At 39.7% G+C, this 140300-nt stretch overlaps 6 protein-coding genes and 1 long non-coding RNA gene across 7 annotated transcripts; 5 read left to right on the top strand and 2 right to left on the bottom strand.

Annotated features, from left to right (window-relative positions):
• Positions 1–3585: 3585 nt before the first annotated feature.
• LOC114359731 (zinc finger protein 809-like) lies at positions 3586–6701 on the top strand. Its single transcript, XM_028314218.1, has 4 exons — positions 3586–3681; positions 4289–4471; positions 5786–5900; positions 6473–6701. Exons 1-4 carry the CDS (start codon positions 3586–3588, stop codon positions 6619–6621), a joined length of 543 nt encoding a protein of 180 aa, XP_028170019.1. The 3' UTR covers positions 6622–6701.
• A 3573-nt stretch (positions 6702–10274) lies between these two features.
• LOC114359734 (zinc finger protein 90-like) lies at positions 10275–20420 on the top strand. The gene is made up of 10 exons (XM_028314220.1): positions 10275–10381; positions 10947–11039; positions 11482–11594; positions 15820–15982; positions 17236–17379; positions 17809–17953; positions 18381–18485; positions 18760–18862; positions 19408–19541; positions 20260–20420. The coding sequence occupies exons 1-10, from the start codon at positions 10320–10322 to the stop codon at positions 20362–20364; spliced, it is 1167 nt and encodes a 388-aa protein (XP_028170021.1). The 5' UTR covers positions 10275–10319; the 3' UTR covers positions 20365–20420.
• A 276-nt stretch (positions 20421–20696) lies between these two features.
• Positions 20697–53260, bottom strand: LOC114359732 (Concentrative nucleoside transporter 2). Its single transcript, XM_028314219.1, has 16 exons — positions 53079–53260; positions 46813–46941; positions 42792–42860; positions 42065–42251; positions 40527–40698; positions 39869–39993; positions 32569–32705; positions 31960–32049; positions 29969–30130; positions 29447–29540; positions 27086–27245; positions 26360–26571; positions 25846–25961; positions 23164–23283; positions 21246–21306; positions 20697–20897 (listed from the first exon to the last, which is right to left on the bottom strand). Exons 2-16 carry the CDS (start codon positions 46846–46848, stop codon positions 20866–20868), a joined length of 1773 nt encoding a protein of 590 aa, XP_028170020.1. The 5' UTR covers positions 46849–46941; positions 53079–53260; the 3' UTR covers positions 20697–20865.
• Positions 53261–67119: 13859 nt separating this feature from the next.
• LOC114359730 (unconventional myosin-Va-like) lies at positions 67120–134970 on the bottom strand. Its single transcript, XM_028314217.1, has 45 exons — positions 134841–134970; positions 133006–133142; positions 132342–132446; positions 131881–131985; positions 131058–131236; positions 130122–130150; positions 129834–130003; positions 128789–128920; positions 126669–126842; positions 124318–124423; positions 123033–123145; positions 119717–119827; positions 119163–119253; positions 118261–118397; positions 116350–116455; positions 115029–115141; positions 114670–114819; positions 113792–113949; positions 112565–112754; positions 111717–111881; positions 110007–110173; positions 108454–108592; positions 107562–107719; positions 105836–106010; positions 104951–105040; positions 104140–104324; positions 103507–103635; positions 102683–102939; positions 100010–100136; positions 99309–99387; positions 96933–97028; positions 95811–95919; positions 95029–95172; positions 93179–93258; positions 86968–87077; positions 80456–80563; positions 78093–78192; positions 77116–77233; positions 75878–76009; positions 74966–75170; positions 73545–73690; positions 71764–71978; positions 69684–69815; positions 68944–69060; positions 67120–67735 (listed from the first exon to the last, which is right to left on the bottom strand). The coding sequence occupies exons 1-45, from the start codon at positions 134968–134970 to the stop codon at positions 67607–67609; spliced, it is 6048 nt and encodes a 2015-aa protein (XP_028170018.1). The 3' UTR covers positions 67120–67606.
• LOC114359729 (uncharacterized) lies at positions 88569–89468 on the top strand. Its single transcript, XR_003656444.1, has 3 exons — positions 88569–88934; positions 89042–89271; positions 89454–89468. It is a non-coding gene; the product is annotated as an uncharacterized LOC114359729 (long non-coding RNA).
• Positions 134971–136537: 1567 nt separating the features above from the next.
• LOC114359728 (dynein regulatory complex protein 8) lies at positions 136538–138369 on the top strand. The gene is made up of 5 exons (XM_028314216.1): positions 136538–136634; positions 136715–136828; positions 137093–137216; positions 137585–137711; positions 138247–138369. Exons 1-5 carry the CDS (start codon positions 136610–136612, stop codon positions 138367–138369), a joined length of 513 nt encoding a protein of 170 aa, XP_028170017.1. The 5' UTR covers positions 136538–136609.
• Positions 138370–139200: 831 nt separating this feature from the next.
• LOC114359735 (dynein regulatory complex protein 8-like) lies at positions 139201–140015 on the top strand. Its single transcript, XM_028314221.1, has 2 exons — positions 139201–139323; positions 139722–140015. The coding sequence occupies exons 1-2, from the start codon at positions 139219–139221 to the stop codon at positions 139842–139844; spliced, it is 228 nt and encodes a 75-aa protein (XP_028170022.1). The 5' UTR covers positions 139201–139218; the 3' UTR covers positions 139845–140015.
• Positions 140016–140300: the final 285 nt, after the last annotated feature.

Here is a 140300-nt window from a genome sequence, read left to right as displayed (position 1 = left end):
GGAGTTGCAGTAGAGACGCCACTTGATGTTTTCAGTAAAGACGATTCACAGGCAAAGACAGCAGCCAGGAGATACCATACCATGCAGTAGGTATACCCCTCGATAGCTGCAAGATTCTTAAGTAGAAACGGCAGCCAGAAGATGTGATATTTAGTAAGGTCGCTCTATAGCTGGTTCTAGAAGAAGATGCTCAGGTAGGTCTGACTGGGAAGGAGTAGAGGTGGGCGCCGATATAAAATTGGTCGGCGGCGGCGCGCCGACTTTTTGACCCCGGCGGCGGCGGCGTCGGCGGCGTGACCTTGTTTGACCTTTGTTCATTAGGTATTTTTTTAAATCCGGGTTTTTTAGTATCTGTCGTCAAGACTAATCAGGTGATTTGCAGTTGGTTGGGGTTTGAGCCACTAGAGCAGTGGTTTACCCTAGTAAATTAGCTCTCTTGATCATAGATAGGTACTTTGATATTTGGATAGCGGGTTTGGCTAAGATAAGGTTCTCGTGTATTTCCTAAAGGCGAGCGTACCAATGTGCCGATAAAAGTACCCTTAACATGTATTTTTGAGCTCTTTGGAGGCACATAGTTAATGTTGGATTAGCTGATTGTCGGTAAAATATTATATTCAGTTCTGTTTTATTTATATTTATGATCTTTCCATGTCATCCTACGGTCCAGGATTTTAATGCAGGTTGATTGCAGCAATGTATCGAGGTCTAGATTGGCCGGAGGATAAGTTTCACGTCTTAAATGATAATATGGTGAGACTTCGGGGCTTAATTACATGCGCCACTTGGTCAGCCAAGCAGCTGACTTTGCAACAGTCTAGTCACTTTAAGATCACAGTTACATTTGAGGAATGCCGCAGCTTTCTGGTGTCTGGGCTACTTTACTAGTAGATGTTATAGAGTATCGGTCCAAGTACAGAGTCCTGGTGTACTCCAGCTCTGCAGCTAAAAAGAGAAGATTTTGTCACCGAGTTTGATTTAAATCTGTCTGTCACTGAGATAAGAGTCCATAGTAGTAGAAGTGTGCTAGAAGGTACTTTTTAATTTCATAGAGTAGTCCTTTGTGATAAACCCAGCTGAAGCCGCAGCGAAAGCAGACGTACAGGATTCTTTCTTTTTCAAACATTGTACTGATACACAGTACTACTACTGATTTTCAGTTGGTATGGTTTCTGCCAAAATTTATGGTCGGGTATACTATATTACATGGGTCATATTTAGGCAAGGGAATAAACGAGCAAGAATAATCCTTTTCCATAATTTTAACAGTACAAATGTCAGATTAATTGAGCGATAAGAGAATTCGTTAGGCAACTTGCCAGCCTTATGGATCATTTCCAAAGTTAAAAGACTTGCGAGGTTCTTCTCACTCAGTGTGGTCATTGTCAAGACCATGGACTTCATGGTGATCAGATCAAATGCAAGTGCATTTTGGCTATTTCTTTAGCTTAGTCATCACTCTTAGCGTTAGTTCTTTCGTTTCAGCCGAAAGACGTCCTGCGCCGCTCGCATCCAGGCACTTCTTGCGACCTTCCCCAAATCGTCGGTCCACCTAGTGGGAGGCCTGCCCACGCTACGTCTTCCGGCTCGTGGTCGCCACTCAACAACTTTACTGCCCCAGCGGCCATCAGCTCTACGAGATAATTATGTGCCCCGCCCACTGCCACTTGATTTTAGCGATTCTGTGGGCTATGTCAGTCACTTTGTCCTCCTGCGTCTTTCATCCTCAATTAGCGTAGTAGGAATCAATCTTCTACTTTGAACTTGTGGAAGGTAAGCGGAAACATGGCGGTCCTCAGATAGTCAAGTACAAAGATGTCCAGAAGCAGCATACGAAAAGATCCAAAATGAGCCCTCTCAAATCACAATGGGAAGGTTATTAAGGGATAGGGTAGTAAGGGATTATCCGTGTCAATGGGTTTAAATAAACCGGCTTGTCGTGTAGCAAAAGTCTGAGATTTTTCTTGTCAGTTCGCACTCTTGTATTACCGGACCTAATAAGCGGAGAACACGGAGGGAGGTAGGTACTTTGTTGCCTTCCAGAGGTTGTGGTTCCCATTTGCATTCCGAGACATATTTGCCAATCTCTGTGTGAGTGATTCGCTTAAAGTATAGTCCAATAGTGTGGGTTATCTGCCAGACGAAGGCGGGGATTTTTTTCTTGACATCAAGAGGGACCGGCGCCTCTCGCGATCAATTATTTACTAGACCAAGCAGTAACTTGAATAATGTACTTGATTAACTGTTAATATAGTTAGTATTAAGTTATTCAATCAATTTATTAGTATATCAACGGCATTAAGTTCGCCTTGTGTACCAATTTATATGGCATTAAAGAATAAATATTATAGTTAGTTCTTAGTTTACTGATGGGTCAAAAATGGGCCCTAACGTAGGCTTTGGCGTGAATGGAGAGCAGCCGAAGCTTAGGCTATCTCAAAGCCTGGGTAAATTTGCCTCTATCTTTCAGGCAGAATTCTACGCCATTATTGAGTGTGCGGAAGCTAACCTGCGAAAAAATTATGTTAACCACATAATTTACATTAACTCAGACAGTCAGGCCGCGCTGATGGCCTTAAACTCCATCTTAATCACCTCAAAGTTGGTAGAAAACTGCATGAGTCGACTGAATACCCTAGGAAAACGTAACAGAGTAACGCTGAGATGGGTTCCAGGTCACGCGGGAATCGTGAAACTGGCCAGAGCGGGAGCGGAGGGAACACAATATGGTCCAGAACCCTTTTGTGGCATTTCAAAAAGTCTCGCTCGAATGGCCCTGGAGAACATCTATTTAAACAAATCCTTTAAGGCATGGTCAGACACGCCAGGATTAACTCATTTCAAAGCTCTTATAAAAGCCTATGACCGAAAATGCTCTACGCAGATCATAGGACTGAGAAGGTTCAAAATGCGCATCTTAGTTCGAGCCTTCACTGGACACTGCAGCTTAAACAAGCACTTTGTCCACTATGGGACTGTCCGAATCAAGAACGTGCAGGATGTGCCAAGAGGCAGATGAAACGCCACTACACATTCTCTCGGACTGCGGACCTTTGATGTGCAACCGGAGCTTACACCTGGGCAAACACATCCTAAGCCCACAAGATGTAAAACATATCACCCCCCAAAAGATAGGTACTGAAATTCCTAATGGATGCAGGACTCGGAGGCGAACTGTAGGGAAAATAGCGGTGATCACAATAGACAGGTACCAGTCGCAGTTATACTAGGACTTTATTGAACTAGAATAGCCGCTCAGATCAATAAAAAAATAGTTCTTCTGCGTTTGAAACACAAATTAGTACAGTATAGGAGAGGAATAAATTGCAAATAGTTTGTACAGTATCAGTATCGGCGCGCCGACAGCTGGTCATCGGCGGCGGCGGCGTGAAAAAATTCGCGGCGGCGGCGGCGCGCCGGCGTGGCGCCCACCTCTAGGAAGGAGTAACCATGCAGGACAGGTGCCATAGATGCTTGCTATAAAGAAACATCAGCAATGAGACACCATAGTTTACGAGGATCAATATAAAACCGTTCCAATGCCACATCTGCCTGAAGCAGCTGACTCGGCGCTCGCGCTTGCGCATGCATCTACGAGCTCATGAGGAGGAGCTCACTCCTACACTAGTGCTTGTGTGCGCCGCGTGCCGGCGCGCCTTCCGTGGACAGTCGGACGCTCAGGTAGGTCTTACTGACCAGGAAATAGGCAGGTCTGCTGACTGACCAGGAGATAGGTGCACAGGTAGAGACAGCAACCAGGAGTTTTAATTGCAGTAGATATGCCACTTGATCCTTGCTGTAAAGAGACATCAGCCAGGACCATTGCTGCAAGAGAGGTGCATCTTGATGCTTGCTTGCTATAAGAAGAAGATACTATAGGTCGCGAGGAGGAGCTTACTCCTCTACCTTGGTGCTGATGTGCGCCGCGTGCCGGCGCGCCTTAGCCTCGTCAGGGGGACGCTCAGGTAGGACGAAAGAGAATAAAGAATATGCTCAGGTAGGTCTGATTACCCAGGAGATACCATTGCAGTTGAAATGCCCTTGATTCTTGCTATAAACAGACATCAGCCAGGAGATATTATTGCAGTAGAGCTGACTATAAAAAGATATAGCATGCAGCCAGAAGATGACGTGTCACCTAGTAAGGATGTGGCTCTATAGCGGACTCTAGAAGAAACCCCCGGAAGGGATATCAGCCCAGGACCATTACAGGAGGAGATACAGGAGGAGATAATAAAATCATTACAGGAGAGATGCCAATTGATGATTGCTATAATAATCAAGCCAGGAGCTACCACAGGTCACGAGGATCAACATAAAACCGTTCCAATGCCACATTTGCCTCAAGCAGCTGACTCGGCGCTCGCGCTTACACATGCATTTGCGAGCTCATGAGGAAGAGCTTACTCCTACCTTGGTGCTGGTGTGTGCCGCGTGCCGACGTGCCTTTCGCGGACAGTCGGACGCTCAGGTAGGTCTTAGGCCCAGAACAGACGGTGAAACGCAACTGCAACTGCTAGTTACTTTTGAGTTGCATCTAAGTTTCTGCCATAGCGTCCGTTGAGAGACCACACATGACGCGACCAGTTTGAAACTTTCAGTTTCAGTTTCATTCATCAGATTGATCAGAAAGTTGCAGTTTCGTTTCACCGTCTGTTCTGGGCCTTACTGACCAGGAAATAAGCAGGTCGGACTAGCCAGGGAACGTGTAACTTCAGTCAAGATTCCCCAGTCAGGAGTTGCAGTAAAGACGCCAATTGATGTTTCCTGTAAAGAACATTCACAGGCAGAGACAGCAGCCAGGAGATACCATACCATGCACAGTGGCGGCGTAGCATGGGTTGGCACCCGGGGCGATCACCCCCCCCCACCCCCCCACCCCCCGTCATAAGTCCTAAGGCACCCCCTGGTACATACCCCCAGGATTTTGGGGTTACCTACCGATTGAAAGATTAAAAGACAATCGCACACCCTCGTATCATGACATAGACCGTAGACNCCCCCCGTCATAAGTCCTAAGGCACCCCCTGGTACATACCCCCAGGATTTTGGGGTTACCTACCGATTGAAAGATTAAAAGACAATCGCACACCCTCGTATCATGACATAGACCGTAGACTTGCCATGAGATGCGCCAGTGAGTACTAATCTGCGCGACTTGTGTCACTCCCTGATACTTGACACCCGGGGCGGACCGCCCCCACCGCCCCCCCCTTACGCCGCTACTGACCATGCAGTAGGTATCCCCTCGATAGCATCAAGATTCTTAAGTAGAAACGGCAGCCAGAAGATGTGATATTTAGTAAGGTCGCTCTATAGCTGGTTTTAGAAGAAGATGCTCAGATAGGTCTGACTTGCTGATCTCCTAGTCAGGACCAGGAAGTGACATTTTGAGAGATGCTGCTGACGGAAATAAGAAGATGTGACAGCAGCGAGAAGATGTCATGCTAAGTGCAGGGGCGTCTTCAATCAAAGACAAAGATGGTGTTAAGGTTGGTGACGTCCTCTTTCAGTCACGATGGCGCTAAAGAAAAAGGAGATACTAATACAGTAGATTAAATAGCTCACTATAAAAGCCCTCACTTTAAGGGGGACGCGCAGGTAGGTGATAACAAGCCAGGGGGACCTCAAGTAGGCGATAGATATCAAATCAAAATCAAAAATATTTTATTCAATTTAGACCCCTGGTTGCACTTATGAACGTCAAAATATAAAAAAAGGTAGCCCATATCTGTCTGGAGATAGGTAGTTCTAATACATAATTATTTGTGTTTTCTTCCTTCAGGAACATGTTACGAATTCCCCTGAGTGCATGGAAGGGTTCGTCAAAGAGCTGAAGCAGGAAGCAGATGAAGCGACCGCCCAACTTTCACCCACCAGTGGGCTTGTTAAAGTTATAGGTGAGTCCAGTGTTTCATATCTTTGCTAACGGGTATATTCCCACCTCTCGTTCCCACCGCTACAACTGCTATGTAGCCAGGATCTACAGCTTGACCGCCAATAAAAACCCAACCAGTGAAGGTCAAGTCGGTCCCGGGGGAAAGTTAAACTGTTTATCAGAAGGACATAGAGTCCGAAGTAAAGGTTCCATGACATTTCCTGCCCCCGGCCGTGGCCGTCTCATAATCTAAAACAAGGAAGAAGCTGGTTTCCGAAACCTGTCCTGTATCTTTAGGGTGCATCTTCAATGTTAATTATCCGGCTCGAAGGACCAATATGTTGCTAATAGACTGTAATCTTCCAAAATAACATAGTCTAAAGCCCGGTCGCCGAGCACGTAGAATTTCGTCCAATGACCCCAGGCTACCCATCCTTCTCGCTCGCGCGTAATATTGCTGTCGCGACTGTGCGACGGGCGCCCGCAGTGAGTGTGCGAGTGATGGTGATGGTGACAGGGGGACTTGTCAAAGATTTTATTGGGTAGGTTCAGGTTAGGTCATCTATACTGTCATTTTCTGCCATGTCACGCCAGAGTCCCCTCCGCCGCCGGCCGTGGTCCCGCGGCAGGTGTCAAACGCGCTAGCGGCGCCGCTACTCACTGGACTGACGGACGAAGCGCGAAGCGTCATGCGTGTTGTGGAAATTGAAAAGGCTTTCCGCTGTGAATACTGCGAGGAGTGAGTATTTGTATTTAGGGTAGAGACTATAGTGAATTATAATCATAATCATGATCATAATCACTTTCTCAATCATCATCATCGTCATCATCATCATCATCATCATCATTAACATCAGCGGTCCCAGATCATCATGTCTTTTATTTAGTTTTAGTATCCAATGCAGAAACACAACCCGGCGTCCTGGCTTATTAATTTGTCCCTTACTGAATTAACATTACTATGAGGTCTCACAGTGCGCGTGGATGCACAGGGTGACACACGAAGCAATCACAGAGCTCGATTCAACGCTGAGCATTTGATTTTCTGCTTCACTTAAGCAAGCATCGTTTGTGAATACGGGCGTTAGTCGTCTCTTACGACATCCACCACGACAATCCATCATCATGACAATAAAGAGTTGAACTACTGTAGCCAAAAGTGTACTTCAGCCATCTAGATGATGATTATGAATTGATTGGGGGAGGCCTACGAGTATGTTCAGCAGTGGACGTCCTGTGGCTGAAATGATGATCATGAAATGAACTGAGAAGTTCAAAAGTAAGATTCAAAATGTATTTACAGCGTGTTTTATTTGGAAGACGCTCTCAACTCTCACCGCGCGATACACAAGGGCGTGAAGAATCCGTTCGTTTGCCACATCTGCAAAGTCAGCTTCGCCACTTATTCCAGGTTAGTCTGTAACATTTTTTATTGCTACTTATGTGCCCTATTCCCTTTTTGAAGTAAATCTAGAGGAATTAAATCCCCATTCAAATTTTCATTCCACTGATAAAAGTTAGCTTTTCATAAGTCCCCATCTATCTCTATACCAAAATTCGGTGTGGTGTACCTAAATTTCGCTTTACCATTGTTGGACAACTCATGAAAGAAAATTGTTAATTTGATTTCTCATCAGTCATCACACTGTCACTGTTCCCTCTTTATTCCAAGACATTTTGTACTTAAGGCGATTAGTGTCCTCAATCCGCGTGAAATGGTCATTTTGTAAAGCCTACTCCTCTTTTACTGCTGGACAGAAATAGTTGAAAAAAATATATGTTATACAACAGTTCAAGGACTACATTTGACACGTTTGAATTTTTCCTACGTCTCTTTGTTGTGGATTACAAAAATAAATACGGGACATCGATTTTTTACTTCAATTCCCTACTCCTCCCAAACGGCTATGTTAATTTTAAAGATTTTTGCACGAATAGATTAAGAATTCTTTAATCTTTAAATGACACGTTGCGTTTTTCAATCGAACATAACTTTCATTCATAAATTTTACTTTTGATAAATTCCGAACGTTTTGCTGTTGAGGGGGCCTTCGCGGGGTGCGGGCGGCAGTCGGCCGCTGGCCTTCAGACGGGGAGGTTGTGTTACTCGCTGCAAACTGACATTAGCGATCAAAATGAATAAATAACGACATCTGATTGAGTTTATGAAAATGCCTCGAAAAAATGGTTCGATGAAATATGCGGCCATGAGAGCTTTGAAAATGAATGCAGTGATAAGTATCTATCTAACATTCCTTCACTAATTTGGAACGTGTCTTTTTCTATTATATACCTAGATTCTGTCCTTACGCAATTTATCTGACTAAAAGCTTGTTACGAGATTTAGGTAAGTTCTTGTAGATGTACCTATTATTTACCTATCCGTGTTTTTTTTAGATTTACTTTAAAATTAAGTTACGTTATGAATGTATTTTTGTTTACACAAGTAAATCTCGCGACGAGCTTTTAGTCATATAAATTGAGTAATGATAGAATCTTTATTTTTTATTCTATTCTTTTTAGAGCATACAAAACCTTGTTTTTTAAAGAATGTTTTTCTTTTAATTTTAATTTAAGCATTTTAGTATTTATGATGCGGAATTTACTACGGCGTAGTAGCATCGTTTTTCTCTAATGTAGCTCGTAATAATTCGAACAATTCTTATGGCCACATTCCAGCTCCATCATCAGACCCTGTTTACATATAGAATTGAAGTAGGTACTCGTGATTTGTAAAGTAGTTTACCGTAACTTTACATAATTAGTACCCTAATGTAAATAAATAAATACAAATCAAACGAGTTTCAACTCGATGGAGTCGTTTTATTCCGGAGTTCCTATGGGGTCACTGACTTTCCAGCTGTATCATCAGATCAGTTCCATGTCATCATAATATTGCATTGTCATCCGAATTGCATGTGTATCCGAAATTTTAACTCAATCGATTGTCGTCAGGAAATGGGTCTAACTAATTCATAGTTTACACACAACATACATTGTGAGCTAAATAAAATAAAATAAGAAATATTATCCCATACAAAATGTTCATGGATTTGTAATTTTTGTTAAATATAAATACCTTACTATACGGTGCGCTAGTTTAGAACATTTCGGGCCATCACTTGCGCCTGTGTTGAATGACATCGACATCAAGGTTCATCAATTCAAGTTTAAAATAATAGGCAGTAATGTATGAAGAAAGAGCTTCTATTCTGTACCTACCTATGCCCGTGTAATTTTGATCGGTGTCAAATCGGAGTTTTCGTGCGGGGTGCGCGGGTGTTGTGCGAAGCGTGAAGGTCAAACGCTCAAGGTCATTGAGGACTCTAATCGCCTTAAGGCAGCATAAGAAATGACAAAATCAGTGATAACCTGCTTATGTGACATTTTGCATCAACTATGTATTCTGTTTAGCGTGCCCGTTTCGATGGCATCTACGTCTTGCAAAAAAAAATCTTGCTGGTCTACTAGAAAATAATTATCAAGTATTTTCAAAGGGTATCTCCCCAACAGATGCACAACCCACAAAACTACCCACGGTTTCTACAAGCGTTCCCTAGCTGAAGCCAAGAAGAACGCTTCCAAGCCCAGCGAGCCAGAAGCAGGCCCTTCAGCCACCGGTATACTGGGATATGGAGGGTTTCCAGTCGTCAAGCACTTCCTTTGTGAGGTACCATCATCAGGTCATTTAGGCTGGGTTTCCAAAAAAGCAGAGAGGAGATGTCATGTATTTCCACATCCTTTCTCCGCTCAGCTTTGGTTCGGAAATCTGAATCTGGTTACTTCCCTTTGGTGGAAACCGGGCTTTGGTCTTCACTACAGGAGCACGATCGTCTAATTTACCACAGGCAAATAGAGGATTTGGTGCCACGTCAAAAGGACAACATTTAGAATAAGTAATAGTGTATTCTAGCTGAAGCTAAGAAAAAGTCGAAGTGATAAATTCTGCGATGTATCCATCCTCCATATCTGGAGGATTTCCAAAGAGGTCTCTCTGCGAGGTATCATCATAAATCATAATGTCATTTAGTCTTCACTGCAGGAGCACGACCTTCTCTAATTTACCAGAGACAATGGAGGGTTTAGCCTACACTGCCGACACTGGCCAGACAGTCCGTCGTTGCCACTCAGAACTTTTCTGCCCAAACGGTTATATCTAACTTTTACGAGCTATATGCCCCGCTCACTGCCTCTTAAGTTTGGAAATGCAAAAAGTTTGCAGGTGCGATTGCGGACAAATACCTGCCTGGTCCTTCATAAAAAAAATCTGCAGGCTATATCTGCTTTGATTCTCCTTAAATTCGCTTCCACCTTCGGCTTTATCATCACTTTCCATCAGGTGAGGCCAAGAGTTTTCCTCGTGAATATAAAATATACTTTTTCTCTTCAGGATTGCGGTCGGTCCTACCTGCATTGGACGTATCTACAAGTACACAGGAGGATGAAACACGCCAACGACTTCTTGTATAAATGTAACCACTGCGATCTGACCTTTCCTAACAGGTAATAAAATAAATATACTATGGTCATCATCATCATCATCATCTCACCATTGGACGTGCTGCATAGGCCTTCCCCGATGCTTTCAATATTGCCCGGTTAGTAGCGGCCTGCGTCCAGCGCCTTCCTGCTACCTTTACGATGTCGTCGGTCCATCTTGTGTGTGGACGTCTCACGCTGCGTTTTCCGGTCCTTCCCCATCTTCCCAATCTTGCTGCCCCATCGGCCGTTAGTTTTGCGTGCTATGTGCCCTGCCCATTGCCACTTCAGCTTGCTAATCCGTCGGGCTATGTCAGCGACTTTAGTTTACGGATCTCCTCATTTCTGATTCGATCTCGTACTATGTCGTCGTATACTGTGATACGATGGTTTCTATGACAGTTTAACTTTCCCCCGGGACAAACTTGGCCTTCATTGGTTGGGTTATTGGAGTTCAAGCTGTAGATCCTGGCTACACAGGAGTTGCAGCGGTGGGAACGAGAGGTGGGAATAGTCCCTTCCAGTTCTATGAAGAAGCGCAAGAAACTCAAATCACAAAAAAGTCAATAGGTTTTTATTTTTGAAACAGTTGGAGTCTGGCGTACCACAGGAAGAAAATTCACGGTCAAACGGGACAAGGTGATGCCAATTCTACCACCAAAATCCCAAGAGAAGATTACAGGTGTGTGATACCTCTTACCTATCTTGTACATAGATCGTTTCATCCACGAAGACGCGCCCCACCATTCCTCCGCTAATGTTTGAGTGCTATCGGTACACGCTAAATCATCTATGAGTGCACACGCACACTACAATAATGCCTTACGGATTGCTCGGATCGAACTCCCCGCACCCCGCGCGACCGAGACCAAAAATTGGTGGGGCGCGTCTTCGTGGATGAAACGATCTATACCATAGGAGGCACTTAAAAATTAGGGATTTTTGGTGAAAACGGGCAATATACTACTAAGCGGAATCCTGCAAAAAACAGTTCCTGCAAAAAGCGGAATGTGCCTGTGGGAAAGAGCCCTTAGTTTGGAACAGAGTTAAAGTTCATCTTAACTAGTAACCTGGTTAATACTCGTACATTAAAAATGTGTAGTTCTCGAATATTTTGGTTTTAGGATACCTTGTCGTGATTGCGATGAGGTGCTGCCAAACAAAACTGCACTTTATAAACACAGGAAGAAGGAACACAGTGACATGACGTCGTCACTGGCTGCCAACAATGAACCAAGTATGTATAATTTTTGTAGTAATTTAGTCGTTTAAGAATATAGTTTTTTACATGTGCANGGATAATTCATAAAAAACTAAAATTTTCGTCACCTTCGTGGCATCATCTTCGTGGTGTTTTATACACGAAGGTGATTTTAGGCCACGAAAGTGATTCCTTGCTTTGGTTTATTTTAAAATATAGTGACTGGTGTTTATGTTTTTACAATATTTTAATAACTAATAAATTATACGTGGTAAGTAGAGATCAGTACATCAATAAATAAATAAATAAGGGCCTCGTATTTTTGTTGTCTGTCTGTATGACTGTATGTATGTCTGTATATGTGACTGTGTTTCTGTTTGTAAGATAAATTTAATCTGAAGTTTGAGTTAAAAGTTGTACACAAAAATACGAGGCCCTCTGGCCTAAATAAAAAATATATTTTTGTTGAGGGACTGATAAATAATCAGTTACAGTTCTTTTTTATTGAGGTACTGATAATCCGTTTTCTGCTTCTTTAGCATTTCAGAATGCCACCAGTGTCACCCTTAAAACCAATTGCGTAGAATCTTGTAACTTAGTAGGTGACGTAATCGGTAAAATTTTATCTTGTATTTAAGTAGGTACCTATTTATATTATGTTATTGCTATTTATCTATGAAAATAAGACAAAATATATGTTTTATAAACACTTAAGAGTCACATACAGTTGTAAAATTTGAAAAAAATATTGCTGTGAAGTACAGAATCACTTTCGTGGCATCAAAAAATTCAAAACGTTAAAGCTTCCAAACGAGACTCACTATTTCACTGATTTACTGAGAATACAATCTTCACATCAAGCGCTACAATATTTGTTTACAAATAGTTGAAATAAGTTAGAAATGAAATTCGCCACGAAGGTGACGATGAGAACCGTGGCGATGAGAAATACCCCTATAAATTTCCAGACTCTTTGGAGCGTGATATCTGCTATCTCATCCGGGTGCATGATGTGTCGCCCAAGATGGATACTTCTTTTGCTCATAAGCGGGCCGCATGAGCAAAGAACATGCATGGCCGTTTCTTCTTCTGTATGGCAGAATCTGCACAGAGTTTCCTCGGTCATGTTCATGTTCGATTTGTGTTTGTTTAGTTTGCAGTGGCCGGTTAGTATTCTAGTCACTGCACAGGCTTTGTATCTTTTGAACTTTAGCAGTTCCTTAGTTACTTTGTTGCTATATCCCTGAATGAGTGCTTTTGAGTGTTTTTGTCCCGATGTAGACTTCCACCACTCAATAGCCTCTTGTTTGCAGAGGGCGGTTAGTAGCGTGGTGGCTCGTTGTTTGGTGATGCCACAGAACGGTTCTACGCCGATTTGAGGGTTATCGGCTCCATCTCTGGCGAGTTCATCTGCTACTTCGTTTCCTTCTATTCGAATGTCCTGGTACCCATGTAAGCGTTACTTTGTTGGTATTTCCCAGTGACCGTTAGTAAAATATAAAATTATCAAAAAACATTTCAACCAAAACGAGAGGTGAGAATGGAAACTATCTTCTCGTTCCCACCGCTGCAACTCCTGTGTAGCAGGATCTACAGCTTGACCGCCAACAACCCAACCAGTGAAGGTCAAGTTTGTCTCGAGTTTCAATTGCTAACAAAAGCCTCCCAAGGATCCAGGCACTTCCCGCGACCTTCACCGATATCGGCAGTTCACCGACTATGCTTTTCGTTATAATATTTGTTAGCTATTTTACTAAGTTAATTTATTTTTCTAAGTACTTGTGCTAACGAATTACAAATGATATGGTCTATTACATCTTAGTTAACACCAACTTACCTAACAACAGCAGAATGCCCAGTCCTAGAAGAGAGATCAACCGGTCCGGCGCATCTTTCGTGTCAAAGTATATGAACACCGCAATGGCTGCCAACACAGCTATGACGAAACCCCATCGGAACAGGCTGGAAGAATATTTTTAGTCAATCCATTAGGCCATCCAAAATTACAGAAGCTAATCCAATAATATTAAGTCTCTACTGCAGTGAGGACGGCCTTCTCAAATGAGTGAGACAAATAATTGAGAATTTGGACAAGTACACTCCGTATGCTGGCCAGATAGGTTGGAAAGGCCTATTGTTTAGGTACTTATTATATTGATCCCTTAGCCTTTTATCTCTTACGATTACGAACGACATCTAGGGGAAGTCGAGTGGATAGAGCTTCCAATACCTACAATAAATAAATAAAAGCTTGGTCCAAATTCCCACAGTTCATCGCCCACTTATGGCGAGTGACGGAGCACTGGGGTATCCTTTTGTGAGTATCCTCGTCCTTCTGACTTGTTGAGACCCACATAACCAGGGTATAGGTATCCCCGTAGGATAGATATGCAATTAATTGCATTTTTCATTGTCAAAAAAGGCCTATGTCTTCAGCTAACTTCATTCAACCCACAGACTGACCTAAGCTGATGATGAAGATGTCATAAACTCACGTAATCTTCCAAAGGTATCCTATGAACTCGCTGACCTTCGTCCACACGACCCTCTCGAACCATTTGCCGAGGAACCTCTTCACCACCATGAAGTAGATGACGAAGAAGTAAATGATGCCCAGAAACGCGATCAGGCTGCCGAAACCGCTGCACAGTACTAGTGGTTCTTTTGCTGTAATAGAAATAATCGTTAGGAGAAAAGGAAAAGAAAAGGCTTTTTAAATAGTAATTTTCATGAGAAGTAACTATTTGATTAAATTGATGCTTGTGCTTAGGCTTACGGAGCTCATGGATCCAAATTGNATATGAGCAGATAGAGGTAAAAGTAAGGATCACTCACACGGCATATTGGAGGAAAGAATAAAGGTTAATTTCTTCCTTCAGCTTTTAAGTTTTGTCACACTTATTCTTTAACAAATTCGCTCGTCAGTTTGCACACATTTCCCAACAGAAATAAAACGTATTTATTAATAAAAAGTCATTATTTTGAAGAGCACTCATACGGCCCGTGTGCGGTGTGAGTGATCCTAAATAATCGTCATAACTTTGGAACGGGACGTGCAAGGAATTTCTGAATTTGTTAATAGTTTTAACATATTCTTAACAATTTTTCAATACTATAAAAATAAGTGGAAAGGCTTTATTTTCTGAAATAAACATGTTGACGTTTTCTTAAAGCGTGCGGTATGAGTGCTCCTATTTATTGGCCATAACATTTTTATCTTAGGTTTAACAAATTTTTAAACTTCATCGCAATGTTTTAACATATTTTAAGTAAAACTTCCTCGATTTTTGTTAAGATTGAAGCAAGGATCACTCAATCCACATGCACATGTTTTTTACAAGTGGGAAGGAATGGAATTTGTGGAATGGCCCCAGAAGGGGCGAATTTTTTTTAACAAATTCCTATATGTCCCCAGCGGGGCCGACTGGGAATAACCAGCGGACACGTTTTGTACCTAATACCATTTTACATAAGTGGCTGTGGAGGTGACTAAGACATTTTTTTACTAATTCCCAGTTGCCCCCGGTGGGGACGAATGGGAATAACCGGTGTGAAAAAGCTGCAATTTTTATTTGTACCAAAAGTAATTTTTTAAAGGTTTTATGCAAATAAACAATTATTCTATTCTATTCTAATAAGTAACCAGTGTTTTATTTAGGCAAGTTTTTATAGTAATTACGATTTTCTAGCCACTGTATGGTGCGGCGCATGCGGTGCACAGTTCAATTCGCGCGTAGCTCTGGACGCGCATACACGTTCCCACACTAACACAGCCGTCGCTTCAGTGGCGTTTTGCGCTAAATGCGGAGATATTTTTATAATTTGTAGTCGTTTTATTTCACAAGTGGATGATTCTGGGACACTGACTGTAAATTCCCAGTTGTCCCTCGTGTGGCGAATGGGAATAACTAGCAGACTTTTATAAATGAATTCCCATTTGCCCCCAGTGGGGGCATCTTCGAATAACTAGCTAGTATTTTGTGTTTCTAGCCACAGTATGGTGCGGCGCGTGCGGTGCGCAGTTTAATTCACACAGCCGTCGCTTCAGTGGCGTCTTGTGCTAAGTGCGGGGTTTCCATAAATTGTAGTCGTTTTATAATATTATTGTCACAAGTGGAGGATTCTGGGACACTTTGACAGTAAATTCCCAGTTGTCCCTAGTGTGGCAAATGGGAATAACTATCAGACTTTTATAAATGAATTCCCATTTGCCCCCAGTGGGGGCATCTGTGAATAACTAGCTAGTATTTTGTGTTTCTAGCCACTGTATGGTGTGGCGCGTGCGGTGCACAGTTCAATTCGCGCGTAGCTTTGGATGCGCATACACGTTCCCACACCAGTACAGCCGTAACGGCTTCAGTGGCTTCTTGTGCCAAGTGTGGAGACAGTTTCGCGCATATCTCTGATCTGCACAAACATGTTGAGTAAGTATTGTATGTTTATGGTTTATGCTAGGCTATACAGGGTGGAATTTTGTAATGCCACCTGGAGGGAAAGTACCCTTAATACTGTAGATAGAAAATTTTACTGAAAGAAAACATTCCCTTATTTTTTAAAAGAAAGAGAACTGCATTAGTTGAAAACTAGTTGGAATATTATACGGCCTTATCATCGGGTATTGAACATTGTTTTCCACAGTTATCTTTGTACTAAAACGTTATGATGATGACGTTCGACGACCATAATATCACGTCTACTGTTGAACATAGGCCTCCCTCAATGATTTCCATGATGGCCGGTTGGTAGCGGCCTGCATGCAGCTGATCCAGCGCCTTCCTGCTACCCAAGAGGTTGTCGGTTCACCTTATAGTGGTACATGGGCATGGCCTTCACTCCAGAATCTTACTTCTGCGTACTATGTAACTTGCCCATTGCCATTTCAGCTTTTTAATCGAGCTTTAGTCACGCTGACGCACGCTGACCGTCAGCGCTGACAGCCGAAATGTATGAAGCGTCGGCGCCGAGCGATCAGCGTCACTCAGGAACGTTCCCTTCAATTTCATACATTTTGATCTGTCAGCGCCGACGATCAGCGAGCGGTCAGCGCGATTCTAAAACCCGTCTTAATGTGTCCAATCCATGTTTGAGCCTCACTATTCCATATCAGCAGCGCACAGTACCACACATTCCTGGCAATGCGACTTGTAAATCATTGGAGGAGGTCTATGTACAGCACGGGACTATTCCCACCTCTCGTTCCCACCACTGCAACTCCTGTGTATCCAGGATCTACAGCTTGACCGCCACAAAAACCCAACCAATGAAGGTCAAGTTTGTCCCGGGGGAAAGTTAAACTGTCATTGGACCCGCAACGAAATTAATCAGAAGAACATAGGAGGAGTTCGAAATTAAGTTTCGACTTCCCTCCATTGCAAAGCGGATGACAGGTGACAAACAAAGGTTAAACAAAGGTTCTATGTACAGCAGTAGACGTTTTCTGGCGAAACTGATGATGATGATAAATCATTATACCATATCAGCAACGCACAGTGCTGCTCATTCCTGGCAATGCGACCTGTAAATCATTGGAGGAGGTCTATGTTATATCTATATCTTATGCTATCTATGGCTAAACTGATGATGATGATAAAGGTGATAAGGAGGTCTATGTTATATATATATCTTATGCTATCTATGGCTAAACTGATGATGATGATAAATCATTATACCATATCAGTAGCGCACAGTGCCGGCGGCGCGCGCACGCGTGCCCGGTGTGCGCCCGATCGTTCCGCAGCGCGTCGGTGCGCGACGAGCATCTGCGAACGCACACGGGCGAGCGGCCTTTCCCTTGCGATGTTTGCGGGCTGGCTTTTAGGCGGTGAGTTGGATTCTTATTACTGATTTGTTATTATAACTCGGCCCCGACAACTCTATACCTACAACTTAATCCTTGACAAATGGTCCCCCGACAACTGGACTCCGGAAAACTCGAAGTACTTTAGTCGGCCGTTTGGTGTAGTGGTTCGAAACAGACTAATATTCCGGAGGTAGCGGGTTCGATTCCCGCACAGTAAAAATATTTGTGTGCATGAACATACTTGTTTGTAATAGACTGGGTGTTTTCTATGTATAATAAGTATGTATTTACAAAAAAAAAAGTATTTAAGTATGTTGTTTATATCCGTTATCTAGTACCCACAGTACAAGCTTTGCTTAGTTTGGGACTAGAAGCGCAGTGTAAAATGTCCAAGGATATTTATTTATTTATTTCCCATTTGTTACGTTTTAACTCGAAAATTATTTCTAGATTAACAGCGATGCGTAACCACCGTCTCATCCACACGGGTGTACGAGCATGGGCTTGTGAAAGATGTCCCAAGAGGTTCCGTATACGGTCCGATTTACGCACGCATGCACGGCTGAAGCATCCTGCTCACTTGGCTGTTATTGAAGTGAGTATAGCTTTAAAAGTTGACTTATTTGTTCAATAACCACAACAACTAAGAGATGATAGACGAGACAAGTGTAATTTCTTAAGGCCATCCAGCCAGTTACTTAGCTCCGTGGGCCTCCTACTAGGTGGACCGACGAAGTGGTGAAGGTCACGGGAGGTGCCTGAATGCAGGCGGCGCAGCACCGGTCTTTGTGAAAATCCTTGGGGGAGGCCTATGTCCAGCCGTGGAGGTCTTTCAGCTGAAACGACGACGACGACGACGTCGTTCCGTAAAGGGATATGATTTTCGGAGTGATCAAAAAGTGGCACTTATCTAGGACCCAAGGTCATTTTACTCGCCACAGGTCAACTGTTAGTAGATATAGGTAGGTACATAAGTACTTCACTGACCTATTAATTCGCAACTGATTTATTTTTCCAAATAGATTCGTGGTCTCAACCCGACTTCGGACGAAGTGATGGAGTATCTAAACGCGAACAATATCTCGCATACAAAAGTCATTGAGATCACTAAAATGTCTTTCGCAAAGGTATGTATTTAACTTGCTTATTAAGGTATAGGTTTTGTTGTCCAGTCGATTAAGCACATGATGTCGTGCCCTGAGTGCCCGAGCAACTGCACGCAGGAGGATTTAATGAATGCTGCTGACAACGCCACTCTTGTAGCAGAGTTTTGGACTGACACTGTGTAGGTTTGACAGAAGAAGAAGAACTTATTATGTACTAAATACCACATCACCCTACACATTCTCATTGCAAAATAACACCTATTAGACGGTGCATAAGGCACGTTTCCACTTTCAGGGCACGTCAAGCATAATCCCAAACTGCGCGCGAGCGTTGTCTATGCTAGGAAGCGTTCCGCGTACACAGGTCACTTACAGCAAACCTGTCATTGATGATTCAGGTAATAGACTTGGTTACTTTCAGTATTGACTACTGCTGACTGGGTTGTGGGCACCATTTAGGAATACCAATTAAATACTTTTAAGTATTCTTTTAAAACATTATCTTTTGCTCTTGGAAAAACATTTTGGTTAATTAAATTTTATTCGGTGAATAATGACGTCAAAACTATTGAAATCGCTTTTTGTTATTTTCTGGGCAAGTCAATTTCCATATTTCCCCACTTACGACATAGTGGGAATTATTTTTTGCCCAATTTATATTATTTTGTAATTTTGAAATGTATGATGAAACACCGTTTCCCTTTGTTACAAATATTAACTAAAATGGTGGCAGATGAGACTTTATTTTCCCAGCGGCCCCCTTAAAAATTCACCGCAAATATTTTTTAATTTCTTCCTTCCTATTACAAATATTTTTTAATTTCTTCCTTCCTTCTCACTTGCAGAAGAGTCTACTAAACACATTTTTGAGCGAAGTCTAGAAACCATTCATTTCAAGCATCCCTAATAATATTATTTGCTGAAATAATTTACATTAACATAGATTTCCAACCCCCCCGCCGCGGTCGCGGTATAGCCAAGCACCCCCGCCGGCCGAAGATCCTGCAGAGGGGGGCTGACGATGCACCCCCGCCCCCTCAGGAAATGTTCCCGGTCACGTTGAACGTTACTGGTGGGGTGAGTTTCTTTTAGTTCATCATCATCATTTCAGCTACAGGAAAACCACTGCTGAATAGTGACTGGATGCCCGTATTAACAAACATTACTATGAAACCTCACAGTGCGCATGGACGCACAGGGTGACACACGAACCAATCACAGAGCTCTATTCAACGCTGTGCATTCTATTTGCTGCTTCACTTAAGCAAGTATCGTTTGTGAATGCGGGTGTGAGTTTATTGCGCTGCTTCTTCTCAGCACTAGCCCATTTATTGTCCCGAAGCAGTGGTAGTGGTAGTGCTTTTTAAAAGCGTACTTGCAAAAATAAAATTAGTTTTGAGTTTTTATGATAGATAACCTCTAATGATTTTCAGATTGACTATTTGGTAGCGGTTTGCTTCAGTGCTTTTCTGAAACTTTCATAACATTTTTTTGTTTATTGCAAGTATACTTCTGTATGCTTTGGCAGCTTATACAGTTTGGCATAGGACGTCAAACGTCAATAAGACTAGATCATAATATTTCAGATTTATATGCTCTATCACATCATAATATCGTCACGTCAATGTCACCCTCAGGCACTGACTGAGTTAAATGCTATAACTGTACTTAAAACTTCAGCTTTTGCTACGCTTGGAAATATTCTTGACTTGACTTTAATGATGATGTTATGGATGATGACAGGGATCAAGGATTTTTTCTTCTTAAAATGTATTCATAATCATTATTTTCTCAGGAACTGACGGATATGGACGTCCAACTCCTCCTACGCGATGGGGTTCTGGTCAATGGGAACCAGATGGTGCAGTTGCAACTCGACGATAACATGCTACTGGAGTAAAGGAAAATTATTTACACCATTCGTCAGTAATTCCAAAGCAAACTTTCTAAAACAACGCATGATGTATGTCTTAAAAACTAAGTTTATTTTTATGTTGTAGTTATAACTTTGAATACAATAAAATTAGTTAAACATATTATTGGCATTATTTTTTCCTTCAAAAAGTTAGATTTAAAAATATTTGTAAGTTGGAAAACCAATCTTAAGTGCTTTTCTAATCAAATTAACGTTATTTACTATTGAAATTCAAACTTTCGCATTTATAATATTAGTAGGATTGACAAATATAAGATTTTTAATAAAAACATTTATTTACAAAAAATATAACTGCTGATATGCATAAAAATAGAATATTTACATTTGTTTTTAATAAAAACATTATTTACAAAAATAAGTATAACATGTTGATATGTTGTATAAGTTTCATAAAATACTTAATAATTCGTCTATTTACATAAAATTAATTATCATAGATTTAAATAATAATTAACATCACTTTAGTCATCCAAATGATCCTTCGGGCATGAGTAATCCTGAAAAATAAGTAAGTAAAAAGAATTAATAAAATTAATATCTTAGTATAAAATAAATTATAAAATATCGAACTTATCACCAGTAGTGGTGGATATTGAAAACACCACTGAGGGACAAAGCAACAATTTTCTTCCCAATGACCACCAATAGGGGCCAATGGGAATTTTCAGTGGTGTTGTCCCCCACTAGCGGATAATGCCAATTTTATTCCCAATGTCCTCTAGGGGGACACATGGATACATTTTTGAAATGAAGGTGCTTATGGGTTATTAAAAATAACTAAGATCCTTTTTGTCCTGTCAATACTCGACTCAAACTCAAGTATAATTTCAAAAGTAAGTACACACCTGCTATACACGCGGTCATGAAGCAGATTCCGCAGCCAGTGAAGAAAGCTCTCACCGCCATCTGAAAATAAAGTCCAATGAGGATCAGTACTGTTGTAGAAAATTCAATAAAACTAGTATCCACGTTAATCTTTAAGACATAAGAAAGATATATCTTTTTGAATTATCCAAATCGGACCATTACTTACGAAGATATTAAGTAATAAACATAGGCCGTTTTTGCCGCTAAAAGTCAACGTACGCAGGGCCGTGAGACGTCATTATATCCGAATCGAGCGCAGCTGGCGTCGTACTATTGGGATGGAAAATACTTTTTTCCAGCTAAACCATCAGTTTTAGAAAAAAACTTTTAATAACATTTATTCATCATAATAAAGTAACCTATCGACCAGTAATTTTAAAAAATAAAAATTGTGAAAATTAAGTATCGCTATGTCCAAAAACCACATTTTCATAGGATTCGATGCAATGCGGAGACGCGGTTGGGGTGAGTGTAACTTAATGATTGTTTGTATTGAACATAATAATACATGATATGATGCTAATACCCAGTTTCTGGCCTGGGGTGGGCGGATAAGTCATACCCAGCTTATAGCCTAGGGGAGGGGCAAGCCTTACCCAGCTTCTGGCCTTGGTGGGAGGGGGGGAGAGGCAAGTCATGCCCAGTTTCTGGCCTGGAGGGGGAGTCATACCTAGCTTATGCTTATGGACTGGGGGAAGGGGCTAGCCTTACCCAGCTTCTGGCCTGGGGGACCTGGGGAGAGGAGGGGGGCGGGGGAGTCATACCCAGCTTCTAGGCTAAGATTAAATAGATTTCCAGGAGGGAGCAGCTGTCCTTTCCTGCAGCAGCTGGTCCGCCCATGGGAACGGCGAATAGATAGGTAGGTACGTAGGTTTAACTCAGAAAAACTAAATAACAGGTAGGTATTGCGTGTACATCGAAATGATCTGCATAGAAATGTCTTGTAGCCTAGGCAGAGTGTATCTGCCTCAGCTATACCTTATTGTTAGAAGTACCTAAATAAATTAATACTTATACATTTTTATATTTTACTTGGAAGAAGATATGACTCTAACAACACTTATGAACACTTTATTTGAATAAATCGCCAAATATACCACCGCAGAGACCCCAATCGCGTCTCTGCGTTCCATTGAATCGTATGAGCGTATGGATTTTTCGTTTTTTTTTCACAATTTCTATTTTTAAAATTACCTATCGATAGCTTACTTTATTCTGATGAATATATGTCATTACAAGTTTTTCTCTCAAACTGATAGTTTGGCTAGAAAAAAATATTTTCTATCCACGCAGTACGCCGGCAGCGTTCGGATCGGATACAGTGACGTCAACGGTCCCGCGCCGGGCGGTCAGTGAACTTTTTTAGTAATTTGGCCATAACTTCGTCAATTTTTGTCGTAGAACAAAAATTTTTGGACTGTGTATTAAGGATTTCTTAGCCCTATAAATCTGCATTCACAGCTAAAAATCGAAATGATCCTCATTAGAGTCCCTCCTACTTCTCAAATTAATTGATACTAGCTTTTTCCGCTACTCTTTTATTCCCATCTACCCCCATAAAGCTGGCCACTGTGGTGGCTAGCACTAAATAGGTGGCATTTATATTCCCATTTGCCCCCTTCGAGCTTACCACACCGGGGTGGTCGTTGGCACTCACTTCCTTCTCCCGCGTATAATTTCAGCCTGTCACAAACTCTATTGAGAGTGGGTTCTTAATTCATTATTGATGTCAAAGCTTATTATAAATCTTGTTACACAGTTTTTACTGCTAGAATAATATTACAGAAAGTAGAGGGAAAGGATAGAAAACTAGTTTTAAATTATATTTCCATAATAAATAGGTACTCAATCATTAAAATTTGTATTTGTAGGTACTAAGTCGTATTATTTACTCACGCCAGACAGTGTTTCCCTCTGGTTTGGCGCCATAGCAGAAATGGCACCGATCATGATGCCAGCAGAGGCTGGATTCGTGAAACCGCAGAGCGAGTATGTGGCTATCATCTCTGCTCGAGGCTAAAAACAATAATAACTTTATCTGAAAGTGGAAAGAACTTGGAAAACGTATTTATTTCGCTTCCAAAAGTTATTCACATATAGGATTACGCAGTCGGATTACACGTTTTTTAAAATGAGGGTTTCAAATTGCTTTCCAGTGTACTGTAAAAGTTAAAACTATTTTTTTATAATCTTGGGACTCCATACTTGGCAAGCCTGTGTGTCCTATCTCTACCATGCTGGATGAACTTAGTATCTTGTTGTTTATAAATGAACACTCGAAGTAAATATTTTTAAATTAAATTATTAGTAATTGCTACACAACGGCCACAGTCAGAAAGGTGACCTTGTGACCTTCCATGTATAGCCCCAAGAATGTTGTCGACCATGACATAGCTTGCCTTAGTGGATTATGGTAAGACCTAGAGGTTTTGGATTCGATTTCTAACTGGAGCAAAATTAATTGGTAAGCTTTTTTTTTAGGTAAATACATAAGTAGCCAATGTTTTTATTAGATCTTACTCAAATCGCAAAGCCTTGGAATTTTAATTTCAATGCCAATCAAAAGAAATGCATTATCGATTTGATTAGATTAAGATTAATTATATTATGATAGCTATTTATAAGACCGCCTAGTGGTACCTTGTGTGTTCCTAATCTTTCTGTTATGTTCTTTGGTGTGCAATAAAGAGTATTTATTACACTGGTCAACAAAAAATCAAAATTAAAATGGTGCCGAAATTCTGTTGATAGTTTATTATTAGGTGTGTATTAGTAATAATAAAAATATTTTTCTTTTTTTTTTCCTACGTGTAGTTTTTGATCTACCCTCAGTTTTAAATTTTAGCTTTAATCGGTACTTTGGTTGCACAGTTTGTAATGTTATCGGTATATTTTTATAACGAAATTTATTTTAATATCATGTCTGCATTGCCAAGAAGTTGCCTCAACGATCCAAATGTAATTTGTTACATTTGTGATGTGTACACAGTTAAGAATTTCAAAAATTTAGACAAAATTTTAATAAAAAGTGCTTATTTTTCTTACTTTAAGTCGGAAATTGTGGTTGTATTCAAGCCGTGGATACCCGAAATTGTTTGTATAATATGCTGTGAACACTGAGGCAATGTTTCAATGGTCAAAGAAGCCATAACATGATGTTCAGAGTGGAAAAACTGAGGAAAAAACAAAAAAAAATCCTGGTTTGAGCATAAAAAAAGGTTAAAGCAGTAAATTTTTGATGGCCCACAAATAAGAATATTATTAAAAGATACTGATTTCTTAACTTTGATGGAAGTTTGGAACGATTTACGTGGACTTCGTTCGTTGAAGTTACTAAAAATTTTTTCCGAAATCACAGGACTAGTAACTACTATGAAATTGTGAGACATGCCCTAAAAACTCAGGATGTAATAATTTAAATCAAAGGGCACTATCTCCACAGTCATCTTGACCAATTCCCATAGAATCTTGGGTCACTATAGCATGCTATAGCTAAGAACAGGGAGAGCGATGCTATCAAGACCTAAAAACCATTGGAAGAGAGGTACCAAGGCAGATGGGATAGCTATATGATGGCTGATTACTGCTGGAGGATGTAACGTGATAGTTCCATTACACCTCATTCACAAAAGTCGTGGAAAAGAAAGTTTTTAAGCACTTCAAAATATTATAAACGCTGATTTTGGTGAAATTTTGTATTTTTCTATACACGTCAAAATCTAGAAAACCACACGTAGGAAATCAACAAATTTGCTACTAAAGCAACCAGTATAAGGTCCTTCATCAAAAAATATATACAGTTCCTTGGCACCAAAACCACTGTTGACCAGTGTTATTATTACTAGCTTTTGCCCGCGGTTTACCCGCGTGAAATTTAGTTTGTCACAGATCGTCATAATTATAGCCTATATGTTAATCTGGGTTATGAACAGTAATACTGTAAAGTTTCAACAAAATCCGTTCAGTAGTTTTTGCGTGAAAGAGTAACAAACATCCAGACATCATGACATCGAAACTTTCGCCCTTCTGACCCACCGCACTACCAAACCACACTACCAGTAGTGTCGTGGGGAATATTTTTTCCCTTCTGCACTGCCAAGCCAGTAGTGCCGTGGGTAACATACATCTTCATTCCCATCGACACTAGGTACTACCATAACCACCTAAATGTAAAATTTTTAAAATTTTGGATTGTTTTGTAATAAATTATGTTTATATGCAACCCTAACCTCTGTACAAATTTGCAATTTGACGGAATTTACTTTATTAGCGAATATTTAAAACAATACATGTAACCAAATGTTATTGTTAATAACTAGTTTGTGGTGTAATCATGTTGGTGATTTTTATGAAATAAAAATAAATAAATTCCCATTTTTCCCCAGTTGAAGGAAGTCTGTCTCGTAGTCATAACATCGGGTAACCTACTAACATTCAACCACGCGATATTCAGTCTTTTTAAACGGTTTAATATAAACTTCGGAGATAGCCCGGACTGACGGATTCTGATGCTCCGTATAGAATATTTTATTTTGTTGAAAGATCTTCGGCTTTTATTCGGCCTTTATTTTAACTTACCGAGAGTAGCCCAGCCTTCAGCATCTCCCCCATCCTCTGGTAAGCCACGAACTCGTTGACGACCGTCTTCAGTCCGATCAGAGAGCCTACCAGCTCACACTCCTCCCATGGCACCCCTGAAAATTGTATTAAAATATACCTTTACTCTTATCCAGGATGGCATGGCACTTACAACTTTTTTATTCTGATAAAATTCCCGCGATTTATCATGTAATCCCATTATTGTCCCCACTGGCACAACTGGGAATGTCCCCACTGGCACAACTGGGAACAACCAATTAACTTTTTTTGGTTTCTATTTTCACCTATGATCCCCTAATAATCTTTTATGCCGAAAAAAAAGCAACCTATTATTTCCCAACGGCCACCACTAGGGGCCAACGGGAAAATTTTAGTGACATTCTCGCCACTAACTGATATAGCAACTTTTTTTCCCTGTCCGCTAGTAGGGGACAAACGGGAATACCCCCAATTTTACAAATAAACCCAGCTCAAAAATACAAAATCATCTTACCCATAACCCAGCTCAATGGTATAAAGATCTTCCCAAAGATCCACTCCAAATTCAGATTCGGGTTCCCAAGCAGTCCGCCTCCGTAGCCCAGCACTCCATTCACGAAGGCTACGAACGAGACGAAGGCTACCAAGTTGGCTATGATGTTGAGGATGAGCGCTATTCCGTTGGTAGCCCCTCGAGTGGCCGCGGAAAGGGCTGACTGATCCTCGCTGTAAACGATAGATTACTTAGTTAGTGCTTGTTCTCGCGACTTTATCTTTCTGCCTGCATACTCAGATCAGCAGCAACTGACTGTATGCGTGTGGTTTGCGTGAACACGTACGAACGTGATTTCAATAGCCCAATGCTACAGTGTCGGTCTATTCGAATCCACAAGTCACGATAGCCGAACGGTGAAGGGGTCGGACTGGCCGACTCGTGATCCGGGGAACGCGGTCCCCGCCGCCGCTCGACTATTGTGGTGAACTCATTCGAGATGCAAGCATATTTAGCTTAGTACGAAGGCCTAACGGGCCTAATCTTTAAAATTCTCTTCTCGACAGACGACAATTCGAAGCTCGCATAAGCCAAATCCATCCTTTTCTTCTGGGAAGAGAGGATTTAATGGTGGAATTTTTCCCAAGCCTCAAAAGGTCATCCTTCAATGGAAAATAAATGACCTGATTATGATGATAGGACTACTGCTGTGAGTTGAAGTCTTCTAATTTTGTTTCTGGAACTAACCTCCGCATTGGTTGTATATTGTCCACGGTGGTCAGCGATCGCTTAGTCTCCGGCATCATCAGCTTGGAGTAGCAGACCGCAGCGGGAGCGGACATTATGCTGGCTGTCACCAGGTGCGCCGGGTCCGCGCCAAAACCGATATACGCGGCCAGAATCGTACCTGTGGAGGATGGAAATGTATTCACACGCTCTGGGATATTACAAGTTTCAAAAATTAAATGTTTCGATAATAATTGCGCACACGAGTTGGCGCCACTGGTAAATTAGGTCCTGTTCATCGTTGCAAGATCAAATTGTACTGTATATTGGTTCTTGTTCATTCATAAACTCTTAAGTAATCATTCGTTTATTTCACTTTCAATGTTAACGGGGCACGTTCTCTAACGCCCGTATTCATTGGGGTGAGGCACAAATATCTGTGGGGCTAGGTCTGTGGGCTGTAATATCCCAGACCTTAGCCTTACAAATTAAGGAGAAGAAGAAGAAACAGTGGCGCCAACTTGTAAACGCTGAAGCGGTACCGGTAAACCGCGAGCTTTGCATCCCAATACTGAGAGTAGGCTTATTCCACTAAGTATTCCCCGTTGACAATCCCCGTCAACGGGGATAAGTGAACTTTTTGTTCACTAAGTATTCCCCGATAACGTTAAATTGGAACTTATAATGGGAAATAATGAACTAAAAAGTTCATTAATCCCCATTACGTTTAAAATAAAATCCTAATATAACAAAATAGTGGAATAAGCCTGAGAGTGGTGTGTGTGTAGGGATCCTAAACTAGGAACACTAACTTCAAATTGATATCATGGAGCCAAACCATCGACCTTTCCCAAACCGGTTTTATCAAGCATTATTAACTTTAATTGCAATCTACAATTTAATCGATCCGTTTTATTGATCTATAATGCACACGTCATAAAACGAAAGTGGAGGCATTTATAGCTAAGTATTAAAATTATAATCTAATCTTGTAACATTAAAAAGACCTTGCACTCTTTCTTTGTACTTTCACTAATCAATATAGGTAATCATTAAACATCTTATTAGCCTTTACCTGCTGCTTCGCTGCTGCTGCTGCTGTCTACAAGTTGCACGCAATTACTTAACTAGGTTTTATTCTATGCTCTCTTTGTTAATAATTACTTTATTGGAAGTCTTAAGAGGCGACTATAGGGACCAATATGAAATTCAAGCCTCCACAACCCGTCTGGCCAGCGTGGGGAGTGTAGGACAAATCCTCCATTTGCCTCTGGTACATTAGAGGGTCGTGCTCCTGGAGTGGAGACGAAATTAATGACCTGATGATGATTGTAACTTAACTTCCTAATTTATTATGCAATATATAAATTATTGTGTCAAATATTACGTTAACGCCGTGCGTACAAACAGTTTAATACTTGCACATTTGTGTGTATGACTCTCCTTATTTCATTATCATTTGTAAATCAGCGATTGTCAAAAATTCCCGTTCGAGCAAAAGGCGCTAATAATTATTTTCAATAGATTAATAATTAAGATAAATAAATAGGTAAAGGTTTCAGTATCAGTAGCAATACTCAAAGTTATTATTTGATAAGAAATAGTAGAAACAACGTTGCATTGACTATTATTTCGACATGAAAGATTATTATTATAGATAAAGATTATCATAAACTATTGTTTGCTAGTCACCGCTCGCTTAGAATTGCTATTATAGGTGTGCGGTCTTATCCTTTAACTTAGTCGAAATCGAAAGTAAATAATGTTTCTTTCTTTCAAAGCACGATATTGTAACCTAGACCTGAATGTTTGTTATTTTAGATATTTTTATGAATTTGAGAACCCAACGCGATAAAACAATACCTATTCAAAATTCCGATATTTCCCGTGCTGCATTCATGAGCACAAGTTTTTTGAACAATTTGGATTCTCACCTTTCGTCCAAGATTCTCACCCAAATGCAAATTCAAACACTAATTGCATAGAATAGGGACACAACGAACTACCCTACCACAAGCTTTACGATTGTAGGTATGGGCATTTCAAACACCCAATAGGCACTTACTTCTGTTTGTTTTTTCGCGATTATTATCAAGGATTCTTGAATCATTTAGGTACCTATACCTACTTACTTAGTGAAGTATTGGCTCCATAGAGAGTTTTATAATAAAATATTACTAAAAAAAAGAAAAAAGATCGCAGCGTGAGACGTCCTCCTACAAGGTGGACCGACGACATCGTAAAGGTAGCAGGGAAGCGCTGGACGCAGGCATTGGGGGAGGCCTATGTTCAGCAGTGGACGTCCTATGGCTGAAATGATGATGATGATGAAAAGATCACTAACTACTACTTTAGTTAAAATAATGAAATAGACAAACTTGCCGGACACGGTAGCGAAGCCTGAGGACATGACGACATGCATTTCTGATGGCGTGAGAAGACACAGGTAGGGCTTGATCAGCAAGATGGATTCCGTCTGGAAAGAACAGTAGGTTAACAGCATTAATGCTCCTTGTTCGTAAGCAAATGGACGTCATCCACGAGGTGGACTGCCGACCTCATAAAAGTAGCAGGAAGGTGCTGGATGCAGGCCGCTTCCAACCGAACAAAATGGACATCATTGGGGGAGGCCTATGTTCAGCGGTAGACGTCATATAACTGAAATGATGATGATCAGTCACTATCGCTAATGCCTCCAAACAGGAAGCAAAGAACAGTAGCACTGCGGCGTCGTCCGGCCATCTTGATCGAACTCTCGAGCGCGTAGCTCTTATTTTCAATGTTTCTCCATTTACCATGTAAAAGCTTCAACCTAAGAAGAATATACTAATCCATATGTAAAGGGACTCTTTTATTTAAATCCTTAACACTAAGGCTGAAATGATGATGATGATGACCACTCACCATGCCAAGGAACACGTTTCCCACCGCGATGACGCTCTCACACACAGTCGTGGAGGTGGCAGATCGCAGAACCTCGCCCAGCTTCAGAACGAACCACTGCAGAGCGCCCCAGAAGAACAGCACCTCCACCAGCATGCTGAAGAAGAATATCACGGGCAGGGACTGGAAAAAAGTTTATTTATAATATTAACCGCCTCTTCAGTCTAGTGGTAAGACCGCACCTGCACCAAACTCAGAAAACTGGAGCTCGATACCCAGTGGTGGCAGATTTTTCTGTTGAGTTTCTTTTCGCCCGTATTCACAAACATTACTATGAGGTATCATCACAGTGCGCGTGGACACACATGAACCAATCATAGATCTCTATTCAACGCCGTGCGTTCGATTTGCTGCTTCACTTAAGCAAGCATCGTTTGTGAATTCGGGCGACAGATAAAGTAAGTAAGTTGGTGCAACGAATAGAACCCAAAAATGGCAACCGCTCAGCATTATGTCATGCTCTGAGTTGGAACTCAGACAGAACACAACGCTGTTATTCTGTGGAAGCCATTGTTGGAGAGAGCGGCAACACTAAACGTCATTTGGTAATCTAAGAGATCTGCATCAAACCCAGAGGTCCTGGGCTCGATTCCCATAGAGGGCTGATTTTTCTGTTGGGTTTGGCGGTTGGGCTTGTTCTAAGTTCACCTGGCTATACAGGGTGGAAACGATAAGTGATCTCACTCGATTATTTCTAAACTATAGTTACAAGACATCGAAAAACTTGTCACTGATCCTGAAAGTGCTACAAGCTCAATACTCAACACTCAATACTTTTATTGCATAACCACATTAGCATTCACATTTATAGGTCTTACAATTTAGGCAGTCATACAATGTGGACCCAGTTAGGGCACAGCAACTTTAGCTATCTAACAGCTCTATCAAACGGTATCAATAACTTACAGAATAAACTGGATCTATCCGAAATTATTTATTGCAGGAAATACCACGTTACAAAATAAGTTGTAAATATAGTAACGTCATTTATTAACTCCAAGATAATAAGCTACCTGTCACCATGATTAGATACAAAAAAGGTTAGGTACGTAGGTAATCGTTAGTTAACGAACATTTCGAGTTATCGTCGTCTTCACCGTCATAGTCTCCATTGCAGGAGCACGACCCTCTAATGTACCAGAGGCAAATGGAGGATTTGTCCTACACTCCCCACGCTGGCCAGACGGGTTGGGGAGGCCTGATGCTCGCATCTTTTAGGCCTCAGCCTCGAACTTAGCGGGCAGCGGGGCGGGAGCGGCGGCGGCGCGGGAGCGGCAGGATCTTATGCGTGAAATCAAATAGACCGGTTCTCGAAAACAGCGGCGCGGCAGCGGCGCCGGAGCGGGCAACGAGCGGGCAGCGCACTCCTTCTTTTGCCCACAATAAATCGAGCATTAGGAATAAATTTGAATCGAAATAAAATTGTCGCCGTTGTTCAGACATTTCGTTTGCGAATAAAAACAAATATCTCGACAACACAACCCCGAACACAACACTTCGCCGCTAAAGCGCCGCGCGAGCTGCCCGCTTGTTTCGAGAACGGGTCTGCGTTGCCCGCCCCGCTCCCGCGCCGCCGCCGCCGCCGCCCCGCTGCCCGCTAAGTTCGAGGCTGAGGCCTAATGGGTACCGTTTCGGAGGTAGATAGATAGATTGATTTCGTGCTAAAAATGCTCGCGCGTAATTATATTGCTGTCGCGACTGTGCGAACGGCGCCCGCAGTGAGTGTGCGAGCGCGACAGCAACATAATAAGGATGGGTAGCTAAGGGGTCATTGGACAAAATTCTACGTGCTCACGGACCAGGCTTTAGTAACATACCTTCCATAATCTTCCGTTCGTTTTTATAGGTAAATAATCGTTAATTGTTAAAACATTAATTACCTAACCAATTAAATGAAGTAGGTTTTTAATTAAATGTTATAATAGCTGTGGTAATAGTGCCAATTGACTTACACTGAATGCGAAGACGGCTTCAGTCCTGACCAGCAGGTCTCCAAATGCGAACGCAGCTCCCTCTATGCCGTACGCCAAAAATGTTGCCACCTGAAACACATAAATTGGATAAATAACTGCAGAAAATATGAGCTATGTACCTAACTACCACGTCCACATTGGCGTAACTGGACTTATTTTTCAGTGCCCTGAAAAAAGGACGATTCTGTTACCGGGTGTCATCATTTCAGCCACAGCAAGGCCAGTTAGAAGCAACCTACATCCAGGGGCTTTCAGCGAACTAATAAGTTCATTTGTGCGCTTGTGAACGTGAAATAAGGACCACAGCAGACTGCTAAACCCCGTCACCGAGCACGTAGAATTTCGTCCAATGACCCCAAGCTAACCATCCTTATCGCTCGCGCGTAATTAAGTTGCTGTCGCGCTCGCACACTAACTGCGGCCGCCCGTCGCACAGTCGCGACAGCAATATAATTACGCGCGAGCGATAAGGATGGGTAGCTAGGGGTCATTGGACGAAATTCTACTAACTATACTTTAATCATCAGCGATCGGCGATTACCTACCCCCGAATAAAGACTTACAAAGTCACAAGCTCTTCTCACTCACCTTATCAGAGAAGCACTGAAGAACAGCCCGTCCTTGGTCGACTCTAATGAATATGACCCCGAAGAGGAACTGCAGGAGGAGTCCCATGAGCACGCTCCGCCAGTTGATGCGGCCTGGGTTCGCGGAGAACACGAAGCCTGTGGGAGAAATCTAGTTTTTATCTATAAAAGCGAAAGGTGACTGACTCACTCATCATCATCATTTCAGCCCCAGGCAGGACGTCCACTATTACCTTTAGAACGTAATATGTGCTCACTAAGACGGGATTTTACGACTCCACTCCTAAGAAGGTAAAACGGGATCCACGCGACAAAGTCACAGGTGACCGTTTTTTTTATTATTATTGGTTTTGGGCCTTCATTTGCGCCAGCTCGACCAGGTTTGATCTATTGTGGCAGCCCTTGTTTTTAGAGTTCACTGCTTAGTCCCGTTGAGTCTATGGGTACTTCTCATTTATACTCAAACTTGATGGTCACACGATAATAGTTCATAAACGGTATAAGTTAGAACAATAACTTTGAAATCAGATGATAAAATATCTATTTAGCTACATACAAAATAAATTTTATCGTAATAGAAGCAAAAATAATACGAAAAAATGACATGGAACGATAAAAAACGGGGTCATTTTTCGCATTCTCATCGTGTCACACCTTCGGTTGCAATGAAACATTTGGTTACTGCATTCACAATTTTCATTCAATTTGTGTGTAGCATATACTAAAATCATCGTAATGAAATATACTTTCCACACAACAGTCAAAAAAATATCTTCTTACAATTATTTTGAATTGAGAAAGCGAAATACGTGGGTCACACGATTTTAGGTACCTAAAATTTTGAGTAATAATACAAGATTGCCGTTAAACCGAACACCAGCAACCAATCACAGCGTTCTATTCTGTTAACGTCAGTCGCGCTTAGAGGTGGGCGCCACGCCGGCGCGCCGCCGCCGCCGCGAATTTTTTCACGCCGCCGCCGCCGACGACCAGCTGTCGGCGCGCCGATACTGATACTGTACCAACTATTTGCAATTTATTCCTCTCCTATACTGTACTAATTTGTGTTTAGAACGCAGGAGAACTATTTTTTTATTGAGCTGAGCGGCTATTCTAGTTTAATAAAGTCCTAGTATCACTGCGACCGGTACCGATCTATTGTGATCGCCGCTATTTTCCTTAAAGTTCGTCTCCGAGTCCTGCATCCATTAGGAATAAAATTGCAGTATCTTTTGGGGGGCGATATGTTTTACATCTTGTGGGCTTAGGATGTGTTTGCCCAAGTGTAAGCTCCGCTTGCGCATCAAAGGTCCGCAGCCGTGAGAATGTGTAGTGGCGTTTCATCTGCCTCTTGGCACATCCTGCGCGTTCTTGATTCGGACAGTCCCATAGTGGACAAGTGCTTGTTTGAGCTGCAGTGTCCAGTGAGGGCTCGAACTAAGATGCGCATTTTGATCCTACTCAGTCCTGTGATCTGCTTAGAGCATTTTCGGTCATAGACTTTTATGAGAGCTTTGGAATGAGTGCGTGTCGGACCATGCCTTAAAGGATTTGTTTAAATAGATGTTCTCCAGGGTCATTCGAGCGAGACTTTTGGAAATGCCACAAAAGGGTTCTGGACCATATTGTGTTCCCTCCGCTCCCGCTCTAGTGAGTTCGTCGGCATTTTCATTGCCACGATTCCAGCATGACCTGGAACCCATCTCAGCGTTACTCTGTTACGTTCTCCTAGGGTATTCAGTCGACTCATGCAGTTTTCTACCAACTTTGAGGTGATTAAGTTGGAGTTTAAGGCCATCAGCGCGGCCTGACTGTCTGAGTTAATGTAAATTATGTGGTTGGCATAATTTTTTCTAGCCTAAGCTTGGGCTGCTCTCCATACACGCAAAAGCCTACGTTAGGGCCCATTTTTGACCCATCAGTAAACCATATACCTAACAGAAGAACTAACTATAATATTTATTCTTTAATGCCATATAAATTGGTACACAAGGCGAACTTAACACCTTTGCTGCGGCAGTAACTTTCTAATACTTTCCATTCCTTCGGTACAAGGTCAGTAAACCTGGTATTAAAACTTACATTGTGGCGGCACAAGGCTTAAAGACCTTGTAATATTTAATATATATTAATTTTATTTTTGGCTTCATGTTAATAGATATTGTGTTTTTTTTCTTTGAATATTAATAATAATGCATTTATTGACATACACCTGAAGGCGTTCGTGAATAACTTGTTTAGTATAAAAATTATAGCTATATTCAAAATACAAGGCTTATGCACCCTGTGCCGCACTGAAGTAGGGAAGTCTGGTGGGTATTCTAGGGATGTGAAATACAAATATCGATAGTTTAAATTAAGTTTTAATAAAAAAATTAAAAAAGTAATAAATAAAGATGTTTTAATAATTTAGTCTAAATATTTTACAAATAAGACATACGTGCATAAATACTTAAATAAGCTATATTTAAAGAAAACATATTATTTAATAACATTTAGTTACAACTTCAAATGTTTGTCACGAAAAACATTATTTAAATTAGCAATAAATCGTGTAGCAAATTAAATTATAATCAATTTGCAGTTTTGATTTTGTTTGTTTCTCTTGACGCCATGTCGACATGTGCGTTTCTTACGAATGCGAGGCAACACTGGCTGCACGAAGCTAGCGTGGGGTGCGGTACCAGGTGCGCAGGGTACAAGGTGCTTCGACCTGGTTTCGCATTGTGAAGACATTTTATTACTTCCGTGCGGTACCAGGTCTAAAAACCTGGTATTAAGGTAGGTACATCATTGGATTCTATTTTAAGAATACATCATAGATATATATTCATCACTTTCCTACACCGGACCCAATCGAAGTTATGCCTTTCGCACGACAAGGAAGACTATTAATTTTCTTAGCCGCACGGTAAGCGAGACGTACACAAGGTCTATAGACCTGGTTTCGCACTCAACGTGTTAATGCCGTTGATATACTAATAAATTGTTTGAATAACTTATTACTAACTATATTAACAGTTAATCAAGTACATTATTCAAGTTGCTGCTTGGTCTAGTAAATAATTGATCGCGAGAGGTACCGGTCCCTCTTGCTGTCAAGAAAAAAATCCTCGCCTTCGTCTGGCAGACAATTCACACTATTGGACTATACTTTAAGCGAATCACTCACACAGAGATTGGCAAATATGTCTCGGAATATAAATGGGAACCACAAACTCTGGAAGGCAACAAAGTAACTCCCTCAAAGTGTTCTCCGCTTATTAGGGTCCGATAATACATGAGTGCGAACTGACAAGAAAAATCTCAGACCTTTGCTACATGACAAACCGGTTTATTTAAACCCATTGACACGGATAATATAATCCAAAAAAGCCACAATTCAGTATAATACAATTCATTCAATATAATCCAAAAAATAAGATCAAGCATTGGACTTGATCAGAGACTTGCAGCTATGCCTGCCTTTGATTCCTGCTGATGATGATGATTCATCCGACCGATTTCGATCATGGTGACCACTTCGACTTAGCTGTCTTAGCGGCGCTGGTGCGCCCGAATATGGCTTACCTAGCCAATCTTCGCGGCAAACTTCTCGCACATTGAGAGATATTACCCGCCGCCAACATTATTATAGTGAATGGCGGCAGATGGACGGGATTTACACCATCGCGTTTTGCGTCGAGTTCAGTTGTGCGCTGCTCCTCGAATTCGACTCGCCTCTACACAACACAATCTCCCGCCATTCTAGGTGCTGTGCTGCCAAACCTTTCCATTGTGATTTGAGAGGGCCCATTTTGCATCTTTTCATATGCTGCTTCTGGACATCTTTGTACTTGACTATCTGAGGAGTTGACCGCCATGTTTCCTCTTACCCTGCTCAAGTTCAAAGTAGAAGATTGATTCCTACTACGCTAATTGAGGACGAAAGACGCAGGAGGACAAAGTGACTGACATAGCCCACAGAATCGCTAAAATCAAGTGGCAGTGGCGGGGCACATATCTCGTAGAGCTGATGGCCGATGGGGCAGTAAAGTTCTTGAGTGGCGACCACGAGCCGGAAGACGTATCGTGGGCAGGCCTCCCACTAGGTGGACCGACGATTTGGGGAAGGTCGCAGGAAGTGCCTGGATGCGAGCGACGCGAGAATGTCTTTCGGCTGAAACGAAAGAACTAACGCTAAGATGGCTAAACTAAAGAAATAGCAAAAATGGACCATCGTAAAGCACTTGCATTTGATCTGATCACCATGCAGTCCATGGTCTTGACAATAACCACACTGAGTGAGAACCTCGCAAGTCTCTTAACTTTGGAAATGATCCATAAGGCTGCCAAGTCACCTAACGAATTCTCTTATAGCTCAATTAATCTGAAATTTGTGTTATTAAAATTATGGAAAAGGATCATTCTTGCTCGTTTATTCCCTTGCCTAAGTATGACCCATGTAATATAGTATACCCGACCATAAATTTTGGCAGAAACCATACCAACCATAATTAGTACAATGTTTGGAAAAGAAAGAATCCTGTACGTCTGCCTTCGCTGCGGCTTCCGCTGGGTTTATCATAAAGGACTACTCTATGAAATTAAAAAGTACCTTCTAGCACACTTCTACTACCTGCTGATGGATTATTATCTCAGTGACAGACATTTTTAATTCAAACTCGGTGACTAAATCTTCTCTTTTTAGCTGCAGAGCTGGAGTACCTGCATTAATATCCTGGACCGTAGGATAACATGGAAAGACTATAAATATAAATAAAACAGAACTGAAGTAGTATTCCACCGCCAGTCATCCAACATTAACTATGTGTCTCCAAAGAGCTCAAAAATACATGTGAAGGGTACTTTTATCGGCATATTGGTACGCTCGCCTTTAGGAAATACACGAGAACCTGATCTCAGCCAAACCCGCTATCCAAATATCAAAGTATCTATGATCAAGAGAGCTAATTTACTAGGGTAAGCCACTGCTCTAGTGGCTCAAACCCCAACCAACTGCAAATCACCTGATTAATCTTGACGACAGATACTAAAAAAGCAGATTTTTGAAAAAATACCTAATTAACAAAGGTCAAACAAGGTCACGCCGCCGACGCCGCCGCCGCCGAGCTCAAAAAGTCGGCGCGCCGCCGCCGGCCAATTCTATATCGGCGCCCACCTCTAGTGGGAATAGTCCCGTGATGATTCTTCATTAACCCCTTTTTAATTTAAGCTATATTATCTTTAGCCTGGGTATTCTGGAAGAAATCTGTTCTAAGACTTCCAAGTGATAAGGTCGTTAGTTGTTCCACTTAAACTTGTGTTTCTTTTATTACTTTTTGTGGCATCTACTTAATAAACGCCTTCTTACTTTTTACATTAATTTTTTTATTTATTTAATTTATTATTATTATTACATTTCGTATTTATTTACAAATAAATGTTTTTCTTTCTTACTTTTATCTTGGTGTATGTGTGTACAATTCGCATGTTAAGTGATAGAAATTGTAACTTTCCTTATTACTTTTCTTTCCAAAGTTTCATTTCTAGCCCAAACCAAAATAAGTCAAGAAGTTTAGGATATGACCTCTTTTTAAAAGTAAGTTGCACATAACTACGTTTCTTTGTCTGTCTTTCTTTACAGTCACCGAAAAGCCAATAAAACTTTGTATTTATTTACAAAATTAAATTCCCTAAAATTTCCATAACTTTTCATTTGATCTTACAACATCCGCGTTTCCCAGCAATGTAACAGTCATCAAACACACGCTCTACACCCGTGACGTCACAAGAATATCCCGTTGTGATCCAACAAATCAACGTCGGGAACACATGGGCCAAGTTATAATTGGCGTCAAAGTAATCAACAAGACAAACTTGGATTAATTAGCACTGTCGCGGATCCGGGCGAAAAATAAACCGGGGGTGCGGGACAAGGTGATATTACAGTCTACAGTTTAAATTATTGCCAGTTTGAATGCCAGAATGTCCATGACACGATGTGAAGATTGTGACAAAGCAAAATTGAAAACGCAGATCTTATGGGAAACTCCAAGTTTACACCCGCGCGGCCGCGTTTTCGTCCGCATCTAATAGATAAATTCAGCCTTACTTATAAAGCCTGTGTTATTCTAGTTAAGCTTATGAAAATTGTATAGTTTTACCCAAATTTAAGTAAGTACCTACCTTATTGAGTGAAGAAACAACAAACTATAGTCCAATTGTCTTCAAAAACTTTCTGAAAATATTTCGTTTGAACTTTAACGTAGATGGTCTAGCTCAGTCTTTCCCAAAGTGGGCGATAACGCCCCCTTGTGGGCGCTGCAGGCTTAAAGGCGTTAAGAGGCCCAGAAAAAAAATCGGGACGTTGTGTAGAGGCTTGGGAGGCGTCATCTACTAGGAGGACTCTTACTTGCTCTGACTTGACTACAAAAATGGGGGGCGCTAAAAAATAATTTATTCTACAAGTGGGCAGTAGACTAAATAAGTTTGGGAACCACTGCTAGCTGCTAGACTCTAAAGCCTGAGCCCCGATTACGGTAACTTTTAACGTCAACAATCCAGACACGCTTCTCGATTCTGTGATACGATTGGTCGTTCAACAGCGTACGTCAGCTGTTTTGACCAATCGTATCGCAGAATCGAGAAGCGTGTCTGGATTGTTGACGTTAAAAGTTACCGTAATCGGGGCTCTGGTCTTTAGCACCATACTTATTTTTCAAAATAGTAAAAAATTTCGAACTAAAAATAAGAGTAGTTATTATCCTTTTCTGTATTTGTTAGTAATAATGATAGATTTGGCTAGATTTTATGGATTTGAANTGTTTGGTGATGCCACAGAACGGTTCTACGCCGATTTGAGGGTTATCGGCTCCATCTCTGGCGAGTTCATCTGCTACTTCGTTTCCTTCTATTCGAATGTCCTGGTACCCATGTAAGCGTTACTTTGTTGGTATTTCCCAGTGACCGTTAGTAAAATATAAAATTATCAAAAAACATTTCAACCAAAACGAGAGGTGAGAATGGAAACTATCTTCTCGTTCCCACCGCTGCAACTCCTGTGTAGCAGGATCTACAGCTTGACCGCCAACAACCCAACCAGTGAAGGTCAAGTTTGTCTCGAGTTTCAATTGCTAACAAAAGCCTCCCAAGGATCCAGGCACTTCCCGCGACCTTCACCGATATCGGCAGTTCACCGACTATGCTTTTCGTTATAATATTTGTTAGCTATTTTACTAAGTTAATTTATTTTTCTAAGTACTTGTGCTAACGAATTACAAATGATATGGTCTATTACATCTTAGTTAACACCAACTTACCTAACAACAGCAGAATGCCCAGTCCTAGAAGAGAGATCAACCGGTCCGGCGCATCTTTCGTGTCAAAGTATATGAACACCGCAATGGCTGCCAACACAGCTATGACGAAACCCCATCGGAACAGGCTGGAAGAATATTTTTAGTCAATCCATTAGGCCATCCAAAATTACAGAAGCTAATCCAATAATATTAAGTCTCTACTGCAGTGAGGACGGCCTTCTCAAATGAGTGAGACAAATAATTGAGAATTTGGACAAGTACACTCCGTATGCTGGCCAGATAGGTTGGAAAGGCCTATTGTTTAGGTACTTATTATATTGATCCCTTAGCCTTTTATCTCTTACGATTACGAACGACATCTAGGGGAAGTCGAGTGGATAGAGCTTCCAATACCTACAATAAATAAATAAAAGCTTGGTCCAAATTCCCACAGTTCATCGCCCACTTATGGCGAGTGACGGAGCACTGGGGTATCCTTTTGTGAGTATCCTCGTCCTTCTGACTTGTTGAGACCCACATAACCAGGGTATAGGTATCCCCGTAGGATAGATATGCAATTAATTGCATTTTTCATTGTCAAAAAAGGCCTATGTCTTCAGCTAACTTCATTCAACCCACAGACTGACCTAAGCTGATGATGAAGATGTCATAAACTCACGTAATCTTCCAAAGGTATCCTATGAACTCGCTGACCTTCGTCCACACGACCCTCTCGAACCATTTGCCGAGGAACCTCTTCACCACCATGAAGTAGATGACGAAGAAGTAAATGATGCCCAGAAACGCGATCAGGCTGCCGAAACCGCTGCACAGTACTAGTGGTTCTTTTGCTGTAATAGAAATAATCGTTAGGAGAAAAGGAAAAGAAAAGGCTTTTTAAATAGTAATTTTCATGAGAAGTAACTATTTGATTAAATTGATGCTTGTGCTTAGGCTTACGGAGCTCATGGATCCAAATTGGATATGATTGTTTATTATTTATTTATTTTTATTTATTTACACTTTTTGCACATACAATTGTACAGTGGCGGACTTAATGCCAGGTGGCATTATCTGCCAGTCAACCACAGGTCGAGTAGAGAGACTAAGGCGGTGCAATAAATATGACGTTTAATTAATATACTTACATAGCATTAGATAAAATAAATAACATAAGAATACATATTAATATAATAGACATACATCTAAATACATAAACATAATAATAATATTGGCGTACACAAAACACATGTCAGAGATAAGAAAAAAGTTTTAGTCTTTAAAATAATTGCGCAGAGCCTTTTTAAATGTAAATTTGGAGGTTGCTTTTCGCAAATTCGCCGGAAGGCCGTTCCAGAGCCGTACTGCTGAGACTGAGAAGGAGTCAGACATGAAGCCGGAGGTGTGGCGAGGGGTGACAAGCTGAAGAGTCTGACTAGAGCGAAGATTTCTGTTGTGAGTAGAATGAAGGTACTGGAGCCTCTCTTTTAGATAAGGTGGAGAGTCAGGATTGAAGAGAATTGAGTGAAGCATACAGAGAGAACGAATGTTTCTACGCTGTCTAATGGGAAGCCATCCAAGCTGTGAGCGAAAAGACGAGATATGGTCAAACTTGCGGAGGCCGAAAATAAATCTGATGCAGTTGTTCAGGAGGCGGTCCAACTTGTTCAGAAGTTCCTGTGAGATGTCCGTACAACATATGTCACCATAATCAATGATAGGCAGGATCAGGGACCGCACAAGCAAGGTCTTTGTGCTGGAGGGTAGAAAGTTTTTGAAGCGGTACAGTGCCCGCAGTGTACCAATCACCTTTCTGCTGGTTTCCTTGACATGCTGAGACCAACTCAGAGTGCTATCAATGACGAGTCCAAGATTTTTCACACACACATATTATAGTAAATAAAACAAAACATGCTTCAAGCAGAGAACTGCCCATATGCAGACGATTCTCGCAACCTTCAGAAAATCTACTGGAAGACCTATTTTCACTATATTTTCCGTCTTTGGTCCAGAACTTTTCTGCCCTGGCTATGGGCCATCAATTGTAAAACAGTATTCTCCATCGATAGATTAAGGTTTTTAATAAAAAGGCTGCGTAAGTACCGGTGATTTTGTATGGAGTTAGACAGACTTTTGACGTTTTTAAAGTTAAACTAAGATAGTGCAACCCAGGATTTATGTTATTTTTGATGATGATGATGAATCAAAAACACTTACAAATATTGGCCCAGTAATACCAGCATCCAGCGAAATACCCAATGACCAGCCCATTGAAGATGAACCAGAATATGGTCTTCATGGCGTCCCCGTTCCTTTGGAAGAAGCCTCCTGTGGTGCTCCCGACCTTGGTGATCGTGGTCTCCAACCACCCTGAGGGCTCGTAGTCGAGGGTATCGTGTACTATCTGGTGATATAAATAGTTTTTTTAGAGGTAGTTTTAATCACCTTTGTGACCACTTGCTTCACACCTAGGTTCGAATCCCAGTGGGGGCAAAATTTGGGAGTTGATGCTACTCACATTGGATTTTGATCTAGGTCTGCCTGTCACCATTTTACCTAAGTCTGTCGCCATAACAACAATCTTACAGCATTGTTGTGTTACGACAGTTAGAGGTAAGATAGAGCCAGTTTCTGTATGGTAGAAGATTCTGGGTGAAGTCCATCTTCAGCCTGATCATCACTTTCCATCAGGTCATCAGGTGAGATGCAAGCCAAGAGCTTCCTCGTGGTGAATAAAAAATGCAAAGAGAGTCTTTTTCAAGCCATGCAAATATACCTAGTGCATTGGCATGGCTTAAAAAGACTCTTCACGACTGAAGTTTCATTCTTTTTGAAGATGTCCTCTTTTAGTACCTACCTAATTTATTGATCACTTTCTTCATACCTATAATGGATTGGGTAGCTGTGTAGATGGGTGAATGAGTATCAAATGATGGAAACTTACTTGTCCATTATTATTTTTCTCGTTGCCTTTATGGACTTGACTCATCTCCACAGCATCGCCGTTTGCTTCCTATAAAAAAAGATCCCTAATTAAGCTTATTACCTCAATTAGGGATCTATTCCACATTTTCCACTTTAATCACCTGGATTTGATCACCCAGGTGATCAAAGTGGACTCCTGGCAACACTAAACACTATGGTGTATTTTGATCACCCATGAATAAGAAGGCCACTTAAATCTAGGTAATCTTATCCATAGGTGATCAAAGGATGCCAAATCCAGGTGATCAAAGTGGAATAGACCTAATTAAGTAGGTATTACAAACACATACGTAGTATTTTGATTTAGACTGATTTAGACTCAACGGGACTAAGCAGTGAACTCTAAACACAAGGGCTTCCACAATAGATCAAACCTGGTCGAGCTGGCGCAAATGAAAGCCCAAAAACCAATAAATAATATAAATAGTATTTTGATGCTTGCCTTGCAAACAAAAATTTTGGAAGTCTTTTTTTAAGACTGAACGAATTTTTCAAGACCACAATTTTGTATTGGACTTCCTATTCCCACAAACTAACTATTCCCTAAAAAAAATGTTTGCTAAACTTTCTGTTTTAATCTTAAAAAACGATACTAACTATTTAAGATAAAAACCAAACCAGCACACACTTCAGTCGTTTTTCTGAGACTGATTCAAATGTGATACTTACTTACTAAAGTGGAGGTTTTGTTTACCAAACAGACGGACAAAAGGTGCATCACCACAGATAGAGTGATTTGTAAATACATAGTAAAGTCGACACGCCTCGGAATGTGATGAGAATGGATTTAAAACCCATTGTTCTGGTACTTGTACAATGCGAACGTGTTAATCGTTTGTTAACTACTTTGTGGGTCTAAAAGCATTAAACTACCCTCATAAAGTTAAATATATTTTTAAGGTTGGTGTGTTGTAAACGATACAGGAGCAAGTGGAACTTACAGAACTACGGGAGGTGGGAACCTCACGTTTCCACCGCTGGCTGCAACTCCTGTGTAGCCAGGATCTACAGCTTGACCGCCATTAACCCAACCAGTGACGGTCAAGTTTGTCCCGGGGAAAGAAACTGTCATTGGACCCGCAACGAAATTAATCAGAGGAAATAAGAGTACGAAGTTGAGGTAATATGGACTTGCAAAAAATAAATAAGTTTTAGGTAGGCAATCACTTTTTTTAGTGACGGACTAAGTAATTCATTCAAACCACTTGTGGTGGGTGATTACACAAAAAAGGCAAAGAATCTTAATAGCGGCTCCGCTACAAAATAATTTAAATAAGAAAATGAAGAACAATACGTGCAATACAAAGACTTTGAAAAACATTTCATGGGTAATTAAATGATAACAAACCCTTAAATTTATACGTTTACGTGACCATATAGAATTGACACAAACAAAGAATTCTCAAAGGAGAAAAATTGCAGCCAGTATCCTCTAAGGCTCGGCCAAACCAACCCGTGCAGCCCGCGTGGGCGATGGCGATCAGTAGAAGAAATCAAGGTTCAGCCAAACCAACGCGATCACACGGATTCAGCCGGGGTGCAGCGATGGCGATCAATGCATTTTAAGTCTGATCGCCATCGCTGCACGCCGGCTGATCGCGTTATTTTGATCGAACCTTCAGTAGGTAGGAAAAATTTGAAATTACCTAATTCTTACTTCAAAGTGCACCCTTAGTTAAAGGTGCTATTACTTCACAGTTTTCAAGGGCTCCTACGTGTTGGTTCTAACTGTAGTTACACACTGTTCTGTTATCAGTCCAGCACTCGTAACAATGTTATCGAGTTGAGCGAGTAATTGCCATCATAGCATAGGTAATTTCAGTAGGTAGGTCCAGGTCTGACATAGCTCGACGGATTAGCTAGCTGAAGAGGCAATGGGCAGGGCACATAGTACGCAGAACTGACGGCCGAAGGGGCAGCAAGGCCGTGGAGGCCGCCCACAAGGTGGACCGACGACATAATAAAGGTAGCAGGAAGGCGCTGGACGCAAGCCGCTACCAACCGGGTAACATGGAAAGCATTGGGGGAGGCCTAGGTATGTTCAGCAGTGGACGTCCTATCCAATGGCTGAGATGATGATGATGAATGGCTCTACAAAAGACGTATATTTTAAAGCGATCCTTCTCTACCTTTCTGTATTGTAATTGTAAGGTAATCAATTTCAGCCTATTTCACGGAAAATTTAATTTTACTTTACGATCTGACTTCGACTTTACATGTACCAGTAGGACAACCATGACTTTTTATTGAATTGAAACATCAAGGTTCTTGGCGAGAAGTTGAAGCATCATACTTTGAGTTGTCTTTTCTAGAGTTTATAACCGAATTAATCTGTTATAACTAACTATAATACAGTGTGAGTCACGTTAAAGTGTACATATGAAAATAGATGAAACTAGATCTATTTTTATCGACAAAAAAGAGGTCAAAAATTTTTTGAGATTTTTTTTAAATTTTTTATAGAATTTTTTTTCTTGCAATTACTTATTGTAAAGAAAACGTAATAACTTTTAAACTAAGCGGTATATCCTGATAAAATAAAAACAGTAATAATGCTAAATAACAGGCAATACTAAAAAAATACATAAAATACACAAAAAAGGCCAACAAATAATAAAAAATGATACTTTTTGAAAAAAAAACTGCTTAAAAATTCGTGTTTTTTTTGTTATTTGATAAATTTCTCTAAAAAATGCCCCTATAACCGGTGGTTTTTATTACTTTGTATTATTCTCTATCGTATTACCTTCGTAAAACCAAAAATCGCATGTCTCTATCCCTATCACAACGTTTGCAATGATCGTTTGAACTAAGCCTCTCCGGGCGTGCCATTCAACGCTTCGTTAACAACAAAACTGAAAATGGCTCTAGATTTGTAATTTTGATAAAGACAAGTTAGATTTCAAATAAAAACAAAAGATTTCGAAGTAAAATAAGCATTTTAGTTAAAATTAAAATTGTCTCTACCTGTAGCGGAGAATAATGTTGTGGCAGGCCTTTGTTCAAACGATCATAGCAAATGTTGTGATAGGGATAGAGACATGCTATTTTTGGTTTTACAAAGATAATACGGTAGAGAACAATAAAAAATAATAAAAACTACCGGTTATAGGGGCATTTTTTGGAGAAATTTATCAAATAACCAAAAAAACACGAATTTTTAAGCAGTTTTTTTTCAAAAAGTATCATTTTTTATTATTTTTTGGCCTTTTTTGTGTAGTTTTTTTATTTTTTTAGTATCGCCTGTTATTTAGCATTATTACTGTTTTTATTTTATCAGGATCTACCACTTAGTTTAAAAGTTATTACGTTTTCTTTACGATAAGTAATTGGAAGAAAAAAAATTCTATAAAAAATTTAAAAAAATTCTCAAAAATTTTTTGACCTCTTTTTTGTCGATAAAAACAGGTCTAGTTTCATCTATTTTCATATGTACACTTTAACGTGACTCACACTGTATATTGTTTATGTAAGTATTCGTGAATGTGCCACCCATGACTTCGTTCGCATGGAAACTTCCAACCCCCTTAGGCCCAGAACAGACGGCGAAACGCAACTGCAACGAAACTGCAACTGCTAGTTACTTTTGAATTGCATCTAAGTTTCTGCCATAGCGTCCGTTGAGAGACCACACATGACGCGACCAGTTTGAAACGTTCTGTTTCAGTTTCATTCATCAGAATCATCACAAAGTTGCAGTTTCAATCAGTTTCATTGCAGTGGCGTTTCACCATCTGTTCTGGGTCTTAGGGGTAGACTTTCGTAAAATCTGTTCTTAACCTTATAAGGATCTACCTACTAAATTTTAAGTTTATAGGTGTTACAGTTTCTGAGATTTCGTGATTAATCAATGAGTGGTAGGTATTTTGCTATTATATTTCAGGTGCGATTACGGTCAAATAATAATAATAAATAAATAAATAAAATACCTGCTTTGTACTGCATACAAAATTATAAAAATAAACCAAATAAAAACTTACCGAGTCCCTTTTATTGCTAAATTGTGTCGTCTCCATTTTCAATAAACTTCACTAATGTTCTTTCACTTATAAATAAACTAATTCTTGATTAATTATCACTGCAATGGTTTTGCATCTTCATTGTGCTATCTGAAAAGAAAGAAATAAACAATTAATTTTCAAGACGATAATTGAGCATTGTGTACTTAAACTAAAATCATCAATTCTTATTATGTTCTTGTAGTTATTCGCAGAAAACTTACGTCTAAGTCTCAGAAAACTGTTACCAATTTATCACTAGCGGCCGCCCGCGACTTCGTACTCGTGGATCCCGTTTTACCCCCTTATGGATGGTGTTTCGTAAAATCCGTTCTTAGCGAAAGTTTAAGAACCTACCTGCCAAAATGACGAAAGTTTTCCTTATGTTGAGGATATATCTAATTAAGTAGGTAACTAAGTATTTTGAAATCAAAACCCACGGGCCGAACGAACGAAGTCGCAGGCAAATGCTAGTAATATTTAGTTTTTCCATGCTTCTGTTACTGTAGGTAGCATGGTAATTCAAACGTCCTAACTACCAAGTGTAGTCAATGAATTTAAACGTGTACACAAATAAGTTGTAATAAGTAGCATCACTTTTATTTGCAAGAAATTCTTTTAACGATTGACATAAAATATAAAGGTTAGAGAAGCTGCTATCGTAAGCAAAATTCTTGCTATATTTTGGAAATATTTAATTTAAACTAATTAGTTCTGTCGCCTAGAACTAAACTTAAAACATGCAACACTAGATCGCGAAAACCTCGAGAATGCATTTTGGTAATTTTACTATCACGCAGTTTTATCATCCTCCTTAAAAATTACTTCTTTAACTCTCAAGTACTTCTGTAACTAACTACTAACCCACTAAAGAAAGAAATTTCTGAAATAAAAAAAATATATTTATTTAAGAGGTATTCATTCACTCTTAAGGCGTTGTTATATGAATATCAAAGTCGCACTCAAGTATATCGTGGAGTGAGCCTGCTAAATACACTGTCTTTTATATTACCTACTTACGAGACTGAAGGCCACCGAGGTAAATATTAGCCTAAGCGATACAGAGACAGTATCTTTAACATTAATTAACCGTTCTTGTCTCCCATTCAATGACTAATTTATTGACGACTAGTGGCCGCCCGCGACTTCGTACGCGTGGATCCCGTTTTACCCCCTTAAGGGTGGAGTTTCGTAAAATCCTTTTAGCGGATGCCTACGTCATAACATCTACCTGCATGCCAAATTTCAGCCCGATCCATCCAGTGGTTTGGGCTGTGCGTTGATAGATCACTATACTATAGTCAGTCAGTCAGTCAGCCAGTCAGTCACATTTGAGTTAAATGTATATTTAGATAACAACTGTCCTCTAGGTTGTGTGGAAGACATCAGCTTTTCGCCGTATCTTTTGTATATTTCTTTCTCTTCTTTTCTTGTCTTGTTTGGTGTACAATAAACATAAAGAGTGTGTTCTGTCTGTCTGCTAGTTTTAACTGTGCCTGAGACTTCGTACATACGCGTGAAATTTGAATAATATTTCCCATTTAAAAAAAAAAATCTTTACTTCTCCGCCCCTGTTGGCTGTAGGGTGGTGTTATAGCCTAAAGACTTCCTAGATAAATGGGCTATCCAACACAGCTAATTCAAATCGGACCAGTAAGTAGTTCCTGAGATTAGCGACTGCCCTATACCTAGATCCTAGGAAGACCGACAATGAGGGTAGGACTTTGTGGTAGGACCGCTTTGCTATGGAGGAAAGTCGAACTGTCAAACCTTCCGACTCCTCCTATATCCTTCTGATCCATTTCGTTGCGATTCCAATGATAGTTCTTAACTTTCCCCGGGACAAACTTGACCTTCACTGGTTGGGTTATTGGCGGTCAAGCTGTAGATCCTGGCTACACAGGAGTTGCAGCGGTGGGTACGAGAGGTGGGATAGTCCCATAATGAGGGTAGAAATATTTTTTTAGGAAAAAACTTAACTGACTACTTTACTAACAGAAGTCAGCGCGTGTATATTTTATTTGACAATAAATACCTAGGTAGGTATACATTCCGCAAACAATTCAAGATATCAGTGATTATCAAATAGCAATGAGGTATTTATCATTTTCTTGGTTACAACTTTACAAGTGGTCTACAACTAAATAACAAACAAATGTGACAATTTGTTTACGAAACAAACTTAAACAAAATGTGATAATTTTTAAGTACAGTAGAATCTCGATTATCCGGACCTCGATTATCCGGATATCCGATTATCCGGACTCATTCCTCAGATTCTAATTACCGATTTAGGGTCTGGACCGATAAAAACGGAGGCCGCGGCCACCGTAACACGGATTGGACTTTGTCTTAGTTCATTGTTAAAAGAAATGTATTCATCCAATGGTCTAAAATTTTGATTTTTAGACTCTAAATGATGTATTGAAAACCCTTTCTATTGTAAAAAGTTGATTATTGTTTGATTTTACTTTGAAATCGATTATGCGGATTTTCGATTATACGGAACACCCCTGGTTTTAATTGATCCGGATAATCGGGATTCTACTGTAGGTACAATAATACATAAAATGTCAATTTTTTACTCAATTGAAATTGATGGAATTTTCATCAATTTTTAACCGATTTTTTAAAGGATGACATTATTTTTTGCTGTTTTTTATGTTGTTTAATAAGCTAATTTCAGGATTTCTGCCTAAATAAACTACCTTCTATGACAGACCGAAGCCGCAGGTAAAAGCTAGTACGACATAATTAAGTCATAACCTACCTACGCTGTGTCACAAAAAGGGAAAGTAGACATTGTACGGTGAAGTGAAAGGACGCTACGGCTTTACTTAAAAGGATTCGATTCACGTACTAAGATATGATGTAAAAACTAGACACCTTGTTTTTCCAAACACACAATAATGGAATAGCTAGGAACTGGAATTCGCTGCCTGCTGCTATCTTTCCTGAACACTATAATCCGGGTCTTTTCAAGGCGAGAGTTAATAGGCACTTACTTCGTTCGTTCGTTCGTTTCAGCCGAAAGACGTCCACTGCTGGACAAAGGCCTCCCCCAAGGATTTCCACAAAGACCGGTCCTGCGCCGCTTGCATCCATGTACTTCCCGCGACCTTCACCAGATCGTCGGTCCACCTAGTGGGAGGCCTGCCCACGCTACGTCTTCCAGCTCGTGGTCGCCACTCAAGAACTTTCCTGCCCCAGCGGTCGTCAGCTCTTCATGCTATGTGCCCCGCCCACTGNACGCAGGGAAACTCCGAGCATAGCATGCTCCATCGCTCTTTGGGTGACCTTGAGCCTTCTTATGAGGCCCATAGTAAGCGACCACGTCTCACTTACATAACAGGGCAGATATTATGTATTGTACCATCATAGACTGCATCTTACTTAAACACCAGGTGCGATTGCGAAGTTCACAAAAAAGGTTACATTCTGTCACTAACGATACTAATTTATGTTGAGGGTAGGATGTTATGACAAGGACAAAATACTTTCATATCTTTGTCTTACAATTTTCTAACACTTTTTCAAACCTACCCTCTGTTACATTCATTTTAGAGGGAGGCATCCGATATTTTATGCCCTCTTTCTATAAATTTTTACAATTACCTCCTACAATAAAGAGTGAGATGTGGGTGTACTTAACTTACATAAAAAATAATATCATTTGTAAACCTACCCTCTGTTACATTCATTTTAGAGGTAGACATCCGATATTTTATGCCCTCTTTCTATAAATTTTTACAATTACCTCCTACAATAAAGAGTAAGATGTGGGTGTACTTAACTTACATAAAAAAATAATATCATTTGTAAACCTACCCTCTGTTACATTCATTTTAGAGGGAGGCATCCGTTATTATGCAATGCCCTTTCTACAAATTTTTAGAACTCCTTACGTGGGAATAATTATAAAAAATAACATCATTTTAATTGCATAAATCACTTAAAAAATCCTGTTAACTCCTCCAGCTAAGCTAAATAATGCTTACGTGACTATTCCCACCTCTCGTTCCCACCGCTGCAACTCCTGTGTAGCCAGGATCTACAGCTTGACCGCCAATAAAACCCAACCAGTGAAGGTCAAGTTTGTCCCGGGGGAAAGTTAACTGTTAATGGACCCGCAACGAAATTATGCTTGTTTTGGAGTAGGAGTGGGCTCAAAAATACCAGCGGACCCTAAAATTGGCAGTCCGACTGATGCCGAAAAGGATTATTTTTGCTTGTCGAGGAAAAATTAAAGGCATTATTAAAATACCAAACTGCGGAAACAGGTAAAATATGCGTCACCAAGTCAGAGGGACAAAGTATACCCAAAAATGCCTATAAAATAAAAATTGAGCAGTTTTTACCAAATAAATTAAACTTTTATGGAACCAAATAGCAATCTTTATCCGCATCGGCCAAAAAAATAATACGTAAATCGGATCAGAAATCTCGACGATTTATCTACGTGTATTAAAAAACCCAACCGAATTGAGAACCTCCTCCTTTTGGTTGAAGTCGGTTAAAATGTAGATTCTAGCTACACAGGAGTTGCAGCGGTGGGAAGGTGTGGTGGGAAACGCCCCATGAACGTATTGTATTGTGTACTTATCTATTCGGCCTTTGTGATGATTAAAATTTAATCGAATACCTAATTGATTCCGATATTAATGATCACCGAATCTTTATTAGATATAAATTATTCTTATCGACTTAATATCATAAACTATTATCATATTACCTAGTTTCTATGTAAAGATATGATTAAAGTAGGTAAATACCATTTCACTTATTCATTAATAGTAAGTACCTACGTAACTACTTATATTCAAACTAGCGGCCCCCCCGCGAATTCGTACGCGTGGATCCCGTTTTACCCCCTTAGGGGTGGAGTTTCGTAAAATCCTTTCTTAGCGGATGCCTACGTCATAACATCTACCTGCAAGCCAAATTTCAGCCCGATCCGTCCAGTGGTTTGGACTGCGCGTTGATATTAGATCACTATGTCAGTCAGTCAGTCAGTCACCTTTGAATTATATTAGTAGGAAGTAGGCTATACTCTATCAAAATTTGTGTTTAATCGCATATTAATGTTTAGGTAGATAAAAGGGTAATACCTCCCTAAACTTAATTCATAAAACGATAAGAGTTTTCGTTGAGTTGTCGAGAAAATCCAAATCAAACTTATGTTTGATTTCGATTTTTTAAACACTGTAGCATTTTTAGCAGTGCAAGAAATCTTTGTGGGGTCTCAGCCATCAGCTCAGTAAAATTCACATCTTTAGAAACCTAAGGGAAACCCCGGGCATTTCTCAACATTCGTTGTAGGTCAATGCCCATTTTCACTATCAATCCCTAATTTTCAAGTGACCCATATGAAAACCAAATTCCTGTTATGTGTTACCATAGGGGTCACTTAAAATTAGGGATTGATGGTGAAAACGGGCTTAAATTTAGTAATATTTAGGGGTTAGTGACTACCTGAAAAGTGTGTTATAAACTTGACACTGGCTTTAGTGCCAATCGCCCGAAGGTTTGAATGAGAAAAAAATCTGCAACTCGACTACCAAATTGCAATTAAAATGTTAAGTAACAAGTCAAAAATACATTATAGTTAGCCCTTCAGTTTAGAAATCATATTGAGATTTTAAAATATTTAGAACTAAAACCATGCAAAAAACATGAATTCCAAATCGGAACGGCACAAAAATAAGCAGTCTTATCGCTAGGAAGTTATATCTTCCAGTAGAAAGGGGCTAACTGTTAATTACATTAGTTACTTTCTAATGACTTTTAAAATAAAAAACAAATGTTTAAGCACGGTAATACTATTACCGTGGTTTAAGCTACTTCACATACCGACTTATGTGTGTTTTCAGTTGAAAAGAACCTTGCCGAGTTCATTGAAATGATGAGTAATATTTACCTTCATTATAATAATGTTATTTGCAAACTACCTACGTATTAGCATAGTTATCTACTTGCTAGATTATCGCGAAAAACATAAGAGAATAATTCGTGGCGGTAGAATAAAATTTTTAAACATTAACTAGTTATCTAAAAAAGCAGAATACCTACATGCTTACTAATTAGTATTTGTTGTTGAATGTCAAGAAATTGAATTAACTATCCTATTTTTTGTCTGATTACAGTTCTAACCGTAAAAATCACAATGACTAAGAAAACCTGTAAAAGATTTCCTGAAGATGCAATCAACACGTGAATCACAATGATAACATAGATAACTGTTTATTTACCTTATTCCTCGAAACATTCTGCTCAACAAGAACATTTTGAACACAGAAAGATAATTTTCAATTTGAAATGGACTGTAAAAGGGCCAAAAGATTTTGAGCGCGAAATTCGGTAGAAAAAAAATGGCTGCCGACCGCCGCGCGACTCGAGCGAGAGTCGAAGTTAAACTGAAGAACGTGTTGAAATTACTTAGTTTATTATCAAACAAGTATCTTGGAGGCTCTAGATTTTAATTCGCGTTCGTTGTGAGTGTTATCAAATAATTTAAAGCATTTTTGTATGTCAACTTTAGATTAGCATGGTTCAACGAAATGTTTTTGTATTGATGAATGGTGTTTTTTATTGTATCTATAGCTCGTCAATTTCTTCATTAGAGTATCACGAAATATTTGACTAGTTTCGGCTTCTGACTTAGTCCTTGTGGGTTTCTGATATCAAAAAAAGCTTGTAAAAAGAATCGCTTGTCATATTCTTTATTAAGGCCTCCAGACACCATCAGTAAAAATGTCGTTCTAAAGCTCATAGCAGACTTATCAACTCGGAAAGGGATCAACACCGTATCGCCTTTGGCGAGCTGTCATCGCCTTTCGCGCGCTGTCATCGCCTTTCGCGCGCTGTCATCGTCTTTCGCGCGCTGTCATCGCCTTTCGCGCGCTGTCATCGCCTTTCGCGCTCTGTCATCGTCTTTCGCGCGCTGTCATCGCCTTTCGCGCTCTGTCATCGTCTTTCGCGCGCTGTCATCGTCTTTCGCACGCTGTCATCGCCTTTCGCGCGCTGTCATCGCCTTTCGCGCTCTGTCAATCGCGATGCGAGGCGTTTACGTTATGTGTGCGTTGCATATTAGGTTCTTACTAACTAGGTATATTATTATTCTGTGGTTGCACAAAGAATATTGACCGCCTCGAGTTGCTAGTAGTAGTGAGTTATAATTAGTTATTACATTTTATTATCATTGAGTACTTATCAATCAATATTATAGCACGGAATATTTTGAAACTAGTTGACTTACTTGACTTATGGTCCTATGTCCCCTAGATGGGGCAGAGGGCGTCCACAACAGTCCTCCATCTCGTTCGGTCTTGAGCTTCTCGCTTGATCTCGCTCCAGGTCTTGCCGATCTTCTTCGCCTCGTCCGCTACAGTGCGCCGCCAAATTTGCCTGGGTCGGCCACGTTTGCGTTTACCTTGGGGATTCCAATCCAGAGCCTGCTTAGGGATGTGATCGGGGTCCCTTCGGAGAGTGTGGCCAATCCAGTTACGTAAAATCCTTTCTTAGCCAATGCCTACGTCATAACAGCTACCTGCTTGCCAAATTTTAGCCCGATCCGTCCATGGTTTGGGCTGTGCGTTGATAGATCTCTATGTAAGTCAGTCAGTCAGTCACCTTTGAATTATAATATCAGTAGAAATTTAGTAGGATAGGCCTTGACTAGGCTCGTGGTATAATATTTTAAACTATTATGTTGCATTTTTACTATAATACCGAGCCGAAACGTCGGGAGGGTAAATATTTTATTTACCGTTAAAATAGATATATTGTTGCAATAAATCCCGTGAAGTGATAATTTTATAGGCTCGTGGTGTGCCATAGCCTTATGTAATGTAACCAATCACAATATTTAATGGTGTGTACCGACTGTCAGCACAACAACGGCGTTCACGTAAACTGTCGTATGGGAAACTTGATGTTATTGCTCATTGTTTGGAGAAGACTTGGTAAACACTGAAAGCTGTTTAACTAACTCACTTTTCTTTACAAATCTGTAACTGTAGGTTTAGCGCTTCAGCCTATATAGGAGCGGCACGAAAGGGTTTTTGACGTCATCGAGACTTCAAATGTGCATCAATTTGTATGGTCTGTCTGTCACGTCATATAATACCTCAGGCACTGATTAACGCCCGAATTCACAAACTTTTTTGAGGTCTCACAGTGTGCGTGGACGCACAGGGTGACACACGAACTAATCATCATCATCATCTCAGCCATAGGACGTCCACTGCTGAACATAGGCCTCCCCCAATGCTTTCCATGCTGCTCGGTTGGAAGCGGCCTGCGTCCAGCGCGTTCCTGCTACCTTTATGATGTCGTCGGTCCACCTTGTGGGTGGATGTCCCACACTGCGTTTTACGGTACGCGCCCTTACTCCAGAACCTTGCTGCCCCATCGGACGAACGAACCCCACGAACCAATCACAGAGCTCTATTCAACGCTGAGCGTTCGAAGTGCTGCTTCTCTTAAGCAAACATCGTTTTTGAATTCATTCGTGTTAGTTGTGCGCTAGACGCCTAGACCAGAGTAAATACAAATGAGTAGGTCATCTTCATAGAAACGCCCGAGCGCGGTTTGTATCTGAGCGCGCCAATACGTATGCGGCGCGCACGCACACACTGGCAAAATTTAGCGTTGATTAGCGGTGAGGTGCGCTGAATTTTGTCAGTGTGTGCGTGCGGTAAGTCTACGTCTCTCCTAGAGATCCAAGGTTCTATTTCCAGTGGAAGCATAATCTTTTCGGTTTGGTGGTCTTATGCCCGTTTTCACCATCAATCCCAAATTTTTAAGTGACCCCTATGAAAACAAAATTCCTGTTATGTGTTACCATAGGGCTCACTTAAAAATTAGGGATTGATGGTGAAAACGGGCATTAATCTCACGTTAAACCTAATTCTGTCCCATAACAATAATGTTCAGCATGAGTTTTATTACCATTGTTAATAAAACTCATGCTGAACATTATTGTTGATCTATTTACCTAAGTATTTCAAATCATGTTTAAAATGTATTAGGTCTAAAAGGACCTCACTAACAAAACAAAACCATGTTTGTAAAGTTCAATTAAAAAATATATTATCAGAAAATCAGAAAGGAAAGATTTAGTTTGTGTGATGTTGAAAGTCAAAGTCAAAATTTCTTTATTTGTTTAGACTAATAAATAGTTCTTACAAATCGTCATTTTGCTCTTAAGGAGCCTCTACATGTCTCAAAATCTTTTTACCCTACCAGCACTTCGAGACCAACATTTGGCAAGTGCTGAGAAGAAGCGCCGCAACAAACTCAGTCACCACTGTCTGCCGGTTAATATAAATAAAAACGTTGGACGACGACCTGCCAAATTGCAGTTTTTTAACTGCATTATTGGACATAATTATCCAAAACGAGAGCGGACAGGGCTGGTACAGTCAACTTCATGAAACGGTTCAGAAAGTAAGTTTCCCTGTTACTAAACACTTTGAAGGGAACTGAAAGTCATTTTAGAAAAAACTTAACTTTTAATTTGATAAATATAGGGAATTTAACCGTAAAAATAACAATAACCGGTGCGTTTTGTATGGAATTTGACAGATTTTTGACGTTTGTCAAAGTTAAAGTAAGATGGCGCAACTTAGCCTAAAACTTGTTTTTTTTTTATCCACAACAAGGAAGCACAAAGGAAGCTCTTGGCCTGTATCTCGCCTGATGGTAAGTGATGATCAGGCCGAAGGTGGAAGCGAGCTTCACCCGGAATCCTCAACCACGGAGGTGGGGAGGATTTATAATATTGTGCCTGAGTGTACCTTGCCGAAATCTGAAAACCAAATGGCCAAACAGGTATTTTCGTCCCATCTGCAATTATCCACACGAAGTATTATAGCCTCAATAAAATGAAGTCAATGCCTTTAAATTTAAGGGCATTGACTTGAAAAAAATAATTAAATAAGCCTGTTGCACCACGTTACTATGACCGTAACTTTATAGTTATCGATAACCAGCGTTTTTGTATTGGAGTTTGACAGATTTTTGACGTTTATCAAAGTTAAAATAAGATGGTGCAACCCAGCCTTAGTGTTTCGTGGGTTTCCTCGGGCGATTGATACGATGTTGTTACCTACTACGTAAATAAAATAATCCTTACCTATCTTACTTCATACTTTATTATGAAATAGCTTTTGCCCGCGACTTCACCCGAGTGAAATTTAGTTTGTCACAAATCGTCATAAATTATAGCCTATTAGCTAAGTATGTTATTCTAGGTTATAAACAATAATATTGTAAAGTTTCGTCATAATAAATGTTTCTTTCTTTCTTTCTTTCATCAAAATCCGTAAAGAAATCAATTTTTTTTTGTGTCAAAGCACAAACCACTTTCCCCAAGCAGTTAATGTTAACGATCACCGATAGATGGAGTTATGGAGTGTGACTGAACCGCGGTGTCCAGATTTTTTTTCGCATTACAAAACAGTTTCATCACTGCACTGTAATTATGTAGGCTGAAAGAAAATTTTTTTAGTTTTAAATTTTTGAACGCAAGTGTGAAACACTTGCCTAGAAACTTGATCTAGCTTGGTCCACAGGACAATCCACCACTAGGAACGTACCTGTGGTCCTATAGCTTAGCTCTTAGTATTCATTATTTCAGCCACAAGCCGTCCACTGCTGAACATAGGCCTCCCCCAATATTCTGAGATTAATATTTACTCTTGTTTGGTCAAATCCACCCTTAATCAATGAAGAAACAATAGAACTAAATCACCCATGTTCTAGATAGGTTACATTATTAATATCAATTTTCCAACCGCGTGACGTTAGCGAAATAAAAAAGTTTTATTGCCACAATAAAAAATATAAAAAAGAACCAGGTGTATAATATTTGCTACCTACATTTACCTACTTCTTACAAGTTCATTATCTACGCATAGTTTGTCTGCATAGTAGTTTTTTGTACCTAAAATAAATAAAAATCATGTTCGTTTAAATTATTTAATTGCAATAAATATACTCTATACATAGATATGCAACGTATTGCTTCAGTTAACTTAAGGAACGATATAATAGAGATCAATAAATAATAATTAAGATTTTTGTAGTGTCGATATTTATCATTTAATGGGTATTTCCCACCTTCTCCCGAAGGCACGATCGGGGCAAAATTACACGAAAATTCCCATTTTGCCCCATTCAGGGAAGCCTGTCGGGTTAAGATGGGAAATGCCCTGGGCTCATGGGAAAGAGTCGACGTGAGCGCGATCACACATTTTCACAAAATTTGACAGTGCCGTTAGGCACAATATAAATAAAAAAAATTGATAGTCTGCGCGCACATAAAACATAGGTACACACTGCATTAATGATTAATGTGCTTTTTTCATCGGACTACTAAGCAATATTGTTTTTAAATAAACTCCAAATGTAAAAAATCAATGACCGCTATACTACCAATTTAGAGCCACAATTTTGATTTGTTATTTCCATACCGTATTTGACAGAGCTTACACTGTAGCTCTGTGGATTGAGTAGTATAGTTCTTGCAACTCACGAAGGCGAGAGAGCTTTATGTGTAAGTGTACATGCACATAACCATAGCTGGGCACCGTTAATCAAATAGTTAACTTCGTTAATCGTTAAACCGTTAATAAAAAAATTAACTTCGTTAAACGTTAAAACGTTACATTTCACAAGATTTAACGCAAGTTAACGTTAATCGTTAATCCGTTAACACATGATAATAAAACGAAAAAAATAATTGTATGTATATAAGGTCCAAATAATTTCGAAAGCTTGTTAGGTTGTTAGGGTTCCGTAGTCCTGGCAAGGAACCCTCATAGTTTCGATTTGTCTGTCTGTCTGTCTGTCCGAGGTTTTGCTTGGAAACTATTGGCACTAGGGAGCTGTAATTTTGTAGAGATATGTATATTAATCACGCCGACAAAACGGTAGAGTAAAATTTTGAAAAAAAAATTTACATGTAGGTAAAGTTGGGATGAATTTTTTTTTCATCTTCGACCCCATCGTGTGGGGTATCGTTGGATAGGTCTTTTAAAATGGCTTAGGGGTTCCTAAGACTTTTTTCCATTTAGGGATCTGTTTGCAAATTATTAAAATTTAAAGCGCCAATTTTTGTTCGAGTAGGGCGTCCCCCCCCCCCTCTAAGAACTAAACTGTTGGCTTGAAAAATCTGGAAAAATTCTTGATAATACTGCTATTCATGAACTTTCAAGGAAAACTATAGCGGTTAAGATACATCAATTAGTTTGAGAGTAATAGTCATTTAACTCATGTATTACAAAATTTGTTAACTAGTGAAAATTCCTTAGAAGAAAATATAAAAAGTGACTGTAGATGAAGTAATTGCTTGCTTCTGAAATATACTGTGGTAACGACGGACCACTACGGAACCCTACACTGCGCGTGGCACGACACGCACTTGGCCAATTTTTTTGTTTGCGCTACAAGCTTTCGAAATTATTTGAACCTTGCATAAGTACAATTTTTTTTTTGTTTTAGTAAAACTGCATTTCAGAATAAAAACTTGTTTTTAAAAAAGTTATAATTTTATTTTACACTTTTTAGTAGTATCTCAATCTCAGAGTCTTGGTTCAATTACAATACAATTTAGCACCAAAGTTCTCGAAAAGACAAATCCAGCAAACCCAAACTCGATATTTTTCCACCGTTTCGTTTAGGAATTCCTATGGCCACCTCCCGACTCCATCATCAGGACCCTGGACATCATCTAGTACTAAAGTGCTCGAAAAGACAAATCCAACGAACCCAAATTCGATGCGATGACTCCACCTCATGACTCCATCATCAGACCAGCTCAATGGTATCATAACATTGCATTGTCATCGTACTTACATAAGTATACCAAATTTCAGCTCAATCGATAGAGGAGAACTGGTCTTAAATTCAGTTGCAAGAGTTGTCCCACACATACTAACAAGTGTCGTTAGTGATCTGGTTACAAAAACTGTCGTTTTGGGTTCTGGAAGTTCTGAAAGCCCGAACGTACTTGTCAGAACGCGTTTTTCTAGCGTTTTTAGCGTGCTTTTGGTAAATAGTAGGTACTGGATTAACGATTAACGGACTTAGGATAATTTAACGGAAGTTAACGAGTCCGTTAACATTTTTTTAAGTTAACTTAAAAGTTAATCCGTTAATAGAAATGTTAACTTCGTTAATTAACGATTAACGGATTAACGAGTTAATGCCCAGCTATGCACATAACGATAGTGTAATGTCTATCAAAACTTTTGGAAAACGAACAGTAGCGAGCCACCACACATGTAATTCTCACTGAGTGAGCCTCACTCGCCTTTGTGAATTGCAACAACTATACTGAGATAGATGTATTATGTGAAACACTACTATGTGTATTAAACTAGGATAACGGTGTTGACTGTCCAATTAGTCTGTATATTTATTGAACTATCTTAAGAAAAAATATGTATTGTTCAGTTGTTTGTTTTCCTAAATAAATTAAAAAAAAAAAACATTGACGCAGAAAGGAAAAAGGACATCTGTCATTATTGCAGTGGACCCATTTGGAAATTATGAGGACTAGGTTGATCTCGGAGGAAAAAACATACCTAAAAACAGTTATTACAAGATTTTTTTATATTATCAACACTCATACACTTAGTACGGATCATGAAAATTATGCAAAACAATAAATCGGCAAATATTTTTTAATAAAGGAAGATTCAATTCATTATTACCACTTTATGGAATGTTGGGGCAAATACATCTATGAGGTGTTTTTAACTATAGGAACCCATAAAATCGCACATTTTGAAATTTAAATCGCCTGTATGATTCTATGTGAACTTGTGAAGCGACTTTGTAACTGACTTGTTTTTCGGTGAATTAGCCCCATCTCGGTGAAATTGCCCCGGCATTTTAATAAGTATGTATAAACATAAACTGCGGCAATAGAATATGCCAATCTTGCAAAAATAAAAGGCAATAAAACAACAAATGTATTCGAATTCGATGAAAAATGAGCAGGGCTTGTATTGTAGCTTATCTACCGGTTAAACAAACATACTTAAAAAATATATGATTAATAAAAAATCCCAACTAATATTATAAATGCGAAAGTAACTCTGTCTGTCTGTCTGTCTGTTACGCTTTCCCGCTTAAACCTCGCAACCGATTTTGATGAAATTTGGCATAGAGATAGTTTGAGTCCCGGGAAAGAACATAGGATAGTTTTTATCCCGGTTTTTGAAACAGGGACGCGCGCGATAAAGTTTTTCTGTGACAGACAAAAATCCACGCGGGCGAAGCCGCGGGCGGAAAGCTAGTATTACTATAAATAAACGTATTTAAGATACACACAAATGTCTCTTATTTAATTTAAATATACAACGCACCTGGCTTTATTCAGTTCGCAAACCACCAGGCAACGCAAGGCGGTTAAATCAATTTTTTCAAGTAATTTTGTATGTTTTTTTACAAGATTGTCATGCAGTATTGTCGCTAAACACAAATAACAAGGAATGTATAATAATAGCATTGCATTGTTGAATCGACAGAAGACTTTAGATTTCATTTATAACATCAATAAATATCATTAAATACAATAATATAATTTGGAATATAATTTAACACGTACAGTTTTAACTTGAGCACCTAATTATAAATACATACATCATTATTCTTTATACTTTTAGTACCTTCTATAGTTACCATATCTCACTATCAAATAGGTACAACATACATTTTAAATATAAGGAAGTTTTATATAATTTTTATGACAAAGGCGGTAAAGTAGTAGCTATAAAGAGATGTGAAAATCCCAAGATAATTTTTCGTATATTTAAGTGCCCTGCGTGCCCAAACAACTGCACACAGGTAGATTTAATGAAAGCTACTGGAAAATCCACTCTTGTAGCAGAGTTTCAGGCTGATACTGTGTAGGTTTGTTGTCGACACGACAAGAAGAATCAAAATTCTATAAATTATGCGGCAGTTATTTTAATATTGAATGAGGGAATCACAGGACAAAAATCACCCAGTTTTAACTTTTAAACTGTGGTATGGAATCTGTAATAATAACGTTGCTGCCTACCTCAGAATAAAGCCCACAGCTGAGTGAATCTGCACTAATATTATAAAGAGGAAAGTGTTGATTGTTTGTATTGAATAAGTTCAGAAACTACTGTATCGATATGAAAAATTCTTTCACCATGAGAATCCTACGTGTTTTTTTATGAACATAGCCGGAGCAGCTAGTCTATACTAATATTAGAAATGCGAAAGTAACTCTGTCTGTCTGTGTCACTTTCACGCCTATACCAGAGAACCGATTATGATGAATTTTGAAATTTTGGCATAGAGATAGTTTGAGTCCCGGGAAAGGACATAGGATAGTTTTTATCCCGGTTTTTTGAAACAGGGATGCGCGCGATAAAGTTTTTCTGTCACAGACAAAATTCCGGGAAGGCGAAGCCGCAGGCGGAAAGCTAGTGTATAATAAACAAAACAGTTATTTGTACATTTTTGAACTTCTCTCGTTTTACCGTCTTTGTCATAAATATTCTAAAATCAGGTCAATCTTCAACTTTATTACGACAAAAATTAAGTAGGGTAAACCAGAGAGTGATTGCCCACTGGTAGTGATTGCCCGCTTTAAGAATAATATTGTCAGGAGCTGACTTTGAATCACTCTAGTTAGATTTGAATTTACTAAGTAGATGGCTCCGAGATCAATGTACAGTAGATTTAAAATTTACAATAGGAAACACTAAAAAAAAAAAGATATGACGGATTTTGTCAAGACGGGTGAAAATGTTACTCAAACAGGTAAAGACTTTAACAATTTTACTAAGGAATTACTTGCTTAGAGGTTCATTTTTTTTGCAAGTTATTTAATATTCAACTAATGGTGTATAGTCATGATGAAATTATAAGTCTTTCCTCTATTGTCAATGAAAATAACTGATAAAATTTGATTTCTAACGGTCATTTTAACGGTGGGTAATCACTGCACGTAAATCTGTATATTTTTAGTTATTGCCCACCATCATTTCAGTTATTGCCATATGTTAATGTATAGTTATTGCCCAGGGAAATTATTATTAGAGTGTAGCCACCATGCAGTAGCAGTGTTTAAGTTGCTCATTGCTAGACTTGTTTTGCAATTTACAGGCATAAATATTGAAATGGCTTATAATGTTTCATTTTCAGTATGCCAAAGACTCCAAAAGTTCAATATAGCATAGAAAATTTGCAAATAGCGATTGAAGCTGTACAAGATGTATCCAACAATTTATCTACAAGAAAAATGCTGAAAAATATGGTTTGGCTTGAAAAAATTGATAAAAATTCAAACGCAAATACAAAAAATGAAAATCCTATGTTGAATCTACTAGTGAAAATGTTAATTGTACGGAAATAGATACAACTTTAGGGAAGAATAACCAACAGCTAATTGAACATTCTGAGCAACCACTTGAACTGATATCAAAGAAGATAAAAAATAAATACATATAAAATTTACATATAAAATTCAAATTTTTGCGTCGTCTATGTTTTGAAGTAGACGATTCTATCTCTACCGATTCTGAGTCATCAACATCAGCTCAAGAAATATTTGATAATATAAGGCTAAACGCAATTTATTTTGAAATTTTGAAGACTGTACTACTAGAATTTAAGTTTAATGTTTTGTTTTGTTTATTTAAAGCCTATTTTGTCATTTTAAAATTGATTATTTTGTTTTAAGAAACTGGGCAATTACTGTGCTTTGATGTGGGCAATTAGTGTAAGTAATGGGCAATGACTGTACTTTTTGGAGGATTTTAAATTTATTTCAATATTTTCTAAGTTACGTAAGTTTTAACTAAAAACTGTTAATATTCTGTTTAACAGTTTATTGAGTTATAAGAAAAAAGTCATAAATGGTCGATAATTAAAATACTTTCTTAAATTTTTCATCTTCATGTGTTTGAAATCTTTAAGTGGGCAATAGCTATACGGTTTACCCTACATCTTTTTAAGTACAAACAATAAATATTCATCTATTACACTAAATATTATGCTATATAAATATATTTAAGCTATTTTTATTTATAACAAACGTGTCCAAGCACCTAAGCTGACATTAATTAACATGGTAACGATGTTTTTATGTTTATATTTATCTATATACTTTTACAAACTTTGCAAAAGTGCAAAATCACCTTTATTATTATGCTAATAAAGTTGCTATGGAAACGGAATGTGTTTTTATGGGACAGAAGGCAAACGAAACTTAAAGTGACGGTGTTATGTTTACTACGAGTATAATAATAAGGCTTTCCGAGTGGACTAACATCACAATGTAACTTTGTATATTTACTAAAATTATTAAACGAAATACATTTTAAAGTTCGCTATCGTAAAAGGAATGCCCTAAATTAACTCGACATCCAGTATAGTTTTATTTCTCCATTAGTTTTAAGTAAAATAAAAATTAAAAGGTGATTTTGCATTTTTGCGGCTAAGAACAACTTTATCTAATGTCTATGTGTATACCTTACAACAAACAATAACTAATGGATTAGCAATTAATAATACTTTGTCGAATATTTAGACTTCAGTTATTCTGTAGTTAATTAAAGTAATAAGTAGAGCTTAAATTAAAAAAATGACAAGTAAAATGTGTCATTACGCTACCATCGATGGCTTTGCCCCATTACAAATAGGGGGTAGAGTTTGATCAATACTTAAACAAACTCAGATATTTATAGATCGTTTCATCCATGAAGACGCGCCCCACCATTCTTCCGCTAATGTTTGAGTGTTATTGGTACACGTTAAATGATCCATGAGTGCACACGCACACTACAATAATGCCGCTCGGATTACTCGGATCAAACTCCCCGCACCCCGCGCGACCGAGACCAAAAATTACTGGGGTGCGTATGTATTTTTTGTCTAGAACGAAAGCTATAGGTTGTACTCAGGATTTTCACTTTATTTGAAACTTCAGTTGCTAAATTATCGTGAATTATAACATTTTTAAACAGCTAAAGTCTAAAGAATCGACAAATATAATTGTATTTCGATGAACACCATAATATATTCGCTTATTTTATTTAATAACTAATAATACATTAATATAAGTCAAACCTGATTATTTATAAACTGTCTAACAAACAATATCATAGTAATTAAACTTAAATGTATTTAAAACTTAACTTCGTTGATTGTAAAAAATATATAACTAAGTAGGAATTATAAAATAGGAATGAAAATAATTACTGTTATAGAGTCGACTTGACCTGGGGCAAATTCAACTTTGGGGCAAATCCAACTATCTCAGAAATACAGTGTGAGTCACGTTAAAGTGTACATATGAAAACAGATGAAACTAGACCTATTTTTATCGACAAAAAAGAGGTCAAAAAATTTTCGAGATTTTTTTTAAATTTTTTATAGATTTTTTTTTCTTCCAATTACTTATTGTAAAGAAAACGTAATAACTTTTAAACTAAGCGGAATATCCTGATAAAATAAAAACAGTAATAATGCTAAATAACAGGTGATACTAAAAAAATACATAAAATAAACAAAAAAAGCCAACAAATAATAAAAAATTATACTTTTTGAAAAAAATCTGCTTATAAATTCGTGTTTTTTTTTGTTATTTGTTAAATTTCTCCAAAAATGCCCCTATAACCGGTGGTTTTTATTACTTTGTATTTTTCTCTATCGTATTACCTTCGTAAAACCAAAAATCGCATGTCTCTATCCCTATCACAACATTTGCTATGATCGTTTGAACAATGGCCTGCCACAACATTATTCTCCGCTACAGGTAAAGACAATTTTAATTTTAACTAAAATGCTTATTTTACTTCGAAATCTTTTGTTTTTATTTGAAATCTAACTTGTCTTTGTCAAAATTACAAATCTAGAGCCATTTTCAGTTTCGTTGTTAACGAAGCGTTGAATGGCGCGCCCGGAGAGGCTTAGTTCAAACGATCATTGCAAACGTTGTGATAGGGGTAGAGACATGCGATTTTTGGTTTTACGAAGGTAATACGATAGAAAATAATACAAAGTAATAAAAACCACCGGTTATAGGGGCATTTTTTGGAGAAATTTAACAAATAACAAAAAAAACACGAATTTAAAAGCAGATTTTTTTCAAAAAGTATCATTTTTTATTATTTGTTGGCTTTTTTTGTTTATTTTATGTATTTTTTTAGTATCGCCTGTTATTTAGCATTATTACTGTTTTTATTTTATCAGGATATTCCGCTTAGTTTAAAAGTTATTACGTTTTCTTTACAATAAGTAATTGGAAGAAAAAAAATTCTATAAAAAATTAAAAAAAAATCTAAAAAAAAATTTGACCTCTTTTTTGTCGATAAAAGTAGGTCTAGTTTCATCTATTTTCATATGTACACTTTAACGTGACTCACACTGTATAATTTTTAAAGGTGTTGTAAATACAAATTACTAGTCCCGCTAACCCCTCGTGGTAAGCTAAATATGCTTGATTTTATACGAAAACCTTCCTTCTGGCGCAGTTGGGTAAAAACAGGAATAAAATTCTCCAAGCAATACATTTTGCCACAGAAAGGGGCAGATTAGTAAATAGGCACTACATACAGAACTAGAAAATAGGCAATTCCAACTTCTAAATAGTTGTAATTGCCCCATAGTCAAAATTACCCCATGTCATATAATTGATTTATACTTATGGTGCTATAAAAAGCGGGTAGTTCGTATTATTAGGAAGAGAATGTGTGTGAACAATCATAATTATTTATATTATGGCAATTTTGACCGTGATATATTTTTAATAATTTATAATAATTGCAATTTTTTAAAATATTTTGTATTCTGGAATGTCTTGTGATTGATATTAATTTAATAAACATTTGTCAAATATACTTTTTCTAATCGCTATAAAAGTACTTCATTTATTATCTCATATAAAATGCAGCTGAAATCTGTTTGGTCTATATTTTTTTATTTCTACTTTATTGTTTATTATTAAGCATTAACTTTTTTTATTGATCTCAAAGTTTAAGATTATGTTTTTCTATTAAAAATAATATTGCACCAAGCAAACATTGAAAATAGCACACACATACCGAAATTATAGATTTAATTGGGAATATAATAATAAATTGATTTAAACACACTCAAAAACAAAAATAAATTCTTCTATAGAAAAAATGGCACAAATTAGACAAAAAAAAATTGTATACTCTCATAGATTTTGTAAATATTTTATAAATTATGGCATTCAAAATTGGAATGTATAATTATTTAAATTTAAATTGGGGAATGAATAAATTATAGAAATAGTATAAATAAATGCTTAAAGGCAATAAAGACAATAATGTCCATAAGTATATTGGAAATTATTAATATCATTATTTTTATTATGTGAATGTGACATTCTTGAAATTGTGTATAATTTTTGGGGCATGTATTTTTTCTTTTATATGACTTGGAGTGATACTCATTCCAAGCTTCAAGTAGGTATTGAAAAACCCACCATTCTTGGATTGCTATATCAACTGTCATTTAGACATATCCAGTATATAAGGAACTGTCTAAGTTAGACAGACATATTTACATGCAACTGCAAATATAGATTTTGGGAATTTTTTCTGGAAGTCCTGATCTGACCACGAACAATCTAAATAACATAACCCCTTGTCCTGCAGTCGGGTAACAAATATTTATAGACGATAAATCCCAAGTAATGTCACATTCGCATGTACTCGGCGAACATTCGCGCGCGAACGAACCTTGCTCGCGAGCGTCCTTAAATCTTGGTTAGGAGGCCGTCCAATTCGAGTACTTCTGGCAACTCGATCGCTTCAAGCCGGATCGGCGACGGATCGAACGGGAATTGAACGGAGAATATCATTTTGGAGTCCATCAATAGGTTTTGCTGCGAAAAGAAATCTTTGTTAGCAGAAGTTACAGCACATTTTTCATTAAGTAGTGTAACTTTAATACACTCGACATCAAATAAATCGCACCTCACGCGACAAGCACTTTCAAACGTATGCATCCCCACTTCCCACCAATATTGGCACCATTAAAAGCCTAGTTCTACTCTTCATTTAACTAAAGGAAAGGTTTTTACCCTAAAAATGTATCTTTAGAAGGATCCAGAGTCACTTATTCAAAAAATAGGTAGTTACGTTCGAGCCAACTTTTATGGCTATACTCGTAAAACTGTTAAGTTGGGATTAATCGCTATCCATCTGTTAAAGAGGACACATGAGATCATTATTTGGTTTTATAACCATAAAAATTGGTCTAATTGATCCCAGAGGTGAGCTCCAAGTGAGGTCGTTTTTAAAGTCACATTTATGGTATATGTTAATCGTTTATTAAGAAATTAGATGTGTTTTTCTATAAGGATATTTATTGGGCTTTCCAATAACACCAATATTGTTGAGGCACCATGATTGTGTCAGAAGAAAATCTTTAAAGTTCGCGTTGCGGAAGGTGCGGTTTATTTGATGCTGAGTATAGTTGAGTGAGTGAGTCAGTGAGACATCGAGTGAGATAATGAGTGAGAGTAAGTAATTGATTAATGGAGGAGTAAATGAGCGTGTTAGTAAAAGTAAGTAAGATATTGAATAAGAGAGTGAGAGTGAACAGATGAAGAGTAAATCAGTATGTGAGTGTGAATGAGAATGTGTGAGATAAGTAAAGTGATAAAATAAGTAAAGTAAGACAAAGTGAGTACCTAACGTAAGTCAGAAAGTAAATGCACTTTGTAAATGAGTGAATTTGTGAGTCTGTGAGTGAGTGTATTATAAGTTGGTAATTGAGTAAGCAGAGAATGTGGTAGTGAGTTATTGAGTTCGTGTGCGAGTTAGTGTCAAATTTTGTGAGTGACTGAGTGATATGTGTGAGGAGTTATAGTTCCAAAATACTGAACTGTCCTATCCATGACATTGACAGTGGGGCGCCACCGTCAATACGGGACCGCTGGTTCCGATTTTTGCCATGTTGGAAACCATATAGTTGAACGATGGTAGCGACCCCCTGTCATTGAGTTTGGTGGGACAGTTCAGCGTGGGTCATTTATAATTGAAGTATGCAATGAGTGATTGAAGTGTGCGAGTGAGTGATTACACTCACCGGTTCCTTGTCGAGGTTAGGTCCAGCTTTGGCGAGCATTTTCTTCTGGATCTCATGGATGAACTCGCGAGTCACTTTCACTTCATACTCCTCGGCTGGTGTGTACATATTGAGGAGCTGCGGACGAGGCATTGTGGACATTAATATGGTTTAAATAAAGAACACTATTGAGTGCACTATTTTATGTTCAACTAGCGGCCGCCCGCGACTTCGTACGCGTGGATCCCGTTTTACCCCCTTTTCCAGAATTTTCTTTGCTATAAACCTCACGGAGCCCGAGACCTTTCCAACGAATGCAAAACCGTGGAAATCGGTTCGTGCGTTCTGGAGTTATAGCGTCAGGGAGGAAAACCCGACTTATTTTTATATAGTAGACTAGAGTGGTGACTGGCGACTACGGGCTGGAAGACGTAGCGTAGGCAGGCCTCCTACTAGGTGGACTGACGATCTAGTAAAGGTCGCGGGAAGAGCCTGCATGCGGGCAGCGCAGGACCATTCATTGTGGAAAGCCTTGGGGGAGGCCTTTGTCCAGCAGTGGACGTCATTTGGCTGAAACGAACGAACGAACGATAGTAAATGACATTGTCATCATCATCATCATCAGAGGGAAGGCCTATGATCAGCTGGAAGTCTGTTCTGAGAAATCAACGTCATTGGGGGAGGCCTATTATCAGCAGTGGACGTCCTGTGGCTGAAATGATGATGATGATGATGAACTGAACTGAATTAGAATGGCATACCTTGCAGACTTGCATAGCGGTGAGGTCTGGACACATGTCGACTGTGGAATCCACGTCGGCCATGGATTTTCTGGCTTGTAAGAGGTGAACTGCTTGTGTGATGGGCTTCAGAACTCCTAATATCTCTTCCACCTGGAAAAAACAAGTATTAGTATTATTATTCTGGCCCGTTTTCTGTTTGTCTTCATAAAAATGTCGGAAACTAGCCTACAGAATGACCTCTTTTAGACTTATAATTAATTAGTTTTTGAGCAATCTTTTGAGAACTTTCTTTATAGACAATTGCCACTTTATTTTAATGAAATACAGCTGTTTTAATACGAGGGCGGCACTGAAAATTTCGGGAATCAAGGAAGTGAAACAACATTACTATTTAAAAATGTATTTATTGCTTTTTAAAGTATTCTCCGCGAAATTTGACACATATTTCTATACACGATACCAATCATTGAAGCAACCAATGCATTCGGAAGTTTGGGTCTTTAAAATGTCCGTTTTGTCGGCTTCCACAGCTTCTTCAGAGTTTCCGTAACATTAATATCTCTCTCTCTCTTCCTCCCCCCCCCCCCCCTTTCCTCTTTCCCTCTCCCCCTCACTTTTTTGTCTTTCTCTCTCTATAACATACCTGTTTAAATATCATCCCAATAAGCGGTGCGCCGACGGCGTGCGATCGCAAGCTGTCATGCGTGGCTGATAGATCGTGGTTGAGTCTCGCGGGGCCCGCGGGCCCAGGCCCGGCGGGGGCCCAGACGGGGCCCCTAAGTGTCTGACTACAATGTACTCATCATCATGTCATTTAGTCTCCACTGCATGTCGTCAAAAGTCATAGAAAGAACAAGCCGTAAACATGTTTCTTTTGAAATAAAGCCACCGACACCAACCCATCTGCTGTCTCTCTCCCTCTTCTTTTTTCTCTCTCTATCACTGACCTGCGTCTTGTCGCCGAAAGATCGTGGCGACGTAAAAAACCGCCGTCTTCCTTCCACTATTACTGGAACCTACTCAGTTAGCTCCTGTATCTGTAGTCTTAATATCTCTCTCCCTCCCCCCTATTTCTCGCCACCTCTCTCTCTCTCTCTCTCTTTTTCCCCCTCTATTTTTTATCTTTCTTCTTCTGTCACTTACCTGTTTAAAAATCATCCCAATAAGCGGTGCGCCGACGGCGTGCGATCGCAAGCTGTCGTGTGTGGCCGATAGGTCATGGTTGAGTCTCGCGGGGCCCGCGGGCCCAGGCCCGGCGGGGGCCCAGACGGGGCCCCCTAAGTGTCTGACTACAATGTACTCATCATCATGTCATTTAGTCTCTACTGCATGTCGTCAAAAGTCATAGAAAGAACAAGCCGTAAACATGTTTCTTTTGAAATAAAGCCACCGACACCAAGCCATCTGCTGTCTGCTAGCGTGGTGTGTAGTCCTTAAATATCTCTCTCCCTCTTCTTTTTTCTCTCTCTATCACTGACCTGCGTCGTGTGTCGCCGAAAGATCGTGGTGACGTAAAAAACCGCCGCCGTCTTTCTTCCACTATTACTGGAACCTACTCAGTTAACTCCTGTATCTGTGGTCTTAATATCTCTCTCCCTCCCCCCTATTTCTCGCCACCTCTCTCTCTCTCTCTCTTCCTCTTCCTCTCTTTTATATCTATCTCTCTCTATACCTGTTTAAAAATCATCCCAATAAGCGGTGCGCCGACGGCATGCGATCGCAAGCTATCATGCGTGGCTGATAGATCGTGGTTGAGTCTCGCGGGGCCCGCGGGCCCCGGGCCCGGCGGGGGCCCGGATGGGGCCCCCTAAGTATAATTAGTATCTGACTACAATGTACTTATCATCAGGTCATTTAGTCTCCACTGCAGGAGCACGACACTAATTTACTAGATAGAGGTAAATGGAGGATCTACACTTTCCATCCTGATCAGACTACTGAAAGTCATAATATACCTACATTTTGTATTTGTGTCTCGTTGACCTTAGACGTTACAAAACACCTCCCCACACCGCTCCCCCGGGAATCTTCTCAGATGTACCTATAGTTTAAAAAACCTGCAGTCTAAAGTCATTTTTTAATTGCTAGTGTGTCTAACCTGCTTAAAAATCATCCCAATAAGCGGTGCGCCGACGGCATGCGATCGCAAGCTATCATGCGTGGCTGATAGATCGTGGTTGAGTCTCGCGGGGCCCGCGGGCCCAGGCCCGGCTGGGGCCCGGACGGCCCCGGGGCGCACGCTGATCTCCTCGTATTCGAGGATCGCCGGCACTATCAGGCGCTCTAGCTGCCGTTCTAGGAGGTGGATCAGTCCTGGGGACAAAAGATTTACAATTAGCTAGAAAATTGGTTTAGTCCTATGTCAATGTCAGCGACGAATTTATAGGGTGACTATTAATTATCTGCTGACCACTATGAGCGCGTTCAATGCGTTGCCAAACAGGTGCGCGTAACGTATTAACTGACCGCATCCAGGTGCTTTCTCCCACTTACACCAGATCGTCGGTCATTTTCTTCGATTGTTTTGTATAGCGATCGCAAACGACCGAGATGACAGCATAGGAGGAATTCAACCTATAGGTTCACTGGACCTAAATGACGGTGGACTTACCCTGCTTAATCTACAAGTAGCAACGAAGAGTCAATCCTCTGACTGACAGCACAGTCAGGGGATGCCAATGGAGTGTCAGGTATGCCAACAGTTCGGGGATATTAACAGTCAAGGAATGTCACCAAAAAGTCCGCTTAAAGACTCATCTGTGCGATGTCATAACATGTCAGGGGATGTCATCGCTGTTGTCGCTACAACGAGTGAAGATACTAGCAGAGTAAGAAGATGTCAACAGAAAATCAGAAGATATCAACAGTCAGGGGATGTCGGTAAAGGGTCGCTTATCTAGACATAAACCGTGATGTCGCAATTCGCAACAGCGAGTCAAGGGTTGACAACAGTCAGACGGCGTCATAATCAACATTCAGGGGATATTAGCAGAAAATCAGAGGATGTCAGCATTCAGGGATTACTCCAGCAACCGGCTGTTAGCATGTCGTCCCAAAGCGATGGTAGCTCAGCTATATTTGAGACGTGAATAAGTGTCCTAAAAAGGGTCTACTAATTAACTTGACTAATTGATAAACTTACCCTGGTAGATCCACACGGCGATGTCGCTGAGCACCTGGCGATACTCTGACAAGTCAAATATGCGCAGGCACTGCTGGTTCTGGCGCGGCGTGTTGGCGCTCTGGTACACCGCGTCGCCGCTGGACTGCCACGGGTTGGAGACTCAGGGAATGTCGAAAGTCAGGGAATGTCAAGAGTCAGGGAATGTCAACATCCAAGGTATGTCAAGAGAGGGTCCGCTGACCCTAAAAGATCTAGACGGCGAAGCCACAACAGCGAATGAGGAGATACTAGCAGAGTCAAGGGATGTCAACATAAAGTGAAAAGATGTCAACAGTCAGAGGATGTCAGTAGAGGGTCGCTTTCCCCGGTCTGGTAGACATACATGGTGATGTCGCAACAGCGAGTCAAGGGTTGACATTGACAACAGTCAGGCGAGGCGACGTCATTGCCAAGAGAATCAGGAGATATTAGCAGAGATTCAGAGGATGTCAACAGAGTCAGGGATCAGCAGCAGTCAGTAGATGCCTCGATGTCGTCCCAAAGCGATGGGTGGAATCAGCTATATTTGGGACGTGTATAAGTGTCTTCAAAACAATTTGGCTACTCAATAAGCTCACCCTGGTAGATCCACACGGCGATGTAGCAACAGCAAATCAACACAGGGTCCGCTCACTCTGATAGATTAAAGCGACGTCACAACTATGAACGGGAGTCAGGATATGTCAGCATAGAGTCAAGGGTAGTCAGTAGCTCACCCTGGTAGATCCACACGGCGATGTCGCTGAGCACCTGGCGGTACTCTGACAAGTCAAATATGCGCAGGCACTGCTGGTTCTGGCGCGGCGTGTTGGCGCTCTGGTACACCGCGTCGCCGCTGTACTGTCGTAGATTGTTCAGTAGCCTGGAGAGAGATTGGTGTTAGAATCGGGATGACTGTGGTAAAGCCCGGTCTGCGAGCACGTAGAATTTTGTCCAATGACCTCAAGCTACCCATCCTTATCGCTCGCACGTAATTATGTTGCTGTCGCGGCTGTGCGACGGGCGCCCGCAGTGAGTGTGCGAGCGCGACAGCAACATAATTACGTGCGAGCGATAAGAATGGGTAGCTTGGGGTCACTGGACAAAACAATCTACGTGCTCGCAGACCAGACTATAGTTGAAAAATTTGTACAGTAGTTTTTATTTTATTTTATTGTTAGGAAAACAAACAGCATTCTATAACACATATAGAGTTACCAATTAAATTAGTGGTGTAAATCACGTAAAAAAACCTCAACGACATGCAAGCGATTGACACTTTTCGTATTGATGTGTTAATCGCCCGATATTGTTTCGATTTCGTGTTTATGCGTATTCGATCGTGACCAGATGACCAGACTGACTTCCGGCCACCCATCCAAGTGTGACCAGAGTTACTCACTGTCACCCATCCAAGTGTGACCAGAGTGACTCCCTGTCACCTATCCAAGTGTGACCAGAGTGACTTCCGGTCACCCATCCAAGTGTGACCAGAGTGACTTCCGGTCACCCATCCAAGTGTGACCAGAGTGACTCCCTGTCACCTATCCAAGTGTGACAAGAGTGACTTTGACCCATCTGAGCATATTGGCCAGCCACAGCGCGTTGCAAGCCACGCTGTCGGCGCGCCGCTTGAGGGTCTTCTTGACCCCCGGCCCCCTCTAGTGACCCCCGGCCCCCTCTAGTGACCCCCAGCCCCCATCTAGACTTCCGGCCCACCATCTAGTGACTCAAGGCCCCCCATCTATTCCCACCTCTCGTTCCCACCACTGCAACTCCTGTGTAGCCAGGATCTACAGCTTGACCGCCACAAAAACCCAACCAATGAAGGTCAAGTTTGTCGCGGGGGAAAGTTAAACTGTCATTGGACCCGCAACGAAATTAATCAGAAGAAGATAGGAGGGGTTCGACTTCCCTCCATTGCAAAGCGGATGAAAGGTGACAAACAAAGATTTAAAACCTTTAAGAAAAGATTATGCCCCCGGCCTCCCATCTAGTGACTCCCGGCCCCCCGGCCCCCCCTCTAGTGACCCCCAGCCCCCATCTAGTGACCCCCAGCCCCCATCTAGTGACTTCCAGCCCCCATCTAGACTTCCGGCCCACCATCTAGTGACCCCCGGCCCCCCATCCAAGTGTGACCAGAGTGACTTTGACCCACCTGAGCATATTGGCCAGCCACAGAGCGTTGCAAGCCACGCTGTCGGCGCGTCGTTTAAGGGTCTTCTTGACGCCGGTCCGGACGGCCTTCATGAGCTGGTGCATCTTGGGTTCGTCATCCACGTGGTCCATGTGACGCAGCATCATGAATAGGATGTAGGCGGGTAGGCCTGGGAGAAGTGTTACGGCCACTTTTGGCTTCAGATCTGGAAGAAACATACACAATTTGACTACATGCCGCTTCTGACAAGAAAAAAAGGGAAGCTTCGCGAAATTCTCACGTCCGAAATACCGCAGTGATATTTATTATTTATTTATTATTATTAATTTTTAATCAAAAAAGTTATGACGCGTTGAAGTTCCGCGTAACGTCACAAAGTGCTATACTTTTAATGTTGCTGCACTTCTTGACGTAGCGGACCACTTCTTGTGAACTTTGGCACGCTTTATCTCTATTTCATTAGTTTGAAAAAGTGAAAAATATGTGTCGAGTATTTTTTTATAAGTTAACTCACTAATTTAAACTCTCGCTTTTTTACCCAAGAAACATCCCTATTTAGATGATTGAATTTCTTCTGCTATTCTTTTCAGCACCAGTTCATTATGTTCTCCTGAAGTGTTGGTAAGGTAAGCTAAGTATTAAATAAAGAGCTTTGACTTTGACTGCAACTTTTATGCCCCAGCGGCCATCAGCTCTGCGAGCTATGTGTCCCGCCCACTGCCACTTGATTTTAGCAATTCTGCGAGCTATGTTGGTCACTTTGGTTCTCCTGCGGATCTCCTCATTTCTGATTCGATCACGCAGGGAAACTCCGAGCATAGCTCGCTCCATCGCCCTTTGGGTGACCTTGAGCCTTCTTATGAAGCCCATAGTAATCGACCACGTCTCAGATCCATTAAAGATTAATCTCACCTGTAATAAGTTTCTTGATAATGATGGCTTCGTCCTGCCTCTTGTACTCGAACATCCCAAGATACTCCCTCTCTTTCTTGCGCGTCACCGGCGTGATCTCTAGGCCTATAGAAACATTCGGCACCACTGTTTCTGTGGACAAATGGTCAGTCAATAATGATGAATTGTTACAAAAAAAGCATGGTATATACAGGATTAAGGACGTAGCACACTTATCAACTCGGAAAGGGATCGTAACCGTATCAACTAGAGGCGGTCAGTATTCCATATTGTATATCCATACTGCAACGCGCACTTATCCGCATAACCGACAAGCCTGGCGGTTGACAACGCGCGAAAGGCGATACGGTGTTGTTCCCTTTCCGTGTTGATAAGTCTGACATTACCTTTAAATAGTGGTACTAGGTGTCAAAAAAAAATTATATTTTATACATAACTAGCGGCCGCCCGCGACTTCGTACGCGTGGATCCCGCTTTACCCCCTTAGAGGTGGAGTTTTGCAAAATCCCGTCTTAATGAGCACCTACGTTCTAAAAGGAACCCCCATGCAAAATGGCAATGCCAGATTTTGTATGGAAGGTGGCGTCTTTTTTTTTTCGCGCGGCCATCGACCAATCTTTGTTTTTTTATTACAAAATAGTGTAATAAACCAAACTTACTATGACATGTATACCTCTAAACTCAGTCTGAACTGAGTTACGAGCGTTAGAAGTTTGATGATTTTCATACTAGATTTGCTTTTTGCGCGCAACTTTTGTAAGAAATTGCAACAAAATATTGCACTATTTTTTTATTGCGCTGATTCTGCTCCACACTGATGTCTGGAGCCTTTAATGGTTGGTATTGTTTGTTTACACATACAATGTCACTATTTTGTTGCAATTTCTTACAAAACTTGCGCGCAAAAAGCAAATCTATAATGTAAATCATCAAACTTCTAACGCTCGTAACTCAGTTCAGACTGAGTTTAGATGTATACATGTCATAGTAAGTTTGGTTTATTTGTAATCTATTTATTATTACACTATTTTGTAATCAAAAACCAAGGTTTGGTCGATGGCCGCGCGAAAAAAAAAAGACGCCAATTTCCGGCATTGTCTTTTGAGACTCCTAACATTTGCAGTTTTTGAGATTTCTTGATGAGTGAGTGAGTCAGTCGGTCAATCAGTGACCGACTGACGACGGTCAATCAGTGACCGAGTTCGTTTTATAGATAAAGATGCCTTATTCTGTCATACCCGTAGTCTCTAGGATATCGTTGACATCCTCTATCCCAGCTTCCTTCAGTTTGTTCACCAGCAGCCTTATCTGGTTCTTGTAGCGGCGGCAGCTCTCTGATAGCTTGTCCACTCGTTCCTGTATTTTTTTTATATTATGAAGAATTGAAGATGCAGAAAAATTAAGCGAGGTTTAGACTAGCAATAAAACTTGCACAAGTCGGCACACATGGCATGGCATGGCACACAGTGGTAAACAGCTTGCGGTAGTTAATGTACCATCGGCAACAGTATTAACTATCCATCGCCTGTCATGTCGTCTCGTTCTATCGCAAAGAATCACCATTTGATGAGAGCGAGAGCAAAAACGGAAATGGATAGTTAACTGTGTGGCCGTGTGTACAGCGGAGGTAAATAATCATAAGTCACATTAAACTAGGTCTAACTATCCATTAAAATAGTATACCACTAAAGAATGTAGATAGATTTTTAAAGTAATGTTTGATTCAAATCATCATAACAGGACGTCCACTGCTGAACATAGGCCACCCCTAATGATTTCCACATTTCCCGGTTGGCAGCGGCTAAAAAAGGCTATGCTCGGTGTTTCTTTACGAGATCGAATCAGAAATGAGGAGATCCCTAAACGAACTAAAGTCGCTGACATAGCCCGACGGATTAGCAAGCTGAAGTGGCAATGGGCAGGGCACATAGTACGCAGAACTAACGGCCGATGGGGCAGCAAGGTTCTGGAGTGGAGGCCACGCATTGGACAATGCAGCATGAGACGTGTACATACGGCAGAACAACCCAATTTTACTTGTAAACTTTTATCTTATGGAGGCTTTTGCGACGAATCTTTGTAAAACATTTGTACATACTTGTGTGTACACATCTTGACACATATCTATGACAGGCAGAACAATTCAATTTTACTTCTAGATTTAAATCTAACGGAGGCTGTTCTGCTAGCTAGTTTTTAATGGGATTTACTTTACCTGCAAAGCCAAGCTCTCTGCTGCCAGCCGAATGATCTCATTCTGAGCAAACTCCTGATTTTTGTTCTTCGGCTCCTGGCTCAAGTCTGCGCTCAGCAACCTGCGAAGAAATGTCGCTGGTTATGTCACCTTGATTGAGAATTGAATGTCAACCTTATGTGTATGAAATAGAGCTTAATTTATAACTGTATACCTTCACTGGTTGGGTTATTGCCGGTCAATCTGTAGATCCTGGCTACACAGGAGTTGTAGCGGTGAAAACTAGAGGTGGGAATAGTTCTGAGGGCGTAGTGTGAGTTTACATCAAATGTCGTCACTAGCGAGCGAATTAAAAAAAAATTATGAAGATTTTAGGTCTTGAAAGTTACCGCTAGGGGCGCTGTACAATTAGTCATATATTTAATGTCACTTTTTTACACAGTCTCTCTCGACATCGAATGCGTTTGACGAAAACTTACACTATGCCCCCTGTAGCTCTCAAAATAATATGAAAACTGGTCGTGGTGCATTCAAAAACCATTCATATTTCTTTCATTTATTAACAATCATAAACAATAAAAAAACATACCAATAAATAAATAAAAATTCTCACCTACCTTTTGTAACATTCATACTTAAACCTAAATTATTCCTAATAATGTAAATGTCAAATTCATTATAACATTTTTCTTGTAAATAAAACTGCTGACGTCATTCCTATAATATTTTTTAAACTTATCCAGTATCTTCTTACTAGTTGTATTTGCATCTTCCTCGCTGAAATAAATATTAATGCTATTCTAATACTTATTTGTAAGGTACATTATGACATGGTTTTAAAGTTAATTTTGCTAACAATAACCTGCAACCAGCATGCATGCATGTGTCAACAGTATTGAATGTACTTCAACCCTATATATTTTGACAAACTACACTTGCGAGCAAAAGTATGGAATCACTTACATGAAGTTGTTTCCACGCGATCTTGTGTACTAACCAATTTGTTAGTAACAAAAAAAGTAGCACCATTTTAAAGATTAAACTTTTAGCTTTAAATTGATACCAAATTCATTTAAATCACACCAGTAATTAAAAAGATATCCCGGCTAATGTGAAGAAGTAAGGAAAAAGACATGTATCAACTGTTTGATACGTCGCGAGTTGCGGCCTATTTACCCCCCATAAAAGCACGTGTTTTCGGATTTTTGCTTTCACACGTTGATCCATACACATCTCCGCTTCTTTTGACACTTTACCTGGGATTCTACACCTTCAGAAGCGGCACAAATCGTTGCACTATTGCAAGAAGGGCTCAGCCAGCGGGCTGTCGCACGTCAGCTCCACATAAGCCAGTCCTGGGTTTCGAAAGTTTTAAGACGCTTTCGGGAGACTGGTGGCTTTATCCCGAGACCAAGTTCTGAACATTGCCGGTGCACATCGCAGAGGGAAAACCGTTTTTTCATGTCAACTTCTCTACGAAATCGTCATTTGATAACCTCTTTATGACAATTTTTTTTTTGTTTACAAGTTATATCCAAATCGAGTGTGAGAAATATCCTAGAGATTTCTCCCGTTGGCGTAATATCATGGGAATCATACAACAAATGATTATTATATAGATATTATGTTACAATAGCCAAGTGAAATACAAGACAACTTACCCCTTGTAACTTGTTGGGTACAGGATAGCAAACAGAATTGCCAAACTTTCGGTAGGTCGGTACCACTTCTGAATTGTTGAAATACTCCAGGATATGTATTGAAACCACGTACTTTGAACTCAATATTCTTATTTCGAATAATCACATTTTACAATCGCATCAAAACGTAATCCGCCATCGTATGCTTTTTTTTTTTTATATAGTTTTTCACGGCTCTGGGTGCATGCCCTTTTAAGCCAGTCTTTGAAGTCCGTTGAACTTTTGTTTGAATTTGACACATGACAACTTTGTTTGACACTTCACTACACTGATTCACTANTTGCCCTACATGCCTTTTTTCTTACTTCTTCACATCAGCCGGGATATCTTTTTAAATACCGGTGTGATTAAAATGAATTTGGTATCAATTTAAAGTTAAAAGTTTAATCTTTAAAATGGTGCTACTTTTTTTGTTACTAACAAATTCGTTAGTACACAAGACCGCGTGGAAACAACTTCATGTAAGTGATTCCATACTTTTGCTCGCGAGTGTATACAAACTTGACCTTCACTGCTTGGGTTTTTATTGGCAGTAGTTCCTGGCTACACAGGAGTTGCAGCGGTGGGTAAGAGAGGTGGGAATTTCTTTTTTAATACTCAATACTATGTTTAGTGTATTAAAAATGTAACAGGAGTGGGTTGGCCTGTTAATTAAAAAAAAAATACTTAGAAAGAAAAACTTACTTCTGGTATTTCTCATTTTCTTCCCGAAGTCGCTCGATCTCAGCTTTAGTCTTCGATATGTGCTCGGAATAGAACTTCTTCTCGGCTGTCAACTCATCTTGTAGTTGTCTGAAATAAGAAACATTAAGAAATCATCATCATCATCAGGTCATTTAGTATCCATTGCGGGAGCATGACCCTCTGAGAAAAATGAAGGCAGAATTGAGGGCAACAACACTTAAATTAAGGGTCAGGGGACTTAAATACGATAGTATTGATATGTATTCATCATTTTGGTCATTTAGCCTACGACTAGGAGATAATAAGAACACGAATTTATTTAATTTACTAGAGGCAAATGGAAAAATTGAGACAAAATTCAGAGCAACTGGACTCAAATGTCACCTATTCTCTCTCTTCTCTGTGTCGCCTCGCTCTCTCTCCTCTTTCTCTATCACCATAATAAAACTACCTGTTAATTCCCTTGTGCGCTTTGCAAGCTGAGGCCAGCTCGTCATCTCCGTTTATGATGTTCCATCTGAGTCAAAACCGGGACCTCTCTCTCTCTCTTTCTTATCTCTCATCTCTCTCTCTCTCTCCTTTCTCTTTTCTCTCTTTCCTATCTCTCTCTCGCTCTCTCTCTCTCCATATAAAAACAATAATATTAACTGTTAATTCCCTTCTGCGCTTCATAATAGACGCCATCTCCGTTTATGATGTTTCATCTGAGTCAAAAAGGGGACCTCTCTCTCTCTATCCATTCTCTTATTTCTCTCTCGCCATATAAAAACAATAATATTACCTGTTGATTCCCTTCTGCGCTTTGCAAGCTGAGGCCAGACGCCATCTGTTTATGATGTCCCATCTGGAAGTCAAACCCGGGACCTCTCTCTTTCTCTCTCTCTCTCTTATCTCCCCTCTCTACTATCTCTCTCCTATTTCTTTCATATCTCTCTCTAAACTCTTTCATTAAACTTAGTTCTAAGCATAGTAACTATAGTACTTTTTTTCGTCGTGCGAACACCGCTGAGAGTGGACGTGTTTCTCGTCGTACTGACTGTGCTACAATATTAGTAATACCATTCTCGCCTCTGTGACAGTTGTGTTAAGTGCCGATATCCTGTGCTTATAGCCGCGCGAAAACGTGTGAATATTATTGCCGTCTCAGTCTTGTGTCGTTGCTCATCGCTGTAGCGGCGAAGTGACTTCATTCACTCGCGGTGATTAAAAGGACAGCATCACAATATTCTAACTCACTCGCACCTATTGAGAACATTTACGAAGATGGCTACACAACGCACACCACCAAAATTTCCTTCAAATCCGGACTTATCAACGTCAACAATGAACGACGCTTGTTTAATGTCACGTAAGCGTAAACAACCTGAGGATGACATCTGCCAGCGTTTTAATCAACTTGAAACGAAATTTGATACTCAACTGACCGTATTATCTAAGATTTCGTCCTCCTTGGATGCGTTAAATGACACTGTTAAGGCCGTGCGCACCGACCACACTATGTTGAAAGAAACACTTGATAGTGTTAACTGCCGCCTAACAGAAATTGAGAAATCCCTAAACTTTTCGGATGAGCGCCAAGATGCATTTGATAAGCAATTACATGACCTAAAAGATCAAATGCAACAAACTTGCAACCTTCCAAGCCACGTACAAAAGCTAGAACACAAAATATCTAACATGGAACAGCAGGCAAGGGACTGTAATATAGAAATCGTTAATTTACCCGATCGCCGAAATGAGAACCTTGTTGACATTGTTATAAAGTTGGGAACAGTGATTAACCAACGAATCCTTGCATCCGATATTGTAGCTGTACACAGAGTCCCCCACGCTGACCAAAAGGACCCCCGCCCCAAGAATATAATAGTGAAATTTATCACAAGAATAATGCGTGATAACGTAATTGCCTCAAGTCGTTCTACAAAAGACCTCAATACCGAGCTGCTGGGATTATCCGGACAAATACAAAAAATATACATAAACGAGCATCTCACTATGCAGAATAAGCTCTTATTTCGCGAATGTCGCAACAAAGCTAGATCACAAAATTATAAATACACTTGGATCAAGCATGGAGTCATTCTTATACGCAAGTCAGACACTTCTCCTGTTATGGCTATTCGTACTGAACAAGATCTTGCTAAAATTAAGTAAATGTAGTACTAAATGTAGGTATTCCTTTTTCTATGTAAAAAACAATTTAACCGTTTTTGATCTATTTAATACAAAATTATGCTTTAACTCAGTTCCTAACCCTATAATATCGTTATTTTTATATAAACCGAAGTTTTTTGTTACTGGCGTAAATGAATTTGTAATTGTTAAGTTGCTTCTCAGTTGTACTTTCCTTACTATAAACTGGCATTTCCTATGTAGATTAAATACCTCAAATGTTTCATTAGCATTATTTGTGGCTGGCAATCGTGGTGACATGATAGTACCGTGGCATACCAATGATTTTCCATATTATTATAATTATTCGATGTTTATCCTCAATAGTTTAACCCAATTACATATAACAATACTTTATATTATTAACACACACAAAATTCGATAACACACTATCCATCTACTATCAAAACTGCCGCGGTCTCAGAACGAAACTAAACACAATCTATATGAATATCCTTACTCATACATACGACATTGTCATACTAACCGAAACATGGCTACATTCGGACATAGGAAGTAATGAATTTGTTGATTCCCGCTATGTTGTATACCGCGCCGATCGAAACCGTGACGCATCCGGCCTCCGGGACGGCGGCGGAGTACTGGTGGCCGTGCTGCGCTCGCACCGCTCCGCCACCTGTGCGGCCGCGCCCCCCGCCGCCCCCCTCGACCTGCCCCCCGTAGTTGATCATGTATTGCTACAGTTATGCATGGGAAAGACAAAATTAATTATTGGTGCAATATATATTCCTCCCCGGACTGATAGCGATGTTTACTTATCTTATTTTGAAACTATACGTGACTACATACAGATTGCAAATTGCGATAACTTTTGTATATTTGGAGATTTTAATCTGCCCCATCTCGAATGGTATGTTGATGGTTCACAAGCAAAACCTCTACAAAGTAGTCATCAAAAACCACCCAACTCACACCTCTTGGATTTTATATCACTATTTAATTGTTATCAAATTAATTTAATAAAAAATAGTCTTAATCGTCTCCTGGACCTATGTATAACTAATATAACTGATTCTAAGATGTATGGCGCACCTATGCCGCTTGTACCAATTGATGTGTATCATCCAGCATTCTACGTTTTAGTACCACTACCGACTGATCAATTAAAACCCATACATGCGACAGCGCAAACAAAATTCTGCTTTAAAAACGCTAACTATGAAGAGGTTAATAAGGAAATTCTAAAGATTGATTGGGATGACTTATTTCAAGAAAGAGATTCAGAGAGTAGTGTAAGTACATTCTACGAACATATATATAACATAATACGAAAACATATTCCATCCAAGATCATTTCTCACTCACATTTTCCACCCTGGTTTACATCATCATTGACACACATATTTAAAAACAAGAATGCGGCGTGGGTAAAGTGGAAAAAATACAAAAACCACTCTGACTACTTAACTTTCTGTATGTTTCGCAATAGGTTTAAAAAGGAATCGACTAAATGTTACAATAATTACATGAATCAGGTTGAGACTAGTATTAAAGACAATGTAAAGTACTTTTGGAAATATATTAAAAATCGTAAAAATCAATCCGATATTCCAAGTAACGTTTCATATATGGGTGTCAATGCGTGTGATCCAAGCGATATATGCAATCTCTTTTTAAGGTTTTTTGAATCGGTTTATCAGTCTTCACATGTTCCCGACTCCTTTGACATTGATGATATACTCGATATAAATAAAAAAACTCAGACAGATACACTTATTTGTGACTTATCTATATCAAATGATAGCATTATAACTGAATTAAAATCACTAGACGTGTCGAAGGGGCCGGGTACAGATAACCTACCACCGATTTTCCTTAAAAGGACAGCTCTCACAATCCACAAGCCCCTATATCTACTATTTAATAAAAGTTTAAGAGAGGGCGTTTGCCCTACAGTATGGAAATCTGCTAGGATCGTGCCGGTACACAAAGGGGGTTCTAAAAGAGATGTATCCAACTACCGGCCAATATCCATTTTATCGGCTATTGCTAAACTGCTTGAACGGTTAATACATGGTTATCTATACCCACACATTCATAAAAATATTTTAACACAGCAACATGGATTTGTTTCCAGGAGGTCCACTTTAACTAATCTCGTAGTCTATGCATCGGAGCTCTTTGGAAATATAGATGCCAATAAACAAACAGATAGTGTGTACACTGACTTTAAAAAGGCCTTCGACTGCGTGGACCACAGGATCCTTTTACAGAAGTTGGCGTACAACGGTATCCGAGGTAATCTGTGGAGATGGTTGAAATCCTATATTACAAATCGAACACAAAAGGTCATTATCAACGGACATGAATCTGACACAATTATCGTAACATCTGGTGTTCCGCAAGGCTCTATTTTGGGCCCTCTCTTATTCGTTATCTTCATCAACGATATTTGTGAATGTTTCAAACACTGCAAATACTTATTGTACGCAGATGATCTTAAGGTGTACCGTGTCATTGAAAATAGTGATGACCATGACAAATTCCAAGAGGACCTAGACAGACTGACTATATATTGCACTAATAATAAACTTAAATTAAGCTTAAATAAATGTAAGTATATTACCTTCACTCGAAAAAAGACCTTTAGACAATATGAATACTTATTATGTGACACAAAACTTGAGAGAGTGCATAGTATTAGAGATCTTGGTGTGATATTAGACGCAAAATTAACATTGGATAAACATATCGAATATATTTGTAATCGCGCATTTAAAATGTTTGGTTTTGTCGTTCGTGCTAGTAACGATTTTAAACGCCCTGCCACTTACGTCCATCTCTATAAGACATTAATACGTTCACAATTGGAATATGCCACTGTCATATGGGATCCCTTTTATAACATCTACATGGATAGATTAGAAAAAGTGCAGAAGAAATTCCTGAACTGCATGCACTTTAAGTGCCATAGAAGCCGACTGTCATATTCAACATTATTGCAGAAATATAAGATGTCTCATCTTAAATCCAGGAGAGTACAGCTGCAAGTAATGTTATTGCATGATTTCTGTCATAATAAGTACGACTGTAACGACATAGTAAATATGATTAGCTATGGAGTACCGGTCAGGCCGCGCGTTAGGACCTGCCGACCACACAAACTATTCAATGTTCCAACTGCTCGAACTAATGCTGGTAAACGCTCGCCTATTGCTCGCCTGGCCGATATCTATAACGAACATTTTAGTAATATAGACATATTAGCAAACAATAAGAACGCCTTTAGGAAACTAGTTTTTGAGCAATTGTACTCAATTGACTAGTATCATTTGTAAATTTTTTTAAATTTCTAATATTGTAGCTTCATCTTCAAAATTTTTATTTTTTTAATATTGTAGCCTTTGCTATCTTCATAATCTGATATATAAAATAATATTACCTTCCACTCTCATCGTAATTTACTCGTTTATATGTATAATATGTGGATGACGTGGTTGGTTTCACAATTGTAATCCTAGTAAGTAAGTAATATTATTTATAGTTATACATATTGTGAAGCTGTTTGTCTTCCCAAATAAATGAAAAAAAAAAAAAAAAATAGTAATTCCATGTATGCGTGTTTTTTTTTTGTTGGTTGTTCTTATAAATAAATAAAATAAACTCTCTCTTTCCTCTCTCCTCTCTCTATCTCTCTCTCTCCTAGCAAATAAATACAGCAAAAATTACCTGTTAATTCCCTTCTGCGTTTCGTAAGCAGACACCAGACGCCATGATCTCTGTTTATCCATCTGGGAGTCAAACCCGGGACCTTTCTGTTTTATATATCTCTCTCTATCTCTCTCCTATCTCTCTCCTCTTTCTCTCAGCATATAAAAGCAATTATATTACCTGTTAATTCCCTTCTGCGTTTCGTATGATCCGATCTTCGTTGATGACGTTCCATCTGAGTCAAAACCGGGACCTCTCCCTCTCTCTCTTTTACTCTCTCTTTCTCTCTTGCCATATAAAAACAATAATATTACCTGTTAATTCCCTTCTGCGCTTTGCAAGCTGAGGCCAAACGCCATCTGTTTATGATGTCCATTTGGGAGTCTATCCCGGGACCTCTCCCTCTCTCTCTTTTTCTCTCTCCTATCTCCCTCCACTCTCTCCTATTCTCGCCATATAAAACAACTAGCGGCCACCCTCTACTTCGTACGCGTGGATCCTGTTTTACCCCTTTAGGGGTGGAGTTTCGTAAACTCCTTTCTTAGCAGATGCCTACGTCATAACATCTACCTGCATGCCTTTAGCCCGATCCGTCCAGTGGTTTGGGCTGTGCGTTGATAGATCACTATGTCAGTCAGTCAGTCAGTCAGTCACCTTTGAGTTATTACCTGTTAATTCCCTTCTGCGCTTCGTAAGCAGAGGCCAGCTCGCCATCTTCGTTAATGATGTCCACGTCCGACCCGTAGTTGGAAGTCGCAAGCGACTTTAGATTCACCGTCTGTACAAATAAGGTTCATTTTACAATGACAAAGACAGACACTTTTTTTAATAAAAATTAATTTGTAAAAACATACTAAGTAAGTTACTTTAAAGTAAAATGATACGTGCAAGTAAAAAAGTTGGTATCTAAAACATAATTATTTAATTTGTGACACAAAAATAACATCAAAATCTTCTCTACTACTATAGAAATGAACTGTATTGAAATATTGCTTAAACATAGTTATCAAAAATTAATTTAGTCTAATTAAATAACTAGTATTAAATAAATTAATCAAATAAAAAATAGTACCATGCAATGACGCCAAAAGATGCGTGAGAAAAACAAAAATTTTCAGTAAAAACATAATATTGTAAGTAAATTAACCACAATGTTTTTTGTTTTTAGAACATAAACACATACAAAATTAATAAAACATGCTTATGTTTTAAGAGATATAGTTAATACATGTAAGAAATAAAAAACATGCAATGCATATAATGTTCATGCATTGTAGTATGAACTAGTATAATATAGTTCTTCTAACTTAGTCCGTGCCTGAGGCATGGTAGCGGCACGGGAGGGTGTTTTTTATTACGCCAAATGTCAAAGAGACTTCAGATACGTATGCTTTGCCACATAATACGTCAAAATCACCCCTCCCGTGCTACTTCCATATCTCAGGCGCTGACTGAGTTAGGCGCTAGAACTATTGTTAATCCATGTGAGAAATAAGAATCATGCAATGCATATAATATTCATGCATCGTAATATGACCACAGTCATGCTATTTTTTTACTCACAACATTCTTCAAAGCTTGGAACCATGGTTTCTGCACCCAAAAATGTTTATATTAATATTATTTAAATTATTTTATTCAATAGTTTATTGAAAACCTTATGCACAGTCTTCAAATAGGTCGTGACACCCAAAGTGGCCAAAAAAGGACAATGTTCATTTCTGGCTTGGCGTGGACAAGCTGCTAATGAAAATATGAATTTGCCAAAATTTTATAATTAATTTTTAAAGTATTCACTATGTGTAACTTTGTATCAATTTGCCTTTATAAAAATCCAATTTAAATAGTACTTTATGTGATAATTACAACTTCCTGTCTTTAACACTCATTTCAGTGTTGCCAAAATGAATCTTATCGGTAAGAATCGATTCATATCGATTGTTGTTCGACTATGACAATTATTATTTTTTTAAATACGTATTCATTAAAATGACATTTATAAAACCTTTTTAATATTCTAATAACACTACCAAAAATATTTAAATAACTAAATGAAACCTTATTTCACACACACCTCATTATACACCTTATTTCGAGTCATCTAAATACAATCGATTTTTATATCGATTATTTTTATTCATCACCACATTATTAGCATGGCAACACTGAAAATATTGTCACAGCTGTTATCTGTCATTCGCTTTGTTTTGTATTTTTCATCGTGAGTGTTGTTTAGTTCTCAAAACCAAGTTTTTGCCAAAATAAAAGCAGAAGAGTGTTGTATAAGTTTCCCTTTTGACATCTTTATTTTTTTTACCATGGTCCTCGATGCTTCCCTTCCCGATGACCCTGGCATACTCTCGAACTACGAATCTCACTCAACCAATGACCAATGGCTCACTTTCGGACATCGAACCTTGCCTAAACGCCGACCACGGCTTACGTATGGACTCCGAACCGAGCCCCAATGTTAACCCCAGCCCGATTTTGGATAATGCAACTAGCAATTCCTCAACCTCATGAGGAACCTATGATATGTATCAATTGTGTAGCTTACATGATGCAGAGGAGGCGACATAGCCTAGAGCTTATTAAGTTCAGTTGGTTATAATGTCAGTGGATGACTCCTCAGCTGGTAAGTTATTGAATGAGCGTGTGGACTTGTTGAATACCTTTTACAATGTATTTGATCAACTACCTTTACCGTAGATTACCATAATCCTAATAAAACTTTTTTTTTAGATTGATAACAGCAGTGTATGTTGTCACTCATGTTGGACCGTGGCCACGGTGTGGCTCTGCACCAATCAAGGACAAATAATATTACAAATGAAGAAGCAACCTCTAGCACTGGTCACTGTTAACGTGGATTGTCTTTGTTACAAATACGTTCCATAGACTGCATATTAACACGGAAAGAGAATCACATATTCGAAAATAATGTAATAATGGAACAGATTTCACCTCGTCAAGTAAGTTTTTTTATAATTATTTTCATTATATTTTATTAAAGACATTGGCTTGATATATTTGAACAAAGTGTATATTTTTTTCTATACAAATACTTCTTACTGATAGATAAAAATTGACATCACATCTCAATATCTTAAAGAATGAATTTTGAATGATACCATAATTAATTTCTTTGTTTCAGCTGCGGGGATCTGACCAAATATGTCATCCTTAAGTGGCAGTGAGCTGATCGAGCTGCTACACATGCTGTGGAGCCCCAACAAACACATGATGGGACGAGGATTCATTTGCCCTGATATTGGCCGAATAACAGTAGGTTGCTGTGCTCATGTTATGACAATTTTGTGGTTTTTGAGCTGGGCAAGGTATCAGGAACATGTATTTCCACCTGCCTAGTTCCTAGACAATATTTTATTGACCCATGAGTCAGATTAAAATAATAATAATAAAAAAATGGTGTTTTATTTTGCTTCTAACCTTTCTAGTCTTAATCAAAAAAAAAATTTTTTTTAAGGACTTGGATACAAAATGATATTTATATTCTGTTTCTTACTGGTATAGACTATTTAATAAATAACAAATTACATGCTGTAATGTCTGTCCACCTCAGGCCAAAGGTCCCATACTAAGTGGGCATAACCCTTTACAACACAACCTTATTCCAATTGTAACAAAGACGTGTTGCGAACTTTTGGCTACTTTGAGTGTCAAGAACTATTTGACGCTGACTGTACAGCCGACAGCACATCAAACTATAAACTTGTATTGCAAAATCACACTTAATACAAATTACATAAGATGCGCATTTAGCTTCATGTGCCGTCGACTGTACATAAGATTTCATCACGATTCAGTCCTAAATATTATGGCAACAGTATAACCGCCACCAAGCAAGGTATGCCTAAAGCCTGGTCTGTGAGCACGTAGAATTTTGTCCAATGACCCCAAGCTACCCATCCTTATCGCTCGCGCGTAATTATGATGCTGTCGCGACAGCAATATAATTACGCGCGAGCGATAAGGATGGGTAGCTTGGGGTCGTTGGACAAAATTCTACGTGCTCGCAGACCAGACTATACCTACAAGAACGTTAGTACAGTCAGAAGCAAAATAATTACTTCACTACTAATATTATAAAAGCGTAAACCAGTGCACCAAGAATTAGTGAAGTACTGACTCGGTTAAGGATTTTTAAAAATTTAAAAAATTATTTATTTGTATGTAATACATAGTGGACTGACGACCTCATAAAGGTAGCAGAAAAGCGCTGGATGCAGGTCGCTACCAACAGGTCAATATAGAAATCATTGGGAGAGGCCTATGTTCAGCAGTGGACGTCCTATGGCTAAAATGATGATGATGATGATGATATGTTAATAAATGTTTTTTAATAAAAGACGTTTATAATTATGAGTTCCTGAAAATTCAACAACTGTTTTTTTTAACAATAAAGCTTATAGCACAATCAACCCGGAAAGGAATCAACATCGTATCGCCTTTCGCTGCGAGGCGTTTACGTTACGGTGCGGATAAGTGTGGGTTGCGGTACGTAACATACAAAAATACTGACCGCCTCGAATTGATACGGTTACGATCCGTTTCCGGGTTGATAAGTGTGCTTCGTCTTTTACAGGTAATTTTACCTCCTTACACCTACAAAACAGGCCGCTTCTTGTCATAGGCAGATCTATAAACAACGTTTTGGCCATTGTCACGTCATCTATTGACAGTACTGACATTTTTTTAATGTTGGTAACACTTCTCACACTTTTACTGGCAACAAAATCTCTTAATGATATCCCATACAAACAAATCGCTCGGTGCACATTCTAATTCAAACTGTCACGATTTTTTTAATATTCATCATTTCACTACGCTTGAGGACACTTTTAAGTAACACAGATTGATTCAACTAAAATCGATTAAATACCAAAATAAAGCATTAAAACTGATCGACAATGCTTTCTTTTTAACTACACACAATAATCCACTTAGCACTTTAAAATTTGAAGTTTTAGTTACATAGCTTTGTTGATACGCTTCTTGGACCAAATTGTTGGTAATAAATTACACTTTTCATTCACTTTTAGGACTATATTTGAACAGTTAACACTATTAAAGCCTTGATTAAAAAGAGATTTGTCTAAAAACAATTACTCATACATAACTTCAACAAATAAAAATAAACTTTAAAACCCTAACAATAAAGTTTATATTCTGTTTCACGCCAAATAACCATCACTGTCAAACTGGACACAGACACAATAAGGTGAAAAATAACTTGTTGATTAAAATGTAACTGTAATTAATAACACATAAGACTGAATCTTGGAAAACTAAACGAACAGTTAATATTTACAGACCGTTTGTTGTTTTGACGCGTCGTCCATGAAGTGTTAGAATTTAGGAACCTTTATTTACTGAGATGTGTGAAAATAAAACATTGGAGATCCTTTGAACGGATATGAAACCCCTAAAAAATTGACTTAGAACCCGCTACGTAACCAAAGAAAATATAGTGCAAGAAGCCGATTGGCTAAATATTAAAAACAAGATTCCCAACTGTTTTTATAGCTCCCTCATGACAACGGAAAACTTTTTTTTATAAATGAAGCAATGTTTTCTTTGAGTAAAATGTTCTATCTACAATATTAAGAGCACTTTCTCTCCAGGTGGCATTAATACTTAAATTATAGACACTTAACATTTCCTAAAATACTATACCGAACCATATCCTAAGCATACTATTATTGACTCGGTTTTTTATCTGTGTAGCCTGTCAGATATGTCAAGACGAACTGATGGGTGATAAGACTTTATTGAGATAAAGTTTTATACTATGGTTTTATGGACTCAAGTGTAATAACGATAGTAATAGTCAACAGTACTTCAAGCTAAACTCTGTGGCATCTTATCTTGTTGCAATACGGGCTATTTTGCAACAAACATATCTGTCTGATGGGCTGTCGTCTGTACACATCTTTTTTTTTATGCATAACAATGCAGTTATTTGACCACAATCGCACCTGATGTTAGGTAGGATGCAGTCTAGGATGGGTACATATCTGCCCTGTAAGTGTCCATTCACTCTCGCCTTGAAAAGGGAAAGACAGCAGGCAACGAATTCCAGTCCCTAGCTATTCGCATTATAAAAGAGTCATCGAAACGCTTAGTGCGAGTAATATAAACTTTGTGGTATCTGGTATCTTAGATAGTTGTATTAAGGGCGATTATGCCACTATAACGTCAACTATGATGAGGTAGACTGTACATAATTCTCATAGGTTTCTAGTAAAAATAGGTACAACTTAATTTGTAGATAAAACTTTGCAACTGACTGTACTAATACGGTTAGTAAGGCCACGCCTCTTTTTATGGCCACGGTACCATTTTTGGCCAATCACTATCAAAAATACTGTAAATTTAAAATTATTTCATAAATTAAATAGTTTCAACTGGAGACTAATTAATATAACTAATTATAAACATTATGAAAATACATAATTTTGTTAGTTCATAACGCTTTACATCTTAGTAAAAAAAATTAAATGGCCAAAAATGGTGCTAAATATAAAGGTGGCCAATTAAGGTGGTACTTCTGCCCTATAAGCTCAGATATGATTACTTTACACAGGTTTTCTTTAATCAAATAGATATTGATAAAGCCTGGTCCGTGAGCACATAGAATTTTGTAAAATGACCCCAAGCTACCCATCCTTATCGCTCGCGCGTAATTATATTGCTGTCGCGACTGTGCGACGCGCGCCCGCAGTGAGTGTGCGAGCGGGACAGCAACATAATCACGCGCGAGCGATAAGGATGGGTAGCTTGGGGTCATTGGACAAAATTCTACGTGCTCACAGACCAGGCTTTAGAACATAGGTTGATAGATAGGCCGAAACATACCTGGTTAGACAAAACACTCTTTAGTTGGATGCACTCATCCCTCCTTCTGTCCAGTTCTTGCTGCATCACGCCAAGTTGTGCTGTAAATATAAGATATTACGGATTAAAGTCGAAAACCTCTATTAAATATTATATTTTGCAGAATTTTTCTGTATTTAATTATGACGTCACGACTAAAAATGTCGTGACCTGACCTACTTATAGTACAACATTTTAATAAGGTCTTTTCCAAAGGAGCACGATATCCTCTAAATTAGCAGACCCAAACAAGGTAAATAATAATAATAAATAAATAATAAATATCCTTAGACATTTTACACTGCGCTTCTAGTCCCAAACTAAGCAAAGCTTGTACTATGGGTACTAGACAACGGATATAAACATACTTAAATACTTTTTTTTTTGGAAATACATACTTATTATACATAGAAAACACACAGTCCAATACAAACAAATATGTTCATGCACACAAATGTTTGTACTGTGCGGGAATCGAACCCGCTACCTCCGGAATAGTAGTCCATTTCGAACCACTACACCAAACGGCCGACAAAGGTAAAATTAAGTAGCAGTAGACGGGGCACATAGCTCGTAGAACATAGGAGCAGTTCTTGAGTGGCGACCACAGACCGTAAATCGAAGTGTATGCCGACCTCCCGCTCGATGGACCGATGATCTGATGAAGGTCGCGGGAAGCGCCTGGATGTTGTAGAAATGCATAGGAAGGCTTTTGTCCAGTAGTGGACATCCTGTAAATGTTGAGATACTGAAAATACCTTAACTTCGAACTCCTATGTTCTTCTGATTAATTTCGCTACGGGTCCAATGGCAGTTTAACATTCCCCCGGGATAGACTTTACCGTCACTGGTTCGGTTACTGGTGGTCAAGCTGTAGATCCTGGCTACACAGGAGTTGCAGCGGTGGGAACGAGAGGTGGGAATAGTCCCGTATACTTACAAATAACTTCCTTAGAGACCAGGATGCTGTCTCCAGCAGCTCTCAGACGGTCCAGGTGTTCCCTGAGCTTCTTCCCATACAGGTTGGGGAGGCCTGATGGTCCTGTATTAGACCCTAGGCACTTTCACTACAGCCACAGGATTCAACTCTCACACAGCTTGCTCAATGGTACTGCAATTTCATGCTACAGAAGAGTGGGGATGGACCTATTCTACTTTGCTGGAGCCACACAACTTTTTTACAATACGTCAATACCTTACCTTTTACGATGGACACGGGAAGAGGGATGCATTCTAATCTGCTGAAACTATACGGCTTTCTCAATTAGTAAAAGCAGTATAACTTATACTGCTGAAAATTGGGTATGCTATTTTACTCTTTTGGAACCAAACAGGTTTTTAACACTGGTGCTACAATTTCCGTAATACATATACAGGCTACTGTCAACCAGTCAATCTGGATATCATTGGGGGAGACCTATGTTCGCCAGTGTCCTGTGGGTGATGGTATACTCACAAATAACTTCCTTAGAGACCAGGATGCTGTCTCCAGCAGCTCTCAGACGGTCCAGGTGTTCCCTGAGCTTTTGTTCGCAATCTCCAGGTCTTCCACCTTGAATCACTACTCACGCTGGTCGCATGCATTAGGAAGACCTGACGTTTCCATATTTGTCCTTTATCAGCTTCTGACGACAAAGAATGACTGATTCTACTCTGCTGGAATCACATGGTTTTCTCAATGTTGGTACTGAAATTCCTTACACACATGGTGGATAGAACCTTATAAAGATTTCGGGAAGGCGATTCAATGATTCTCTCAGTGCCACTTCTCTCTTATGTTCACCAGTGTCCTGTGGCTGAAATGATGATGATGATGATGATGGGATACTTACAAATAACTTCCTTGGAGACCAGGATGCTGTCTCCAGCAGCTCTCAGACGGTCCAGGTGTTCTCGCAGCTTCTTGTTCTCAATCTCCAGCTCTTCAACCTTGAATCTGTCGATGTTGGGGTTGGTGGGAGGCGATGAGAGGCGGGCTGTTCACAATATTGAAGGTTTTAGTAACAAAAACAGATTAAAAACTGTAACACAGCTACGGACAAAAAAGGTCATAGCAGACTTATCAACTCGGATAGGGATCAACACCGTATCCCCTTTAGCGAGCTGTCATCGCGTTTCGCGAACTGTCATCGCGTTTCGCGCGCTGTCATCGCGTTTCGCGAGCTGTCATCGCGTTTCGCGCGCTGTCATCGCGTTTCGCGAGCTGTCATCGCGTTTCGCGCGCTGTCATCGCGTTTCGCGAGCTGTCATCGCGTTTCGCGAGCTGTCATCGCGTTTCGCGCGCTGTTAACCGTGAGGCGAGGCGTTTACGTTACGGTGCGGATAGGTGTGCGCCTCGCGTTGATACGGTTACAACCCCTTTCCGGGTTGATAAATGTGCTACCAGCCTTGAATTCATTATGGCACCTGTGACGTATGCTACTGCTTTATCCCCTTTGGTGCATGATTTACTATCGTTTTAAAATAGTTTAGGTTGATTTACTCTCTCCCTCTCACTCGCTCTTTATAAATCTAGAATATGTTGTTTTTAGTTCCATTCATTTTCTTATGCTCTTTCTCTCTTACACAAATATGAAAGACAAAGATATAAAATATATCCTATCATTCTACTCACTCATGAGTCGTTCCTCCAAATCGTTGGCTCGTTTGGCAGTGCGGGATAACTCGCTCTGAAGCGCCGATATTCTATTCTGCATGCGAAGGACTAAGCCGGCGTCTGCGATCTGTTGAAGGATTTCAATTCAAATAGAAAGACTTGAAAGAAATAAAGAAGAAATGGTTATTCAGTATCATCGACAATACACTTAACTTATAACAATACTTAAAAATAGGGGTTCATTTAACTGAAAGTCCGGGAGCCCATAAGAATAGAATAAAATATTTTTATAGCTATTTCTGTGTACAGTTTTCAGAATACTAATCTGCAACATCTATACTAAATATTATAACTGCGAAAGTAGCTCTGTCTGTCTGTCTCACTTTCACGCTTAAACCACTGAACCGATTTTGATGAAATTTAGTATGGAGATAGTTTGAGTACCGGGAAAGGACATAGGATAGTTTTTATCCCGGTTTTTGAAACAGGGACGCGCGCGATAAAGTTTTTCTGTGACAGACAAAATTCCACGCGGGCGAAGCCGCGGGTGGAAAGCTAGTAATAAAATATATTACAGATAGCTCATATTGAGCAATTAGAGCATGCTAAATTGCCTACGTCATGTGATATCACGATAAAATGCATCTCGGTAAAGTTATGAATGAGGATTTTGTTATTATATCTATTTTGTCGATAGTTTGAGAAACTACTTCAATAGTCTAATAATAACCTATCTCAGACCTTTCGATTTCGTTTTCCAGTGTCTTTTATTAATTGCAAACCATGTCACACAATTTATTTTATTTATTTGTTTAATTACATAGGTTTCAGGCCTTATTATAATATCACAAGGGGGACAGATGACCCCGTAAACATGCAGGAATGGCGCTTCCAACCGGCCAATCTGAAGATCATTGGAGGAGGCCTATGTTCAGCGATGGACGTATCGTCTGGACGTATAATGATGACGATGTCTTAAGCAACTCCTAAAGATGTAACCTCAATGACCGCTGTCATCATCAATCCCTAATGTTTAAGTGATGGCATTTTAACACATAGCAGTAATTTTGTTTTCATAGGGGTCACTTAACACTTAAGATTGATGGTGAAAATGGACATAAAGATTTACAAATCACTTACCGGACTGGGCCCGTTGTGCGAGCCGGCGGACCAGTTGACAGCTTCCAGCGCCGGTCTCGTGGTCTCCACGGAACGGACCGACCCGTACCCGTAGTCCTGTTCAACAAATGATTTGATTAATATACGTAGAAGTATTTTATTTATCTTCAGGTCATTAGGAACAATAGCTGATAGATGAAGGTTTCGGACTGGCCGTCTCGAGATTCGAGAAATGCTGGTTCAAACCCCGACGCTGCCCGAATATTGTGGTGAACCCACTCGTGACACAAGCATATTTAGCTTAGTACGAGTACGAGAGGTAAAGTCAAAGTCAAAGTCAAAATTTCTTTATTTGTTTGGACTAATAAATAGTTCTTACAAATCGTCATTTTGCTCTTAAGGAGCCTCTACATGTCTCATAATCTTTTTACCCTACCAGCGCTTCGAGACCAACATTTGGCAAGTGCTGAGAAGAAGCGCCGCAACAAACTCAGTCACCACTGTCTGCCGGTTAATATAAATAAATAGAAATAGTAGTAGTAGGTACATTCGATTCAGGAGCAGTTCACTGAATTTACCATGCATTCTTGTATGGTGTATCTTATAAGAATGGGTATACAAGATTGCGTGGTATATTAAACAAGGTAGTGACGTGCTAATGATGTAATTTTATAGTAATTTCATGTGTGTAACGTATTTATTTCTGATCGAGAATTTACATTTATTACTGTTACCATAGGTACCACTTAATCCAAATTATAAAGTTTTAAGTTCATTAAAATTACTGATTTTTCTATGTTAGTTTTATTTAATAATAATCATTTTTTAATCTTTCATCGTCAAATTTATATGAAAATAGTGACATTTCTACCGGAATTAATAATACAACATTAACATGTTTTTAATTGAAAACTGTCACTGTCTCAATTTTAGTGGAAAAGTGACACTATTTTTAGGGAAAAAATTAAATATTAAATAAACCATTATGATAATTTGAAAGATAATTATATTCCCATAAAAGCCAAACAAGCCACTACTGGTATTCAACAAAAAACAAAACATTTAAGAACATTTTGCACACTTTGCAAAGGTTTTAAAATTTGAGTATTTCAAATGCTTTTCCTGAAAAATCGACTTTTTTGTATAGTGACGGTTTGATTATGAACGTGCGATATGTAAACAGTGCGTTCGCTATTCATCTAACGAACCTCGCGCTTTGCAAATATGTGAACAGTACTGCGCGACACACTCAGGAGTATTCGTCGAGTCACAGTCGTAAGACAAATGGCAACCACGATTGTAATCTAATAATCATTTAATATTTACCAACTGAACTTATATGATAAAAATTATAAACCAACTTACCGAATGACAAACTTGATCCTTTTGTCTAATAGGACCTGCCCTTTGAGGATTTGCTCTTCGGTCACTTCCTTTATTTCTTCATCTGAAAAAATTAAAGACTACATAAATACAAATGATATAACATTCAGAATGCCAATGCCAGAATGTCATTCGGAAGCCCAGAGCGGACATCCGGGCGATTCATAAGACTGATTTACAAGTATTAAGTATTTAACTACTACATTTTCCGGGTAAGTTGGTGGGCTGGGCTTGTCACTTGATACTTTAGACAAGCAGTTTCATAGTTAACAAGAGCTTCAAAACTTAAATACGTTTTGANTTTTTTTCAAATCTACCTTCATTTGCGTTTTTTTTATTTTTATTATGATGTTTTCTATGATATTAGCATACGTTCAGAAACGCTTATAAAATGTGTTACTTTTTATAATTAAAAAAGTACTTCGTAGACATATGGCAACACTATGCATTTAAGGGTTAAGCATGTGATCTTTAACTATATCTTTAAATTTATTACTAATACTATACTATTGGTAACGGGACTATTAGTATTTTTAGCAATGCAAATCTAAATATACAATAACTCAAAGGTGACTGACTGACTGACGTAGTGATCTATCAGCGCACAGCCCAAACCGCTGGACGGATCAGGTTATGACGTAGGCATCCGCTAAGAAAGGATTTTACGAAACTCCACACCTAAGGGGGTAAAACGGGATCCACGCGTACGAAGTCGCGGGCGGCCGCTAGTTACTGATATTCTTTTTATTTAAAGTCTCTACAGGAGGTCACTGCAGGATAATGACGCTCTCCAATTTACCAGGGACAAATGGAGGATTTGGCCTACACTCCCTACGCTGGCCGGACGGGCTGGAGAGGCCTGATGGTCCTGTGTCTCTTAGTCGCCTCTTACGACATCCATGAGAAGAGTGCAGGTAAATTAGAGAGTCGTGCTCCTGCCTTCTGTAGAGACTGGCCTTTTAAAAAGTCTTTAAGACTGGAAAGTACGGATTACGAAAAAGTGTTGTAACTCACATCTTCAACGGTAGTTTCTTGCTGTGAGTTGGTGCTTGCGTCCGACAGAGAGCGTCTGTGTTCTTTTGGTGGTGGGGCTCTGTAACAAAAAAATACAACAGTGAGGCCCACATAATAAAGAATATTTTTGTTCTTCAACATTTTAATCTCTCTACGATTGATTGAAATGTAATTTTTCATAAAATTTCGAGCTAGAAATTAAATCAAAAAGTAGAGGCGATTCTCGGGTCGATAGTTAGAACCCCGTCGAATCTTGAACTATTGGGGTGAACTCACTTCTAAGTCCTAACATAATCATATTTAGTTTAACTGGGGGTCTGTAGCAGAATGTGCACTTCGCAAAATGCGCACTTTCTGTGCAAATATAAAGGCTGAAGAGTTTTCTATAAACTTACCATAGAAAAGGGCGTATTTTGCGAAGTGCACATTCTGCATCAGACTTTACAACTGGATCAGTTAATCCTACTAATATTATAAAGGTGAAAGTTTGTGTGGATGTTTGTTACTCTTTCACGCAAAAACTACTGAACGTATTTTGTTGAAACTTTACAGTATTATTATTTGTAACCCAGATTAACGTATAGGCTATAATTCATGTGAATCTGTGGCACTAAATTTCACGCGGGTGAAGCCGCGGGCAAAAGCTAGTCTAATTATGAAGTTAAAATATTTCTTTCAAAAAACAATATACTTCCACATACCGTTGCAAGGAGTCCAACCGCTCTTGCAGTTCGTACTGCGAAGACAGCAGTTTCTGCCGGCTCTGCCTTTCTGCCTCTAGTTCTGCGCTGAGAGCTTTCTTCTCTAGCTCGTGCTGCTTGTCTCGGTCTGGAAGAAAAGATCACATTCATTTGTAAATCTAAATATATATAACTCAAAGGTGACTGACTGACTGACATAGTGATCTATCAACGCACAGCCCAAACCACTGGACGGATCGGGCTGATATTTGTCATGCAGGTAGATGTTATGACGTAGGCATCCGCTAAGAAAGGATTTTTCGAAACTCCACCCCTATGGGGGAAAAACTGGATCCACGCGTACCAATTCGCGGGCGGCCGCTAGTTTGTAATGTAATAAAGAAAAGCATAACTATGGCGACAACAGTCCAACTGTGTCATTGAATGTTTGAGACAATAGATTGTGTAAGACCTTATGTACAACATGGAATGCAATAAAGATATTGACTATTGAATAAGGGATAAAAAATACTGAAGAGGAAAATCATAGAACTGTGTATGCTTTTAATAAGAAAAAGTGTTTTTGGACGTGAGTCTCGCTGGTTTTCTGTCAACTTCTGTGAATGTCGGGAAAAGTCGCGGGCTAAACTTAGGGTGGATTGCACCATCTTACTTTAACTCTATCCCTGTCTATTTCACAAAAGCACCGAATATCGTTAGTCTTAGTTAAAATAAGATGGTGCAACTCATCCTAGTAGGTAACTAATGACATCTTTCACCTTAGGATAAAGTAATTACAACACAAAAAATGTCTATAATCATCAGGTCATTTAGTCTCCATTGCAGGAGCACGACCCTCTAATGTACCAGAGGCAAATGGAGGATTTGTCCTACACTCCCCACGCTGGCCAGACGGGTTGGGGAGGCCTGATGCTCGCATATTTATCCCTAAATTTGCTTTACGACATCCGCGGGAAGAGTAAGAATAATTACACCATTCGACTAAAGTTTTTCTACACCTTTATTTCTTAATTACCTTTCCAAAACCTGGCCCTGTTTTCAAACTCCTTGTTCCACACATAGGTATCTTTTACAGGGGGAACAGGTGATTCCGTTATTATAATTTCTGGAGTTTCGGGAGGCACTACCATTGTCTATGAATTGGAGAGAATACCACTGTACACTGGTTGGAAGTCGAACCTTAACTTCGAACTCCTATGTTCTTCTGATTAATTTCGTTGCGGGTCCAATGACAGTTTAACTTTCCCCCGGGACAAACTTGACCTTCACTGGTTGGATTATTTTTTTATGCAGAACAAGGCAGGTATTTGACCGCAATTGCACCTGATGTTAAGTGAAATGCTGTCTAGGATAGTAAAATTCATAGTTTTCAGGTTCTAAGCTATATCTTAGAAAAAAAGTTATAAACAAGACTTTGTCATATGAAATTATCACAAAAAAATGCTAACTGATAAGTCTTTATGCCTTTTTGTATGGATAACCTATAACACAAAAATTAAAAACACACCACTTATTTACACTGTAATTTCACAATAACAATCCTGTGTAATCAGAATAGTATGTCTCCATAGATTAAAAGCAAACACTAAACGCTATAGGCCTACATTTTACACAAAATAGTGTTTAGTATGCAAAAACCAATAAAAATAGGTCTAGGTGGTATGCGTGATAGATTGATCTAATTATTTAGCATCAATATTATCAATATCTTATCAAATTAATTTGTACCCAGATACGCGTTGATAAGGACTTTGCTTGGTGTGCGGTACTTCCTAAATATTGTGAATCTGACGATCGATATATTAGTTTGGAATCTCTACAATAATATAATCAACTAGCGGCCGCCCGCGACTTCGTACGCGTGGATCCGGTTTTACCCCCTTAGGGGTGGAGTTTCGTAAAATCCTTTCTTAGCGGATGCCTACGTCATAACATCTACCTGCATGCCAAATTTCAGCCCGATCCGTCCAGTGGTTTGGGCTGTGCGTTTAAAGATCTCTATGTCAGTCAGTCAGTCACCTTTGAGTTATACTCTTTAGATTGACGTAGGTACTTTTTATTAGCATTCGAAAAATGACTCTCCCAGTCTCTGACGATCCCATAAATTTTGTATGGCTATGACGTCACAACTCGTGATTTCAATTTTTCTATTTATTGATTTCAAAACTAACCCTGTTTTTAGAGATCAACTGCAATGATTTTAAAACAGTGTTAAGGTCATAGCTGACTTATCAACTCGGAAAGTGATCAACACGGTATCGTCTTTCGCGCACTGTCAACCGCGAGGCAAAGCGTTTACGTTACGGTGCGGATAAGTGTGCGTTGCAGTATGGAGTTTCATACAAAGAATACTGACCGCCTCGAGTTGATACGGTTACGATCCCTTTCCAGGTTGATAAGTGTGCAACTACCTTTATTCATATAGCAGAGGTTTAAGATATAGTCTGGTCCGTGAGTACGTAGAATTTTGTCCAATGACCCCAAGCTACCCATCCTTATCGCTCGCGCGTAATTATGTTGCTATCGCGCTCGCACACTCACTGCGGGTGCCAGTCGCACAGTCGCGACAGCAATATAATTACGCGCGAGGGATAAGGATGGGTAGCTAGGGGTCATTGGACAAAATTCTATGTGCTCACGGACCGGGCTTTAGCTTAAAATATAAAAATGTACCTTCTATAGCCAGCTCGTAATGTTCCTTGTTGCTTCTCAACTCATTCGCTAACTTTTCACTCTCCATTTCCAAATCTTCCTTCTCTTTCTTATACTTCCGTTTCATTTCCTCCATCTGCTCCACCATGACCTTGTTGCTGTCTCGCTCTTGCGCTAGTTCAGCCTTCAGCGACTCGATCAGGTTGTCCTTTTCTACCCTGTCCACTTTCAGGGTTTTGACTTCGATTTCTACCAGTTTGAGGCCTTCCAGTTTTGCTCTGTGGACAAATAAATACAATAGACATTTTGTGAAAACCTTGGAATCTATTAAAAGTGAAAAGTCTCAAAGTAGGTCGATTTTCAATTATCTCAAGTGGGTCGCCTTTCAGTGTCTTAAATGAGTCAATTATACTTGGTTTCTTAAATGGGTCGATTCCTTAGTGTCTTAAGTGGATCGACTCCTAAGTGTCTTAAATGGGTCGACTCCTTAGTGTCTAAATGGGTCGATTCTTTTTAGTGTCTTATATGGTTCGTTTCCTCAGTGTCTTTAGTGGGTCGATTTCTAAGTGTCTTTTGTGGGTCGATTCCTAAGTGTCTCAAGCGGGTCGAGACTAAGTATCTTAAGCAGGTCGAGACCAAGTGTCTTAAGCGGGTCGACTCCTTAGTGTCTTAAGTGGGTCGACTCCTAAGTGTTTTAAGTGGGTCGAGTCCCAAGTGTCTGAAATGGGTCGATTGCCTGGTGTCTTAAATGGGTCGAGTCCTAGTGACTAAATCTGGTCGAGGCTGCTTAGTGTCTCAAGTGGGAGTGTGTTAAGTGGGTCGAGTCCTCGTGCTGCTGTACTGACCTCAGCTCAGCCACCTGCAGCGCGAGAGGGTCGATGCCCTTGGCCCGCTCGAGCGCCGCGCCGAGCTTCTGCTGCAGGCTGATGATCTTGTTCTCCAGGCCCTTGTTGAGGGACTTCACGTGGTCGAGGCTGCTTAGTGTCTCAAGTGGGAGTGTGTTAAGTGGGTCGAATCCTTAGTGTCTTAAGTGGGTCGTTTCTTTAGTGTCTTAAATGGATCGAATCCTTAGTGTCTTAAATGGGCCGATTCTTTTTAGTGTCTTAAATGGGTCGTTTCCTTAGTGTCTTAAGTGGGTCGAATACAAGTGTCTTAAGCGGGTCGACTCCTTAGTGTCTTAAATGGGTCGATTCCTTAGTATCTTAAATAGGTCGATTCTTTTTAGTGTCTTAAATGGGTCGTGTCTTTAGTGTCTTAAATGGGTCGAATCCTTAGTGTCTTAAGTGGGTAGATTACCAAGTGTCTTAAGTGGGTCTACTCCTTAGTGACTTAAGTGGGTCGATTCTTAATGTCTAAATCTGGTCGATTTCTTATAGTCTTAAGCAGGTCGAGTCCTCAGTGTCTCAAGCGGGTCGAGTCGTCAGTGTCTCAAGTGGGAGTGTGTTAAGTGGGTCGAGTCCTCGTGCTGCTGTACTGACCTCAGCTCAGCCACCTGCAGCGCGAGAGGGTCGATGCCCTTGGCCCGCTCGAGCGCCGCGCCGAGCTTCTGCTGCAGGCTGATGATCTTGTTCTCCAGGCCCTTGTTGAGGGACTTCACGTGGTCGAGGCTGCGAGCTTCGATGCGTAGGCGCTTGTACTGGCGGCGGGCTAGGAAGCGGCGGATCTGGATGAAAAAATAAATTAACCTTTATTTTATCACCATTAAAAATGTATTTTCTGTGTGTCAAAAAAACACTGTCAAACACTTTTTGATCTACAACTTGACCGCCAAAAACCCAATGAGTCAGTGAGACCAATTCAGATGAAATTGAGGATTTGACACCAATAACCAATAATTCTATAATAATAATAATAAATACTCTTTATTGTACACCACATAAAAAGAAACAGAAAGAAAAGGAACACATAAGGTACAATTAGGCGGTCTTATCGCTATGAAGCGATCTCTTCCAGACAACCTATAGAGAGGACAGTTACTTAAAACAAATGAAGGGGAAGGCGGTGTCGACACTAATGAAATAAATAATAATAAACAAAAGTGTAAAAATTCTTCTTCTACAGCACAACTTTTTTTTAAACGCTCTTCATTTAGGTCATACAAACTCAATTACTTTCAAAACAAAAGTAAATTAAGATTTTTGGTTGCTTTGTAATTGGTAAAAATTAGTCAATTGAGTTGGCTAAATGGTGACGTCACCGGCTTGTATTGCTCTACAAAAACTATGGGAAAGTCTCGTTTTGAAAGTTCTTAAAAAGTACATCAGTTGATTGGTGGGGTCAAACACTCACAGATGCCTGCGCTATGACGATCTGCCGTCTCATCTTCTTCACGCGTTTGCGAGCGAGATAGCCGCGAGCGTAGCGTTGTATCGTCAAGACCTGGGAACAAGTATGGTAATAAGTATTTTTTCCATTAATTAGGTTTTTAGTTTGATATTATTTAAGTATTTAATACAGCCCTATGGCAAGCCACCGCAGTCACCGGTACTTAGAGTACATACGGTTCAATTTCCTTCTAGCGAGATGCTTTCTATGCCAGCGACTTTGGGCTCTATTTTAGTAGAAATAAGACACACTTTTCTTCACTTCTCTATATGAATATGAATGAATAAATATGCAGGCGAATTTGAACTCTAACGACACTTATCCGCCTTGACCAGCCTCTTGTTCTTATAAAATCTTCTTGCCAGGAGCCTCCGGGTTCGCGCTTGGAGCCCTATCGCCAGCCGTCTCAGCCGCTGGTACTTTGAGCACATAAAGTTCACTTTCCTACTAGCTAAGTGCTACCTACACAAGCGACTTTGGGCTTTATCCTAGTAGACATAAGGCATACTTTCCTTCTTGCCAGATAGTGACTGTACAGGCGATTTTGATCTCTAACGACACGGACTTATTCACATACTAGGGCTCACTCACCGCCATGACTCGCCTTTGTCCTTATACAATCTTCTCGCTTGGAGCTCTATCGCCAGCCGTCTAAGCCGCTGGTATTTGTAGTCCATAAGGTTAAATTTTCTACTAGCAAACTACTGTCTATTCCAGCGACTTTGGGCTCTACCTTAGTAGACATAAGGTACACTTTCCCTATATCAATGTGCTACCTATGCAGGCGACTTTGAGCTCTAACGACGGGTTTCTTTATAGTGTAAAGTTTATACACTAGGGCTCACTTACCGCCTTGACCCGCCTCTTGTCCTTATACAATCTTCTCGCGAGGAGCCCCCGGGCTCTGGCCTGGAGCCCTATCGCCAGCCGCCTCAGCCGCTGGTACTTGGAACGAGCTAGCCAGCCGCGGACGCTGCGCTGTATCTTGACAGCGGCTCGATTGCGGCGGACCTCTTGCGCTTTGCTGGAAGGAAATATACGTTTAATAATCATTTTAGCTGACTGATTAAGGCTGGGTTGCTCCAACTTATTTAACTTTAACAAACGTCAAACAAAAGTCCGTCAAATTCTATACAAAAAACATCGTTATGGTCATAGGTTACAGTTGAAACAACTCAGCCTAAGGTGTGTATTACAAACACGAATGAAGATACATATTTTTAAAACGTACACACGGCCACAGTGTTAACTATCCATTTCCGTTTTTGCTCTTGCTCTTATCAAATGGTGATTCTTTGCGATAGAACGAGACGACATGACCGGCAATGGGAAGTTAACACTTTTGCCGATAGTACGGTGCAAGCTGTAACTATGTGTGGGTAAATATTTGTACAAATAAGATGCAAATGTTTCGTATGTGTTTGGGAAAAGGTCATACTTCAAAATGTTGACAAACATCTTGATACATATTGACATTATAGCCTGACCAGGAACATATAAACCCTGGCATAGAGGCGCGTCAATTGCATTTGATAGTGCAACACTGAGTACAGTCGTACCTGTGTTAAATTAATAGGCTAACTTTATGTATCAGGATTCAGGATTACGGGCTAATTTGATAAAAGTCAAAAGTCAAAATTTCTTTATTTGTTTAGACTAATAAATAGTTCTTACAAATCGTCATTTTGCTCTTAAGGAGCCTCTACATGTCTCACAATCTTTTTACCTATAGATATTTTCATAAATTAACGAAAAAATATTATTATAGGTAACCTGGTTTAAATAAATTAAATGAAACCATCAATCGAGTTAGTAGGATTTATTTTATTATTCATCAATAATCAAATTCAGAACTTCAATATTCAACTGCAATGTCTGCTCATGAACGCTTCAAACTCGGTACTTCATTCCCAATTCCATAAAATTCAACACTTAGAAAGTGACAAAAAACTTTAAAATAGGTAGTTGATTTTAGTATTAATGATGAACTTTCTTTATAAAATAAAACGAAGACTTTCAAGACGCCATAGCTCACTTTTTATTTTCTTGCACACGACTGACAGATAGGCAGTGTTGCCAACTTTACATCACAGATTATGCATATTCTAACAGTTGAAACAAACCGCAGCTAATTTTCATAGTGGACTGTACTATACGATAAACATGTCAGTCAATTTGACAACCTTTGTCGAAAACATTATTCAATGAAAATATTGTCCGAACCCTTAGTATTTCTCTTCGACAAATACTTTAACACATTGTGAACCACTTTTCTTTCACGGCTATAAAAAGATTTTAGCAATTTAATTCACAAATTAAATTGCGCACATTTAAAATAAAGTTTGTTTATACTTTGACAGCAATAGACTGACATGCAAGGTGACATGTCAATGAAGTTTTCAGTTACTGTTGCCATTAAAAGAAATTAGTACCATTAGTTTTCCGCAACATGGCGAGGGTTTTTATGTTCCTGGTCAGGCTATACAGAACAAAACTCAAAACAAAACTCGATTCAATAGGTTGATTGACACACAACTAACCAACTTTGAACCCTGCACACATAAGGTACACTCACCGTCTAGCCAGGAACCCTCTCGCTCGCGCCTGTAGTCCCTTCAAAGCAGACATGAGACGGAGATACTTCTTCCTCGCTATGAATCTGCGCACGCAACTTTGAACCCTAACGCAGTATAGGCGTTGGATGTCCGCGCGAATCTTCTCTAAATACGCCACCTGTAGAAAGAAATAGTTTTAAAGCTAATTCTATACAGAATGATATTTTTTTTCTTGAATAAAAAGTATTGATTCTACAGTTTAAAAGGTCATAGCAGACTTATCAACTCGGGAAGGGATCAAGCGATTCGGTGGCTTTTCGTGAGCTGCCAGCGCCTTTCGCGAGCTGTCAACCGCGAGACGAGGCGTTTACGTTACGGTGCGGATCAGTTTGCGTTTCGTACAAAGAATACTGACCGCCTCGAGTTGATACGGTTACGATTCCTTTCCGGGTTGATAAGTGGGCTACGTCTATTAATCTTCCTGCGTGCAGTTTTTTGAGCACGCAGCTCAGAGCACGAAATCATGTGCTTCATCGACTCAAAAAACTGCAAAAAATAGGTCCTGCAAAAAAAAACAGGTTGTCTCCGTGGTAGCAAGCCCTTACTGTTGAGGTAAAATGGTTCAGATTTCGGAGGTCAATGAGGGCTATCGTTTTTATACTTAACAGTTGGCACCCCTGGCGATTGACAGGACCTTACTCTACAGTGGCGCCATCTTGATGAGTGCAAATGCGATAGTCCTCCTACCACTGTAGAGTAAGGTCCTGTCACTTGCTAGTAGCGAAGACAGTGGCACCAACTGGTGAGCGCTAAATTCCAACAGCGAACTGCTATATGCTGAAGTTGATGTTTGCCCCATCTTAATTTAGAACCCAACACCTTCGATCCAAAAGTTCCCCCCAACAAGTTTACCTGGCCAGCCCTGAAGAATATCTTGGTAGCCCCGAACTGGTATTTGTCGGGGTCTTTCAGATGTTTTGCTAGTATCTTGCTGCACGTCGCCTTGATGTTGCGCCGGTCGATGTCCTTGTGGGGACAGAGAAGACGGTACCTGGAATGGGTATTTGAGTCAGTTAATATAGCCAAGTACGATTCGGACTCTGAATGGTTCCGTACTAAAGTCCGGTCGCCGAGCACGTAGAATTTCGTCCAATGACCCCAAGCTACCCATCCTTATCGCGACGGGCGGCCGCGGTGAGTGTGCGAATTTGGGGTCATTGGACGAAATTCTACGTGCTCGGCGACCGGGCTTTACACAAGATTAAACATAGACGTTGATTACATTCTATCTATTCATCATCATAAGTTAATTTAGTCTTTACTGCAGGAGCACAACCCTCTCTAATTTACCAAATGCTATTTTATTCGAAAATATACATTTTCTCTGATGTGTACATGACTGTTCAGACGGCCACAGTGTTAACTATCAATTTCCGTTTGCGCTCTCGCTCTCATTAAATGGTGATTCTTTGCGACAGAACGAGACGACATGACCGACAATGGGCAGTTAACACTGTTGCCGATNTATTCAAGTTCTGAATTTGATTATTGATGAATAATAAAATAAATTCTACTAGCTCGATTGATGGTTTCATTTAATTTATTTAAATCAGGTTACCTATAATAATATTTTTTCGTTAATTTATGAAAATATCAAATTGGCCCGTAATCCTGAATCCTGATACATAAAGTTAGCCTATTAATTTAACACAGGTACGACTGTACTCAGTGTTGCACTATCAAATGCAATTGACGCGCCTCTATGCCAGGGTTTTTATGTTCCTGGTCAGGCTATACCTACTCAACTACATAACACGTGTAAATTAGCCTTTATCGTAGGTACACACGGCCACACTGTTAACTATCCATTTCTGTGTTTGCTCTCGCTCTCACTCATCAAATGGTGATTCTTTGCAATAAATAGAACGAGACGACATGACAGGCAATGAAAAGTTAACACTGTTGCCGATGGTACAGTCGCGGAATGAAAAGGTTCGTCACCTTAGTGTCGGTTTTCGCTTGCACTAGGTACTGTAAGAGTCAAACCTGCCAACATAACAGTACAAGAAACAGTGCTGCTAACATTTAAATAAATATGACGTTTGCTAACGAATAAATAAGGTTTTGCTTGTTTATTTTTCTATCCCATCAGTGCAATGCAATGATGACATTGACCAATTGACAATAGTTTTTTTTTATTTAAAAGAAATAATAATGGCAGGTTGAACCAACAAGAAGGTTTTAGTTTATCAATCATAATAATCTTCTTGACAAGATAAATCGTCAAACAACTTTGATCTGAATAATTTTGAACTTTACTGGCGATCAGTTAAAGATTATTTTCTCTAACTCGAGATTATTCTGTAACATAGTTTCAAAAGGTAATATGTGCTCGCGAGTCGTTGAAAGAATCAATTTGAAAACTGACGAACCTTTTCATTCCGTGACTGTACATAAGAGTATACTGACCAGTGAGCTCCTTCTTGAGCTCTTCGCTGAGCTCCTTGTCCAGGCTGTCTATCTGCGCGGTGAGGTCAGCCGGCGCCGCCTCCATAGGCTCGTCTTTCGCGGCCTCGGGCTCAGGCACAGTGGGCTCGGCCTTGGCTTCTGGCTTGACGCCCTCGCCGTTCTCCTGTGGCAATAATAAACCATGAGATCTACGCATTATGGAATGGAACCTGTGAAGTGAATGAGACTGAAAGATTGTTCGTTAGTTGACAAAACACAATGTTAACAGCAATGGTGTGTTCCGGCAGTTAGAGGTAAGATAGCCGGTTCCTCCATGGTTGAGGATTCCGGGTGAAGCTCGTTATTACAAAATTTTGACTTCATGTAATTTTTTTTAGAAAATATGCTTCTAAAACTTTTTCTTTATAAAATCACAAAATCTAATATTTCTTCGAAACTAAGCAAATACAACTACTAGTTCCTTCATCAATTTTATACATAATAGTAATATCTAACGATTGAATTATTAAAAAATTGATGTCCGCTTCTAAGGCATAATAAAACACTGTGCTTTGGCCTGATCATCACTTACCATCAGGTGAGATACAGGCTAAGTTCCTTATTGTGGATAAAAAAAAGCACACGATAGCTCGGTTTTGTGCTGATTGTTAAAAATGTAATAAATCTTTTCCACAGACAAACGCTGTAAGCAAAATGACGATCGCTATGGCAACTGCCTAAAACATTCGGCTGTTTTCGGCGTGGACACGTTTGCTATAGATGACCTACACTGAACTGCCCTACCAAATTCATTGATACGGGGGCGTTACCATCGTTCAACTCTTTCCAACTAGGCAAAAATCGGAACCAGCGATCCGGTATTGACGGTGGCGCCCCCCTGTTAATGTCTTGGGTGGGACAGTTCGTTGTAGTTTATTTTTATCTCAAAGGTGACGTGTTTCATTATTTTTCTTAGCATTGACAGCTGTTACCCAATACCCTGTTGATAATTTGTAAAATAGGAGGCGAGAAATACAGCACTTATTGTAATACAGTCCACCATTTCTATTTCTTCTATAGTCTGGTCCGTGAGCACGTAGAATTTTGTCCAATGACCCCAAGCTACCCATCCTTATCGCTCGCGCGTAATTATGTTGCTATCGCGCTCGCACACTCACTCCAGGTGCCAGTCGCGACAGCAATATAATTACGCGCGAGCGATAAGGATGGGTAGCTAAGGGTCATTGGACAAAATTCTACGTGCTCACGGACCGGGCTTTACTAATATTCGTTAGGACCCTAACACCTACCGTGGAAAGTACCTGAAAAACACTATTTCACTCTGAAATAGTAAGACACGGGTCTTAACTCATTAATAAACGTCGCGTTAAGACCCATGTCTTACTATATTAGTTGAAATGGAACGCGAAAGTTTAAAATCTTATACTATTTCACTCCGTTCGTTCGTTCGTTTCAGCCAAATGACGTCCACTGCTGGACAAAGGCCTCCCCCAAGGTTTTCCACAATGAACGGTCCTGCGCTGCCCGCATCCAGGCTCTTCCCGCGACCTTTACCAGATCGTCGGTCCACCTAGTAGGAGGCCTGCCCATGCTACGTCTTCCAGCCCGTGGTCGCCACTCGAGAACTTTCCTGCTTCGAAGGTTCCTGCGTTTTCTGCCTGCTTTNGCCTGCTTGAACTTTCACTCTGTAAAACCTCAAACATTACCTTGGGTTGTTCGTCTTCAACGCCCTCCATAGGTTGCTCGCTGGCCCCTGCCGGCTCGTTGGTGTCCGCCACTTTGTCCTTATCGTCTTCGGTAACCTCCTCCCCTCTATCTCGCTTCTCCTTGTTTTCCCTCTCTTTCCTTTCGCGGTCTTGCCTCTCTCTCTCCTGTGGACACAAACATTAAATTATGCTAATAATCTCGTGACAAAATAACTTTGGACTCTAGTTATTTATTAGGCCATTATAAATTGTTGAATTTCTGCCTTGAATTTTGAAGTCTTTGTCTTTATGTTAACAAACAATAAGATTCATAATAAAATTGAGGTTTGTGGTAAGGTTTCTACAACCAATGTGTGTTACCAGTGATAACTTATGGCTCGGAAACGTGGCCTCTCACTATAGGCCTTATACAGAAGCTCAAAGTTGCACAGCGTGCTATGGAGAGGGCTATGCTTGGTGTTTCTTTGCGAGCTCGAATCAGAAATGAGGAGATCCGTAAACGAACTAAAGTCGCTGACATAGCCCGACGGATTAGCAAGCTGAAGTGGCAATGGGCAGGGCACATAGTAGGTACGCAGAACTGACGGCCGATGGGGCAGCAAGGTTCTGGAGTGGAGGCCGCGTACCGGAAAACGCGGCGTGGGACATCCACCTACAAGGTGGACCGACGACATCGTAAAGGTAGCAGGGAAGCGCTGGACGCAGGGCGCTACCAATCGATCAACATGGAAAGTATTGGGGGACGCCTATGTTCAACAGTGGACGTCCTATGGCTGAGATGATGATGATGATTGTGGTAAGGTTTATATGATGACGACTAATAATGAATCTAAAAATAAATTATTTACCTCTTTCCTCTTCCTCTGCCTCTCTTCTCGCTCTTTCTTTTCCCTCTCGAGTCGTTCCTTCTCTTTCCTCTCGGCTTCCTCTTTCTGCTTCTGCAATTCCGCCTCTATGGCTTTCTTCTGCTCTATGACCTCTTCTACAGGAATCTCCAGCCTTTTACGGACCGTCTTAGTCTTAGTTAGCATGTTGTATCTGAAATAAAATAAATATAACATTATGATTTATGACTAACTTCATTTTTTTTTTGTTTTTTTGAACAACAAACAATTACACTTATAAATCTACAGGGTGTTAGGTAAATGGGTATATGAGCCGACACTAGCCCATGTTAACATGGTCATATAAATGGTATGGCGAAGTCAGAAAATTGATATCTTAATTTTAATTATTTTAATTTTCATACAAATCGGATTTTATAAAAAATATTTTGTATGAAAATTAAAAAAATTAAAATGATAATATCAAATTTCTGACTTCACCATACCATTTATATGCCCATGTTAACATGGGCTAGTGTCGGCTCATATACCCATTTACCTAACACCCTGTATATAAGAAAAAATGAATTGATGTTCGTTAGTCTGATTAAAACTCGAGAACGGCTGGGCCGATTGAGCTGATTTTGGCGTTAAAATGTTTGTCGTAGTCCAGGGTAGGTGTAAACGGTGGGCAAATAAGGAAATATTTGCTAATTTATTGCCTTTAAGGCGGAACAGAGTTTGCCGGGTCAGCTAGTTAGTATAAAACATGGACTTAGAACACACATTAAGATAAGAGTAAGACTTATGCCCGTGTGCACCATCAATACCTAATTTTTAAGTGACCCCTATGTAAATAAAATTCGTGTTAATTGTTACTATAGGGGTCACTTAAAAATTAGGGATCAATGGCGAAAACGGGCACTAGTTTCATAACTTTTGTTTTTTAGTTTATTGCGCACGCGTCCTCAGATTAAGAACTTTCATTAACAAATAATATAGTTGTAATGAATTTCATTTCTCTTACTTGTTTGATAATTCAGATTTATAGCTTAGTTCAGCGTAAGGTATGTTAAGATTCGGTCTCTATGACAGATAGACAGACTTTACTATGTCATAAATATTATTTATGACATCACATTAAGCATAGACGCAGACCACCGACTTTTAGTCGCGTGTGCGCACTTGCATACATCTCAATACCGATTAACAGCCCGACCCAACTATCGGCTTATAACTGATCCAACTCACTTGTCATATCCGAAGTTGACCTTATAGCTGATGTTCTTTGTTAGCACGTGCGGGAACAGAGGCTTGTCTCCCAGCGCCTCCTTCTCAAACTCGTAAGCAACACCCTGGTCCACACCGTTGATGGCGAAGGAAATCTTGCATGGGGACGACTCCAGATCCTGGTGGGGAAAGAAATATAGATATTTAGAATTAGATGACGGCCGTGTGGTGACGGCAGAGTAGAATACATTTGTCACCAACCCCTACTCTTCTCGCGGTTGTCGTAAGAGGCGACTTAGGGACTACCCATCAAACAGAGAACGGGCAGCAGCGCTCTCTGAAAAACATCAATCTTTTAAACTGCGATCTCCAACCCGCCTGCCAAGCGTGGGGATTATGGCATAACCCTCCACTATAGTGGAGAAGGCTCTTAGTCCAGCAGTGGACTGTAAAGGGCTGTTGATGATGATGACACAGCTCGGCCGATGGGGCAGCAAGGTTCTGGAGTGGAGGCCGCGTAACGGAAAACGCAGCGTGGGACGTACACCCACAAGGTGGACCAACGACATCATAAAGGTAGCAGGAAGACGCTGGACGCAGGCCGCCACCAACCGGCCATTGTGGAAATCATTGGGGGAGGTCTATGTTCAGCAGTGGACGTCATATGGCTGAGATGATGACACAGCTCGCCTTACCAACACTTTTGTACAACATAGAAGCTCAAAATGACAATGGCAGTTTGGCACCTCACGCACGTCANGTGGACGTCCCACGCTGCGTTTTTCGGTACGCGGTCTCCATTCCAGAACCTTTCTGTGACGCTGGAGTCACTGTGACGCTGGAGTCACTGTGACGCTGTGACACTGTGACGCTGGAGTCACTGTGACACTGTTGTCTCACCTGAGCTGGTGCACCGCCCGCGCCGGGTCGAAGCGGAAGGCTTCCTTCGTGTCGTTGGGCTTGATGCAGCGCACGTAATGCGGCGTGGTGGCAGACAGGGTTGCCATGAGGCGGACAGCGAGGGAACGGCGAGCCCGCTGTCTGCTGGACTGTGANTGCGCGCCGTCATAATATCTTATCAATGACTTTAGACGACAAATGTATGGGCTTATCGCATAAAATCGATAAAATGGTGCGGTAAAAGCTTATTGCGTCGCACATCCTAGGCTTACAAGTGAGATGCAGGCCAAGAGCTTTCTCGTTATGGATAAAATATATTCTCTTCGCCCTACAGATACATATTATGTCGTAAACTTACCAAGTAGGCGCCGACGACGTCTTTCTCAGACAATTCAGCGCCGTAGGGCTCAAAGGTGCCGCCGCACACGCGCCGCCCGCTGCTCTCTAGTGCCCAACTTTGCGCGTCCGCGCCTGCAAACGATACACAATTACACTTACATCTTACTCCTAAAAAAGTCCACCGGCTGCTTTTTTTTATCGTCAGGAAAATACATTGATTTGTATATCCACCAGCCGCGAGGGCAGCTAGTGGGTTATGTGGGGTTCTCCCTGCGGGCTATTGTGGTTAACCCACTCCAGCGCTAAAATGATTGCCTTATTGGAGCGATGAAAGCCCTCATTGGAGGGGTTAGCATAAATACTAATTATACATTATTTACGCAATACATTTTATTAATACTTTCAACATTTGGGACATCATATCAGTCGGTGATGATGTGGTCGAAGAAATTTATCCACCTTTGTCAGCCTCTTATTTATTACACGAACTATCACTTATAATAAGACAAGTAATAAGTGCGAGATAAGCAAGTGAAGTGGTTAGATTAAACCAGTCCACTACATTTACCAAGATAAACTCATATTATCTAACGTGTAATTCCGCTTGCGATCTCACAAACCATAGGATGTATGAGAGTAAATACGAAATATTAATCTACCTGCACTTTTGGCTCACAACTCAACAGTGAATCGTGCGCTATGATATCAGCACAGGAATACCCTAATGCATTAAATTCTCGTGGCTGACAACAGCTTGCACACCATCGAACAATTTAAGAGAAAACCAAGTTACAGCTGTGATAAAAGTAAGGTACAGACAGCGGCATTATCAATGTCATAATTTTTTTCGCTTTTCAAAAGTCCCTGTGAAACCATACTACCTACAAGCTCCAGGACAATCATGTGGGCCAATACTGATAAGAAACAGTGTAAGAACTACAGAGATTGTTATAAACGTCTATTTCAAAGGTTTACAAAAGTTATAATGCAATAAGTGCGATTTTGCATTAAAATATTACATAAATAGTAGTGTGAGTTTACATCAAACGTCGTCTAGTAGCTCACTAGTGAGGACGTTTGATGTAAACTCACACTAAGCCCTCTGATGTAAAGCCTGGTCCGTGAGCACGTAGAATTTTGTCTAATGACCCCAAGCTACCCATCCTTATCGCTCGCGCGTAATTATATTGCTGTCGCGACTGTGCGACGGGCGCCCGCAGTGAGTGTGCGAGTGCGACAGCAACATAATTACGCGCGAGCGATAAGGATGGGTAGCTTGGGGTCATTGGACAAAATTCTACGTGCTCACGGACCAGGCTTTACTGTTAAATGTGCCTTACCAAGATGCAACGAGGAGTCTTCAGTGGACCAGCCGACTCGGAGCCCCGTGCCGGGCGCGTCTTTGTCCGGCTCCGCTATTGTTGGCAGTTTATCACCGACACGCACCTGTAACAATCGTTTTCATTCTATTTAACTTACTGTACGCGATGGTACAAGATATGTGTTGTAGTTGTCTTGATATAAGGAAACTCTTGATTATTTATTTAAGATAATTACAATATAAATCTTGACAATTGTGTGCACACTAATTAATAGGTTGAGAATTTGTGTAGAACTGATCGGCGAATGCTTCAAGTTAATAAAATTAAATATTGCAGCGTTTGCATGACCTACATAATTACTCGTGACTTATTATACTTTGTACACTTACGACTTACACGTAACTCATAACGCAGACTTACCCGTTAAGACTATTATAAATCGGGTTTTGATTTGATTTGAAAAGCTTAATGCTTTAATTACGAAATATTTCTTTAGAGGAGATGCAATGTTATTCCGCTTGCGATCTCACAAGCCATGTAGGTGCATGAGAGTAAATACGAAATATTGATCTACCTGCATTTTCGGCTCACAATTCAATAGTGAATCGCGAGCTTCTTATTACAATACAGGAATTAATTAATATGCATTATTGAATTGCTTTGAATTACTTACTACTTATCCTTATCTGTATTATTTTGAAACATGAAAGTAATCTGCTATGCAATCACTTATCTGCATTGAAAAATAGTGATGGCGGTACAATCTGAAGTGCGCCAATGTGCAGACGCGCCTCCACTCTGAATGAGGCCACGGGCGGCACCCGTGCAACTTTTGACGTTGGCCCTAATGGCACAGGTACACTATGCGCGGAGTTCATCGATATGTAGTGTAAACACGCATTTCAGTTCGTTTCGCCGTGCGTATTCGATCAACTAAAGTACGGCCAACGAGAAGCGATACCAAATGTAAACAAACCCAATGTCATGGTCATTTGGAATAGCAGGGTTTTGATTTTGACATATTTTGGCGGGAGAACGAGACATTAGAAAGAAAGAAAGTATTTATTTGATGCATTACATTACGAAAAATATAGATGACCCACGCTGAACTGTCCCACCAAACTCAATGACAGGGGGGCGCTACCATCGTTCAACTATATGGTTTCCAACATGGCAAAAATCGAAACCAGCGATCCGATATTGACGGTGGCGCCCCACTGTCAATGTCATGGATAGGACAGTTCAGTATTTTGGAACTATACATAAGATAGATTGTCAGTTCGACAGTCGAATCGACCTTTTGTATCGCTGCTAGTTGGCTGTGCCATACACACATAGTGTAACTGCGCTATAATAATGATTTTATAGCCTGACCAGGAACATAAAAACCCTGGCATAGAGGCGCGTCAATTGCATTTGATAGTGCAACACTGAGTACAGTCGTACCTGTGTTAAATTAATAGGCTAACTTTATGTATCAGGATTCTGGATTACGGGCTAATTTGATATTTTCATAAATTTACGAAAAAATATTATTATAGGTAACCTGGTTTAAATAAATTAAATGAAACCATCAATCGAGTTAGTAGGATTTATTTTATTATTCGTCAATAATCAAATTCAGAACTTGAATATTCAACTGCAATGTCTGCTCATGAACGCTTCAAACTCGGTACTTCTTTCCCAATTCCATAAAATTCAACACTTAGAAAGTGACAAAAAACTTTAAAATAGGTAGTTGAAACAAACCACAGCTAATTTTCATAGTGGACTGTACTATACGATAAACATGTCAGTCAATTTGACAACCTTTGTCGGAAACATTATTCAATGAAAATATTGTCCGAACCCTTAGTATTTCTCTTCGACAAATACTTTAACACATTGTGAACCACTTTTCTTTCACGACTATAAAAATATTTTANATACCTCGTAGTAGACGCGTCCCGTGCTGACGCCGTGGCTCGCGCGCGCGCCGGCCCAGGCGTGGGCGAAGGCTCCCTCGCTCAGCGGCGTCACCGCGTTCAGGCCCGGCAGCTCCAGATACTGGTTCAGATCGCTGTCGTCTGTGGAAGAATAATCATTGTAAATCTCTATGGATTTCTATTGAAGACTTGGCTGATTGGCGAATGCCTTTGCCTTTTCCTTCAAGAGGAAACAAAATAGACTAAGAGCTGGTGAACGCCAGACCTACGTCATTTTATAAAAGCTGAAAGTTTGTCAGCATATGCTCCCAATATAGGATAGAATTTTGGTGAATCATGAAGTTTGGGTCATCGTGGCTTTGGTAGCTAGCTATCCTATAAAACTGTCTGACAAAGAGTTGGAACTGTCAAAACTGTCTGCTCTTCCAATGACGGCTATCGTTTTTATACCTAACAGTTGGCACCCCTGGCGATTGACAGGACCTTACTCTACAGTGGCGCCATCTTGATGAGTGCAAATGCGATAGTCCTCCTACCACTTTAGCGCTCACCAGTTGGTGCCACTGTTTTCGCTACTAGCAAGTGACAGGACCTTACTCTACAGTGGCGCTAACTGGTGAGCGCTAAAACGATAGCCCTCATTGAGCTACTCAATTCGCTAATAAATTTTAATAACGATTAAATGTGTTCTATCTGGCATAGTCTTAAGCCAAACTTGGCATGGGCAAAATATACATGTTATTGAATTTACAATTACAAATGATTCGCAATTTCAAAACTGTGAATCCACATACATGACGCGGGCAGCGGAGGGCCAGACATTGTAGAAATCCTTAGGGTCTTTGCTCATCAGTGCACATCCGTGTAGAAACGAACGAAAGAAAGAATGTATGGATAAATACTTACACCAAGATAAAGTGATTTTATCGTCGTCCAACTCTGGTTCAGGAATCCTAACTTCGGTAGAAGTTTCCTTCTTCGGTTTTATAACATCAGTCTGTAAAAAATACATTAATATAAATTATTAAAGGTATTCGATAAAATATTCGAGCCGTTAACGCAAGTTCTATAAACCCCACGAAACTTGGTAAATCAAATTAAAGTGGTCCTTCGAGCCGGATCAATTGAATTGAACGAAAAAATTGTTGACACTACCATAACAGGATAAGGTTTTAAGTTAACTCTTAACCAGGCATTGTTTAAATAGATCCCACATCAATTTGAACTTTATGCTGTGTAGATAGATACTGTTGAAAACAAATAAACATATTTTCCTGAGCCATATACAACTGGAAACATAGAATTTTCGGATAGATCCAGTTTATTATGTAACTTATTAATGGTATCGTTTGAAAGAGCCTGTGAAGCACTTTCAGGAACAGTAACCAGTTTTTCGATATCTTGTATTGTTTAGAAATAATTGAGTGAGATCACTTATCGTTTCCACCCTGTATGTATACCTCGACAGGCGGCGTCAAGACCTCGTTGATGACCTCGACGGACTTGTAGAAGTTGCTCCAGCGGTTCTTCTTCTCTTGCTTTCGCTTGTGGCGCTGCAGGCGCACCGGGTCCTGTGGATGACAACAGTTGTTAGCAGTGATTCGCCGAGTTATTTGGCGAATTATTTTCGTTGCGATGAGCGGTTGCCAAACGCTGGATCCACGCAGCACTGGCGCGGTGCCAACGCATAGCTTTTTTTATGGAAAAGGACGTAACAGCGGGGTGGGTATGACTGTGTACGATGCACTTGCCGTGTCGCGTAACGCCGCGCTCGTCGCTTCCTTAGGAAACCGCGTAAAACGTGTTGGTGTTTGCCTATGTGTATAAATATTTTCTCCTATCTATCAGGCACATAGTACGCAGAACCGACGGGCGATGGGGCAGCAAGATTCTGTAGAGTAGGCCACGTAAGGTAAGCGCACCAGTCATGTTTGATATACCGGTGGTATTAAACAGCATTTATCTTTCATAATAAAATTAGGAATCTGTCTCAAAAACTAGGACGTTTTTATTCCAGTTATGAATGCCCAGTCTTGGTCAGTGGGTCCAATGATGATTCAGAGCCTCACTGTAGGTAGTCTGATGCTCGGGTCTTCTAAATGTGTGATGGAAGATGCAGTGAAATCAGGTTCTTGCACCAAAGAACTAAGTGACCAAGAAAAATAAAATTCACATATCAATAAATGTTTTTAATAAAACCTATCCCCCTTATTAATAAAAAGTTACACCTAGGATGAACTCTGGATTAAAATGATTTTTCCATACTAAATGACAGTTTAAGCCAGAGTTCAACTAGGGTGTAACTTTTATTAATAAGGGGTATAAGTTGGTAATCAGAATCAGATTCCGTACTTTTCTGCATGGCCTCCATGTATTCCATAGCCAGTCCAAACCGACGCAGGCAGTATTTTCTCTCAGGAGCCATAACTGTTACAAAAAAAAAGAACAGAGTAAAAAAAGTAGGGTAAAATAGTGTTTCAAACGCAAAAGTTTTATATAGCAATTTATGTTATAAATAGCTTGACAATAATATCTTACATTGAAAATAAATAACAAAATTTTAAATAAACAACTTGAAAAAATCAAACTGCCTATGGCGGGTTCGGGTCCCGCCTTAGGCAGTTCGATTTTTTCAAGTTGTTTATTTACAATTTAGTTTCTATTCGCTAAGGGCTGGTTTTTCAATCGATGGATAACTTTTAACTGAGGAATAAGTTTGGCAAGTCATTGACAGTTTCAGTATGGGAATTGTGTCAACATAACAAGTTTATTCTTCAGATAAAAGTTAACTGACGATTGAAAAATCGACCCTAATAAAATGTAATAACGATAAATAATAAACTCGTATTACCAAATCTTAGTACATTAATAACAACTCACCTGTCTAAAGAAATGTTAAAAGAAATCTTCGAAAAAACACCGTTTAGCAAATGGGCGACACTTAAGGCCATGATTTCCCAAATTGTCGATATTTGACCGATTTTGTTTGCAGATAGCTTCTAAATGAAAAGATATTTTAGCAAACAAAAAATTGTACGAGTAAGTTAATGTCTTTAACTAGGGCGACAACTTTTCCAAAACACGATATTGCATAGTTTGTCCGATAAAAAAAAATTCTAAAGAAGTACGTCGACGGCTTTTTTGTTTTACTCTCATATATTCATTTTTAACATTTTACACTTAAAATATATACTAATAGATAGGACTTTGTATTTTCTAGGTCGACAACTTTTCAAACTTTTGTTATTGCGTCTTATTTAGTTACTATGTTGAAAAAATGTGAAAAAATCGGCCATGACGGCTTGGACAATCTTAATCAGTCGCGCGGTGGCGCTTACGGAGGACGGACGCGTGTCAGTTTTATTCCTGTGACAGTTCGCGACTTGTCAATATTTTTGACAAAATCGCCTCTGTCTGGCGGGTGGCGAGTCACAGTATAATAATATCAGTATTACTGGAGAAAGCTAAGAATTTTCAATCATGNATATTTTCTACTTTGCCGAACTTTAGCGCGAGAACGGTTTGTCCAAAACATATGAATTTGGTCTTATTCAATGCAGGAATAAGTGCCCTTTAACCGTCATGAAGACCACTTTTCGATAGGGTAAGCCCTTTACGCGGTATAACCGGAAAACCGAAAAAACGCCCCTTTCAGGGGCCCCCACCACTTAAGCACAACTCCGTCGAAGTCGAAAACTTAGGAGAGTCTTAATGGGCAACCAATGAAGCCATTAAAGCAAAAAAATCTTTTGTAGGAATTATTTCCGATTTAATCAATTTTTGTGTTTAATTCTACTGGCCTACCAACCCGCCTGCCAAGCGTGGGGATTATGGCATAACCCTCCACTATAGTGGAGGAGGCTCTTAGTCCAGCTGTGGACTATAAAGGGCTGTTGATAATGATGATGCTCGGCCGATGGGGCAGCAAGGTTCTGGAGTGGAGGCCGCGTAACAGAAAACGCAGCGCGGGACGGCCACCCACAAATTGGACCGACGACATAGTAAAGGTAGCAGGAAGACGCTGAACGCAGGCCGCCACCAACCGGCCATTGTGGAAATCATTGGGGGAGGCCCATGTTCAGCAGTGGACGTCATATGGCTGAAATGGCTGAGATGATGACACAGCTCGCCTTACCAACACTGATACAACATAGAACCTCAAAATGACACTAAAACTGGGATTTTGTTTCTAAAAAGAAAATGCGCATTAAGTTTTGGGATTACTTTGGGATACTCAACCATGAATGCCAATGTTTTCTGGCCATATAAAAGTCGAATACTAGTTAATAATAGTGTCTTCATTGTAGTGATATTTCGCTTGCGATCTCACAAACCGTACAGATGTATAAGAGTAAATACGAAATAATTATCTACCTGCATTTTCGGCTTACAATTCAACAGTGAATCACGGGCTTTGTAATACAATACAGGAGTTCAATAACATGGGTGTATCAGCACACTATGCAACTAAAAGTAGTCGAACCCAGGGTCTATAAAAGGGGGTCTTTAATATTATACCACAGAGACAAAACTTTCATCTTCTCATCATCATCAGCCGGGCTAAGATGCGCGCCATCATAACATCTTATCAATGACTTTAGACGACAAATGTATGGGCTTATCGCGTAAAATCGATAAAATGATGCTGTAAAAGCTTATTGCTTCGCACATCCTAGGCTTACAAGTACAAGTACAAGATGCAGGCCAAGAGCTTTCTCGTTATGGATAAAATACATTATCTTCGCTCTACAGATACATATTATGTCGTAAACTTACCAAGTAGGCTCCGACGACGTCTTTCTCAGACAATTCAGCGCCATAGGGCTCGAAGGTGCCGCCGCATACGCGCCGTCCGCTGCTTTCTAGCGCCCAGCTTTGAGCGTCCGCGCCTGCAAACGATACACAATTACACTTACATCTTACACCTAAATAAAGTCCGCCGGCTGCTTTTTTTATCGTCAGGAAAATACATTGATTTGTATACCCACCAGCCGCAGGGGCAGCTAGTGGGTTATGTGGGATTCTCCCTGCGGGCTCCAAAAACGAGGCAACTCCAGAGGATGCGAGTCCTCCTACCGCTTCAGGGCTCACCAGCAGGCGCCACTGTCTTCGCCACTAGCAAGTGACAGTGACCTTACTCTACAGTGGCGCCAACTGGTGAGCGCTGAAACCATAGACTTCTTTGCTCTCATTGGAGGGGGTACGCAAATAAATAATTCTAATTCTAAAGTCATATCTAACGTGTAATTCCGCTTGCGATCTCACAAACCATAGGATGTATGAGAGTAAATACGAAATATTGATCTACCTGCACTTTTGGCTCACAACTCAACAGTGAATCGTGCGCTATTATATCAGCACAGGAATATTCTATTTCACATAATATTGATTATGTAAGTGGAAATGATCGGAGTAGAACTGTGATGTCCACAGCATTGCAAGCACGTTTTTTATGCACTCGTAATGAAAAAGTGTCATATGTCAATGATCCAAATTCCAGGCTATTGAGTGACAGTACACACTACACACACATCTTAGCGAGTGCAAATGCGAAGTGCTCCTACTGATTCAGTCTTCAGCGTAATCAGCGCTCATTAGTGGGGGCCATTGTCTTAGCTATTAGCAAGTGACAGTAACTTATTCTATAGCGGCGTCACCCAGGGGGCAAATAAGATAGCCCTCATTTAGTTAAGCCCGTATTCCACCGCCAGAGGTATGAATTAGGCATGTTTAGAAGAGCGGTCTTGGTTTACATAAAATAGGATTGCCATTATTCACCAAGAAAGAATTCGGGAGTATTGGTTTGATGAGTGAGCTCATTTTTACTCTTTTTGCCCTCTTTTTCATTTCACTCGACTCTCTGTTGGTGGAAACAGATGTATGCATTTTAGTATTGCAAGGTAAACAGCAGGGCTACTACGAAACGCTGTTTACGTAGTTTCGGGTCCGTCTGTCACCGTCGCTCATGCTGGCATCTCGCTGTGCGTGAGAGGGACGGCAACATTCGAAACTTCGGATAACGTTATTCGGGGTAGCCCCGCAGTGTGTATTGTCGACTTACCAAGATGCAACGAGGAGTCTTCAGTGGACCAGCCGACTCGGAGCCCCGAGCCGGGCGCGTCTTTGTCCGGCTCCGCTATTGTTGGCAGTTTATCACCGACGCGTACCTGTAACAATCGTTTTCATTCTATTTATTTGACTGTTTACTTTAATCTTAACGGTAGGGCGCAGCAACGTCAAGGGACCCGCTGAAAATCGGTGTCGGGGCATGGGCATGCGGGCATGCCCCGATTAATGCTGAGCGGGCCCCTATTTGACAGCAGGGCACAATGTTTCTTCTTTTTGTAATTTATGTAAATGTCATGTCGCTCTTTTTGTCAAAACATTTTTTACTTTTACTTTACTTTTTTAACTCAAAAAGCAGCTCAACCAAGTCAAATAACATATTTAGAGTAGAGGTGTCAAAACTCAAAAAAGTCAATAAAAATAGCAAATAAAATAGGATTTTATGTATTGTGTACAGTGAAAAAAAAATTGATAGGTTAAGGGGGGCTAAAAATATTTTAGAAAAAATGGTTATAATATTCATTAAGTTGGTAGAGGTGTTGTGTTATTCCGCTTGCGATCTCACAAACCATATACATATACCTTAGTTCTTTAGAAATTTCCCTAAATGTAAACAAATATGGCCAACTGACATTGACGAATTTTTAGTCTATGTCAGTTGATCTACTAGTGATGCGACAAAATCTCTCGTTAATCGCAATTCTGTAAATGTCATTTACGGACTGCAACAGACGATTATTAGATTTTTAAAGATCGTTTGTATAATTATTAAGATCAATCCCTCTTCTGATTGATGTTGTGATCAGTAATGTGATCGTCAAAATAGGATCTTCTTAATCAAAGAAAATTTAATTTTCCCTTTTTTATTTGTTTAGGAAATATAATTTAAATTATACTGTGGGTCTAGACAAAGTGCACAATAAAATCGTAAACCAGTCGAAAAGTGGTCGAAAGGCCTTTTTTGTGTGACACTCGTCTGTATAATAAAGCTGAATTCAAAGACTTCTTCGCAAAGTGTGTTCTTGCATTCAATGAAGAAAAAATACATTGTTGAATATAACCTCGTTTATATTTTATTTTAAATTAATATTATCAAAGTAATTGGTAATTGAAATAATTGAATACTTGAAATAAAATCGATAAAATTTACAGATTATTATCTATGAAAATTGTCTACGACTTACAGATTTTCCAGAGATAGGACCTAAATTTCAACGTCAAATGTCGATTTGACATTTTAACATGAAGCACAAATTTTCACCATCCAAATATTTTGTTAAAATATTTTGTTTTCAATGTTAGATTTGATATTTGTTTCATCATGAGAATAAAGTTGGTTTCATGAGCTTGTGAAATAATGTGTATGATATTAAGAAAACGTGAGTATTATAGTGTAATTGTGTGCACAAGTGTTTGTTTACATCGATGGAAATTTCTAAAGAATTTAGGATTAGGTGCATGAGAGTAAATACGAAATAATTATCTACCTGCATTTTCAGCTCAGAATTCAATAGTAAATCACGAGCTTTGTAATACAATACAGGAATTCAGTAACATTTTTGTGAATTTCTATACAACAAATCACATCTAGCGCTATCATCAGTGGCGTGTGACTCGACTGCTTATTAAGTTAATTTCTAACACTGGGTACTTAGACCACAGTCAATTTAAATTATTTTTATGAGTTGTCAAACAAAATGCACCAAGTCCGCACGTTTTGTATATCAATTCTGAGTTATGATCTCCCTTCTGCCAACTTTGACTAAAGATTGTCAGGGCTAGATTAAAGTTATTTTTTTTAAATAAGTCTAGCAATTTTCTCAATTACCCCATTGCATAAAATAGCATGTTACAAGCAAATGATCATCCTGTGGTATCATTATTGTTTGTGTGGGAGCAGTTAGCTTGAGAGTTGAGATCTTTAGCATAAAACATTTTTTATTGTGTTTATTACTGTACCTCATGTTGACAGCCCAATAAATTTCAAATCGAAACCTACGCTCTGTATACAGAAATTAACTAGTAAGGCCTCAGACAAAATTAACACTAGCATCAAGGAATGCTTTTATTATGTGTATAAAAATATATTATAATAAACTACCAGACGATTTTAAAGAACTAAAATTCTCAAAATTTAGAAATGTTATTAAAGAATGGTTAACTAAAAATGTTTTATAGTGTACAAGAATACCTAGATTATAAATAAATATGTTTAGATATAAGAATTATAAATGTGTATACGCCTGAAAGGGTAGGATCAAGTGATACTCTGTAATTAATTTAAGATCTTTCTGTAACCTGTTTGTTTCTATACACAATAAAGAACTTACTTATAAATAAACATACCTCGTAGTAGACGCGTCCCGTGCTGACGCCGTGGCTCGCGCGCGCGCCGGCCCAGGCGTGGGCGAAGGCTCCCTCGCTCAGCGGCGTCACCGCGTTCAGGCCCGGCAGCTCCAGATACTGGTTCAGATCGCTGTCGTCTGTGGAAGAATAATCATTGTAAATCTCTATGGATTTCTATTGAAGACTTGGCTGATTGGCGAATGCCTTTGCCTTTTCCTTCAAGAGGAAACAAAATAGACTAAGAGCTGGTGAACGCCAGACCTACGTCATTTTATAAAAGCTGAAAGTTTGTCAGCATATGCTCCCAATATAGGATAGAATTTTGGTGAATCATGAAGTTTGGGTCATCGTGGCTTTGGTAGCTAGCTATCCTATAAAACTGTCTGACAAAGAGTTGGAACTGTCAAAACTGTCTGCTCTTCCAATGACGGCTATCGTTTTTATACCTAACAGTTGGCACCCCTGGCGATTGACAGGACCTTACTCTACAGTGGCGCCATCTTGATGAGTGCAAATGCGATAGTCCTCCTACCACTTTAGCGCTCACCAGTTGGTGCCACTGTTTTCGCTACTAGCAAGTGACAGGACCTTACTCTACAGTGGCGCTAACTGGTGAGCGCTAAAACGATAGCCCTCATTGTCGAAGGATATTTAATGTTATTATTTATTTATTAACTATTTGAAGATTACGTAAACCGTCATCCAACTTACGGTTTGTTTTTACACTGTGGCGTCAACGCGTACGCGCGAGTGTCAGCGCGAGTGTCAGTGCGAGGTGTGCGGGGGCTGAGGTAAACAAATGCACGGCATCGAGGCGGTAAATCCTAGCCTTAAATGTAAAACTCAATTTTGACAGTAAAATGTCAAAAGTTCATGATTTAGTGTTCCCATTTGTTTTAAAATACCGGTATTTCATGATACGGGAGTTTAAAAAGTGTTTTTCATTGGGGCACTTACCTTACTGGAAAACGCAGCATGGAACGTCAACCCACAAAGTGGACTGACAACCTGATAAAGGTAGCAGGAAGGCGCTGGATGCAGGAGGAAATCATTGGGGAGGCATATTATGTTCAGCAGTTCTGTCACGTTCTGTGGCCAGTGGCCTAGCTAGGCAGCGTACCAAGGGCCCTGGGGCAAATAAAAAATGGGGCCCCAGTGCTATCTAAACTGGTTAGGTTTTATTATGACACTAAAGCCCGGTCTGTGAGCACGTATAATTAGCTACCCATCCTTATCGCTCGCGCGTAATTATGTTACTGTTGCGCTTGCTCACTCACTGCGGGCGCCCGTCACACAGTCGCGACAGCAATATAATTACACGCGAGCGATAAGGATGTGTAGCTTGGGGTCATTGGACAAAATTCTACGTGCTCGCAGACCATACTATAGTTTACTCACTCCTGATACAGCTCTTCACAACAATAAAACGCACATATTATCACTATCCGTCAAATTTCGAATTTCTCTATTTTCGAAATAAGAAAATAAGATAAATTTTGAAAGTTCAGTTCGATTGAGATTTTCTGGTAAGGCCGTTTGTAGACATCCGTTTTTTCACCGGACGACGGACCGTCAAAAAACGGATATCCTTTGTTTGCTGTCTATTTTCTCGCCGGACCCATATCCGATGCATGTGCACACGATCATTATAAACCATACGCCACCGCTAAATCCGGTGAAAGAATCGGGCCGTTGTACAAGCGGCCTTAGAGCGCTTGTAGACGTCCGTTTTTTTTACCGGATAACGGACCGTGTTTTTTGCCGGATTTGCGGTGGTGTATGAATTATAATGAATGTGTGTACATGCACCGGACAAACTGTTCGCCGGACCGATGCCGAAGCGCTCTTAGGCCGTTTGTAGACATCCGTTTTTTGACCGGACAACGGCCCGATTCTTTCACCGGATTTAGCGGTGGCGTATGGTTTATAATGAACGTGTGCACATGCATCGGACATGGGTCCGGCGAGAAAATTGACAGCAAACAAAGGATATCCGTTTTTTGTGAAAAAACGGACGTCTACAAACGGCCTAAGGACTCTACGGCCCCCTGCGGAGCACTGCTCCGTCTAGCCTCTTGGTAGCTACGCCTTTGCCTGTGCCTAAAATGATAATGTTTTACCTGGCTGAGCTCCTGTTCGCGTCGTTTCTCCTCCTCGGCCTGGCGTTGTTCGCGCTCGCGGCGCTCCTGTTCCCGTTCCCGTAGCCGTTCGTTGAGTTGCCGCCACTCCTCCGCTTCGGACAGCTCGCGAGCCTGCGGCGAACATTCGTTACGTGTGAAAATGCGTCAGCGAACGTGTAAAGCCTGGTCCGTGAGCACGTAGAATCCCGTCCAATGACCCCAAGCTGCCCATCCTTGTCGCTCGCACGTAATTATGTTGCTGTCGCGCTCGCACACTCATTGCGGGCGCCCGTCGCACAGTCGCGACAGCAATATAATTACGCGCGAGCGATAAGGATGGGTAGCTTGGGGTCATTGGACGGGATTCTACGTGCTCACGGACCAGGCTTTAGTGTGGATCAATTTACAAGCCTCGAGTGTGCTAGAATTTGGATCGTGCTAAATTGTGTTTCGAAAACCCTTGAGGAACGAATTAATTCAGCGTCGTACGTTTTTAGTTGAAGCGACCCGAGCGTAGAGTGTGGACCGATTTACAAGCCTCAATGTGCTAGAATTTGGATCGTGCTAGATTGTGTTAAGAAAACCCTTGAGGAACGACTTAATTCAGCATCGTACGTTTTTAGATGAAAAATAAGTACTTATGTAGAGCGGCAATTATAACTTCAACTTTGCTATCGCCAAATTTATTTATTTTATTATTACATTATTTATTTTATTGTTAAGAAAACAAACAGCATTCTATAACACATAGAGTTACCAATTAAACTTCACATTTGCCAAAATAGTTTTCACAATAAAGTTTAATTTTAGCCATTACATCTTTGATTTAAATAGTGTCTTAAATCCTCTTGAGGTTTGTCTAGACACTATTGTTCTCTATACAAATAAAAATAAACGTTTTAGTATAAGCATTCACATCACTTTCAGAAACATAGGCAAATCATGTATTCAGTAAAAACCTGTGTACGCAATGAACAGTAGACGACGGAACTACGGAAGTATTGTATCTCTCCAATAAAACAATATTAATAAGTTTAATAATTACCTCATCCTTCAGCGCCTTGTTTTTAGCATCCTCATTATTCTCATTAGGTTCTTTTTTAACACCCTCTTTATTATCTTCTTTCTTAACTTCTGAAACTTCGTCAACATTCATTTTTTCCTCTGACTCCTCCTTTGGTTGTATGTTTTCTGTCTTTTGAACTTCCATAGGTTCTGTAATAAATAAAACAATAGTAAGCAACCTCAAATATCTTTGCTAACAATGGCTTATTAGAAGATTATGCAAACTTTTTTCATTATGCTGTATTTTCAGAGGTATATGGAAACTCACCTTGTTTGAAATTGACTGGAGATGAGCTCCTGAAAAGAAACAAAATATTACATTAAAATAAAACATAACTAAAATCTATATCCTACAACTACCTGCAGTATAAAATGTGCCCTCTTTGTGTTTTCCGTAAACAATACTATGAAGCAACCGATCAGTTTCATGTTTGAAGGACAACCATTATCTATGCATGGTTATGGCCCATAACCAAACACATCATGGTGTAATTATGCGATCTACTATCACAGAAACGGGCGTTTTTATTGCATAAGTAATAATACTTTATTGTGAAATCATTAATGTTATTTTGTAGGCATTTGAAATATCGTACTGGCATCATTAACTTTTCTGTTTGAATCACTATTATGTTCAACATCATCAATGGTATAGCAATATTTGCCAGAATAACCAAACACTATTGTATCAATAGAAGAAGAATAGAGAAGATAAGTATAGAACTATCACACATATTGTGGATTATTTCTGGAATTATTGGTAANCCACCCTGTATAATCCGGCTGTATCTCCAGGTCACCTTGATACATTCCATAGCAGCTATTTAGGTACATACATTTACCAATTTTGTTGATAAATAGGCATTTTGTATTAGTTTTTGTATGACGCCTGAACAAAAACAAAGGGTAATAATTTGGTGTTATACATAGATTTCGAATATAAAAAATATATAATTTAACTAATTAAGACATGACAAAAAAACTGAGGTATGTCACGTTTCTGTCGGGCCTGGGTCACAGATGACCGTTCTTCTTTAGCGTGTACCGCCGATAGCACTCAAACATTAGCGGAAGAATGGTGGGGCGTGTCTTCATGGATGGAACGATCTATTATACCTAATACAATACATGCTTGTTTTTAGTTTTTAGTCGAACTTAGCATCACTTGTAGCCTTTTTCTTAGTATTTCTTCTTATAATCGTACCTATCGTCATAGATCGAGTAGGCGTCAGCCGCCGCGGGTGGCTCGCTGACAGGCGGCACGGGCTGCGGCGCGGGCACGGCCGGCGGCGGCACCGGCACCGGCACCGGCGGCGGCGCCGGCACCGGCTGCGGCGCCGCTCTCTCGGGCTCCGGCTCCGGTTCAGGCTCCGGCGGCTCTTGCTGCAATGACAAGGTTGTATTGGTGTTTGTTTGGAACTGGGCACGCTCTGCGACGCATTTCATATAGGGTGTAAGAGGCAGTTTAAATGAGGAATGATGAGCATGAGTTGTTAAAATAAGCGCTTAGTGAGCGTTAATGAGCTTTATTATAGTGTAAAGAAAGACTAATAACTTAAAATAAATTCCTTTTAAGACTGAATCGTTAATGACTGGGAAGCGTTAAAGGCATGATGCGTGTAAAAGAAAGCATCACTCGAATGAACTGTTACTGCCTTTCTATTTCTTACACCCTGTATATTTTCGTTTTTCCATTGTTCTCATTCATCTTTTAGGCATGTGAGAGATGAATGGACAAGGCATTGCAGAGTAGACCCGTAAATTCGGCTGAAAAAGCATGAAATAGTCTATAGTCTGGTCTGCGAGCACGTAGAATTTTGTCCAATGACCCAAGCTACCCATCCTTATCACTCGCGCGTAATTATGTTGCTGTCGCGCTCGCACACTCACTGCGGGCGCCCGTCGCGCAGTCGCGACAGCAATATAATTACGCGCGAGCGATAAGGATGGGTAGCTTGGGGTCATTGGACAAAATTCTACGTGCTCACAGACCGGGCTTTACCTTTTCCACATTCTTGTAAACTTACCTCTTTGGCTGGAGCAGGGGTGGGAGGGGCGGGTTCGGGAGAGGGCTCGCGCGCCTCCTCGGCCTTCGGCTCTTCGGCTATAGGTTCCGGAGTCTCTTTTTGTTGCTACAATAGGAAACAGCCGTAAGTTGACTGCAGCTTCGTGGTGTCGTAAGTCAGCGACGAGTGACGCGACGCGTTACGCTCGACGCTGACTTAGGACACTGCTTGAGCATTGGCAGTGTGACTAATGGAAGATCGTTTTTGTTATTGATATTGAAAGATTTTTTTATGTACAACACTGTTTAAGTTTTCTTAGTTTTATTTGTACCGATTAAATAAAAAATAGTCTAGTAGAAAAAAATTTGAACTTCACGTTTGATTGGACGTTAAAATTCTTAGTTCTTGGGCAATTTTAATTCTAAAGTAATAATAAATCACACTGCTTTGTAATTAACTTTTAAAATAATAGATATACTTACTTTGGTCGGTGTGGCCGCAGCCAGCCGAGTCAACGAGGACCTTCTTCTAGTCATCCTAGCTGCAGGCAGGACTGCATCCGGCTCGTCAACGTTTTCAGGCGTCTCCTAATGATGCCAAGATGGATACAACTATCTTTCGAAAGATTCATTTTGTATTTTTGTGATGGAGATGATTACGAATGGAATGGTAAATCATTTGTATTTATCAAAACGGGATAAGGATAAAAAAAATAATGAGATGGATGGGATGTGGGATGATATGCTTTATTTTAAACACGGAAAATACGATAACGAACGGCCTTGCAACGCCAACTAGTGAGCAAAATCATGATATTATGTTGAAAAGGTAACGGGAAAGGGTTAGGATAAATAATAAATGAGATCTTTCGAAAAATTATCAAAAACAAAAAATAAACAAAGCAATGAACTAAAATATAATTTTAAAAAAAGATGCTGGTATAAAAGAACATGAAATGTATTTGCATGCAAAAAATAATTTTGATGAAATAAAAAAAGAATATCACAATCTGGTGACTAGACTGTGGTACTCAGGTGATAATTGAATCTTTCGAAAAACACAACCAAGTACCTTTTGAAAACATCACCTTGTGTCCAGCGTTGAAATCTCGGGATCTGTGTTAGTACATGAAATCTAAACACATACCTTGATCGGAGTGGCTGGTGCCACTCGGGATGAAGAGGCTCTCCGCGTGGTCCGGGAAGCAGGCCCGGGCCTGCGTGGAGTGGCTGGTTCGTCTGCATCCTCGGTAGATGTATCCAGAATCGATGTATCTGGGATAGCTGTAAATATTAAAGGTGTCTTTCAGTTGGGTGTATTTTTTTTTTGTCACATTTTCTTGGTCTAATACGATATCATAAGGATCAAAATTATCATTTGGACCTGCTAAGGTAAAAGTATTCCAGATTCCCACACAAAGATATTACAATACAATTTAAATATTTATAAGGAAAGCAACTGCAGGACTGAATATACAGGGTGTTTGGTGGAAAGTTAGATAAACTTCTTGGGTGTACCTATAGGTTATGATCATTTTGAGAATACAAATTCGCCCATAAAACCCTAAGTCAGCTACTTTTTTTTTTTATTGGTATTTTTGTTTTTATTTTTTTCCAAAATTTGACCTGAAAAATGCTTCAATTTTTTTTCTCGCGTGTTTTCTACCGAATTTATTATTTAGTATTAATCTCGAATATGTCTTTGGTCTAATTATTAGACCAAATCAAACATCAAAAACTCAAAATGACCTTACTTATACACCACAAAGTTTGTCTAACCTTCCACCAAACACCCTGTATGATGTAATTTATTTATTTATTTTGGTGTTTGAAAGATTGAGCTTTCAATTACAGTGGAATCTCTATAACTGGAATCTCAAGGGAAATGCAAAAAAAATCGAGTTAACGAGTTTTCGACTTAACAAGAACTTCGAGATACAAGGACTTAACTGCTGAAATTTCGACTTGTAGAGGACGGACAAGCTCCGCTATAAGTAATCGTGTCCTGTGGCGACAAGGACAAACATCACGTTCACAGCTGTGTTACTTAGAAAGTTTCATTGATGTATTCTTTCATTGCATGTGTACAAGACAAAAACAATAGATTAGAAGCCCCGAACCCTAACATACATTTTGGATTTTATTGCTATTATTTCGGGGAATTCCAAGTAAGACGTTATTATATTTTACTAACTACGACTTACGGAGTCCCCTTTTTTTTTCGAGTTATAGAGTATAAATATGTATCATCAATACTTCGTAGGGAAATAACATTTTGTTCGAGTTACAAAGTCTAAATAATTCGAGATACCGCGTATTTAGGTGCTCAGCGGGAGGGAATGGCAATTTTTTTCGACTTACTGAGGATTTTGACTTAACGAGGTTCGAGTTATAGAGATTCCACTGTAATAGAAACAATGGTGAAAGAATTTACTCTGTAGCATAAAAACTTTGAGATATATCATACTTTGATTTTTACATTAACTTCCCAAAAACAAAATACTATTTATTGTTTAAACACAGTGTTTGGTTGATGGTAATGTGACAATAAGAAGGTAAATCAATAAATTATAAATTTCACATACCTACTGAAGAGCTGACCGAGCAATCAGACAAGTATAAATCTTAGTAAATTCATAGTTGCATAATTATTACATTACCTACAGTCTGTCAATAAGTAGGTACTTAATTTAATTTTAGTGGACTTCATGGTGCTTGCTTGTTCAATTAAATTCTCATTAAATCCATCCTACTGATAACGTTTGTTTATTATGATGCTTATATCGAACACCAACCATGGAAAGTTTATAAAGCACTTTACCGTTGGCATATTATTATATGACATCACAGCCAAAATTGCTAATGATAACATCGTTAGTGGAAATACCACGTGTATTTGTATAGAATTTTGTGTTTGTCCTGGGATACAACATTTGTATGAAGTGATAGTAACTATTACCTAATGTTTAACATACTAAATACCTTTTCCACTCTTTGCTTCAAGTGCTTTCTTCAATCTTTCGACCAAAGCCGGCTTGTTACCCTTCGTATCCAATCCGAGAGCGCCAAGCTCCGACCTGAGGTCCACTACTTTCATTTTAGCAGGATCCATGTTGTTGATCGGTTACGACCCACTACACTAATCACTATTGTTTGAACAAATAATTAACTCTATTACGTGAAATCAACCATAACTCGCGAAATACGAAAAATATGCGTCTAGCTCGACCTGAGAAAGCGCCAAATCAAACCAATATGGCGGCTGCCCAATGCAAAGATGGCCGACAGTCGGTTGCGGGGCCATAGACAAACTCCAAATTTAAGAATGAACGTGACTAAAAAATAGAACTAAGCATTTTGAGATATGTCTTGACAACGATGTATACGGACAGCACCCTCGCTAAAATTCCGAATTAACTTGGTCAATCAATTTCGAAGTTCTAGCCCGCACACCGCACACCGAAGTATGGGCGACCTAGTGATGGTCAACTCGAGTAAGTAACTCGGGTTAACTCGAGTTGGGCGTAACTCGAACCCACTCGAGTTGAATTCCCTCTGACTCGAGTTCGTATCATAAACCGAATGGAACCGACATGGAGCGAAGTTTGCCGATCATTTGAGTGATGAGACTATGTTCATTCGTCCATTCATAACAAATAAGTGTTACAATATAATGTAGATTTGAAGTTAACTTTAAACTGCCGATTTTATTGTTGTAGATTTTTGTGTTTTATGTTCTGTTTTTGAAAAATGCCAAGTGATAATAAATACAGGGTGTTAGGTAAATGGGTATATGAGCCGAGACTAGCTCATGTTAACATGGGCATATAAATGGTATGGTGAAGTCAAAAAATTGATATCTTCATTTTAATTATTTTAATTTTCATACAAATCGGATTTTATAAAATTTATTTTGTATGAAAACTTAAAAAAATAAAATGATGATATCAAATTTCTGACTTCACCATACCATTTATATGCCCATGTTAACAAGGGCTAGTGTCGGCTCATATACCCATTTACCTAACACCCAGTATAAATATTTGTTTAAACTAAAATCAAGCTAAAATTCTCCCAATACATTATGAATGAATAATATGACTGTATATATTTTTTAGACTGTTATTGGGAATAAACTGGTAAAATTAAAAAAAAACATTCACTTGTCCATCCAGTTAACTCGAGTTACGTAACTCGAGTTCAACCCGAGTTACGTGGATTTTAACTCGGGTTAAATCGAGTTTTGTTTTTCCCGAGTTGGCCCATCACTAGGCGACTCACGCGAGGAGGGAGGAGAAAATAACCGAGATGATGTTCACACCATTACGTTTGGCCGATTTTCCGCATAGTGTACTTGCGCCATAAAAGTATCTACAGCGCTATCGTGTACATAATTTCAAAAGTAGGATTTGGTTGATAACTTATTTTAAAATAGCCACTCTCGAACAATGAACTTTTATGATTTTTGAGGATGATTTAGTCCTATTCAGTCATGTCTGATTGTCCCTAAAACCCTTTTGGAACGGTCTGAAAACTGGGAATGAAATATCAATGCCTATAGCCACGGTAATACTATATGATAGTATTACCGTGCTATAGCCTATAGTTACCAAACTCAAATATTTCTGACTGTTGCTATGGCTATTATTTTGATTAATTTTGACTTTCCAACGTTATGTTTAGACTATAACTTATTTTTATCCTTTTTGTAAATTAAATACTCAAAACCCACTCAATTATTACTGACGAAAATGGCTCGTAAGGAAGAACCTAAAAGTACGAGTTAAAATCTTTAAGTAATATTACTTACCTAACTTTTTATCATAATAATAACTCACCATTAAATAATTTTGTAGTTCAACCTAATAATGATTTGGAGAAGAAAATTATGGAGGCTTTCGAAGTGTTTGACCACTCTGGGAAACAAGTGGTTGACGTTAGAGAAATTGGTACCATTCTGCGGTCTTTAGGTAATTAATAGAGTACCTCTATTCTTATATGTGAAGCATCTAGATTAAAGTGATTTCTTCCTTCATCTCTTTTTGTGATACTTGTTTGGAAATGGTGTCCACGTCCCACTGCACACTATTCGCAATCGCATCGTAGGCACTATATAAGTACACTAACCACTATCACAAGTAACAATGCTAAACCTACCTACGTTTTATGTGCTTTTTACTTAGATTAAGCTTTATTAATCTAAGGCTTTTTACCCGCACAGTAATGTTTTTCAGGGTGTTGTCCAACTGAAGCGGAAATACAAGAGGTGATATTAGCAACCGAGAATAAAGAAGCGACGGGCAACGTCCCGCTAAGTAACTTCCTGCCGTACATGTGTAAAGTTATGTTAGAACACAGGTTTGTAAATTATAAATGGGTAGCTACTTTCTATATACCACAGTCATTTAAAAATCCTTTACATAGATTCTGTTTCCGGTTTTGGGCGGGGATTCCCACGTGCTGTCACTTCCGGTCACGTAGACGGTCCGATGGGCGCGGTCGTTAAATACTTTAGAGTCCCACGTTCGATTCCGGGCATAAGTCCGTCTTCTGGCGCCACGCTGTAGTAACTTAAATTTTAGCTACTTCATGGGTTCCACATTCGATTCTGCCTATCTTGGCGCCTCACTGTAGTAACTTAAATTTTACCTTTCTAATTTATGAACAATAAAATTAGGAGGTACTAGAAATAGTATGAATTTTTAGCTCAACGTGTTTGGTTTTAGATTCTACCCAGCCAGTGCGGAGATGCTTTTGGCGGCTTTCCGCTACTTTGACAAGGAGGAGCGCGGGTATCTCACTAAAGAGAGGTTCGCGCAGCTTATGCTTGAAGAAGGCGAACCATTTACGCAGGTAGGCAGAAAAAGGCTACGGCACGTTACCATAGACCTTGTAGTATCTTAGCAGTTGTACCTAATAAGTAAGTTATTTTGCATCAAAAGATGTATAGCCTTAAGTACTGTCGGTTTATTCCACTTTGTTCACCTGGGTGTCACCTAGGAAATTAATTCACCCAGCTGAACAGATGCTACTTTTTTCATTGATCATAATAAAAAATCAATATTATCTTTATTTGTATAGACTAATGATGAAATTAGTACTTACAAATCGTCAAATGCTCTTAAGGAACCTATACATGTCTCATTCTTTTTTTGCCCTACCAGCGCTTCGAGACAAACATTTGGCAAGTGCTGAGAAGAAGCGCCGCAACAAACTCAGTCACAGTGGTGACTGAGTTTGTTGCGGCGATCAAGTGGACTTATATCACCTAAAATCTATTTTGTTCACCCAGGTGAACAACAACAACAATATACCGTGCTGTCAACGTGCTGTCGACTACTTGTTTGCCTGCCTCGCCGCTGTTCTCCTAATAAGTAATTTATTGCAGGAAGAATACGATGAGATGATGCAGACCGCCCTGGATCCCGTGACTAACACCATTACCTACGAGTACTATATCAATCAGCTCATGGTGCGTATTTTCAATAAATTACAATATTGTCTTATTTAAGTCACTTGTAGATTACGTATTGCGATAGTATTTAGGCCTCAGCCTCGAGTTTAGCGGGCAGCGGGCGGGAGCGGCAGGATCTTATGCGTAAAATCAAATAGACCGGTTCTCGAAAACAGCGGCGCGGGAGCGGGCAACGAGCGGGCAGCGCACTCCTTCTTTTGCCCACAATAAATCGAAGCGAGTGACACAACCTCCCCGTCTGAAGGCCAGCGGCCGACTGCCGCCCGCACCCCGCGAAGGCCCCCTCAACAGCAAAACGTTCGGAATTTATCAAAAGTAAAATTTATGAATGAAAGTAATGTTCGATTGAAAAACGCAACGTGTCATTTAAAGATTAAAGAATTCCCAATCTATTCGTGCAAAAATCTTTTAAATTAACATAGCCGTTTTGGAGGAGTAGGGAATTTAAGTAAAAAATTGATATCCCGTATTTGTTTTTTTAATCCAAAACAAAGACACGTAGCGAAAATTCAAACGTCACAAATGTAGTCCTTGAACTGTTGTATAACATATATTTTTTTCAACTATTTCTGTCCAGCAGTAAAAGAGGAGTAGGCTTTACAAAATGCCCATTTGGCGCGGATTGAGGACACTAATCGCCTTAAATACTTGGAGTCCCACGTTCGATTCCGGGCATAAGTCCGTCTTCTGGCGCCACGCTGTAGTAACTTAAATTTTAGCTACTTCATGGGTTCCACATTCGATTCTGCCTATCTTGGCGCCTCACTGTAGTAACTTAAATTTTACCTTTCTAATTTATGAACAATAAAATTAGGAGGTACTAGAAATAGTATGAATTTTTAGCTCAACGTTTTTGGTTTTAGATTCTACCCAGCCAGTGCGGAGATGCTTTTGGCGGCTTTCCGCTACTTTGACAAGGAGGAGCGCGGGTATCTCACTAAAGAGAGGTTCGCGCAGCTTATGCTTGAAGAAGGCGAACCATTTACGCAGGTAGGCAGAAAAAGGCTACGGCACGTTACCATAGACATTGTAGTATCTTAGCAGTTTTAATAACAATTATTTCGCATCAAAAAATGGATAGCCTAAGGTGCTGTCGGTTTATTCCACTTTACCTCGGAACTATTTTACCCAACTTTATTTTCCTTGAATTGAGCCGACTAAAGCGGTCGCCTTTGTTCACCTAGGAAATTACTTAATTCACTCAGATGAACATATGCGTTTTTTTCATTGTTCAAGTGGACTTATATCACCTAAAAATCTACTTTGTTCACCCAGGTGAACAACAACAACAATATACCGTGCTGTCGACTGCATCTTATGTAATAGTAGATGATGATGATCTGTTTGCCTGCCTCGCCACTGTTCTCCTAATACATATTTTATTGCAGGAAGAATACGATGAGATGATGCAGACCGCCCTGGATCCCGTGACTAACACCATTACCTACGAGTACTATATCAATCAGCTCATGGTGCGTATTTTCAATAAATTACAATATTGTCTTATTTAAGTCACTTGTAGATTGCGTTTGCGATAGTATTTAATGTTTACTGACTGAATGATTGATATATCAAATAAACGAAAATAAGCCAGTTTTATTCATTATCCAACTGCACTAGAAGGAGAATGAAATGTAAGAATTAAAGATTACAAAACTATTGAGTTCGTTTGATAAGAAGTAGTGGGAATAATTTGTAGTAGATAAAAAGACAAGTTGATATAAAGTTAACTTTAATGTATTCCATTTTGTCAACTTATTAATCATTTAATTTATTACATTATCCTGAAATAATACTAAAACTTACTACTATTATACTAGTAGGTACTACATTTGTGTAGAACGAAAAAAAAACAATTATTATTAAAATTTTAACTTTATGGATCATAAAATCACAATAGCTGAGCTAATCTTAAGTCAAAACTTATAATCAAATTGAAAATAAATCGCATGTTTTATTCAAGTAGA

This window comes from Ostrinia furnacalis, unplaced genomic scaffold, assembly GCF_004193835.3.
Source record: "Ostrinia furnacalis isolate ACB-3 unplaced genomic scaffold, ASM419383v2 OfSCF4632, whole genome shotgun sequence".
In the NCBI taxonomy this organism is placed as follows: domain Eukaryota; kingdom Metazoa; phylum Arthropoda; class Insecta; order Lepidoptera; family Crambidae; genus Ostrinia; species Ostrinia furnacalis.
This window is presented reverse-complemented; position numbering and strand designations above follow the sequence as displayed.

Coding starts and splice junctions, on each gene's coding strand:
- LOC114359731 (XM_028314218.1), top strand. CDS start 3,586: ATGCATCTACGAGCTCATGAGGAGGAGCTCACTCCTACACTAGTGCTT. Junction 3,682..4,288: donor GTGGACAGTCGGACGCTCAG/GTAGGTCTTACT, acceptor TAATCAAGCCAG/GAGCTACCACAGGTCACGAG. Junction 4,472..5,785: donor GCGGACAGTCGGACGCTCAG/GTAGGTCTTAGG, acceptor TTCTTCCTTCAG/GAACATGTTACGAATTCCCC.
- LOC114359734 (XM_028314220.1), top strand. CDS start 10,320: ATGAAACACGCCAACGACTTCTTGTATAAATGTAACCACTGCGATCTG. Junction 17,380..17,808: donor TGCGGGCTGGCTTTTAGGCG/GTGAGTTGGATT, acceptor AATTATTTCTAG/ATTAACAGCGATGCGTAACC. Junction 18,486..18,759: donor CTAAAATGTCTTTCGCAAAG/GTATGTATTTAA, acceptor TTCCACTTTCAG/GGCACGTCAAGCATAATCCC.
- LOC114359732 (XM_028314219.1), bottom strand. CDS start 46,848: ATGGAGACGACACAATTTAGCAATAAAAGGGACTCG. Junction 32,706..39,868: donor GGGCATTCTGCTGTTGTTAG/GTAAGTTGGTGT, acceptor TTTCTCCCACAG/GCTTCGTGTTCTCCGCGAAC. Junction 29,541..29,968: donor GAAACGTGTTCCTTGGCATG/GTGAGTGGTCAT, acceptor TGTTCTTTCCAG/ACGGAATCCATCTTGCTGAT.
- LOC114359730 (XM_028314217.1), bottom strand. CDS start 134,970: ATGGATCCTGCTAAAATGAAAGTAGTGGACCTCAGGTCGGAGCTTGGC. Junction 119,828..123,032: donor ACGTCGTCGGAGCCTACTTG/GTAAGTTTACGA, acceptor TGTCATCCACAG/GACCCGGTGCGCCTGCAGCG. Junction 80,564..86,967: donor GCGCAGAAGGGAATTAACAG/GTAATAACTCAA, acceptor TTCTTATTTCAG/ACAACTACAAGATGAGTTGA.
- LOC114359728 (XM_028314216.1), top strand. CDS start 136,610: ATGGCTCGTAAGGAAGAACCTAAAA. Junction 136,635..136,714: donor TCGTAAGGAAGAACCTAAAA/GTACGAGTTAAA, acceptor ATAATTTTGTAG/TTCAACCTAATAATGATTTG. Junction 136,829..137,092: donor TACCATTCTGCGGTCTTTAG/GTAATTAATAGA, acceptor AATGTTTTTCAG/GGTGTTGTCCAACTGAAGCG.
- LOC114359735 (XM_028314221.1), top strand. CDS start 139,219: ATGCTTTTGGCGGCTTTCCGCTACTTTGACAAGGAGGAGCGCGGGTAT. Junction 139,324..139,721: donor AAGGCGAACCATTTACGCAG/GTAGGCAGAAAA, acceptor ATTTTATTGCAG/GAAGAATACGATGAGATGAT.